This window comes from Chrysemys picta, chromosome 20 (assembly GCF_011386835.1).
Source record: "Chrysemys picta bellii isolate R12L10 chromosome 20, ASM1138683v2, whole genome shotgun sequence".
NCBI lineage: Eukaryota > Metazoa > Chordata > Testudines > Emydidae > Chrysemys > Chrysemys picta.
In genome coordinates, this window is record NC_088810.1 from 12,258,151 (window position 1) to 12,372,797 (window position 114,647).

Here is a 114,647-nt window from a genome sequence, read left to right on the forward strand (position 1 = left end):
TCAAACACAGAAAAATAATACAAAATAAATTTCAAAATGGCCGACGGCGCCAAAAACATACACGACCGGAAACGGGAATGGAGGGCGGGACGTAAATGCTACACAGTGCAGGGAAACCTGTCAAAAAGTACATGGTGATGAAAGCTATCGAGCAGTTAACTACTCACATGGCTGCGCAGGGCAGGCGGCCAATGGGAAAGAAGCCATGGTCTGGTACGAAGCTCCCAGGGAAGGGAGGCTGGCTTTTCCCAGAGCTAGGGCAGCTGGGCAGCTTCAATGACCGGGCTCTCCTTAGTGCACATTCTTGTTATCCTATGAAAGAATGTCCGTAGTCTGCAGCGGGCTGGAGGGTGGTTCTTGAACTCCTCCAGGATGAAGATGGTCTGAGAAGCCAGGCTTTGGACCGAGGAGTTGCTGTCCTGCTGCAAGCCTTTGAGGTCTAAGATTGAAAGGAAGGAAATGGAGGTCAGAGCCACAGCGCTTTGAAGAGCTCCAGCAAACCAAGCCAGCGCTGTACCTCTCGGCCTGTGACAAGCAGGCTGGGAGGCGGGAGACAGGGGACTAGCAGGAACAACCAGCAACTAGCAGGAACAACTTCTCACTAAACATCCCTGCTGCCCTCCACAAATGGGGGAGCCTCCGGACACAGGCAAGAAGTCCCAATGAACCCCATTCACTCACTATTTCTAGGACTGCCCCGTCGCTGCAGTATCTGAGCACCTCATCCCTGCCTGTATTTACCCTCCGCATTCCCCCCAATGCACAGATGGGCACTTAGGTCCAGAGAGGGGGAGAGTCACAAAGGGGGCTTGGACATTGTTAGGCTATGCCGAACTTTAGGTGCCCTGCTGCCCTCCAGGAAATGCCGAGGAGGGAACTCAGCCATTCTTGTATGTAAGAGAGGAGTATGACTGCTCAGAGCTCCGGTATGAAACTGCAGAAAAATCTGAGAGTCTCTGGATAAAGTTGAGAAGTGTGAGCAACAAGGGTGATGTCGTGGTCGGAGTCTGCTATAGACCACCAGACCAGGGGGATGAGGTGGACGAGGCTTTCTTCTGGCAACTAGCAGAAGTTGCTAGATCGCAGGCCCTGGTTCTCATGGGAGACTTTAATCACCCTGATATCTGCTGGGAGAGCAATACAGCGGTGCACAGACAATCCAGGAAGTTTTTGGAAAGTGTAGGGGACAATTTCCTGGTGCAAGTGCTGGAGGAACCAACTAGGGGCAGAGCTTTTCTTGACCTGCTGCTCACAAACAGGGAAGAATTAGTAGGGGAAGCAAAAGTGGATGGGAACCTGGGAGGCAGTGACCATGAGATGGTCGAGTTCAGGTTACATACCACAGGGCACATAAATCTGTCTGGATGTCTCATGAGAGCTGCAACCTTTGCACCAGGCAGGCAATTTACCATGTGGTTCTCCCAGCCATCACAAACCAAACTGCTTATATGTCTATTGATTGAATCCCCCATTACTATTACCTGGCTTTTCTTTGTAACTGGGGTTCCTACCTCAATTTGAGAGGACATCATGACTTCATCTGGAAGGTGGGTCCCAACTATGGGATCGTCTCCCTCTGCTCTAGCTCGATGTTCTCCTTCCCCGAAACTTTCACCCTCCTCAGCAGCACAGAGGGTGTCAGACTGGGGGTGGGACCACTCTACTGTGTCCCTAAAAGTCTCCTCTATGTACCTCGCTGTCTCCCTTGGCTCCACCAGTTCAGCCCCTCTGGCCTCCTGGTCTCCGAGGGCCAGTAGCTCCTTGGGCCAAATGCCCACATATGCTACCTGCCCATAGGGCTGGTAATCATACATGCTGCATTCAGTGCAATCAACTGGCGAGCCCCATGCTGCTGCTGCCCTTCTGCCTGGTTTATTTTTACTCTTCCAGGGGGGTTAGTTTGTTTAGTTTTGTTTTTGGGGAGGGGGTTATTGGCCTGAGTTTACAGTACGGTTGTTAGATGTACTTGTCTCTCACACACCCTCTCTAAACTTTCTTGCAAAACTCCCTTTTGCTAACCGAACATCTGATTTATATCGCCTGCTGTCTGTTTCCCCTCCCTGGTTCAGCCACAATGATGGTGGCGAACAGTGAAGAGTATCGGCAGTTCCTCGAGGACAGGCAAACCCTGTACGGCTCCTGGGACACCTTGATATTCACCCTAGATGGAGCTAGGCAAAGCAATCTCTGAACCGTTAGGAGGGCTGAGGTCCCAGAAGACTGGAGAAGGGCAGACACAGAACCTATCTTCAGAAAGGGGAACGAGGAGGCCCCAAGGAATTATAGACCTGTCAGCCTAACTTTGGTACCCAGAAAGATACTGAACAACGTATTAAACAGTTTGTAAGAACCTAGAGGAGATAATAGGGTGGTAAGGAAGAGCACCATGGATTTGTCCAGAACAAACCATGCCAAACAAATCTAATTTCCTTCTTTGACAGGGTTACTTGCCTAGTGGATGGAAGGAGGCAGTATATGATGATGTATATGACGTTTAGTAAGGCTTTTGACACAGTTCCACAAGACATTCTCAGAAGCCAACTAAGCCAGTATGATCCAGATGAGATTACTATAAAGTGGGCGCACAACTGATGGAAAGACCATACTCAAAGAGGAGTTATCACTGACTCGCTGGCAAAGTGGTAGGGTGTTTCAAGTGGGGTCCCCCAGGGGTGTGCCTGGGTCCAGTACTAGTCAATATTTTCATTAAGAACTTGGTTAACGGAGAGGAGTGTATGCTTGTAAAGTTTGCGGATGACACCAAACTGGGAAGGGTTGCAAGCACTTTGGAGGAGAGATTAGAATTCAAAATGAGTTTGCTAAATTGGAGAGTTGGTCTCAAGCCAACAAGATGAAATTCAGTCAAAACAAATGTGACGTAACGCACTTAGGAAGGAAAAATCAAATGCATAAAAACAAAGTGAGGGATAACCGGCTAGGTGGCAGTACTGCAGAAAAGGATCTGGGGGTTATCATGGGTCTCACACTGAATATGAATCAACAGTGTGATGCTGTTGTGAAAAAGGGAAATGTCATTCTGAGGTGTATTAGCTTGTAGCATTGTGTCCAGTTCTGGGCACCACGCTTTAAGAAAGATGTGAACAAACTGGGGCAGTCCAGAGGACAGCGACAAAAGTGATCAGCGGTTTAGAAAACTTGACCTGTGAAGAAAGGTTGAACAAACTGGGCATGTTTCGTCTTGAGAAGACGGAGGGGGCACCTGGTAACAGTCTTCAAATACGTTAAGGGCTGTTATACAGAGGATGGTGACGAATTGTTCTCCATGTCCCCTGAAGGTAGGACAAGAAGTAATGGGCTTAATCTGCAGCAAGGGAGATTTACGTTAAATATTAGGAAAAAGTCTAAGGGTGGCTAAGCACTGGAACAGGTGACCTAGGGAAGTGGTGGACTCCCCATCACGGAGGTTTTAAAAAACAGGCTGGACAAACACTCATCAGGGACAGTCTAGGAATACTTGGCCCTGCCTCAGTGCAGGGGGTGGAGTAGATGACCTCTTGAGATCCCTTCCAGCCCTGCACTTCTGTGTTCCCTCTTCCCACGCTCTGGAATCGAGGAAACCGAATCTCTGTCAAGGACATTTCCCTCTTTTTGGAGCACAAACCACCCACAGAATCTACTTCCTGTGGCCCCAGAACTAGAACGTTGGGGGAATTTAGCTCTGGGCTCTGGCCAGGTTGGTGGGGCCCATGGTGAACACAAATGAATGCCAGGGTCAGATGGGGGCTCAGTGGAGAACACGGCAGATCCTGCACTCCTCCACCCCCACCCCGTGCAGACGTTTTTCAGATATAGCGGGGGCACTTGGCCCTCCAGCCCAAGAACCTTTGTATAGAACGTACTTTGAGGAGCCAAAGGCACCGGGGGGGGGGGGGGAGAGGAGGGGGGAATGTCCCATGCTTGGGATTAAATGGAGCCTTGGTCCCTGAGCCCCACCCCAGCTACAGGACTAGTCCCCTTCCTGCCCCCACACCTCCAGACCTCCAAGATGTTCTCCACCACCAGAAGGTTGGGCTCCTGATCCTCACACACCAAGGCCTTCAGCATCTCATCCATGGCTCTCAGAGTCTGTGTGCAGAGCAGAGGAGACACCAGAGCAAGTGGCGTTACCCAGCCAGGCGCTGAACCAATGCCCTGGCATGTGGCACCCCCCAGACCACGGCAGCCCCTGGTATTCCAGCTCACCCACTCACTTGTACCCACAGGGGACCTACTGCAAACTCCTCCTGGCAACAGGACGCCACCTGCCTTTGCTGTCCCCAGAAAGGCCACTGCATGCAGTCTAACCCACTGGAAGAGTCAGAAAGGACTGCACATTTGGAGGGGAGATTTCCAGCCAAAATCTTCGGTTCCCCTGGCCTGTGTGCGTCTGAAGCAGCCGATCGCAGGCCTGTGCCCCCAGCCACGCACTGGGGATGAATGTGCTTGTGAAGGGAGTGTCTGTTCCCCACTAATTGTCGGTGCATGTGAAGGAGAAATGCCTACTACTGCTACCCTATGAGGGAGTTACTCCTTTATCTGCAGTGGTGGGGCCTGTGCTTTGGTGCTGCAGGTCCTGAGCTGAAGTCCTGCCGAGGAGCTGTGATTATTAGACTCATGTGCCAGTGCCAGGTTACCCAGGGGACAGGTACACGAGCGACCGGCAGGATTCCCACTCAGTTTGGGGCGGCTCTGCGTGGCTGGTTTGGGGCTTACCTTGGTGTAGAGAGCAGCCTCCACGCCCTGCATGGTCTCTGCTGGAGGCAGGGAGAAGACACTGGAGAAGCAGGTGGCGAGCAGGCTGGATTGTTCCAAGCCCTGCAGCGGTGGCTTCACTTTGCTAAGAGAAGAGACACGTGGGGATTGGAGGGCTGAGGCGGGACTGATGCGCTAATGTTGGCGTCAGGCTCCCAGGACATGGAAACACCTGAGGGGGCTCCAACTGGGGGGTGGCAGATGAGAACAGGTCAGGGAGCGGTGGAGGGAGCTGGTGCTGCCTTCTCTCAAGTCTCAACAGGCAGGGACTTAGTGTAGTCTGCAGCTGTCTGCTGTGACCCCACCAGGACTCACCAGCTGGGGCAGAGATTGCTGCGCTTCGCCGAGAAACGACATCCCGCAAACGGCACGGACGGGAGACTAGAGCCTGCTGGCACCAAAGTGCCTCTGAACCAAGTGGTCACAGTGCAAAGGAGGAGCCTGCCAGTCCTGTCCCGCTGGGGGCAAAGAGACCCTCCCACCAGAGCCATCTGCACTGCGGCTGCACAGTCCGGGCCAGCAGAGAGATGCTGCATCAGCCCGCAGCAGGGCAGAATCCAGGCAGGGATCCAAGCCCTGCCCCTTGCCCAGAGCTCTCAGCCTGCTGGACAGGGCACCCAGCTGTGTGCAGGGGGGCAGGAAGGTGGGGACAGCCCAGACAGCATTAACCCCTTCACCCCCACTGCCAGAGCATGGCCCCAGCACATGCAATGAGGTGCCAGGTGACTACTTGTCCCCTGTAGGACAGAGCCGCGCCCCTCGTGGCAGGTGGCAGCCAGTGAGAAACAGCTACGCCCACTGCTGACGCAAATCACCCCCCTCCGCCCCAGCAGAGACGGGATCGTGGCCAATGCCGTCGCCTGCCCCGCTGTCAGGAAGCCAGTGCCCAATGGGGAGAGTCGCTCCAGCGCCTGCCCTGCCTCCCGCTCCCAATCCTGGGGAACCTATTGAGCCAACAGCGAGAGCCCAGCTCCAGCCCGCAGCATCTGCCACCTCCGGACGCCTGTTGGGCAGGCTTCTGGGAAGCTCAGAACAGGGCACCAGCGGTGCTGAGAGAGAGCCCACCATGGCACAGGCAGTGCCACGTGCCAGGGCTCAGCCTGCCCAACTTCTCAGCCACAGGGGGTCGCTGAGCTGCCGGTGTGACGCAGCTGGCACAGCTGGCAGTGACTTCGGTTGCTCCGCTCCAGCAGCACCCAACTGCCCCTCTCCCCCAGAGCCATCGCCTGCGGGGTCCCAGAGGGGACCAGTCCTAACCCCCTCACTCCCTCCCCCACATCTTCATAAGGCCACGTGGAGAGGTCGCCAGGCACCGAAGAATCCTCCACCATCTACCCACTGGTGCCAGCCCACATGCACCAGCACCATCATCTGGTGCCACGTGCCCGGCGGAATCAGAAGATGGGGGAGGAGCAGAGGGGGGAATGCCCTGGAGAACTGGCCATGCCAAGAGGCTGGCGTGTCTGGCTGCACACAACACTGGCTGGGGCTGGGCCGGGCAGGCTGGGTACCTCAGCTCCATGATGGCGAGCATCGCTTGCTGACGCACCATGTTGGTCAGGGAGTCGACGGACTCATGATGAATCAGCTCCTGGGGAGACAATGTGGGGAAATGCCAGCCGGGCTCCAAGCTCCTGCAAGGCTCCGACTGGGGAGCAAAGCGCAGGGCCTGCAACATGTGGGCTCGGCAGCCAGGTCGTCCTACTGCGGACTTGATGGTGTGCAGGGCTCCAGCCGGGGAGCGCAGTGCAGGGCTTGTGGTCAGTGCCCCAGTGTCACGCGCCAGTGCACTGAAAGGCTCCATCAGCATTAGCACCCAGAGACACCACCTGAGATCAGGCCCCCTTGTGCCCGGTGCTGCACACACACAGTGAGAGCCAGTCCCTGCCCCAGAGAACTCACGAGCTAACTAGAAGAGACAAGGCATGGGAGGGAAACTGAGGCACAGAGGGGGAAGTGACTTGCCCAAAGTCTAAATGCAGAACTGGGAGTAGAACCCAGGTGTGCTGAGCCCCAGCTCACTGGACCACCCACCAGCCCACGCTATCCCACGTTCAGGGAAGGGAGGTGATCTCTGGAAAGCTTTCTGCAGTGCTGGAAAGCAAAGACTTGCCAAATCTATGGAGCAGATTTGTTGCTAGTTCCCTAGTGGGCACTGGCTGCGGAGTGTTGGGGCTCTAGGCAGGGAGACCGGCATATACAGAGTGACCCGGTGACTTGGGAAGCTGGGTGCAAGGGAACAATCTACATTTCCATACAGTTATATGTTTAGGAACAAAGAATGCAGGCCACACTCACAGCATGGGGGGCTCTAACCTGGGAAGCGGTGACTCTGGAAAAGACTTAGCAGTCAGGGTAATCAGCTGTCCATGAGCTCCCAGTGCGACGCTGGGGCCAAAAGGGCTAATGCCATCCTGGGATGTAGAAACAGGGCAAACTCCAGTTGTTAGAGAGGTTAATTTCCCTCTGTATTTGGCACTGGTGCAACCGCTGCTGGGATCCTGTGTCCAGGTCCGGTGCCCACAATTCAAGGAGAATGTTGATAAATTGGAGAGGGGTCAGAGAAGAGCCACAAGAGTGATTGGAGGATTGGGAAACATGCCTTATAGTGAGAGACTCAAGGAGCTCAATTAGTTCAGCTGAACGAAGGGAAGGTTACAGGGTGACTTGATGACAGTCTGTAAGTACCTACACGGGGAGCAAATATTTGATAATGGGCTCTTCAGTCTAACAGACAAACGTCTAACACGATCCAATGATTGGCAGCTCAAGTTAGACAAATCTGCAGAGATCTCCAGGCCAATCACTAAACCCGCCAGGTAACACAGCCCTAGTGTGTGTTTTACTCACCTTTATCTTCTCCAGTAGCAGGGCTTTGCTGATCATATTTATTTCTGGGCTCCTGGCCCCGATGGCTCTGCTGAGCCTGATGACTGAATTCAAAAATTTTATTTTCTGGGCCTCGTCCTACGCCCCGCAGAGATTAGACACAAACAGGAAGGTTAGCGTGGAAAGGAGCTGCCAGTGGGAGAGATGTTATAAAGCTTCCCCCCAGTGCCGCTCAGGCTTTGATATGCCGAATGGCAGAAGGCCATTCATCTGGTAACAGGAGTGACTATCTGGGGAGGGCAGGGCAGCTCTGTGTGAAACCAGACTAGAGAGGGAGCAGATCTCACGGGGTAGGTGTCCCAAGAGGAACTGCAACATGGGGGCTAGGCAGCCAGACAGTGTTACTGGGGGCTTGACAGAGTGGGAGGAACAGCTGGGTGGGACACCCTGACACCCCAATATTCGCCACTGTCATGTCATTAGGATATGTTTTGTACAAAGTACGTATTGTAAGGTATCATTCTAAAAGTCTTTATCTGCTAGACATTAATGTCTCATTGGATTGTATGTGCTATCGTTGTATGTGAAGTTATGAAGTTCAGCTACGTCTGTGTTCCTGAAACACGTTGTGAGGCTCAAAACAGCCTTTCAGGTACAACAGTAAAAACGTCAAACAATGGCTTATTGAGGAAATGCACATAAGCAGCAGGGTTACCCCAGGAACTGTCCACAATAGAAACCTCTCCGAGAGAACGCTACACAATGGGAACTCTTGGACCCAGGTCACAGCAAAAGAGTTTTCCAGCGGGTGGGAAGAGGAGATAAAAGGGGAACAATGACATCAGAGGGACCTCACGCTCCCTGCAATAAGACACCTGGAAACACCTGAGGGACAAAGATTGAACTATGAGAAGTGATGGTCCCAGGCTGGAGAGAGATTCCTAGCCTGTGTAAGAAAACCTGGGAAATCCAAGCTGCAAAGCCAAGGCAGCTTGTGCCTTAAGAATCTGCCCACCTGTTTATCACTCAGGGTGAGAATTTGCTCATGTAGAGCCTATCTATCCAGTGTGGAAAGCTTAGTTTGCATGTTGTGTGTATTTACTAATGCAATCTGCTTTGTACCGTTTGCTATCTCTTATAACCACTTACAATCTACCTCTTGTAGTTAATAATCTTATTGCTTGTTTATACCATAACCCAGTTTGTGCAATTAGTAACTGGGGGGAGGGGCAAAGAGTTGTGCATACCTCTCTCCAAATGGAGGGAAGGGGCGAATTTCATAAAACCTTTGGGTCTGTGCTCCAAAGGAGGTGGGCACCAAAGTACTGGGACAAGCCCTTTCACCTGAGTCTTCCCAGAGCTGATCTCAGTGTCTGTGTCTTTCTGCAGCTGGGCGTGGCCCTGCCTGAGTGTATGGCTGGAAGAGGCTTGTGAGCCTAGCCCAGCAAGACAAGGTAAAGGGGGCCCAGGCTGGAAGAACAGGTGGGCTCGGTGGTATCCCGGTACAACAGGTGGCACCTCAAAGGGGGGCAACCCGTCACACTAGGGACTGACCAAATCCAGTGGGCACAAGTCCACAAGGGGCTGGAAATTGAAGCTAGACAAATTCAGACTGGAAATGTACGTTTTTAACGGAGAAAGTAATAGACCATTGGAACAACTGAGCAAGGGGCATGGTGGGTGACCTTTTGTAACTCAAGACGGGACTTTTGAAAATGCTGTAGTTTAAACAGGAATTATTTGGGGGCAGGTCCCTGGCCTGTGTTATACAGGAGGTCACAGTGGTTCCGTCTGGCCTTAGAATCCATGCATCATCTGGAGAAAGGCAGATGTGCATGTGGACAGGGCACTAGCTGACAGGTCAGAGGAGGGCTCTTGGTACCTGTTCATTGCCCTTCAGAAAGGTGTCTATGTAGTCCAGGGCCTCTTTCTCCTTCCAGTCTGGCCCCTTAAAGCAGGAGGTGCTACATGGGCATGGTGAATCTGATCAAAGACAGAGCAGTGGTAATACCTGGGTCTGCCAAGCTGCAGTCTGGGTGACAGAGATCTTAGAGAAAACCCTTGCTCCCACTCCCGCCCCAGCAGGGGAGCAGCCCGATGATGCAGGGTCTGGCACAGCGATCCCTGGCTTCCCCACCTCTTTGCTGCCCAGCCCAGCAAAGACCCAGTCGGAGCCCTGGTTCCCAGCGGCCACCCCACTTCCCCGCCCAGCATGCAGGCTCAGTCTGGGGATTTGGGGAGCGCCACACCTGGAAGGAGGGACAATGTCAGGCCATAAGGGGTGTCCCCACTCTCCGGGCCATTGCTGGAGGGGGCAGAGGGACTGGGAGTGAATCGGTCTGGTCCTTGCGGCAGGAGAGGGAACAGCTGCCCAGTCTGCATGGGATATGGGGACCCAGGGCCTGCCCGTTCTGCTTGTTCTGACTGCCTCTCCTGCCACCAACAGCCAGCTAGAGCCACTGGGTGTAACCTGGGCAGGCACTGGGCTCCCATCGTCAACACTCCCCCCAAATGCCCTGTGCTGCGACATGCGACAAAGGAGCCAGCAGATGGGGCTGCAACATCAGGGAGCATCTTATGCTCTGGCCGGGGCCCTGCAATCCTAGGCTTTAACAACCCACCGTGCACCAAGCATCCCCTTCGACTGGTGGAAAACATCCTCCGACCCTGCAGCGGGACAGAGCGGGGTGGGCGATTCAGTCAGTCTCCACCTGATGCTTCTGCCGCTATGCCCCAATCAGCTTTAGTGGCTGCAGCTGCTGCCAACAGGAGGGGCCATTCCCCCCCTCCCCCGCCTGGGTTTTCCTGTCTCTCCATCTCATGGCAACCCAGAGCAGTACAAGGTCTATGGAGTCTTCTCCCCCCAATGACACCCTAGTCTTGCCCCCCACCCCCCACAGGGTCCAAGCCCCACCCCAATGCAGGGCCATGGCCCCAGCCATTTTTGCAGCCCCCTCCGCCCACCCAGAAGGCGCCCGCTCACCGGCACGGAAGGGCTGAAGCACACACAGCTCCTGCTGCTGCCATAGCCTCTTCCGCCAACTCTTCCTTGGGGGAGGTTTTGTCTCCTCCCAGGCGCGCCTGGGCTTTGGGGGGCCCTCCTCAGCCATCCTACAAGAAGCCAGAACAAGGCATTGCTTGTGAGTGACAAGAGGCAATTGCCCCGTTCAGCATCAGGGCCAGCCCAGTTATTTCTGTCCCACCAGCACCTACAGATGCCAGCTGAGCTCAGGGCCCTGTTGCACCAGGTGCTGCAGACAATCGCTGGGCTGTAGGGCTCAGACTCTAACTAGCCAAGGCAGCCAGCAGGGAAACAAGGGAAGGGATGTACTCAAAGTCACCCAGGATTAGAACTCAGGTCTCTGAACTCCCAGGCCAGCAGCCCATCCCACAGGCCAAATGGACTCCTCTGGGTCACTCCCACCTCTCCTTCTCCTGGTTCACAAGCTGCACAGCAGACAGGCTGGATCCAACCACTCAGGATTCTTCCTGCCCAATGAAATGACCCTGATCCCTTCCCCCAGGAATATTGGGGCCGTGGCAGTTCGCAGGTGGGCAAGGCCAGAGGGGTGGGGGAGGTGGGGCGGGCTCGTGAGCAGCAGGAGTTGCTCAGACACACCCGTGAAGGGGCAGGAGCAGAAGGCAGGAGAGCGGCAGGGAGGCTGGTACCTTCTCATCCAACCTCGGTGTGGCTGGCGATGCAATGGAAAAGCAGAGGCGGGCAATAGAAGATTCTCCTGCCTGGAGTCGGAGTGGGCAGAAGCTGGCGTGTATATGGGCCACCCACTTTCTGCTGCGGGTGGCAGAGCTGAAATGGCTGGATCAGCTTTCCCAGTGGCACGTGCCAGCTCTCGCTCTGCCAGAGTCAAGCCTGGCAGTGAGGGGATGAGGCTGTGCCAGCCAGCAGGGGGCATGTCACAATGGGCAGGCGAGTCACAAGCCAGTCAATGTATGACTGCCCAGCCATGGGCTGCCCCAGCCCAGACTAGTTCTGGCCTGGCCAGGGCTTTAGAGCCTCTCCTTCCCCACCGGGGTCATGGGAGGGACCTTCCGCTCCCTACAGTCACAGACTTTAGGCCGGAAGGGACCGCTGGGCTCATCTAGTCCCAGGTACTGCAGACCCCAGGCCAGAGCCCCTCCCCGCATCCATACAGCTGGAGCCGGAGGGGGTCTCCGGATCCCCGAGTGGGAGAATCAGTTCCATTCCGGTTCCTCCTCCTTGTGACAGTGCAGAACGGGGGTTCCCGAACGCTCCCCTCCCCCAGCTCCCAGCCCACGCGGGCGGCTCTTTGCGCCTGCCCAAGCTGCTGGGCGCCTTGGCCGTAGGATGTAAAATGGCCCCATCTCTGCTTCCCCTCCCACCGCGGCAACAACACAGAAACTGCTTTCATAGCACCCCCCTGCCCCCCAGCCCAACTGAGTCTCAGGCCTTGCTAGCCGCTCAGTGCCATGGCAGCCCCAGGAGATGATTGCTGCAGGAGTCTCGGCCCAGGGGGAGGCAGTGACTCCTAGAAGCAGGGAGAGCAGCAGCACCAGAGATCAGGGAGGTCTGGCAATGCCAGTGGCTGGCTGGAAGCTGACAGCCCAGGCAACCAGAGCAGACTGTCAAAGGTCAAACCCCTCTCACCACCAGTTCTAACCGCCCCCTGCAGGGGATAAAGGCCAGTGTGCATAAATGGCCAACACTCTGTCTCCTGGCAACTAATGGCCGGGGCCCTTCCCCCCTGCAAGGGGATAGCTAAAGGTGTTGGAGAACAAAGATCAGGTGACCTCCTGGCCCGGGAAAGAGACAAAGGCCAGAGAGAAGGGGCTGGAGAGTTTCAGTTTGGAGCTGGCTGGGGATGAGGAGTGAAGTGCAGATGTGGGTGTCTGGCTTACTGCCCCCCAACTCCCTCACTGTGACGAAGTGGGACTGTTCTTAATGTTTCCTCTGAATACTGTAGGGGTGCCTCAGTTTCTCCTAGGCATTTCTTAAGTCTCTAGGTGGGGGGATAAAGAGGCACTTGGTAGACATGCGCCGCCCAGCCAGGAGCCCGGGGAAGGCTCGGTGTGGCTGGCGATGCAATGGAAAAGCAGAGACGGGCAATAGAAGATTCTCCTACCTGGAGTCAGGAGTGGGCAGAAGCCAGCATGTATATGGGTCACCCACTTTCTGCTACCAGTGGCGGAGCTGAAACGGCCGGATCAGCTTTCCCAGTGGCACGTGCCAGCTCTCGCTCTGCCAGAGCCAAGCCTGGCAGTGAGGGGATGAGGCTTTGGCAGCCAGCAGGGGGCATGTCACAATAGGTAGGCGAGTCACAAGCCAGCCAATGTGTGGCTGCCCAGCCCTGGGATGCCCCAGCCCAGATTAGTTTTGGCCTGGCCGGGGCTTTAGAGCCTGTCCTTCCCCACCCAGAGCAGACTGTCAAAGGCCAAACCCCTCTCACCACCAGCTGTGTAGCTCCCCCTTGCTTTTGGTCTGTCTTAGGCACCATCCTGGCCCTCATCCCCGTGGCATCAGAGCACTGCCCAACCTTGATTGCATTTATTCTAACCGCCCCCTGCAGGGCACGGCCTGGCTGCTACCTCCACTGAACAGACAGGGAACTGCAGCACAGAGGGAATAAGGGATTTGCCCGAGGCCACGCAGAGCATCTGTGGCAGAGCTGGGAAATGACCATGGGTCTCCTGGGTCCCAGGCTGGCACCTTCTCTTCCAACCTCCTGCCCCCTTTGTCCCTGGTTCAGGGTGAGCTGTGAGAGCTCTCTGGGGCACAGGAGCTGGCTGGTGCCCAGATGGAACTACATTGCCTATTGCACATATCTCGCTTTTCCCGAACATTGAGTCTGCTGCTACAACCATACCAGGGCCAGCCAGGATCCTTGCAGCTGGTCAGTGCTAAGTTGTGAACTGTGCTAGGTGGGGAAGACAAAATAGATCTTCCATCACTAGCGCAGCTCTGTGTTACTGGGGACTCACTGCTGGCTCAACCCAACCAGCCTTCCTCACACAGAGCCTGTAAATCCTCCAGCCCTGCTGTTCTCCTTTGTATTTTGGCAGTGCCCAGAGGGTTCAGTCCCAGATCAGGGCCCTGCAGTGCTAGACATTGTACACACACAGCCCGATTCCCCCCACGCTGGGTCTCCTGAATGGCTCCTGCCCGAAGGCGGGACGGCTCTATTCCTCACCCAATGTCTCCTGCTGGCAGAGATGCTCTGAGAGACGTCTACGCTCTGGGTCTCTGGGCTTCCCGGGCTGGGAGGCAAGCGTGGCTGTCTCCGGGCGGTTCTACTGACTCTCCAGCAGCTGCACTTCAGGTGTCCTAATGCAGCCCTAGTCCTCTCCAGCGCTCAGAGGCACTGTCCTGGCATCGGACTGTCCTGGTAAATAGAACAATGGCTCCTGGCACCCTGAGAATGCCTGTTCCCCCGGCAACCTCCATGCCATTTCCTATGGAAGCGATGGTGTCAGCAAAGGTGATGGAGGTGGTCAGGCCTAGTGGTTGGAGCTGGACTCAGGGGGTGGGGCAGGGCATGGGTGGAGCAAGGCTGGAGCGAGACCAGGGCTGGAGTAGGACTAGGAACAGGGCTGAAGCAGGCTCAGCCTGTTGCCTATGTCAGGCAGGAACGAGTTCCTGGCCCTGGAGTGATGTTGAGCAGACTGAGCTGCTGCTGTGAGACTGATATACCTGCTCTGGGAGACACAAGGCCAGTTCCTGGCTTGTGGATTAGCTGGCCAGCACAAGAGGGAATCAGCACCTTACAGATGGCTCCTGGAACTCTTGGCTCCCGGCCCCGCTGGGTATTGACATGTCAGGTGCAGGGGCGAGGTGCAGCGCCAGGGAGGAGATTGGGGAGGCAGGAGCACTCAGGTGGGGCTGAGCGGGCAGGTGCTGAGGAGCTGCGGCCGGCTGGCCAGCAGAGAGGAGGAGCAGCAGCTCGGCTCTGGAGGGCCCAGCTGCAGCTCCACACAGGGCGCTGCCAGAGCCTGGCAGGCGGCTGGCTGAAGTGGCACTTTGTGATCTGGCACGGGCGGGAGCTAGCTCCCCACAGCTGAACGCTCCGCAGCACTGGTGCATTCAGATCCAAACCAGGATCTGGCTCCAAATTCACAGCTGGCCCCTTCTCCCGATCTGGAGCTGCCCGCATCGTGTGGGGGTGTTGATTTCACAAGAGAGGGGGCTTCCCACAGACTCTCCAACTCCCTCACTGTGACCAAGTGGGACTGTTCTTAATGTTTCCTCTGAACACTGTAGGGGTGCCTCAGTTTCCCCTATGCATTTCTTAAGTCTCTAGGTGGGGGGATAAAGGCCAGTGTGCATAAATGGCTGACACTCTGTCTCCTGGCAACTAATGGCCGGGGCCCTTCCCCCCTGCAAGGGGATAGCTAAAGGTGTTGGAGAACAAAGAGATCAGGTGACCTCCTGGCCCAGGAAAGAGACAAGGCCAGAAAGGAGGGGCTGGAGGGGGGTTTCAGTTTGGAGCTGGCTGGGGACGAGGAGTGAAGTGCAGATGTGGGTGTCTGGCTCACTACCCCCAAAATGGACCCAGCTGAGGGGTCCTGTTCTCTGTACCTACAAGCTGTTTTAGACCATGTTCCTATCATCTAATAAACCTCTGTTGTACTGGCTGGCTAAGAGTCACATCTGACTGCAAAGTGAGGGTGCAGGACCCTCTGGCTTCCCCAGGACCCCCGCCTGGGCGGACTCGCTGTGGGAAGCGCAAGGAGGGGCAGAGGATGCTGAAAGCTCCAAGGTCAGACCCAGGAAGGTGGAAGCCCTTTGAGCTTCTGACCCAGAAGACTGTCTGCTCACAGAGAGGAGACTTCACCAGTCATAGGGAGCAGCTCCAGAGCAATGTCCGGGGACTCCATGACACACACCTCTCATGCTTCTTCCCATTTGCCTTTAATCACCCCCACGTGGCCCATGTTGGCCACCAGCTACCTCCCTGTCTGGACCCTTACCTGGCCCCATCATGGCAGTGGCTGAGCATGCGGGTGTTGTTGTATTTAGCCTCTCAGCCGCCCCCCCCCATGAAGCAGGGACCTGCTCTCCCTAGCTTGCTGAGGCCCAGAGCGACAGAGACTCACCTGATCTCACACAGAAGACTTACAGCAGAGCTGGGAACTGAACACAGCTCTTCTGAATCCCAGCCCAATGCCTCATCTACCAGCCTGTGGTGCCTTCCCGTGGCCTGTCACCTGCCCTGCCAAACCCTCCTCCCTGTCTCCGTCTCCTCCGGGCTGGACTGGTGCGACCCCTTCTGTCTGGCCACCCCAGACTCCCTCCTGTGCGCATGCCGCTGCCCACTTCCTCACTGGCACCAGGCTAGACAGCTGGCACCGGGGCACTTGGTAGACGTGCGCTGCCCAGCCAGGAGCCCGGGGAAGGCTCGGTGTGGCTGGCGATGCAATGGAAAAGCAGAGGCAGTCAACAGAAGATTCTCCTACCTGGAGTCAGGAGTGGACAGAAGCTGGCGTGTATATGGGCCACCCACTTTCTGCTACCAGTGGCGGAGCTGAAACAACTGGATCAGCTTTCCCACGTGTCAGCTCTCGCTCTGCCAGAGCCAAGCCTGGCAGCGAGGGGATGAGGCTGTGCCAGCCAGCAGGGGGCGTGTCACAATGGGCAGGCGAGTCACAAGCCAGTCAATGTGTGACTGCCCAGCCATGGGATGCCCCAGCCCAGACTAGTTCTGGCCTGGCCGGGGCTTTAGAGCCTGTCCTTCCCCACCGGGGTCATGGGAGGGATCTGTGATGGGTTGGATCACAGAAACCCTCCGGGAGCTGCCACCTGATGTGCCAAGACTACCTCTGCTCCTGTTTTCCCTGCCAATCTCAGGGCTCCAGCACTCTGTGTTGCTGAGCCAGACACTCCCGTCTGCTCCAACAAAGACCCAGGGTCTGAATTACTTGCCCCAAAGCTGCAGGTTTACCTGAAAACAGCTCACAGAAGTGTGCTTGTCTTTAGCACTGAGATGCTCAACTCCCAATGGGGTCTAAACCCAAATAAATCCGTTTTACCCTGTATAAAGTTTATGCAGGGTAAACTCATAAATTGTTCGCCCTCTATAACACTGATAGAGAGATATGCACAGTTGTTTTCTCCCCCAGGTATTAATACATACTCTGAGTTAATTAATAAGTAAAAAGTGATTTTATTAGATACAGAAAGTAGGATTTAAGTGGTTCCAAGTAGTAACAGACAGTAGTGGTTCCAAGTAGTAACAGTAAGTCACCAAGCAAAATAAAATAAAATGCACAAATCTATGTCTAATCAAACACTGAATACAGATAAGATCCTCACCAGTTCTAGAATGCTCCCTTTTACAGACTAATTTCCTTTTAGCCTGGGTCCAGCAATCACTCACACCCCTTTGTTCCAGTTTCTTCCAAGTATCCTGGGAGGTGGGGAGGCTCCCTCTTTATCCAGCTGAAGACAAAATGGAGGGGTCTCCCACGGGTTTAAATAGACTTTCTCTTGTGGGTGGAGACCCCCCTCCTCACTCCTATGCAAAGTCCAGCTCCAAGATGGAGTTCTGAAGTCACCTGGGCAAGTCACATGTCCACGCATGACTCACAGTCTTCACAGGCAGAAGCCATTGTCCACATGGTATCTTGTATGTCTCCAGGAAGACTTCTTATGCGGATTGGAGCATTCCACGATGCATTGTTGCCCAAGTGCTTCCTGATCGGGTACTTAACCTTGTGAATTCCTTCCTAAAGAAGCTGACCAAATGCTTCACAAAGCTTACTTAGAAATCAAGCAAGTATACGGCCAATATTCTTAACCTCAAGTACAAACTGATATATGTGTACAAATAGGATGAATAGATCTAGTAGACCATAACCTTTACAGAGATATGTTACATGGCACAGGCTGCACAAACCCTATTCCAGTTATGTCATATTTCCATAAAGCCTTATGGGAGGTACCGTCACAGGACCTTCTGCTCCCCACAGTCACAGACGTTAGGCCAGATGGGACCGCTGGGCTCGTCTAGTACCAGCTCCTGCAGACCCCAGGCCAGAGCCCTGTTGAGATGAGTTCCTGTCTGCATCCTGTAAAACTTGCCCATACCGGTATTGCCCTGGCCTCTTCTTTTGTCATTCAGTGTTGCACACATTCTAAAGCAATATGCATTTCCTCACCTTTTGGGGGCGAAGCCAGACTTTGAGGCACCTGCTTGGTGTGAACTTTGCTTGTGCCAATCAGAAACGAACACAAACAGGTTTTGGGCCCCGTCCTCTATGACACTTCTATGATGTCATAGTTGGTACTTTATGGGCAGCCTGCCATGTGCAGGCAGGGAGAGGAGAAAGAAAAACGAATCCTGTGTATCCTGTGTACACCCGTAACCGAGCCTGATCACCTCGAAGCCTCTCTCTCAGCTCACTTGTTTCAAACAGAGTGTCTACGTTTGCCAGTCGTTATGCGTTGGTTGGTATTTGTAAGTATCAGTTATTACTAAATGCTGCATCTTTGTTTATAAATATTGTTAGTAGATATTTTAGTCATTGTGTGTTTTAAGTTTCATTAACTCTATTAGCTAATCAAACGCTGCTCCCTTACCCCTTGTAATTATCCCCAATAAAACTTTAAATTGATTAATTTTAGTTGTGTATGTGTGTGTCTGCAGTTTGCATCGTGACCCATACTCTCCTTGCATCCCTTACCAATATAGTCTATTGCCACGTGCAGCCTGGTAAATAACAGGCCTGCATTTTCTTTTGCCCCTGCGTGCCCGTGGCAATCCACAAGCCCCTCCCTGCGTCCATGCAGCTGGAGCCGGGGGGTCTCTGGATCCCCGAGTGGGAGAATCAGTTCCATCCCGGCTCCTCCTCCTCATGACAGCACAGAACGGGAGTTCCCGAACTCTCCCCTCCCCCAGCTCAGCCTGTTGCCTATGACAGGCAGGAGCAAGTTCCTAGCCCTGGAGTGATGTTGAGCAGACTGAGCTGCTGCTGTGAGACTGATATACCTGCTCTGGGAGACACAAGGCCAGTTCCTGGCTTGTGGATTAGCTGGAGCCCAGCACAGGAGGGAATCAGCACCTTACAGATGGGGCTACCACTGAGCCCTCTGACCCACCAGCCTGGGCTCCTGCAGACCTAACTGCAGAGCCGCTCCCGGTCCTACAATTCCACCAGCATTCACACAGGTAGGGACACACCCAGCTGCAGTAACATGCAGGCTATCTGACCAGCCACTGCATGTGATCCAACAATAGGGAGGCTACAGCCAAAATAACCACCAGCTTACCAGCCTAGGACCCCAGAAATGTACCATCTTGCCCTGGTCCAAACTCAACCAGTATGAATTTTATTATCCAGTTTGCCTCCCCCTCAATGTGAAGAGGAAATGAAATACCCCCTCCAACCTAAGATTCCCACGCACTTCACTTCAAACTCGCTGGTTTAGATTAAAACATAAATTTATTAACTACAAAAGATAGATTTTAAGTGATACCTAAGATTATAAGTGATAGCAAACAGAACAACGCAGATTACCTAGTAAATAAATGAAAAAGCAAACTAAGCTTTACATACTAGAGAGATAGGATTTGACTTAACAGTCTCTCAACCTGATGGATGATACAAGTGGGCTGCAGATTCTTAAGATACAAGTTGCACTTGCTTTACAGCTTGGAATCCCCAGGTTTTTCATACACATGAAAAAATCCCTTTAGCCTGGGTCCAGCACCCTCCCTCCCCCCAGTTCAGTCTTTGTTCCTCAGATATTTCCAGGAGTCTCCTTGTGTGGCGAGTGAAGAACAACAGAAGATGTCACTCCCCTGCCTTTTATAGCTTTAGCATATGGTGGGAACCCTTTGTTTCAAAACTTGGTTCCCAGACCGGTTTGTGGAAAAATACTGACATCCCAAGATGGAGTCTAGAAACATGTGGTCTGGTCACATGCCCTTGCAGTGTTATAGCAGCCATTGCTTACAGGCTGGCCAAAACACCCAGAGGAAGGTTAAGCTGTTCCATAGTCCATTGTCTTTGCTGATGGGCCATCAGCCCCGTCTGGTGTCTTCACTGTTGTACCTGAAAGGCTGGTTGTGAGTGTTTTCCAGAGTAAGCCCATTTGAAATGCAGATCCCTAGTCAATATTCATAATTTCGGATACCAAAATGATATATGCATACAAATAGGATATATTCAGCAAATCATAACTTTTCCAGTGACACCTCACATGATCATTGTGAAGAATATGGGGTGTAGTGTCACAGATATAAATCATGTTTAAAGCATCTACTCTGCTTTTTGCACCAGTTTAATGAAATTAGATTAAAGTCACTGATCCTGGAAACACGTTTAACTCGACTACCAGGAGTAGTTCCATTGACTTCAGTTATGCATGGTAGCATATATGTGTTTCCAGGATCAGCGTCTTGTTAAACCAGTGTAACTCTAAGTATAGGCAAGGCCTAAATTACAGCTTGACCACAACTGGAGCTTGCATAGATTGATCCACAAAATCAGACAGCTGTGTCTGGGCCCCAGCATTCTCCTAGTTTGGACCAAGCAGATTTTAGTGCAAGAGAGACAACAGCCCATCAGCGTTTCTCAAACTTCATTGCACCATGACCCCATTCTGACAACAAAAATTACTACATGACCCTGGGCGGGGGGCAGAGCACTCAGGCTTCGGCTTCAGTCCTGGGTCCCGGCAAGTCTAATGCTGGCCCTGGCGACACCATTAAAATGGGCTTGCAACTCACTTTGGGGTCCTCCCGACCACAGTTTGAGAACAACTGGCCCAGATTATTCCACTCTCGTGAAAATACCAGAGTATGCAGGCTTGTAATTGACTTTCTATGAGCTGCCAGGATAATAAGGCTTGATTGCTTGAATCTTTCAAAATAAATTGCTAATAATTTCAGAATACATTCAAACAAACTGGGTATTAATGCAAAGACTCTTGTATTGCAAAATACAAAACATACAAAGAGCGATCAAGAGCCTAGATATAAGAAAGAAAACAATGCCAACCAAACCCCCTTGTTGTACAATAAAATAATGACTACCCAGAAAATTGTTGTTATTAAAGAACAGTATCAGAACACAGCTCCCAGCAGGACTTTGTCTGGGGGGATAAGGTAAGTGCCTATTGCAGGGTTCTTTCCTCTGAAGGGGTTGATTTTGGACACAGCTGGAGACAGCATCTAGTACCAGAAGGAGCTTTGGTTTGATCCAGTCTGGTGGTATGTTCCTTTATAATATTGGGTTACAGGCGAGTAGAAACTGCAGAACAGCCTTTGTTTATTTCCCCTTTAAATAAAATGGCTTAAGGCATTTGAGGCAGTGAAGCCTAGCAGATGAGCTCAGGTGACCTGAGACCTCCCCTCCCCGTGCCTCAGTTTCCCCATCTGTAAAATGGGGGCAATGATACTTATCTCCTTTGTAAAGTGCTTAGAGATCTACTGAAGAAGAGTGCTATATGAGAGCTGGGTGTTGTTATACATAAAGAGCTCTGTGGCAGCCATCACCCTTCACCAGAGCCTGCTGAAGTCAGTGGGAATCTCTCCATTCACTTCAGTGGGCTCTGGCTCAGGCTTTCATTTCAGTCAGTTACAGCATCTCCTTTTGGCAGTCCAACCTCCAGCAAGCTAGCAGTAACTTTGCAGGGAAACAACCAGCGTCACGTTGCAATGGTAACAGTAGGGGGCGCCATTGACAATTGGACAGTGTCTGGGCAAGAGCTGCCTCCTCTTGCTCTCCAAAGTAGGGTTACCATATTTCCACAAGCAAAAAAGAGGACACTGGGGGGGGGGGAGCCCCGCTCTAGCCCCGCCCCTGCCCCCATCCACTCCCTCCCACTTCCCACCCCCTGATTGCCCCCCTCAGAACCCCCAACCCCCCCCCGATCCTTGTCCCCTGACTGCCCCCTCCTGGGACCCCTGCCACTAACTGCCCCCTAGAACCCCACCCCCTATCTAAGCCGCCCTGCTTCTTGTCCCCTGACTGCCCCCTCCTGAGAACCCCCTACGACCCTACCTGTCCCCTGACTGCCCCGACCCTTATCCACACCCTCACCCCATATTCACACCCCCGCCCCCAGACAGACCCCCAGGGACTCCCATGCCCTATCCAACTGCTCCACGGCCCCTGACAGGACCCCCAGAACTCCTGACCCATCCAACCCCCTCTGCTACCTGCCTGCCTCGACCTCCTCCACACCCCTGCCCCCCTGATAGCCCCCCCAGAACCCCAGACCCATCTAACCCCCCTGCTCCCTGTCCCTGACTGTCCCAACCCCTCTCCACACCCCTGCCCCCCTGACAGCCCCCCCCCAAACTCACAACCCATCCAACCCCCCCTCCCTGTCCCCTGATAGGGCCGGCTTTAAAGAGCCCAGGAATCGGGCTGCACTCCGGCTGGAGCTCCGGCCGGGGTTGCGCGGCTTGGGGCCAGGCCGGTGTGCTCGGCCGGAACCAGGGCAAGCACTGCTGGGGCCTGAGCCGGGCTGGGCCCGGGCTGGTGCTGCTGGGGCCCGAGCCAGGCTGGGCCTAGGGTGCTCGGCCAGTGCCGGGCTGGCGCGCTCGGCTGGAACCGGGGTCGCCGCCCTGGGGCCGGAACCGGGGCCAGAGCCGCTGGGGCCCGAGCTGGGCCAGAGCTGCTGGGGCCGCCGGGCACCCCTCGGCCTGGGCCGCGCCTCCCCGGAGCTCTCCTCCTCGCGCACCCCCGCCCCAGCTTACCTGCTGCTGCCTCCCGCTTGCCCCTGCTTCTTTTCAGACTTCCCGCGAAGATCTGATTTGCGGGAAGCAGGGGAGGGGGAGGAGCAGGTGGGCGGAGCGTTCAGGGGAGGGGAGGAGGGGGAAGACAGCTGCGGGGCCGGACAGCATGTTAAGGCTGCAGGGGATTGGGGGAGCCAGGAAGGGGCTTTGGGTACCCAGCGGCGCTTGGCCGCCGGTTTTCTGTCTATAAATAGCCGACCGGGGGGAAATCCCGGACATTTTTAGATTTTTAAAAATCCCCCCGGGACGGCTATTTATAGACCGAAAAGCCGGACATGTCCGGGGAAATCCGGACATATGGTAGCCCTACTCCAAAGGAGCCTTGGAAATGAAACTGGAGAATCTGCTTGACTGATAAGTACCAAGGCTGCCCCAGCCTAAGGGGGAAAGTGACAGCATGAGCAGACGATTGCCCTCCCCCCAGCCCCCGGAATGGGTGATGGTTTGGGTTTGAAACTGGCCTCTGCACCTGCCTGTCTCCTGACTCCTACCAAACCCCTCTCCACTTGAGTCCTCCTGCGCTCAGCTAATCCCAAGTCCTGCCACATCCCCTGCCCGCCTCCCATGCGACAGAGGGGCCGAGTTCTTCAAAGAACTTCACTCCGTCTCCCCACCAGCAATATCCCCACCTTCCCACCCAGCTGCAGAGCTCAGCCTGTTCTCCTTTATTCCCGGTAACTGCTCTGCGCCCTAGATCACAGAGTGCACTCCCCCTTTAACAGCGGGCCTTGCGGTTAGCACGTCTCTCTTCCAAGTTCTGGCCCTTTAAAGAGATGTTGTTCCCAGGGGGGTTCTGGGAATTGTAGGCTGCTGCAAGGCATGCTGGGAAGGAATGCCAGGCTATATAAATAGCAATCCTCCCTCAGGGTATCTCTTCACTACAAGTTCTACAGTGGCACAGCTGTAGTGTAAACGCAGGATAGTGACAGAGGTGGTTTTTCCTTCACTGTAGTAAATCCACCTCAGCGAGAGGCAGTAGCTAGACCGACAGAAAAATTCTTTCATCGTCCTAATGGTGTCTGCTGGCTTAACTACACAGCTCAGGGGGTGTGAATTTTTCACACCCTTGAATGACATAGCTTGGTTGATCCAAGTTTTAGGTGTAGCCCAGGTCTCAGACAAAAGAGGTGACAGAGAAGCGAGGCTTTTTGTGGGGTTTCCCCTGTAGGAAAGGGAGGCTAGCTTCGGTGCGGGGGATTCTGCCAAACAGAGCTAGAGGAGTACCCAGCCCAGGCAGCACTGCTGAACAGGCTGTGAAGAGGCAGGACTTTGCTGGACCCTGGGAAGTGATGACAGAAAAGACTAGGGATAGTAGAATACTTCTGTGGGCTGGAGGTCCAGTGTATCCACCTGTCTCTGGTCAGGTGTCCCAGACTATGGCTTCCAGAGATGGTGGGAGGAAACTCCCCTGTTTCAAGGGGAAAGAGTAGGGCAGATCCTGGGAGAAAGGCTATTGACCTTGGGGAGGGATGTTTTGTATGGACTGTCCTGCCCCTGCAAGATGAGAATGCTCACTGATTTGACTGCAGGGCCAAATCACCCTACCAGCCTGGGGAAACTGAGGCAGTGGCTCCACCTCCATGCTGGAGAGGTATGATGGTTGTTATATGGGTACTCCCTCTACTTTATTTACTGCATAGGCAGATGGTCCTATCTGCATCTTCTGTAAGGTGATGAGAGATGTGTGTTACTGTGTTTTAGTCTATAAAAAAAGCCAAGCGACACAGTGGTATGGCATCCTATGGAAGTTCCTGCCCCTAGAACCAGCCCTGACTGTGGCAGAACAAGTGGCTCCCTGGGTGTGGCCTGAGTGGATGACCAGACATGTCAGCACAAGCCTGTTGTGCCTCTGAGCAGGACAGCAGGATTCAATATTAGTCTATCATGGGGCCAGGGGTCAGCAGCATGACCCTAGCCCACAGCCCAGGGGAGACCATCCATCAGGGCCAGTAGCCCTCTTTTTGGTGATTTGTTCCTCAAAAACATTTCTTATACCCTGTAACTTCCTTCTTGTACTTTCTCCTCCTCTCTACGGTTTCACTCTGGCTGGATTTCCGCTTGTTGAACGACACCCACTGTGCCCAACAATCTCTTGAAGCTCGACTTCAAGGCAGTCTGACTTGTTTCCTAAGAACAGCCATAATGGGTCAGACCAATGGTCCATCTAGCCCAGTAGCCTGTTTCCAGCCCATGTCAGATGCTTCAGAGGGAATGCACAGAACAGGGCAATTCCTGCTTCACTTTCTCTATAGGGGCATGCATGGACTCTCTTCTGGTCACCCTCTTCTGTTGTAAGGCCTTCTCTAAACACAGAAGTTGCATCAGTTTGAAAAACTGATTTAGTTAATCCAGTGCAAATGCCTGTGTGGACAAAATATATTTATTTAAAACTAGTTATATTGACTTAACTTGCATCCGTAAACCTACCAGCACAAGTTAACCTGATGTAGGTTTAAACACAAACCTACATTAAAAGGACATTAAGGTTCCAAAAGCAAGCACTCAGAAGTTAGGCAATGCTAGAATTAAGGCTGCCTATGCAACCTGTTGTGTATGTGCATACACGCTACAATACAATTTTTAATGACATGATCACATACTTTTTTCCCCCCACAGAACCTGGCCTCATTCAATGCACAGGCTGAGCCTGCTCTGGGAATGAATCAGGCCTGTGTAACTAAGCAGGCCATCTTGACCATTTTGATGTTCTTTTAACATAGTTTTGTATGTGTAACTTCCTAGCTGGTTTTAAAAGCAAATTGACAAATTATATTCCATCATATGGACAGGTATGTGGTTCATCAGCAGGGCTGGCACCTTCAAATCTACTGCACAGACCTCTCCCACTTGAGGTAAGGGAGTATCTGAAAGCAGTAGTAGATGTTTATCCTCTATTTGAGAGGCAGAAAACATTGCAAACAAGATGCAAGAACTAAAGTTTGTATTCATGTTGACCATGTGGAATGAAATTTTACAACACTTTTACCACACAAGTCAAGCTCTCCAAGAAAAAGAATTGGATTTGTGCAGACCTCTGTCAATCATTAGCAGACCACTTACACACTTTGAGGAATGATTTCGAAAGATTTGAAGACATATCAAAAGATATCTTGCCTGATACTAATTACAAAGAAGCCCAGTCCCACAAGCGAATCAGGAAAAAACAAGCAAATGATAGCAGTGCAACAGAAACAGCATTGAATCCTGGAGTCAAATTTCGTGTATCTACTTACTATGCTATAATTGATACACTTAAAGCTCATATGAAGAGGAGAGGTGAAGTGTACAAAGAAGTATCAAGTAGATTTTCTTTTCTAAACGATATGGACTTATCTGACAAACAATATTCACAAGGTTCCCAAAAGCTAGTTGACTCATACCCAGTTGACTTGAATATGAATCTCTGTGGAGAAGTACGGCAGTTCCACTGTTATATGCGCGCAAAGTTTAATGAAACAGGAAAAATGAAATTCAGTCACATTGATCTTCATGACACAATATTGAAAGACAGAATTCAATGTGTATTTCCAAATGTAGAGATCGCACTACGTATTTTTCTAACATTGATGATTACTAACTGCTCCGCAGAATGCTCTTTTTCTCAGCTGAAAAGAATAAAAAACCCTCAGAGAACAGCAATGTGTCAGGACAGACTTGATTCACTTTCTCTATTGTGTATGGAAGTGGACATGTTTTGTCGAATCAGCTTCGATGAACTTATCCAGAATTTTGCAATCAGAAAATCTAGAAAGAAGCTATTTTAATTTCTGCATACATGTAAGTTTTGTGTCATTTATGGTATAGTATTGTTTTTATTTTGAATTGCATATTGCGGGACACCATAATCTTTTCACTGCTTAGGGCCTCTAAAAGTCTTAATCCGGCCCTAGTAGTGCCCGAACCATTGGGGGTGGAGAGAACGTGCCGCTTCTGTGTTGTGAATCTAGCCCTTCATTTCCTTTGCTTTAAAGGTCTGAAACAAATTTTTTCTGACTTTTCCAATTTGCCAAAAATTCTGAAAAGTTTTGGTTTGGGTTGAACCAATTTTTTTCTTCTTCTTCCCCAATGTTTTGGAACTGCCAACAAACCAAAGAAAGCTCATGTTTCTTCTCCACAGAAGTTGGTCCAATAGAAGATATTACCTCCCCCACCTTGTCTCTCTAGCAAACCAAAACATCAGGCATTCGCCCAGCTCCAGTGAGGGCTCCTTTGAAGTGTGAGGGGGCTTTTCTTTTATCCAGCATGCAAGAGGGGATTGGAGAGCTGATAAGGCGAGGAGCTCTGTGTCTCGATCAGAATCTGGCCCAGGTCCGCAGTGACCAAAGTTTATTGTCCTCTGCAAGGGCTTGGTCGATTACACGACACCATGACCTAGAGGAGTCAGCACAATACTTGGAATCAGCATGTCCCGAGTCCTAATCTTGGCTTGGTCACTGATTTGCTGTGTGACTTGGGAAAATCCCCTTACTTCTCTACTTCCACTTCCCTCTCTGCTCCATGAGAATAAACAGCTCCTGACTGGTGGATCTTAATTTATTAATATTCCTGCCTTTCCCCCTATCTAATGTAACCATGAATCTTCAGCTGATGGCTACTAAACTGGGGGCTCTATCACACCTTGTCACTGTGGGTAAGGCACAGTGGCTGTTGGGGCACGGGGCTAATCTGGGAGGGCAGTTAAGGGAACATATTATGGACCTACAAAATGGTTCACTCTGAGCTGGATAGTTGGCCAGGTGAATCGTTTATCCAAACTAGCTTGCCCACACCTACTGAGTATCCCAACACTGCTAGCCCAAATCTGTTGTAGGTTACCAATGAAATGAGTTTGCTGGTCTCGGTTGAGCTCCTAGTGGTTCTTTGTGAATGCTGACGGATATGCAGAGGCCCAAGACTAAGAGCAGGAGGTGCTATGGGTTAAAGATGAGGAACATTTGCAGAGCTGGAATAACAAGGGGGGCTGCAGGTTGGATTTGAGGGGTCTCAGCAGAGCTGGGGGGGAGCCCTGCACTGGAGTAGGATTGAGGGGTCTCAGCAGAGCTGCCAGGGGAACCCCAGGCTGGAAGAGCAGGACGCTGAGGGTCCAGATCGTGGGGTATCCGCAGAGCTGGGAGGGGAGCCCTGCCTGGAATAGCAGGGGGCTGAGGGCAGGATTGAGGGGTATCAGCAGAGCTGGGAGGGGAGCCCCAGGCTGGAATAGCGGGGGCCGAGGGCAGGATTGCAGGGTATCAGCAGAGCTGGGAGGGGAGCCCCGCGTGGAATAGCGGGGGGCTGCGGGTCCGGTTTCTGGGGTATCACTGAACACATTTTGTAGAGCTCCTGCCACCTGAGCTAGCGCAGCCCCGGCCCGGACAAGGCACCTGCTGCTGTTCCTGCTAACCGGCTGGGTGCTCCGGAGTGCAGGGGAGCCGGGCACCAGGGAGCCCTGGCCAGGCTGCTCCCCCTTTCCCCGGGGAGGTGGCACCCTGGCCCGCGCCCCTTCGCGGGTGCCTTTCCCAGCCTGTGCCAGGCTCCTGCGCGGGCGGGTCCCCAGGGGCCGCTCCCCTGCCCCTCGCCGGGAGCTTGGGTGGGCAGCGGGGCCTCTTTCTTCCGGAGCCGTGACATCAGCCCCTCGGGGTGGAGTGCAAAGAGCCCGGCCTCCCGGGCCTGCGGGGGCGTGTGTGTGTGTGCCTCGGGACACGCCTTCTCCCGGGGACAACAAAACCCAGCCCCCAGCGGAGCCCAGCCGGGGAGCGCAGCGCCAAGGAGAGTCCAGCCCAGCCCAGCAGCAGGTACGTGCCTTCGGGGCAGCTCTGCCCCAGGCCGGCCAGATCCTCTATGTGCTCCTGCTGCAGGGTCACGCGTGGGCTCCCCCAGGCCCATGCGTGGGCTCCCCCAGGCCCACGCAGCGCATTGTGACTGCGGCTCCCTGTCCGGCGAGACCCAGACCCGCTCTGCCCCGGGGCTTTCCCCCCCGGCCCCATCCCGGCCCCGGAGCGCGCGTCAAAGGAGCCGCACTCGGACCATATTAGTATGAAAGCCAAGTGCCTGAGTCAGAAAGGATCTGGCCAGTTTCCTCTTGCTCTGGGCAGTTGGGGGAGGAGGACAGATGGCGGCGGGGGGAGCCCTGGCCCTGGCTCTGTCATTATGCGGGGGCTGTGCGCACTGGGAAGCTGGTGCCCAGGGATGCGTCTGGCAGCGGGTCTGTTTTAGCTTGGAGTCCCTGTGCTCTCTTGGTCCCCAGTCATCAAACGGGGCTGTTCTCCAAAGCAGGGCAACTGTGAACTGTCCCAGCTACAGAGCCAGCCGCACCCCTGGCACGGAATTCAGAGCCACTGCAAAGCTTCAGAGCAGAGCGTGGGCCCCGCCCGCTGGCACCATGGTAACCCCTAACTAAGGCGCCGCTTTTGGAAAATGTGCTGAGGGGAAGCGGCTGCTTCCTCTGCACCCCCCTTAGCTACGCTACTGCCCCTGACCCCTCCCTCTCCACCGCTCACTCCTCGCGGCCAGCTGGCCCAGGGCTTCTCTCCACCTCTCGGCCCCACCCACCAGCTCCTCCTCACCCATGGTCCCTTCCCCTGTCAACTGCTCACTCCTCTCAGCCAGCAGCCGGCCGGCTGAGGGCTCCTCTCCGGCCCTGTCACTGGCAGATTTATAGAAAGCATTCCATATGTAAGGGTAGCGTCAATGAAAGCATGATGTTGAATAGAGATTAAGGTAAAGCAAAACTGTTTAACTTCTAATTTAGATTACTTGCAATACAGTGCTTGAGGCAGTGGTCAAATGGTTGAGTAGACAATTAGAAGTTAGGAATTCCTGGATTCTGTTCCCACCTGTGTCTTAGACTTGCTGTGACCTCAAATTCTAAATTCTTCATTGACATGACAAGCTATAAAAGTCTTGCAAAAGTGATTACATTAACCCTGTGTTTGTCAGGCTTAAAATTTTGAAAAGGGCTGTAAGATCCTTAGGGCTGGTCCCCACTTAGTCCGGACTTCGGACTAAGGTACACAAATTCAGCTACGTTAATAACGTAGCTGAATTCGAAGTACCTTAGTCCGGACTTACCGGGGTCCAGACGCGGCCGGAAGTCTCCCCCCGTCGACGCTGCGTACTCCTCTCGGAGAGCTGGAGTACCGGCGCCGATTGTGGGCACTTCCGGGATCGATCCGGGATCGATTTATCGCGTCTTAACCAGACGCGATAAATCGATCACAGAACATCGATTGCGTGCCTCCGGACCAGCCGGTAAGTGAAGACTAGCCCATAGTAAAAAGAGTTTTGGGGAAGGATATGCGTTATGAAAAATGAAGCTTATTTTTTATTTATCACAAATTGGACTTTACATTTGTGATGCTTTAATGATTAATTTAGGGTGTTTGTGTCTCCAGACAAACAGCAACTAATTGCAATATAAATACTCTTATGAAGTTGTTTACGGTCTTCCTCTGTATCTGCATTCAGAGACCTATAGAATATAATAAAAACAATTCAAAAGGACACAGTTTACTTAAATCACATTGCTATTTGAAAGGTTAAACCTAATAAGATTACTAGGAATAGCTGAAAAATTAGTTAGGATATCGCCATATATTATTATTTATTATATCTCCTAGAACTGGAAGGGACCCTGAAAGGTCATCGAGTCCAGCCCCCTGCCTTCACTAGCAGGACCAAGTACTGATTTTGCCTCAGATCCCTAAGTGGCCCCCTCAAGGATTGAACTCACAACCCTGGGTTTAGCAGGCCAATGCTCAAACCTATAGTGAGTTCAGTTTCTCTCATTTAAAAAAATCCTTTATAAAATGTATATTAACCCCTAGAAGGCAACAAAAATCCCCCATTAAAACAAGTTCTAAAATAATTAAAATAATAAAAACCTCACACTGTTATTTAAAGAGTGCTGTCAGAAATTGATTATTTTTCATATTTAGTCAATTAAAAATACAGTACTATAACCACAATATAAAATTTAAAACAGATAAAAACAGTCTGTGTATATAAGATCTTTGTCTCTTTTAAAGAAAACCTATTACAGGTATATTATAGCTTGAATTTTGAGCAGCTGCAGGGTATTCTTATATATGTCTCTGTAGCCTTTGATGGTTTATATATAAACTGTAAAATTGCAGGTTTAATATTTGTGAAAATTATAGCAACATGAGTTTCCAATGTTCATCTAGCATAGGGTTACCATACGTCCTCTTTTTCCCAGACATGTCCGGCTTTTCGGCATTCAAACCCCCGTCCGGGGGGGAATTGCCAAAAAGCCGAACATGTTCGGGAAAATGGTGGCTCTGCTCCTCCCCTGACTCTTTGGCTCTGTTTAAGAGCCGAGCTGCCCGAGCGCTATGGGCTTCAGGCAGCCCCCTTGCCTCCAGACCCCAGCCACCGGCCGGGCACTTCCCCTCCCGGGCTCCGGCGGCACAGGGTCCGGAGGCATGGGGGCTGCCCAAAGCCGGTAGCGCTGGGGCAGCTCGGCTCTTAAACAGAGCCGAAGAGTCAGGGGAGGAGCAGAGCCTCCAGCCGTGGCGGCTCTGCTCCTCCCCTGAGTCTTCGGCTCTGTTTAAGAGCTGGGCTGCCCGAGCGCTACGGGCTTTGGACAGCCCCCATACCTCCGGACCCTGCGCTGCCGGAGCCCGGGAGGGGAAGTGCCCGGCCGGGGGCGCAGGGTCCGGAGGCAAGGGGGCTGCCCAAAGCCGGTAGCGCTCGGGCAGCCCGGCTCTTAAATAGAACCGAAGAGTCAGGGGAGGAGCAGAGCCTCCGGCCGCGGCAGCTCTGCTCCTCCCCTGAGTCTTCGGCTCTGTTTAAGAGCTGGGCTGCCCGAGCTCTACCGGCTTCGGGCAGCCCCCATGCCTCCGGACCCTGCGCCGCCGGAGCCCGGGAGGGGAAGTGCCCGGCTGGGGGCGCAGGGTCCGGAGGCAAGGGGGCTGCCCGAAGCCCAAGCGCTATCGGCTTCACAGTTTGCCGGGCAGCCTCCAGACCCTGCGCCCCCGGCTGGGCGCTTCCCCTCCCGGGCTCCAGCTGCGCTGGGAAAGCGCTGGCCAGGGGCGCAGGGTCTGGGGGCTGCCCGGCAATCCATGAAGCCGGTACCGCTCGGGCAGCCCTTTCCGCGTGGCTGGCAGTGGGAGGGAGGAGGGGGCGGAGTTAGGGCGGGGAAGGGGCGGGGTTGGGGCGGGGGTGGGGATGGGAAATGGGCGTGGCCAGGGCCCATGGAGGGTCCTCTTTTTTTATTTGTTAGATATGGTAACCCTAATCTAGCACTTTATGTAAGCACTAGAATTTTAAACCAAAGGAAAAGCAGCCATGCATTTTACTCCCAAACAGACAATCCACAAATTAACATTTATGCAAGACTAGCACAGTTGATGTGACAGACTGGAGGAGGAGGCCCTTGAGAATGGAGGGTGGGGGGGGAAATTAATCAGATTTTTTTTCCCCCTTCAAACAGAAAAGTTCAGAAAATGATTGTTTTCAACAGCACGGGCAGTAAAATGAGTGCTCCAGAGTCATCCTGCCTCCTCACCCCCAACTTCATTTTTTCCCCTTGGACTTTAATTTTCACATTAGCAATTTAATGACTGAATGCTGCCAGAGGAAGAGTTGGGCTGTGCAATTCAAACACACAAGTTTCCATTAATTGTTCCACAGGACTAATGGAAAATATTGCTGCTCCAAACAAAACACAGCATTAAAACAAACAAAAACACAAAAAAATCAGTTGTATCCAGTGCTGAAACTGGAAAAAAAAATGGATAAAACACACAAACCACACACAGGAGAGGGGGAAGGGAAAGATAAGAGTTTTAAAACTACGATGTATAAAAGTTGGCTTGAAAGACTGTCAACATCAACAACATCAAAAAGAAGTTCTTCTTTTTAAAAAAAAGAGTTCATTAGAAATTAGTACCTCACCTAGCTCTTAGTACCTTTCGTTCATGGTTCTCAACACACTTTACCAAAGGAGGCAGCTATCCTAATTTTACTGAGGGGGAAATTAAGGCACAGAGAAGTGATGTGACTTGTCTAAGGTCACCAGGCAAGCCAATGGCAGTCAGCAATAGAACTGAGCCCCAGTCCAATGTTCTATCCACTGAAAGAGGATGGGTTTTTTAGACAAAATATTTAAAGCATTAGTTTTTGCTTAACACCTATTTGACTCCAATGACTTATAAACACTTGGTAGAAAGGATGCCTTTGTGAAAGATTCAACAAACAGCCCCTTCAAGTAAGGTGTGAAGTCTCTCTCAGTACATATCTGGGATATCAATGAATGAATTCACAATTAAGTATACATACAGATATTGCTGTATTCCATATACAAACAACACATGTCATTTTCATCCTAGAGTAAACCAGCTGGGTTGACCTCAGCCTGGAAACCACATATATTTACTAGTAATTTACAATGAAGTACAACTAGCCTAAAGGTAGCCTACTATCTTACTCAGCTTTTTGCATAGTGCTTTAAGTTTTCAAAACACTGAACATACATTAAGCCTCAACACACCTGCTGAGTAGAAGTGGAACCCTGATTTTACAAAGCTCTTAATGGGCTTCATTTCAAAATCTTGGTAAAATTGAGAGAAAAGCAACGGTATTCAAGATTAACTACAGTAATTTGTTTAAAGTGCAATTTAGATACATTGAAGAGTAAAGTCTATTGCTTAGGTGTGTTCAATATCTTAGATCACTACAGTATCTAGGTGCATAGCAATTCAATTAAAATCTACAACAGGCCCTTGATTAGGCAATAATTGCATTGAGAAGTGGGTTAGTTGTCTTGACTGTCAGTGCTGAGTAATTAACAGTGCTACTGCACCACCTTCGTTTTCAATGAAGGCTGTACTCTCAGGCCAGGATGACACAAAAGCATTTGGATTTCAATGGGATTTAAATTTGGGGTTTGTCAAGAGAAAGGAAAAAAAGACACCAGGGAACTCCATACAATCCCCCGCCTTTTTTTTTTGGACTGGATAAACAGGTTTTAAATAACTTGCCCAAAGCCACACTCCCAAATCAGTGGCACAGCCAATTCCTTAGAATTTAGGAGACCTGACTTCCGGCCCTGTGCTCAGTCCACTAACACACTGCTTCTTCTGCCCACTTAAGAAAGACTCCTTCCATTGCCATCAGCTACCAGAATAATTTTGTCAAAAGTTTGATTGCAGTGTATCACTTTGGGCCTGTTCCTGCGTCCAGTGGCAGAATTCCAACTAACTGCAATGGGAGCATGATCAGGCTCTTATGCGCTATCTATCTGAGGGTAAAAGGAGGCACACTCAGAAACAAGAGGAGATAAACGGAGGGACTAGATTAAGTAGCAATAGAGGGGTAGAGACTATGTTTTTCAAGCTCATGACAGTGAGCTGTTAGAGCAGAGAGACATAGTGCAATTCTTCACGGCTTCCCCATATCAATCCAATAGTCCTGCATTAACAATCATGCCAGCCTGTATAGTGGTTTTGGAATAAACACAAATGGAGACGACAAGAAAGCTACCAAACTCAATCATTTGTGTAGCCTGTGTAAGCAGCGCTTAGATGCTACTGTGACGAGCAGTAGTATGAGATTACCTAGAACAGGAGACAAAGACAAATCCAGATCTCCTAAAATGCATCAAATCATCATATCCTTTACCACTGAAATTTATCACTCTACTGCGCCCATCATGCTGATATCCAAGTACCGGATGAATGAATACCCACTGTCTCATTTGAAGGCCAAAAGGGACCATCATTTAGTCTGATCTCCTGTATAACACACTCAATTACAGACCTCAAACTCACAATACTCCAACAAAAAAACTTCAAAAACAGACTCCAACGAGAAACTGCAGAATTGGAATTAATTTGCAAACTGGACACCATTAAATTAGGCTTGAATAAAGATTGGGAGTGGATGGGTCATTACACAAAGTAAAAACTATTTCCTCTTGCTAATTTTTTCCCCCTACTGTTACTCACACCTTCTTGTCAACTGTTGGAAATGGGCCATCCTGATTATCACTACAAAAGTTTTTTTTCCTCCTGCTGATAATAGCCCACCTTAATCGATTACTCTCGTTATAGTTAGTATGGCAACATTCATTTTTTCATGTCCTCTGTGTATATATATCTTCCTACTGTATTTTCCACTACATGCATCCAATGAAGTGGGTTTTAGCTCACGAAAGCTTACGCTCAAATAAATTTGTTAGTCTCTAAGGTGCCACAAGTACGCCTCGTTCTTTTTACAGGGTTCCGAATTTCACTTGGTTGCCCCTCTATTCAGTCCAATAACACATGTTTCATTAAAGTATATATCTTCCAGAAAGGCATCCAGTCTTGACTTCAAGACATAACAGATGGAGAATCCACCATGCTCCTTGGTAGTTTGCTCCAGTGGTTTTTTCCATCTTTACTATTCCAAATTTGTGCTTTACTTCCAATTTGAATTTGTCTGGCTTTAAACTCTCAGTCATTCATTCTTGGTATATCTTTTTCTCCCCACCATTCAACTCTTTAGGCTGGCTGCATTCTTTATAGTGCCACAGGTGCATACAGTTCTTTATGGTGTGCGGAATGCTTTACAATAAGTTGGATGATCCACAAAATAATGGAACCCCTTGCCTTAAGGGCCTACAGTTTAAATGCACATGTGGTCACAATACAGCTCAAGTCTACCTACCTAAATATGTACAAGTCACCATGGTATCTAGGCACAACACAGAAGGCCTTTTATTTGTAAGTAGAGGATGATGCTTATTTGACTATAGGCTGTTCCAGACATACTAACCATTATGTAATGAGCTCACTACACTAACAAAATCAGTTAAATTAATTAAGAAACAAGGAATAAGCCAGCTAAAGTAATTATAAAATATATTTTGTTTTGTTAAAGTTGAATGACCAACAACGCTGTTGCTAATGGGAACAAATGTCGTTTATGACTATAAAAGCCAAGTCACAGAAGAAACAAAAATTCCTAGCAAAGAATGACCCGAGCGACTCAGACAGGAGGTAAACATCTCCCTGTAGGGCACTTCAAGGGCAGACTTGGGGACTCTCCAGACAGAGCCAGTGCGTATAACCCTGAAGCCAGGCATTGAAATTCCTCGGATTCGTCAGTATCCCATCCCGCAAGAAGCTCTGCTTGGCCTCTGGAGTCTTATCACCACATTCCTGCGGTTGGGAGTGCTGGTTCACACCAAGTCTCTTTTCAATACTCCCATTCTGCCAGTCAAAAAAACCTGACATGGACTCAGAGGGAAAACCGGTATACCGATTTGTCCAGGACTTACGTGCAGTAAATAAGGTTGTTCAAGCTAGACACAATGTGGTACCAAACCCTCACACAATCCTGACTGCCATTCCAGCAGGTACTGCTTGTTATTCAATAATAGACTTGTGTAATGCTTTTTTTAGTATTCCTCTAGATAAGGACAGCTGGGACTCAATTTCAGTCCCTACCCGCTGATGTTCCTGCCCACCGGATCGCTTCAGGAGACTGGGTCTATGTGAAAGAGTGGAAACACGAGCCTCTCCAACCCCGGTGGGCGGGCCCTTTCCAAGTCCTTCTTACCTCTCACACTGCTATTCGAGTGAAAGAGCAAGACACTTGGATACACCATACCCGAGTCAAGCTACCCCCTAGGACGGGGCCAGAAGCAGATGACTTCGGACCTCGAGGGAGCACCGCCAGCTCTTCCCACCGCGACCTGGAAGAGCCAGAAGCAGACGATACCTGGAAAGCTGAACCTCTTGAGGGACTAAAGCTTCTGTTCCTGCGAACAAAATCCTAAGACTTTATAAGTATGGGTTCTTAGACGGTTTTGCAGTGGCTATTGCTTTTGGGTTTGCCCCTTCCAGCCAGATCCTAACCCACACCCAGCCACTAAATCTCTTCAGCAAATAGCCACGTTGGGACACTTATCTGATTGTTGGCTGTGTCACAAAACCCGCTCTGAGGAAGGAATAGGATTGTGGGCTGTACCTGCAAATCTTTCTGAAGTACTCTCCTTACAGGTAGAACGGAAAATTGAATGGGCATGGATTGGGGAATATCAATATGACAAATATGGGAGAAGGTCTGAAGTTTGGCATTATTACTGGGCAGTTAAGGGGGTCCCTCTTTTTGAATTTCTTGGGATCGGGTATAACATGCCCCTTTGTTTGGAAAATGCTGAAGGAAGTGGGCTACCTTCCCCTGGAGGCCTGTGATCAAACCCTTCAGTTTGAAGTCAGAAATGGAACCTTTTATCCTTTAAATACCCCTGAGAATGCCCAAAAACCCCATTGTCTCCTGCACATGGCCATTACTGTGAGACCAACAGGCATTTGTTATCAAGGGCAGTGGTTTCCCTTATTCCTCCCGTTAGGCCCCATAAATAAGACACATATGTATTATATGGATATTTACTCTGGCATTCTGTTGCCCCAAACATCCCTTGAAAGGATGTCTGGATGTCCATGGGATCACCTGCAAGTTTTACAGCTAACATATTTGGGGTTACGTATTGTGGGGCCATTTTAAACAATACCCATGCCCTAGGAGACTTAAATGTTTCCCATTGGAGGTGCCAGGACCGGCTAGCGAGTAACTCCGGGCGCTGGGATAGATGGGTGACCTGGCGCCATCGAGTTGCAGGTAATACCCTTACCCTCTATTTAGAGACCCCTAGCTTGTATTTTATCTGTGGCCACAATGTCTACAAAGCTCTCCCTTTAGGTTGGCAAGGTCGGTGCGGTGTGGCCCGGGTGTTACCAGATGTCCAAGTGAACGACACATTGGATGCCAGCCAGATCCTCAACCTGGCAGCTATGCCCATAAGTTTTTCACCCCCCCCCCCCTTTATAAGGACTCGAGCGAAACATGCCAACAATCCCCTAGTAGTCAGGCAAATGGGGTTTCACTCCTTTGTTCGTGCGCTCATTCCTGGGTTGGGGGTAGCCGAGCTAGAAAAAGCAGTAGTAAATATTTCTGCAGAACTAGAAAAAATAGCCAATGCATCAATAGACGCTTTCCAAAAGTTGAAACAGGAGATTGATGAGGTGGCAGAAATAGCTTTGCAAAATAGACGTGTGTTAGATGCTATGAATGCTGAATTAGGGGGGGCTTGTGCTCGCATCGGGGAAAAATGTTGTTTCCATGTTAATCATTCTGGCTTAATTGAGCAGGATTTACAAGCCATTAAGAATGCTGCTGTTGTTTTCCATGCTGTATCTCTTGATAACACCTGTAGTTTTGAGGACCCGCGTCCAGACCTTGGGTCATGGTTTACGGGGCTCTTTCAAACAATTGTTAAATGGATTCTTTTCTTTCTTTTCTTTCAATGTGTTATTTGGATAATGATACAATGTGCCAAATCCCTGTGTAATGCTATGATCAAAAATTCTGCTGTCCATAAGAAAACCCAGTATCTGTCCCTCCAGCTTGATCGCAAATTGCGTAACGGGCCTGACAATTTTTGAATTTGTCATGCCTGAAGGGGGGACTGTGAAAGTTACTAGTGACCCCCCTTAATCCGAGCAGTCATTATGTCAGCCAGCGGCCATTAGGGGGAAGCAGACACCTTAAGGACACAGTAGGCTGAACTTTTCAACTGTTTTCCCTCCAAGGCCTTAAGGTAGTTGGAGCTGGTCCCAAACTAGTTTTCACTGACCAGATAGCAAAAGCACGGGTCTGACCACCACCAATCAAGTGTTAACACTGCAAGGACCTTGGTCTGAATGTGTATAAAGGATCTGTAAAATGTGTGTAAGACAGAGTTTTTGTACTAAGGTGCAAAGCTCTCCTTTCTTCTGCAGAATAAAGCAACTCTTCTTTATCCCTGTCTGGCTGTTATTGGCTCTCAGCTAGGTGGACCCGATATTTCGGTAACACAAGGATCTCTAGCCTTGGCAGGGCTTTGGCTCTTCCCTGAGTGCCTGTGAGCTGGTACGGAAGCAGGACGCGGGAGGACTTCCTGCTCATTGGCACCTCCTTTGAAATCCCTTTGTCGGGGCGAGGCTATTCTGAGTGGTGGTTAACCCTGCTTCTCGTTCAGTATGGCGGCAGTGCCCCTCCGCCAGCAGTGTTGTGTGACTGCCCAGCCTCGGGCGTGAGCTATAGGATCAGACACAAGTGCTGCAGTGAACCCTGTGAGATCCCGTCTCCCCCTCCTATAGCATCTTCCCCAGAGCCAGCCAGTCCTGCTTGTGAATGCCACAGGGTGCCGGGACTCCCACCGCGTAAGTCGCCAAAGGAGATCTCGCTGTTGTCGAAACCTCCTGTTATTCAGCCTACATTTCCCTTTGCTCGATCCCTTTCCCCCCAGCGACACCCACTTTGGGAACGCCCTGTTAGAGTTTATGGGTTTGGGTAACTCCAGTGACTTCAATGAAGCTATGTCTGAGGATCTGGCCCCACTGCACTGGCATGTAGAGAGTTTGTGCAAACTTGGCCAACGCCGTGGCTGCCACGGGGTGGCTGGTGGACCCTTTATGTGGACTGAACCATCCCACCTAGGCTAAGAGGAGCTACATCTGAAAACCCTTCTCCTTGGCCTTGCTGCAGCTCTGTAGATTCAGCACCAGAAGCCGTCCAGTCTGAAGGCCGGGCTGGCAGATGCTAGCTTCTCGGCTATAGAGAAGCTTTGACAAAGCCCAGAGGCTGCTGGGGTGACAGCAGAGACTCCAGCACTGCAAGGGTTAATGACACTGGCAGTGCTGGAGCTGGGGGCTGCCTGCTGAGTTTATTGTGTCCTGTCTGTTTTCTGGTCAGGATATTTTTGCCTGTTAAATAGTTTCAGAAACTTAGATGTCTGGGCTTCTGGAGCCTCCAGTCCCAGCATGAGGCAGGAGTTTCCTCCAGACAAACCCCTCTGGTCTATTTCAGAGTCACCCGTTCGTATTCCCCTGGCAGGCTGTGCCCAGCTGTAGAGACACACAGCTCCCGAATTGCTAGTTCACGGCTGCGGCACACTGCGCCCGTGGCTGCAAGGCCGGAGCGGCCTACACCCCCACGCCTGTGATTAAAAAATATTTATTGGCTGACCTAATCATCACCCTCGCTGCTCGCTTTCACGTGCACAAGATATGACCTTGTTAAGTCATGTTGATGAGTATTGTATGCTCCTCCTATGCGCAGAAATTCAACCACTTATAAGTGTTGTAAATAGAAAAGTAAGATAATAAAAACCCCAGAGAAAAGTCCCTGGGAGGCTTTTTCGGCTACCACGACCTGGCGCTCTGTCTCCTTCCTTTTTCGTCGCCACATCTGGTGACCCCGACGTGATTCCCCCTGCTCACCGGCTGGATATGCCGAGTGCACCTCTGCGGCCGTTTGCCGCCCCTGATTCGTGAGTATGGGGGGGGGACTTTCCAGTGCCCAGAAGGAGCACGCAAGGGAGTTACAAAAGATTATACGGCAACGATCATGTGTCGTTGTCTCGGTCGCTCATATCGAGGACCTTCTAAGGGAAATAGATCGCCAGTGCCCCTGGTATCCGGACTGTGGGTCGTTGCAGCTTCTTGATTGGATACGGATTGGGACCACTCTCTATAGTGAACCCCGTGCCCCGGTTCAGCACCTGCTGCTCCGGCAGCGTTGTAAGGAGGCGCTGGAGGGGGTCGGCCCCGATGATCCCAAGCCGGTCTCCCTTTTGCCCCCAGGTGATGGACCGCCCCCATCTTACCCGCAGCTGACCCTCCCTGCGCTGCCGCCCGCGGCGGCGCCCCCCCGCCCACCTGTCGGTCGGGGGGGCGTTGTCGCTGCGGCGGTGCGGCGAGCGCGTGAGGCCGGTCTCTTGACCGACGAGGAATCCAGCTGTGGGTTTGAGGCGTTTCCCGTCTCTTGGCGGGATGACGGTAACGGAAGGCAGATCGTGGACTGGCAGGCACTCCCCTATTCAGTTCTGTGCGAGCTCCGCAAGGCGGTTCGCGAGACCGGGGTGCGGTCTACTTTCACCCTGGGGATCTTGGAAGGTGTGTCGAATGGCTATTGGTTAACCCCCCAAGACTGGAAAGATGTGTGCCGCATGGTGCTGTCTCCCGCGCAATACGTTGTGTGGGATAGCGAGTACCAGCGAGAGGCGCTTGCGGCGGCCGCACAGGGTGGGGGGGCCTATCTCGCTGAGCAGTTATATGGCACGGGACAGTTTTCGACCATCCCCCAGCAGGCGGTGGGAACGCCACAGGCCGCTTATTCCATTATCGGTCAGTGCGTCCGTCGGGCGTTTCGTAGGGTCCCCGCTACGGGCGAGTCCTCTAAGTCTTTCGCGGTTACTCGGCAGGGTGCCGCCGAACCGTTCCATCAGTTTATTGACCGCCTCCAAGAGGCAGTCCAAAGGCAGATCGACAACCCAGAGGCCCAAACTGAGCTTATGAGAAAGCTGGCTTATGAAAACGCCAATGCAGATTGCCGCCGTGCAATGCAGGCAGTGGTCGGGCGCCCGGAGTACACCCTGGCACAGTTGCTACAGGTGTGTGCTGACGTAGGCACTCAGACCCATCAGATGGCCTTATTGGCTGCTGCCCTGCACAAGGGGCAGAAGCCTCAGGGGAACTGCTTTAATTGCCAAAAGCCCGGGCATTTTCGGCAGGAGTGCCGGGCCCCCGGGGGGGGGGGCATACCGAAACAAACCCCAAGCAGGCCAGAGGCCCCGCACGTTGTGTCCCAAATGCAAAAAGGGCTACCATTGGGCGGCGCAGTGTCGCTCAGCCGGGGGTGACAACCGGGCCCTAACAACCAGCCAGGACAACCCCTCGGGAAACTCGTAGTCGGGCCTGCGACCAGCCCGAGGCCAAAGGCCGCGCCCCTCTCCGTGCACGATGTTCCTGCCGCCACAAGGGGCAGTGCGGGGATTGACCTTGTCAATCAGAAAAATATGGATATAACTCTCCCTGGGGAGGTCCTCCTTATGCCGTCTCAAATTCAGGGCCCGTTGCCGGTGGGCACGGTGGGCCTTGTTCTGCCCCGCTCGTCCACCAGTAAGCAGGGCTTGTTTGCGGTGCCTGGGGTGGTGGACTCGGACTATGGTGGAATTATCCACGTTCAGCTGTGGAGTCATCTGCCAAAACAACTGTTTCAGGGAGATGCTTGGGCACAACTTATACTTGTGCCCTACTCCCTTCCGGCAGGGGGAAGAAACGTCCCCCGAACCGGCGGTTTCGGGTCCACCAGCCAGCGCACTATTCACCCGCAAGTAGCAGCGGTCGTTAAAGACATTGGATCACCCCAACCTAAACGCGTTTATTGCCTCGACGATCAGCCGTTCGAGGGTGTCATCGACTCTGGGGCAGACGTCACCGTCATCGCTGCCGCGCAGTGGCCCGCCCATTGGCCCACGGAGCAGGCTCCGGCTGTCTGGGGTGTGGGCGGGGCGCAGGACTCGCAACGGAGTGCCCGATGGTTGGAGGTTAGGGCGCCCCAGGGCACCCGCCGCGCCCGTATCCGGCCCATCATTCTCCCCGTCCACTTCAACCTGTGGGGCCGTGATTTATTAACGCAGTTTGCTGCCACCATCCATATTGATGATTAGGCGTACGGCCCTCCCCCTCCGTTGGCTCACTGACGAGCCCGTCTGGGTTGCGCAGTGGCCGCTTCCTTTAGAAAAGCTGGAGGCCCTCCAGCACTTGGTCAATGACCAGCTACAGGCAGGGCATTTGGAGGAATCCACTAGCCCATTTAATACACCCGTATTTGTTATTAAAAAGAGATCTGGTAAATGGCGCCTCCTGCAGGATCTTCGTGCCATTAACAAAATTATACAGCCTATGGGTTATGTTGCTAATGTTCTTAAGTCTCTTCCAGGCTCCTATGTGTCGCCCTCCTGTGATGACAACCTGTTGGCCCTTTTTCTCACTCTGCAACAGTTCTTTTCCGTCCACCTCAGCCCCCGCAGCGCATGACCTGGGGACAAGTTAAGGCCCTCTCATTGCAGGACGAGCAGTTGCGAGTGCAGCAGCAGCTGGAACCTACCGCAGAAAATTATCTTGTGACATTGCTAGCTTACCTTAATGCTAACTCGCTCCTTATTTTGTGCATACTAAGAGGTTTTTTGCTAGCTCCTGGTTGTCAAGGCGAGCCCCAAATAAAGCAGCAGCTGCAGTTTAACATATGGGGTCCTAACTTTGGTCCTTGGCATTTCACTGTGCTGCTTTGTTCAATGTATACCTAGCCTGGTAGCACTGTGTATGCGACCCTGCGAGGGTGCCCCGTCTAAACACCGCTTTTAAAACAAAAAAGGAGGGGATGTAGAGACACACAGCTCCCGAATTGCTAGTTCACGGCTGCGGCACACTGTGCCCGTGGCTGCAAGGCCGGAGCGGCCTACCCCCCCATGCCTGTGATTAAAAAATATTTATTGGCTGACCTAATCATCACCCTCGCTGCTCGCTTTCACGTGCACAAGATATGACCTTGTTAAGTCATGTTGATGAGTATTGTATGCTCCTCCTATGCGCAGAAATTCAACCACTTATAAGTGTTGTAAATAGAAAAGTAAGATAATAAAAACCCCAGAGAAAAGTCCCTGGGAGGCTTTTTCGGCTACCACGACCTGGCGCTCTGTCTCCTTCCTTTTTCGTCGCCACACCCAGCCTTGCTCGCTCCAGGCGATCCACAGAATCACAGTGACCATGAAGGCCCTAGTGTAGGCAGAGCTCAGGCTTTACCGTCGCATCATCGAGACCCAGCTGCTATCTAGCGCTTTGCCTCAGGAGAGCTCAAGGTGCTTTACAAGGGAAGATCAGTATCATGATCCCATTTTACAGATGGGCAAACTGAGGCACTGAGAGGGGAGTCACTCACCCAGCAGGCCAGTGGCAGAGCTGGGAACAGACCAGAACCCAGGTCTCTGGAGTCCTAGGCCAGTGCTGTGCTCTAGCCACTAGGCCACACTGCCGGCTCCTGTGCAGCTGCAGCCAGCCAGCCAGCCAGCCAGCCAGCAGGAGATGGCCAGGATAGATAAGGCCTTCTTTAGCTGCCTGCTTGGCTGCTTTGCCAGAACATCACTACGCATGCAGGGACCGGCTCAGCTGGCCTATAGCGCCTGTCGTCTGCACGCTGAACACCCACGCTCCCTGCAAACCCAGCAGGGCAGCGCAGTCCTGTGGGAACTGGTTTGCCCCAATGTCCCCTCTCCCCCGGTGGGGTGTGCTGATAGCTGCCCTCCACCCCAGAGGTGGCTGCATCTCGGCGCCGTGGTCTGCACAGCTGGAATAAAAGGTGCTCTCGTTGGGGGGGGGTGATAGTGGGGGTCCGTTAAAGCTCCCGAGGCTGCCAGCATGCAAGGTAATTACCTGGGCTGTTGTTACTGCTGTGCTCTTCCCCGTGTCCTGGGACCTCTCCGGGCAGGTTCATTAGAGGGGAGGCTTTACTGCTCTGGAGCTAACTTCCAGGGACAGTGGGACAGACACACTCAGGGTGTGGCATTGACATGTGCCCGGCTGATGCGCCCCTGCGTGGCATCAGGGCACTGCACCAGGATGCCGAACGCTTTGGATTTTCCTGTGGCGGCTTCGCAGTACAACTGTGCCCCTGGTCCCAAAGCTGGTCTGGAGGGGCGGAGGGGGATGGACTGTGAATGGATTTTCCCTCCCCCCCACAAACTGCTCTACTAGCCCCCCCTCGAAGGAGAATTGTCCCCCTGCTGATCCCAGCCCTCTCCTCTTGCCCACACTCAGCAGCCCCCCTTGCAGCAAGAAGGGAGCCCAACTTGGACAGAGTTAACTCTCTCCTTGCCAGTCCCCAGAGGGGAGAGATAGCTCAGTGGTTTGAGCATTGGCCTGCTAAACCCAGGGTTGTGAGTTCAATCCTTGAGGGAGCCATTTAGGGAACTGGGGTAAAAATCTTTCTGGGGATTGGTCCTGGACTAGATGACCTCCTGAGGTCCCTTCCAACCCTGATATTCTATGATTCACTCCCCACCCCTTCAATCTGTGTGCTGGATCCTTCCTTCTCTCCAGGCCCCTGCTCCTGCCCTCTGTGCCATGTGGTGCAGGGCCTAGCGAGAGCCATCCCACTGGCATCCTCAGTCCCCAGGTGCTCATCCCCTGTTACCCGAGGGCAGGCATCTGGGCTCCATGCCCAGCCCTCCCATGCCCCCTTGTGTCGTTGGCACGTGGTACCTGTCTCCCATGGGAGCAGCGTCCTGGGGCGAAGGGGGGGTGGGAATGCAGCCCCCATCCTGTAGCACCGGGGCGAGGGAATCTCTCGCCTAGCATGCAGTACGAGCCGTTAGTTAACCAGGCATCACTGCAGGAGGCTCTGGTCCCGGGGGAGACGAGTCAGGCCCAAAGGCAGGACTGTGAGCACGCGAAGCCGGGATGTGTCTCTACTGCTGCCTCAAGCGGGTATCTCCTGGCACAAGCGCATGGAGGGGGTTGGTCCTGGAGAAGCCCTTGCCCTGTGCGTTGTCTGTGAGCGGGAACGTCTCCCAGCCACTGGGGATAGCAGAAACGACCCCCAGGACCTGGAGGTCAAATGCCTCCTCTGCTGCCCCTGGACACTTTGTGTGCAGCAGAGAGCACGGGGGGCAGCGTGGATCAGTGCTTAGGACTCTGGGCTGGGCCCTGGGAGAGCTGGGTTGTTACCCACAGGGCCACTTGCTGCGGCGTAACCTTTGCAAGTCCCTTTTCTGTCAGCTGCGTGGGGCTGGGGCTGGGGTGGTCTCTCAGCGTTTGTACAGCACCTAGCACACCAGGGCCTCGGTCTGTAGAGTGTCACGTTACTCGCCATGGCTGTGCATGGGCGGGTTCCCAATCCCTTTCTCCGAGCACACAGACCCTGAGTTAGCCTCTGCCCTGGCCTGGGGTTTGGCTTTCCTGGTGACTCGTGAGCGGGGCTGTTCCGGGGTCTCCCTACAGTGCCTGCTCCCTTCTTCCCTGTGGCCACTGGGCAGGGATCTCCCAGCGCAGGGCCCTGGCACCCGGGCCTGGATGTCTCGGCAGGAGATCCTGCATGCCATGCAGGGGCTCGGCTGCCCCCAACCCAGGGTGACTATGGCACATTGACCTAGGGTGCCCTCCCCACTCTGGCATCTCCCCCACTCCCAGCAGGCTGGGGTGGAAATTTCTTTGAACCCTTTCCTTGTTGTTGCAGCTGATCCAGTGCTTGAAGCAGGGAGCTCTGTCCCGCACAACCGCCAGCACCCAGATGAATGTCCAGAGCTCCCGCTCCCACGCCATCTTCACCATCCACCTGTGCCAAATGCGAGTCTGTGCCCAGCCCGACCTGGTGAGACTGCGCGAGAGGGACAGGGGAGCGCCCTTCGCCGCACAGCACGGCAGGCATGAGCTGCTGTCAGGCTAGTTCCTACGTCTCCCTGCCACGTGCTGGTTGACAGCGGAGCCGCAGCAGGATGCTCTGCGAGGGGGCGGGTTGGGATCTAGCATAGCAGAGAGATAAAGCCCTGTTCCCCTGCGGGAGGCACTGACGCTGCAGCGTGTCTGCTTGCCAGGTGACCGGCCTTCCAGAGGGATCCCAGGCCACCAGCGAGTACGAGACCCTCACCGCCAAGTTCCACTTCGTCGACCTGGCTGTCTCGGAGAGGCTGAAGCGGACGGGAGCTACGGGCGAGAGAGCCAAGGAGGGCATTTCCATCAACTGCGGCCTAGTAGGCTCTTAGCGGGTGGAGGAGACTGGGACAGGCTGCAGTGGATATAAAGGGGCTGCTGGACACAGACAGACCCTGCCTGGCTCACTAGCTCCCAGACTGAGCCACCATGGGTCACCACTAGGGGTCGCGCGGTGGACTCGGTGGTGAGGGATGGGGCCACTAGCTGCGCTACCCAGCACTGTCCCCAGTAGGGGTAGATTCCTGGATCTGGGGGCTCGGGAATAACGTGGAGGCAGGAGAGGGGCTGCACACTGGCTGGCTGGTATAGCTGCACTGACTGGCTGCTAGTGCATTGGTCCAGAGCCCCCCCGCTCCCTGGAAAGAGGTGGCTCCGATCACCCTGAGCTTTGTTTTCTACAGGGAGGGGCCCTCCCCAGCACGGGGGGAAAACTCAGTCCCTTCCATTTTTTGTTGGCAGCTGGCGTTGGAAAACGTCATAAGCGCCCTTGGAGACCAGAGCAAGAAAGCGGTGCACGTACCCTACCGAGACTCCAAACTGACCCGGCACCTCCAGGACTCCCTTGCGGGGAACAGGTAACAGGCACCCTGAGCCAGGGCGTGGGGTCACCCAACGGGTGTCAGCTTCAGCTGGGTGTGTGTGACCCAGAATGGAAGAGCTGTGCCCTCGCTGGGTCTGCACCCTGGGAGTGTCGCCTGAGGCGGGTGAGGGATTTCTGAGTAACAGGAGGGCCGGTCGGGCTCAGGGATGGACCTGAAGTGCCGTGTGGGTTTCCTGGGGTGGCGCGTTGCTGAGGGTCCGGTGGAGTCTCCATGGTGACTTTTCGAAGGTAATTATCTCTGCTTTCTTGATCCCGGGCCCCAGACGCAATTAGGCAGCTTTCGTGGAATTAGCTCTTGCAAAATGCCTCTGAGCCCTTCGTGATCTGGGACTTGGCAGCTGAGTTTCCCAGCATGGGATTGCTCTAATCCCTCCCCCTTCCTGCCTCAGTGATGCCCCGAATGCCCTGCCGTGGGCTGCCCGGTGTGGCGACTCCCTGAACACTACTTTGTAATGAGCAGGGGAGGCCACCCAGGATTCTCTTTGCCAGCGCAAAGCAGGCTGCTGCCTGAGCCACACTCCCAGCCTGTGCCGGCCCAGGGTGGAAGGGATCCACACCCCGTTTATAAAGTAAATAAAGGCCAAAGGGGGTTGTGGCTGGAGCTGCCAATAGGCACCCATGTGCCAGCGTTGGAATTGGCTGATCTGACGTGGCCCAGGTGCTGCATTGTTTGATGGCAGCTCCAGCTGACCCCATTGGCTCTCCATCCTCCCTAGCCAAACCATCATGATCGCCTGCATCAGCCCCTCTGACTGGGACTTCATGGAGACCTTAAACACGCTCAAGTACGCCAACCGGGCTCGCAACATCAAGAACAAGGTGGTGGTGAACCAGGACAAAACCAGCCAGCAGATCAGCGCCCTGCGGGCCGAGATCGCCGGCCTCCAGATGGAGCTCGTGGAGTACAAGGCGGTAAGGGGCGGCTGAGCAGGTGAAGCCTCGTGTGTGTACGGCCCACTCGGGTCACCAGCGAGGATCGAACCCAGGACCTTCCACGCCGGCCCCTGCCGCTTGGGCTAATGGAGTAACTCCACTAACTGAGTTTGTGGCAGGCTGTTGTGGTTGCTGGGACTGGCTGCTAGAGGGAGACCTACTTGCATGTACAAAGCCTGGGTATGACCTGGACTCCTCGCTGTCACAGGTTCAAATTCCAGCTGCAGCAACACAGCCTCGAATGGCATGGGGAAAGTATTCCTGCCTCCCCTGCACAGATCTGGCCCCATGCTGTGTGTACAGCTACTCCTCTGCTGGCCTTGGCTAGCACCATGCCCTCCTGGGTGCGGTGTATGCTGTGCAACTGGGCTCCACCCCGGAGATGGCTGTGTTTCAGTGGTGCTGTAGTTGGTGGGTAGGATTCAAGGAATTATGGCGAGGTAGGCTGTTAAAGGGCTGTATGCCCTGTCTGAACAGGGAGAAGGCTTCAGGGTATCTTTGGGAGCTGGGAAGGCACCTCCTGCTTTATATCCCTGTCCTGTGCGGCATATCAGACATCCTGCTTCATGCTGAGCTTGTCTGGACTGGTTTCCCATCAGCACCAGCCCTTAGGCAGCCAGAGGTTGCTATTGAGCTGAGTCATGTATCTCCCCAGCCCGAGAGGAAGGATGGCCCAGTGGTCATGGCACTGGCCTGGGACTTGGGAGCCCTGCGGTCAAGTCCTTGCTCTGCCACAGACTCCCCATGTGACCTTGGGCAACTCCCTTAGCCTCAGGGCCTCAATCCCCATCTGCCCAGCCGGGGTCAGAGCACTGCCCTGCCCCCTGGGGGTGCATGAGGGTAAATGCATTAAACTGGGAGGTGCTCAGCTCCTGCCATCATGGGGCTCAGATCAGTACCTTACCTGAGTAAAAGGCACTTACAGCATGTCAGCTGCTCCCTGTTTCTGCCGTCCCCCAAGCACGGCCTTCCCACGGGCACGCCTGCCATTTTTTGAGTCTCTGCCTTTTCCCTGCTCCTCTTGCTGTGACCCATCTTTAAGGTGACCATATTTCCCAAAGGGAAAACAACACCCCGTGGGGCTGGCCTGAGCCCCTCCTCCTCCCCCCCCCACCACGGGGCTGCCTCGAGCCACTCGCCTGAGTCCCTCCCCCCATGTGGGGCTGGCCTGAGCCGCTCACGCGAGCCCCACTCCCTGTGCAGAGGGTAGGCAGGGCTGGGGCGAGCAGCAAAGCACATACGGGATAGGCCGACTATTTCCCAAAAGCTGGGGCCAGCGTCGCTGCTCACCTGAGCCCTGCCTGCCCCCCGCTGGATCCCGGCCTCCCCCCCACGTTCCTCTGCACCCCACTTTCTTGACAAAACTGGGTGTTTGTCCCGTTTGCCCTTGGATACAAATGCCCACTTTTGCCAAAAAAAAGTCGGGACGCCCGGGACATGGCTTAAAAAAGGGACTTGTCCCAGCCGAAACGGGACGTAGGGTTACCCTACCCATCTTCCTCAGTGCGGCACCATTGAGCACGTGGCCGGCTGGGTTTGGCCAGGGCTGACCAATGCTGTGGCTTTGCCCTCTCTGCATCTCCCTTTCTCCTCTCCCCGCAGGGCAAGCGTGTGATCGGGGAGGACGGCGCCGAGGGCTACAGTGACTTGTTCCAGGAGAACACCATGCTCCAGAAGGAGAACGCCACCTTGTGCATGAGGGTGAAGGCCATGCAGGAGGCCATTGATGCCATCAACAGCCAGGTCACCCACCTGATGAGCCAGGAGGCTAATTTGATACTGGCCAAGGCAGGTGAGGATGGGCACCTCCGGAGAACGTGTCTGCGAGGTGGGGCATGAGGGTCGGTCCCATGAAAATTACAGCCACCCCAGAACTCAGGTCCAAGGGCAGCTGAGTGGCAGCCCAGCTGCTAGATGTTTCTGATCTAGTTCGTGATCCTAATTCTGTCCCTCCAGGTGACGGCAACGAGGCCATCGGCGCCCTGATCCCGAACTACATCTGGGAGATCGAGGAGCTCAGGTGGGCGTGGGTCACGTTCTCTCCTTCCGCCCGTCTGGGGGGGCCGCGTATCGCGTGCAGCTTGAGAGGACCTGCAAAGAGGCAGTGCGGGCTAGCGGGGGGGCTGCTGACCTGGGGCTCTGGAGGCCCAGATTCCCTCTCTGGCTCTGCCGCTCCCGGCTGGGTGACTGGTGCCGCGGGCACTGGGTTCAAATAGTAGGCTGGCATCGCAGCTCTGCCAATGACCTTGGGCAAGTCACTTCCCCTCTCTCTTGCCTTTGGTCTGATGCGACCATTTAGATTGTTGGCGCTTTGGGGCAGCGCCCGTCTCACGGGTGTGTGCAGCACCTGGCACAACAGGGCCTTGATCCTGTCTCTCTCGGTGCTGCTGAAATATAAATAAAAGCCCCACATTCGAGATGGAAATGTCTCCATCCTGTAGGGTGTCTGGCCCTTGTGCTCCCAAGCTTTCTCTGGAGCCTTGGCTGATCCAGACTTAAATGCCTCCCAGGGGTACATTGAAATGCCGTCTGATAGCTAGTGCTGCTCCTAAATGTGGATTTCGTGCTGGAGAAACTGACAACCCCGAAGACAGGAATCCCCTCGCTCATTCTGGGCCAGATTCTCAGCTGGTGTAAAATCAGCGTTGTCCCACTGGGGTCCCTGGAGCAATGCCGATTTACGCCCCTCCCGCTGAGGATCCAGACCCCTGTCCGTAATGCTAGAAAACAGAGATGCCCCACCGTGTCTAGCGCAGCCGCTGCTGAAGATTAACCCTTAGGCTGCCATGTCAGCGTATCACCGTGGCTGTTGAGAACTGGCTGTCGGCCATAGGGTTGCTTCTCTCCCGTTAGCGTTCAGACCTGGTGGGAAGCCCTGGGGCCTTTGTGACGTGGCCTGGGCTGCATTGCCATCTAAGTGAAGGCACTAAATCCATGCAGTGGCATCTGCTGTGACTCTTTGCTCCCACGAGAGGCATGCAGATGGTTAGTGGTGGCCATGCCAGCTTTCCTTCCCTGCGATGTGCTTCTGCAGCACCCCTCCCCGGGAGCAGAGCCCTGAGCCCCTTTGTCCGAGCTGAGCGAGGGCAGTTTAGGTTCCAGACACACACTCTCCCGGTCACCCCTCCTTAGAGGTTGGGGGGAGGGGGTGTCTTTTCCCCTGGGGTGTTTGGACATCTGCCCAGGGCAGCAGATCTCCGTAACCAAAAGCCCCTCCGATCCCCAGGACAAAGCTCTTGGAGAGCGAAGCCATGAACGAGTCGCTCCACCAGAGTCTGTCGCGGGTCTCCTCCAGGCCCCCGTACTCCCTGGGCCCATCTCCAGGTCCAGGCCTGGGGGTGCTCAGCAGCCCCGTGGTCTCCATGGAGGCAAAGGCCACCGAAGTCCTCCGGCGGGCCAAGCAGGACCTGGAGCAGCTGAAGAAGGAGACCAGGCAGCGGAGGAAGAGGTGATGGCCAACTCCTTGCTGGGAACAGAGGGCGGGGGCTGTTCTGGGTGCTCCCACCCCTGGCTCTTCATTATTATGGCAGGACCATAGTTATTGGGATGCCCACTTCTCCCTTGGCTTCCAGCCCTGGCACCCTCCAGCCCCCATCAGCCCTGCTGGTCCAGGCATTGTCCTGCCCCATCATTGGGAAGCCAAAGCCATACAGCAGAGAATAAGGACTCCTGGGTTCTTTTCTCAGCTCTGCCTCTGACGTGCCACATGACCTTGGGTGAGTCCCTTCCCCTCCTTGTGCCTCAGTCTCCTCATCTGGTAACACTGCCTGGCCCGTCCCTCTGGAGGGCAGTGAAGCTAGGTTCCTGAAGGGCTCTGAGATGGAGGGTGTTGGGGATGTATGGTCTAAGGGGACCGTGTGCCAGGGCTCCCCTGTCACCGCAGTTCATCCTGTCTCTTCCTGGCAGCCTGGAGAAGGAGGCCTTTAAGAAGAGGCCAAAGCTGCAGCAGGAGAACTGGGAGGAGACGGATGAGAACAAGGAGGTGAGGGAGGCTTCCCCCGTGGAGTGGGGGGTGGGAGCCCGATTGCTAGCCAGAATGCCAGCGGCCTTCTCTGTGCCTCGCCGGCGCTTGGGGCAGCTGTGTTCTGCCGCACCCTGGGAGGTGGGGCAAAGCCCAGCCTGTCTGTGGGAGTCGCAGGGGATCCGGGGGGCAGGGGCAGGGTCCATGACCACCCCTCCACAGGGCAGCCAGTCTGCTGCTGTTTGGCCCCGCCTAGGTGTGGAGAGTGGGGGCAGGGCATGGCCGAGGATGGCGCGTAAGACAGTCCCCTCTGCTCCCTGGCAGTGCCCTGTGCCATCTGACACCCTGGCAACAGGTGGGGCAGGGCAACTAGCCACAGGCCTTTCCGTGCAGCTGGGCTTTGTCCCGTGAACCGTGTCCCCTCTGCCCCAGCCGTCCCGGAGGTTCTCATCAGGTCCTTCATTTTCAGCTGCCATCTCAGCGGGGAGGGTGGGGGGAACTCCCCAGACATGGCCCACTCCCTTTGCAGACAGGGATCAGCCCTGCCCCTGGCCCCGGGTCAAACGTCCTCTCTCCTGCCTCTGCCTGGCACTGGTTTCCGAGGCAATTGCTTTAATTCACCCACATCTGGGGGTGGCGGATGGGGAGAGGCCTGAGCCCCTGCAACGATAGGAGAGGGGCCGAAGGCTCCTGATCTCTGCCCTAACCCTGCGCTTGTTTCCCAGGAGGAGGAGGAGCGTGAGGAGAGTGGCTGTGAAGATGAAGACGAGGATTCGGGCAGCGACGAGAGCCTGGTGGACTCGGACTCTGATGCGGAGGAGAAGGGTAACTCGGAAGGCACGGCGCCCAGCTCTGTGCTCAGGCTGGGGCCGGGGATATCTGCAGTGACTCAGGGCTGTGCCCCTTTTGGGGAGGCGGTAGGCGGCTGCAGTGGGCCTGTAGGGTGAGCTGGGCAGGTCTTGGCTGGAGGTGCACGAGGTGCCAGTCAGGGTGCTAAGGTGGTCCGGCTTAGCTGGTGCTCAGTGGCACAGGCCTGGCTGCCAAGCTCTGTCCCTTCCTCCTCAGCCCCCCGCATTCGCCTTCGGCTACCCAGGCAAGGCTAAGACCGCAGGAGCGAGATGCCATCCCCTCTGAGTCCTGCCTCATCTGCCTCCTTTCCTCTGCAATGCCAGAGTCCATAGGGGACCCGTGAGCCAGGCACTGCCCCTCCCCTCTCCAGGCCGGCCCAGGGCTGCCTGGCTCTCTCCTCCTGACCTCCCCGGGGCTGCCTGGCTGCCTGACTCTCCCCCCACCTCTAGTGGTGAATTTCCAGGCTGATCTGGCCGACCTGACCTGCGAGATCGAGATCAAGCAGAAGCTGACTGACGAGCTGGAGAACAGCCAGCGGCGCCTGCAGACCCTCAAGCACCAGTACGAGGAGAAGCTAATCCTGCTGCAGAACAAGATCCGCGACACCCAGCTGGAGAGGGACCGGGTGCTGCAGAACCTCAGTACGGGCAGTGCCCCCTCCACCCCCCTGCTCATCCCATCGCACGGGTCCTCTGAGCCAGCGCTGGCAGGAGAAACCCTGGGGTTCTCCCGGCGCCCAATGAGGCCCAGACTGGGCTGCTGCCCCCTGCATTCCATGTCCCTCTTGCGGTCCCCAGAGATTCCCGCTGGCTACTCAGTGTCTGGCTTCCCAGCTCCTGGGATCGATCCTTCTCCTCAGCTGTGTGCCACTTGTCCCGCCTCTTGATCAGGGCTGGGCCTGGTGACCCCGTGACCTCCCAGCTGTGCAGCCCGCTGGCTGTGGGGAGACAGTGGGTGTAGGGCCCAGGGAAAGTCCCTTCCCTCGGAGGAGCTCCAAGCTCTGACGCGTCAGGGAGACAGGGCCAGGCAAAGAGGCAAAGCCACCTGGCATCTGTGGCCAAGCTCCCAGCTGCTCCCGACTTCCTCCCAGCGAGGAAACTGTGGCTCTCCAATGCAGGAGCAGCAGCGTAGCCTGCCCATGCAGAGAACTCCATCTCCAGGGCTTTTCATCCTGGGCATCTTCCCCGAGGGGGGCAGCTGATGCTATAACTGAGACTTTAGTGATTGAGACACCTGCCCCCAGCTGAGTCCCACCAAACTCATTTCAGCAGCATCCCCCTCTGGGCTGAACAGCAATGGCTGCCTGGAGGAGAACAGTGTGCACCCAGTCCCTGGAGCGGTGCTGTCCCTGGCACATGCCTGGCACTGCTCTGCTGACGGGGTTATTGGTCTAAAATAGGCCCATGGTTCTGGCTTGCAGGCAATGACTGGTCTGGGCTACTCGGCCATTGAACATCTCTTGAGCTGCTGGACCAGGCAGGCCTGTCCCTGGAGGCCAAGAGTTAATCTAAAGTGCCCCCCACTGAGGGTGCTTTCCCTGGGGGCCTGGTGGGTCCAGGGGGCAGCTGGATGGGATGGAGCGTGATGGGCTCGGCCTAGCCTGACACTCTGAGCGGCTCTGCGCCACCCCCTTCAGGCACCATGGAATGCTACACGGAGGAGAAGGCCAATAAGATCAAGGCAGACTACGAGAAGCGTCTGAAGGAGATGAATCGGGACCTGCAGAAGCTGCAGGCAGCCCAGAAGGAACACGCTCGCCTGCTCAAGAACCAGTCGCGCTATGAGCGGGAGCTCAAGAAGCTGCAGGCTGAGGTGGCAGAGATGAAGAAGGCGAAGGTACCTGGCTGGGCAGAGGAGGAGAGGGCTGGAGGGGCATGGCCCGCTTGTGCTAGCTCTTCAAACTGGGGAGGGGCGGTGGATGGGCACAGCCCGTTGTGCACACTCCTTATGCTGGGTGTGGCTGTCGGGGGGCCCACAGGTGGCACTGATGAAGCAGATGCGGGAGGAGCAGCAGCGGAGGCGGCTGGTGGAAACCAAGCGGAATCGGGAGATCGCCCAGCTGAAGAAGGAGCAGCGCAGGCAGGAGGTGAGAACCCAGCTCCTCGCCAGGGCTCTGCAGAGAGGGCAGCTCTGGCTGGGGCCTGTGCCCCTCACTCGGCTCTGAGCTCCCACACCAGCTGGCCAAGGTGCAGCGGGGAGTGTGGGTTCTCCAAGGGGTCTGGGCCTTTCCTGGGGAGATGCCCCAAGCCAGGCTCCTTGGGACCAGATGGGAAGGGTGCTGGAGAGCCCTCGCTGATGCATGATGTGTCAGGTCCCCTCCCCTGTGCACAGGTGAGCAGTTACCTGGGTGAGCCAGCCTGCACCCAGAGCCCCTGACGCAGGGTGGGGCAGGGGCAGGGGAGCCCCTGTGACGGGGCAGGGCTGAGACAGGGAGTGGGGCCATTCGGGATATGGGGCAGCAGGGGAGCCCTGCAAAGCTGTGGCTGAGCCGCAGGGATGGCTGAGCAAGGTGATGGGAAATCTGGAGCAAGCGCTGCACCAACAGAGGACCGGATTCCACTCTCTATTACGCTCGTTGTAAATCTGGAGTAACTGCATTGACATTAGCGGAGTCGCTCCAGATTTACACTGCTGCTGCTGCGATGTGAATCCAGCCGTCACCTGCATCAAGAACATTCCACGTTCAATCCTGCCCTACCTCTGCTCGACAGTGTGTTAGAGCTCTTCTGGGTGCCCGGCCGCTGGGATCAGTGCCCGGCTTGGCACCCAGGCCCGCTCCTTTCAGAGCCCGTGTTGGGCCACTGGCTGGCCAAGGCCTGCAGGTCCTGTGAAGCCAGGAATGGGGCCGGCAGCATAGAACAGCATAAAACCCTGCCTGGTTGGGGAGCTGTGTGCTGGGCACCCTGTGCGGAAACCAGCCACCCCACTGTCTGTCTGGGGACTCCTCCCCCTGCTGAAGGCGCAGCACGTCCCCTCTCCCAACCACATGTCCATCTGTCTGTCCATCCCTTGAGATCAGCACCTGGTGGGGTGGCAGGTTCCGCCTTCCCCAGGTCAGAGGAGGTGATTGCTTCCTCCTGCATCTCTGGTTGCTGCTCAGGGCAGGTACAAATGCCACAGTGCTGCCATCGGTTACAGCAGAATAAATCCAGGTTTTACACCGCTGCTGGTGAGATCAAAATCTGGCCCAGGGCCTGCACTGAGAACATCCCACGTGCTGGCCTCCATTGCTGCCATGGGTTCTACCCCAGACCCTGGGTTCCTCTTTAGCGGCTCACACCCGCTCAGGAGTCGACTGAGGCTTGGCTTCTCTCCCGCGCAGTTTCAGATCCGGGCGCTGGAGTCTCAGAAGCAGCAGCAGGAAATCGTGCTGTGAAGGAAAACCCAGGAGGTGAGTGCCAGCCCCTGCACCTGCGGGGGTCTGGAGAGCCGCTCGCGGGGCCATGACTGGGTGGGCGCTGAGGCCTGGCTCCTAGATCGGGCCATTGGCAGGGCAGGGCCCTGGGGCCTCTCCAGACGGAATAGTCCCCTCTGCTGTCCCAGTAGGTCGTGCTCCGCCAATGCTGGGTTGTTCCCAAGGTGCTGGCCCTGGGTGGAGTGGATTTCCCACAGAGCCTAGTGGTTTTATGGCTAGGAGTAACCAGGCAGGAGATGACAGTGATTGCGGGGGAGGAAACGCCTGCCTCTGGGGGCAGCTGATCTTCTGGGGTCAGGAAGGAGGAATTCTCTGCATGCCATGTGTGACCGTGCACAACAGGCTGTGTCCCCCTCCCTCCTTCCTGGAGCTGGGTTCTGGCAGCTGACTTGGTCAGGTGACTCATCCAGGCTGCCTCCTGCCCCAGCACCCGTACAGCTTGCGGGACGGTGCGGTGCTTCGATCCCAGCCCCTTCCCAGCCCCTCCTGATGCATTCTGGGAAACTGCTATCCAAGGGTACCGGACCTTCACCCATCCCAGATAGGCTCAGCTCTCTTGAAAGGTGCTCAGCTGCTCCCAGGCTCACTTTGCCACCTGAGAAGTGTTGGAGTCGCTCTGCCACTGGGGTGGCTGGGGGGCGATGCCCCCTGTGGGTGTTCCCAGGAGGCCCAGCCCTCTGGCACTGCTCTCACCCAGGTCTTTGCTCTGCGCCGCCTGGCCAAGCCCATGTCGGACCGGGTCTCTGGGAGGCTGAGTCAGAAGCCAGCCATGCTGGACTCGGGTGCGGAGGTGTCCCCCAGCACCACCTCCTCGGAACCGGAGTCCGTCTCTCGCTCGGTCTCCAGCATCGTGCGCCAGTGGAACTGGAAAATCGACCACTTCCTGGGAGACCCTTCGCCCTCCGGGTCAGACCAGTGCTTCCGAATCCGTGTCCCCCGCGGCCTCGTTCCCTGCTTGGCCCTCAGGCCCCGGGCTCCTGGGTGTTAGATGGGAGCAGAGTTCTGTGGGAACACGGGAAACGATCACTCTATCATCGTGGGCAACTCTGCCATGTGGTTTGACACGTGAGACTCTCCACATTGGCTGGAGGCAGACCTGATGTGTAAATGCCCCTCTGTCCTGAGCACTAGTGGGCGTGATGGCCGAGCGCCCGCCTGGTGGAAGCCCCCGACCATGTCCCATCCCAGTGCAGGAAGAAGTTCCCAAAGAAGGGGATGAGCCAGACCTTCAGCAAGGCGGCCCGGCTCAAGTGGCAGTCGCTGGAGCGGCGCATCTTTGACGTTGTCATGCAAAAGATGACCATCGTCAACCTGGAGGCGGATATGGAGCGGCTGATCAAGGTGAGGTGTGGGGGGCAGTGCCCTGGTGGGGATTGGGTGGTCTGAGCATGACCGAGGGCCAGGAGTGCTGGGAGGCTGCTGGCACCTGGACAGCACCAGCTGAGGCGTTTCCTTCCCACCCGCCCCCCAGAAACGCGAGGAGCTGGCGCTGCTGCAGGAGGCGCTGCAGGGGAAGAGGGGAAAGCTGCAGGCGGAGAGCCCGGAGGAGCAGAAGGGCCTGCAGGAGCTGAACGAGGAGATCGAGGTGCTGACAGCCAACATTGACTACATCAACGACAGTATCGCCGACTGCCAGGCCACCATCATGCAGCTGGAGGAGACCAAGGTGCCGGGGGAGGGGGCCTGCGGGCGGGGGCGAGGTGCAGGGGGTCTGTATATGGGGAGTTGGTCTCACGGGAGGGGGAGCGGGGGAGATCACCCCAGGGCATTGTGTGCTGTAAGGGAAAGGGGGTGCTCTGGGGGCTGGTTGATAGTTGGGGTGGGGACTGGGAGTGAGCAGGAGGCTGGCTGGCTGGACTCTTCCTCTAGGCAGTTTAAACATAAGGGGTGCAGGAGGCAGGTTTGCAGGGTCCTCTTGCTTTCTAAGCTCCGATTTCTGGGCTGAAACGTTCTGTCGTGGGTCACACAGGGAGTCAGGGCCGAGCTGGCTCCCTGCTCTTAGCCCCCAGAGCTCACCCCCTCCCTACAGAAACGTCACAGAGCAGCTGTTGCAGTCTGGCTGCTTTCTCTGCTTGTTTGCTGATGACGGCTGTATAAGGCCCAGTTTAGCAGGTGCCTGAGCACTCACGGGGCTGGTGCGATAGGCTGCCGTAGGCCCATGGGCGCCAGGCTAACGGACATGGCTGTGGCTTGGCTTGGACCAGCAGAGGCCAAGAATCAGCCCTCTTCCGCTGCACGGTCTGCAAGGTCGGGGCCAGGATTTAGGAAGCCCCTTATATGTTGGTCCACCAGGGTCTCCATCGGTGCTGGATGGTTTATTTGTGGAAGGGACGGCTGCGGAGAGCATGATGTCCACCACCAGCTGCTAGGCCCAACAGCCCTGATGGGAGTTCGGCACATGCTGGAGTCAGTGGAAGCCCTGTCCGTACCATGGGACAAATGTACCCATGGTGTATCCAGTGCTGCGGGCAAGGCGTGGTCTAGCCACGCTCAATCCTGTCTGTGTGCACAGAAAAACCCATGTCAGCACCAGGCTCCAGCCTGGGTCGCCGCCAGGCTCCAAACATGCTTAGAACATGGGCTTTCTCCATTCCCTGTGTATACCGCAACACAACCTCCTGTGAGAAACTGCCTCGACCCAGCCCAGTTCCACAGTGGTGTTCCTGTAGCCTAGACCGAAGCCAAGCACGGGCGGCAGCCCGGTATTCAGAGCCAACTCCAGGTGTAGCCATGAGAGAGGGTTGAAGATGTTGTTTGCTTTTGTAGGAAATCTCAAACCCTTTTAGTTTTTCTTTTGAAATTTCCAAGGGGGAAGAAAAAATCAGTTTCTCCTCTCCCCCCTCTCCCGCCCCCCCCCCCCTGAGAAACTGGAATTTTTGTGGATTTTTGAAAATCAGTTTTGATGGTTTAAGGCAAAAAAATTGGGGGTCTTGGGAAAGAGTTTCCCTTTTCTGAAACCGCGAACTTGTGCTGAAAGCTGTTGTCAAACATTGAGTCTCTTTTCTGATGTCAAATTTTTGTAAAGGGAGGGTGGGATTTTGACCAAAAAGGAAATTTTTGTTTAATCAAATATTTCCACAGAGAAACAATAGCCTAATAATGAGCCTTTCTCCCTGGCACCTGTCGGGTGTCTGTGCTGCAAGGAAAACCCCACAGCACAAGTCTCAGAGCCTGGATCCATTGCCTTGGCTCGCAGGGCTACGGGGCTAAAACGAAGAGTGTAGACATTCACACAAGGGCTGGAGCCTGGGCTCTGGAGGGTCTTGGAGCCCATGAGCGGGAATGTCTACACTGCTACTTTTAGCCCCGTAGTGCAAGCCCGAATCCTTTGGCCAGAGGCTCGCTGCTGTGGGTTTTTCTTTGCTGTGTGGACGCACCGTTAATGACATGGGGGGTCTGACCCAGGTTCAGCACAGTGTAGCTCTCTGCTTCCCTCCTAGCAGCTGGAGGTCGTAAACAGGTTTTTAGTATATGTCTACGCTTAATCTGCTACAGCTGCAAGGCTTTATGTGTAGACGCTCCCCGTTGGAGTAGGTAATCCAGCTCCCAAGGAGGTGGCTGTTTAGTTCGGTCGGCAGAGCTACACTCTCCGGGATGGGGGGGGGGATTTTCACACCCTGGAGAGACATAGCTATGCTGGTATAAGTTCCCAGTGTAAACCTGCCCTTGGTCTGCTCTGGTCACCTGGCTAGTGAGCAGCTCCTGCCGTCCAGGCGGTAGAAGCTCCTCTTCTTTAAATCCGCAGGTGTGTGGTTCAGTCCCCATAGATGGCCCAATCAGGGGCCTGGTTCCAGGCACACATCCAGTGCGAGTGCTCATGCACAGTATTGGCATGCAAGTCGTCTTCCCCGCCGCCTGCTCGCAGAGCACCTGCGTCCCTGCCGGCGTCAGCCAGTCAAGGAAACCCCCCCGGTTCCGTGGCGCTGGTGTCTCTGCTGGCCCTCTGCTTTCTGCCCTTCACCACCCTCAGCGCCGTTCTAATTCCCCTCCCTCGGGGTCTCTCTTGCACCGTAGGAGGAGCTGGACTCCACCGACACCTCCGTGGTGATCAGCTCCTGCTCCTTGGCCGAGGCGCGCCTCCTGCTGGACAACTTCCTCAAGGCATCCATCGATAAGGTCAGGCAAAGGGCCTTCAAGTGGGGGTGCAGCTCTGGGGGGTGGGTTGCAGAACATGGGATCCCAGGAGGCCCCCTGTTGGGGTGGGATCACAATTGCTGCAGGTCAGGTTTGGAGCCAGGGCTATTTGGCTGCGCCTGGGGCATCCTTTGTGCGTGGGTGAGAGGCTGGCCTGGCCTGTGTGCTGCTGGACCCAGGGAGGGGAATGGGTTACAAGCAGCAGCTGAGTGAGGCTGGTGTGGAACCTGCATCTGTGCCCAGGGACAGGGATTGAAGCCAGGAGCTGATTCCCCGTCCCACCCACTGGCCCGTCCTGTGTGCTGGACGGAAGGTAACCTCCTGCTCCCGCCAAACAGGGGCTGCAGGTGGCTCAGAAAGAAGCCCAGATTCGCCTGCTGGAAGGGCGCCTGAGACAAACGGATGTGACCAGCTCCTCCCAGAACCATGTGATCCTGGATGCCCTGCGGGAGAAAGCGGAGTCCCACCCCGAGCTGCATGCGCTCATCCACAATGTGCAGCAAGGTGGGTGCTGGGCTCTTCCCTCCTGGGGACCCCCGTGAGTACTGGGCATTGGCTGGCAAAGCATCCGGCAGCGCTGATGTGGGGCCTGGGGCTGGCAGCAGCTGGGAAGGCTTGGGGTGTTTCCCTGCCCCTACAGATGGCACGTCTGCCCATTGGGGCAGATGGAGCCCACCCCAGGGCTCTTGGCATTGCTCTGACTCTGTGGGCAGGAGTGATAGGCCCGCTTCATCCAGACGTATCAGCCCACATGGTCACAGCCTGTCCAGCCGTGAGGATGCACTGATGGCGCTTTGGTGGCAAAGAGTTAATGATAGCAGTGGTCTGGGGGGGTCCCAAGGACCTAAAGGGCCACACGCTGATTGGCGACCGCCTGCTGGCTGGCTCTGATCAGACCGGCCCAGTGCGGTGCCCTCCCACCCTCTGTCGCGTTGACGCACCCTTGTCGGCTGTTCCTTGTGCAGAGAAGGGCTACGCCAGCACGGATGAGGAGATCTCGGAGTTCAGCCTGGCCTCGGAGAGGAGGTAAGCGCACCAGGGAGCGTGCAGTGTCCCAGCCTCGTGCACCCCTGAGCGGCGGGATCTATGGAGGGAGGGGGGCGCATCTCTGTGGCACTCAATGGCAAGGTAGACCCATTAGAGCTTGGCAGCTAAATTCTCCAGTTTCTGTCTGCACCGAGCATGCTCCAGCCCCTCAGAGCTCCTACGTGTGACCCGATGGTGCACAGGCTACCCACACACGATGACTGTCCATGCTCAAACCCAGGCGTGCAGGGGCTGTACAGAACTGTCCCAGTAATCGTTCCTCTTGAGGGCCAGGGGCAAGACGGAGCTGGGAGGGAAGAGGGCCCCGGAAGGGACCGGGGGATGGGCTGTACCTCGGGGAATGGGAGGAGGAACCGTAGCAGGGTGTCACAGAGAGTGGGGAGACACCAGGCCCTGCACCCCCGGCTTCCTGCGATCCACCATGACTCTTAGCCAGCCAGTAAAGCAGAAGGTTTATTTAGACGACAGGAATACAGTCCAAGACAGGTCTTGCAGGCACAGACAACAGGACCCCCTCAGTTAGGTCCATCTTGGGGTCCCCGGGCACCCAAGCCCCCCTGGGAGGTCAGAGCCCCGTCTGCCTCCCAGCTATGTCACTAGCCAGCTCCCGAAACTCTGCCTTCAGCGACCCCTCCCACAGCCTTTGTTCAGTTTCCCGGGCAAAGATGTCGCCTGGCCTCTAACCCCTTCCTGGGTTCTCATGTTACATGCTCAGGTATTCTCTGTCGGTCAGTCTCCCATCCCCCAATGCAGACTGTCCTAGCCACACTCCCCTGTCAGCATTCACAGACCACAGTAAGAACAGTCCCAGTTCGTCACATCTCTCCCCCCTTCGAGACCGAACTGAGTGGGGTCACTTTAGCCAGTGACCTGGGAAGTTCGAACCTACCCCTATTCCCGTGGATGCCCCAGCATCCCTCCCATTCCTTGGTGAGAATTACACCAGGCCCCTCCAGTTTCACGCCCCCCTTAGGTCGGGGTTGCTCGATGGCACTCGTAGTTCGCATGTGGGAAGGTTTATGCGGCCTGTGCCCTTTTCCCACCCCAATACCCCTGGGGTGCCAACTGGGCTGGGGTCTTCTCCCAGCGTTCCAGTCTGGATGTCGGTGATTCGGGCTTTCTTGGTTCAGAGCCCCCCTTTTTACCCTGGCCGCCCTCTGGAAAGGCTCCTCTATGCTGGGCAAGGGTCCTAAAGCCGTTTTCCCCTTGTCCCAGGCCTTCCTTCCCTTCTGGCAGAGGTCACAGGATTGGCAGTACTGTCGGACGGTAGCAAAGACCCCAGACCAGTAAAAGCTCCGTAGCAGCCTCTGCTGGGTACGCCAGGTCCCTGGTGCCCTGAGAGGGGAATGTCATGGGCCCGGAACAGCAGCTGGTGACGATACTTCTGGGGTACCACCAGCTGCCTCCTGAACCCCCCTGACTCCATTTTCCCTAGGGGAGCCCATTCTCGGTACAGGAACCCCTTCTCCCACAGGAACCTTTTCCGGCCACCTCTCCCCATGGTCTGTACTGCACTGAGGTCGGCCAGGTCCCTTATCTTCCGCAAGGAGGGATCTTTCTGCACCTCGGCCTGGAACTCAGCAGCTGGGACAGGGATGGCCACCTGTTCTCTCTCACCGGCTGGGCCTGAAGCCGCAGCCTCCCTGAGCCGTGTCCCTGGGTGTTCCCTCCCCACCAGATTAGGGTCCTGCGCCTCAGGCAAGGCACCTTCCCCAAGGCCAGGGCGCAGTGCCCCTCGCCAGCTCTGACTGCGGGTCACAACCAGGGCACCCTGGGGGTTGCTTGGCCAGTCCTCCAGGTCCCCCCCCATCAACACCTCAGTGGGCAAATACGGGTGTACCTCCAGGTCCTTGGGGCCCTCCTTGGCCCCCCACTTCAGGTGTACCCTCGCCACAGGTACCTTGAATGGGGTCCCACCCACCCCCGTCAGGGTCAGGTAGGTGTTGGGCACCACCCGATCTGGGGCCACCACCTCGGGCCGGACCAGTGTCACCTCTGAGCCCGTATCCCAGTATCCATTGACCTTCTTCCCATCCACCTCCAGGGGAACAAGGTACTCTCTCCGGAGGGACAGCCCCGGGCCCACTGTATAAACCAAAAACCCTGAGTCTGGAGCATCCAGCCCCCCAGAGGAGCTGGCCTGGAGCTCTCCTCCCTCCTTAGCAGGTGGTACTCTGCCAGCCCCCCTTCCCTGGGAAGGCTGCCTCTCGCCCGGCTGGGTCTCTACCCAGTCAACCCTCTGTGGGTTCGGTCTGCTCAGTCTGTCCCTGAGCCTGGGGCACTGGGCAGTGATAGCAGCCCATGTCCCATGGGTCCCCTCGAGTGGGTTGGATGGACCTGACGCTGGATCTTCCCCTTTGGTGGGGGTTCCCCATATTTCCCCGCTGGGAGGTCCCATGGTGCCTCTCGCTCTGCGTTGTGGTGGGACTGTTCCTTTGGGACTCCTCCCTGTTATTCCCTGCCCGACTGTTCACAAACTTGTCGGCCAACTGGCCTGTGTGCTGCGGGTTCTCTGGCTTTTGGTCCATCGACCATCGCCTCAGGTCGGATGGGCACTGCTCATACACATGCTCCAGTACGAATAGGTCAAGCAGGTCCTCCATAATTTGGGCCCCAGCTGTCCACTTGCGGGCATACCCCTGCACCCGGGTGGCTAGTTGTAGGTATGTGACCTCACGGGTTTTATGCTGACTCCGGAACCTTGTCTGGTACATCTCAGGGGTCAGCCCAAACTCACGGAGCAGGGCCTTTTTGAACAGTTCGTAGTCCCCTGTCTCCGCCCCTTTCAGTCGGCTGTACACCTCCCTGGCTGTGGGGTCCAGTGAGGGGATGAGAAACTGGAGCCTGTCTGCAGGGTCAACCTGGAGCAGCTCGCAGGTATTCTCAAAGGCCGTCAGGAAGGTATCCATGTCCTCCCCCTCCTTACGCTGGGGGCCAGGAAGCACTTATCAAAGCTCTTTGCAGTCTTGGGTCCCCCCTCGCTCACCGCAGCCGGGGCCTCACTGCTCCTCAGCCTGGCCGGTTCCAGCTCATGCTTACGTTGGTCCCGCTCATGCTGACGTTGTTTCTCCTTCTCTTCTCGCTCGTGCTTCAGTTCTTGCTGCCTTAACTCAAGCTTGAGCTCTTTCAGTCTCAGCTCCCTGTCATATTCCAGTTGCAACCGCTCCCGGGACGGGGAGCTCCGCCGGGACGATCCCCTGCTGGCTGCCGGGGTCAGGGTGCCCTCGGTATTCACTGGGCTTCCCTCAACCCCTCCCCTAGGTATAGGTAGGCTGGGTCTCGGGATGTCCTCGGCAGCAGTCTGACCCCTCCCAGCCATGTCAGGCCCCGGGGCCCACGCTGCATCCGCCGGGCGGCTTCTCTCAGGGTCAGGGCTCGGTTCATCCAAGCGATCCCTCTCCTCCAGCTGGGCAATTAGCTGTTCTTTGGTGGACCTCCCAATGTGCAGCCCCCTCTGCCTGCACAGCTCCACCAAGTCGCTCTTAAGGCATTTAGCATACATCCTCCTGCTGGCCACTCGCCAGCCTGTGCTCTCCGCTTTCCACCGTTCCAGGGGGACCCCTAGTGTGCCAGTCCCTCTTCAGGTCACCCCCTCTCTGCCAGGGTCGAGCTGCAGACTCCTCTGCCCCGGGACCGCTCGCTGCGATCCCCGGGGGACCGTGTTACTGCAACAGTCCTTCTCTCTGGTCACACACTCCCAGGGGTTAATTGCCCCCTGAACCGTCTCTCTCTGACTCTTCAGCCCGCCTGGTCCCCGTTGATCCCCCTTCGTTTTACTGCTCCCCAGTCACTTACTGCAGGAAGCGCCGTCCACAGTGTGCAGTAGATACCACCTCTGCCACCAGTTGTCACGGAGAGTGGGGGGACACCAGGCCCTGCACCTCCAGCTTCCTGCGATCCACCATGACTCTCAGCCAGCCAGTAAAGCAGAAAGTTTATTTAGACGACAGGAATACAGTCCAAGACAGGTCTTGCAGGCGCAGACAACAGGACCCCCTCAGTTAGGTCCATCTTGGGGTCCCTGGGCACTCTAGCCCCCCTGGGAGGTCAGAGCCCCGTCTGCCTCCCAGCTATGTCACTAGCCAGCTCCCGAAACTCTGCCTTCAGCGACCCCTCCCACAGCCTTTGTTCAGTTTCCCGGGCAAAGGTGTCGCCTGGCCTCTAACCCCTTCCTGGGTTCTCATGTTACATGCTCAGGTATTCTCTGTCGGTCAGTCTCCCATCCCCCAGTGCAGACTATCCTAGCCACACTCCCCTGTCAGCATTCAAAGCCCACAGTAAGAACAGTCCCAGTTCGTCACACAGGGCTGGTGATAGGGTGTTATGGGGTGGAGGTGATGGGCAGTGGTTTCTTCCTTTAGCTTTAAGTTAAGCCTTAAAGGGGATCGGCCATTTAACCCTTTGTTTCCTACAGCTTCTCCCAGTCTTTCACCATGAAGGGCTCGGCCAGCCAGGACGACTTCAAGTTCAAGGTCAGTTCACAGCCACAGACAGGGCCATTTAACGTCCAGATGTGGGGTCTTTGGTCCATTGTACCCCCTCTCCCTTTGTGCTCACGGCTGGGCGGTGGCCCTTGGCGGGAGTCTTCTCCATGGGCGGAATGTCTTGGGTCTGGAACTGAAATAGCCCGGGGTCTGGTCTCCTGGTGACGGCCGTGCCTGGCGTGTTACTTTGGCCCTATAAATGGCTCCTTGAGTCGTAGAGCCCACTTTAAACCCCCAAATGCCACATCATTGCGCTGTACTGGGCTTCCCTGAATCCAGGCAAGGTGCCCTGGTGCTGTCTAGCCCTCCTCTGGGAGCAAATAAAACCCATGTGACACCCTGGTGCTGTGCGCCCTTCCCAGCAGCTAATTGACTGGACCAGTCCCTCCATGTGCCGAATCCTCCTGGGAGAGCTGCTCCGGCACTCTGGGCCATACACGTTTCAGCCTTGCACAGGGGGTACTTCCTGTTGCCCTCATTAATGAGCTCATGAAACGTTAATGCTGGCAACTGGGGCTTCTCTAGATCTGCCACTGCTGGGTGCTTGGCCCCAGAGGCTTCTTGGAACTGAATGGCCAAGGGGCGCCAGCGTCTCAGACTCGCTCCACATGCTACCCTCGGGGCAGTGAACTCCTCGCCTCTCAGCCCTCCCCTCCCTGTGCCACGCTACAGGGGGAACCCAAGCTGTCAGGCCAGATGAAGGCTGTGTCGACCGAGTGCCTGGGACCCACGCTGGACATCTCCACCAAGAACATCACCAAGTCCTTGGTGTCCCTCATGGAGATCAAGGAAGATGGGATCGGCTTTTCCATCCAGGATTCCTACTACAAGGATAAGGTCTCCCACACCATCAGCCTGCCCACCCGCGGCAGCACCTTGTAAGCCCTGGCAAGCGTGGGCCCCACGTGCTTACAGGCCCTTGGGGGAAGAGGTGGGCTGGGCCATCGTATTCTGCCCTTGGAGCTTTGAGTCTGGACTCCTCTCGGTCGACCCAGCCTGTCCCAGCATGCAGTGGTGGGGCCAGCTTGCTCTGCCATCTTGGATTGCCAGTGTCCACAAACTGCCCGTCGGGGGGATGGGGCCTGGGGAAGGCGGGCACAAACCGGGTTCTGCTGTCGGACAGAGTTGGGCGTCCAGTCTCCACAGCCCTCTTATCGAAGGCACGGAGCTGCCTTCTCCAGCAGCAGTCTCGGTGATGAAGCCAACAGGACCTGCGCTCACAGCGCAAACCCTTAGCCGGGGCCGCTGGCCTGGCCTTGGGCCCTGCCGGGGCCTGATCCAGCCCGCTGGACCCCTGGCTCGGGAGGTGGATCTGTGCGCTGCCCCAGGGCTCTCGGCTCGCTTGCTCTGGGGTAGGCCTGTTCAGTGCTGAAGGGCCCTGGCCCCAAGGAGGGGCGATTGCTGATCTGGTCTTGCTCTGTTCCAGCCCTAGGCAGTCCCGTGGCTCGGACACCTCGCCTCTGACCTGGAGGAAATCCTATGACCGGAGGCAGCCTGCCAGGTGAGTGGGGAGAGGCTGGAGAGCACATGGGCCTAGCTCCCCATCGGGGACCAACCTGTGCACTCGGCTAGGGTTACCATTCGTCCGGATTTACCCGGACATGTCCTCCTTTTTGTTCTAAAAATAGCGTCCGGGGGGAATTTGTAAAGCACTCACAATGTCCGGGATTTCTCCCCTCCCCCGGCAGAGCAGAGCGAGTGGCTGGGAGGGCTGCAGGAAAGTCCCGGGCTGGACTCCGGAGCAGCTTCCTCCTCCCTGCATTCTGAGCCGGCAGCAGCTCCTCCTCCTGCAGCCCGGTCCCGCAGCCCTGTGCAGGGCCAGGGACCGGGTTTTGTTGTGCTGGGGAGCTCAGCCATGTGTCCGGCTGGCACAGAGCCCAACACCCTGTTCTGAGCAGCAGGGTAAGGGGACCAGGGAGGTTCTGGAGGGGGCAGTCAAGAAACGGGGGGGGCTTTTGGGGGGGGGAGTGGAGAAAGTTTTGGGCAGTCAGGGTACAGGTAGGGGGTAGGGTCCTGGGGGGCAGTTGGGGGGGGTCTTAGGAGGGGGCAGTTAGGGGACAAGGAGTGGGGGGGTGGGGGGCTGGGAGTTCTGGGGGGGAGCTGTCAGGGGGCAGGAGTGGGGAGAGGGATCGGAGCAGTCAGGGGACAAGGAGCGGGGGGGTAGGGGGCTGGGAGTTCTGGGGGGGAGCTGTCGGGGGCAGGAGTGGGGAGAGGGATCGGAGCAGTCAGGGGACAGGGAGCAGAGGGGTTTAGATGGGTTGGGAGTTCTGGGGGGGGCTGTCAGGGGGTGGGAAGTGGTTGGATGGGGCGTGGGAGTCCCAGGGGTCTGTCTGGGGGTGGGGGTGTGGATAAGGGTTGGGGCAGTCAGGGGACAAGAGGCAAGGAGGCTTAGATAGGGAGTGGAGTCCTGGGGGGCAGTTAGGGGCAGGGGTCCCAGGAGGGGGCAGTCAGGGGACAAGGAACGGGGGGAGGGTTGGGGGTTCTGGGGGGGCGGGAAGTGGGAGGGGGAGGGGCGGGGCTAGGGCGGGGCTCCTCCTGTCCTCTTTTTTGCTTGTTGAAATATGGTAACCCTACACTCGGCTGTGCCCAGGCACGACGCTGGGTGCTGGATCCAGCTGTGCAATAGAATCATAGAATATCAGGGTTGGAAGGGACCTCAGGAGATCATTTAGTCCAACCCCCTGCTCAAAGCAGGACCAATCCCCAACTAAAGCATCCCAGCCAGGGCTTTGTCAAGCCGGACCTTAAAAACCCCTAAGGAAGGAGATTCCACCACCTCCCTAGGGAACCCATTCCAGTGCTTCACCACCCTCCTGGTGAAATAGTTTTTCCTAATATCCAACCTAGACCTCCCTCACTGCAACTTGAGACCATTACTCCTCATTCTGTCATTTGCCAAGCTCCATCCTCTTTGGAACCCCCCTTCAGGTAGTTGAAGGCTGCTATCAAATCCCCCCATACTCTTCTCTTCTGCAGACTAAACAAGCCCAGTTCCCTCAGCCTCTCCTCATAAGTCATGTACCCCAGCTCCCTAATCATTTTTGTTGCCCTCCGCTGGACTCTCTCCAATATGTCCACATTCTTTCTGTAGCGGGGGGCCCAAAACTGGATGCAATACTCCAGATGTGACTTCACCAGTGCCGAATAGAGGGGAATAATCACTTCACCATGGGCTGGCACTGCAGGCCTCCCTGTGCTGAGTGGAGGTGCGGGGCAGGGGGTAGATCCCCGGACCAGGCTTGTGATCATGGGTCTCTTTCTGAACACCCCGGCTCAGGACTTCGGACGTTGGCTTCACGCCTCTCTCGTCCCCTCCCACCAGGCCGCGCAATGACCGCAACGTCTTCTCCCGCCTCACAGCAACCAGAGCCAGGGCTCCGCGCTGGACAAGTAAGAGCCTCGCGGGGCAAGGAGCGGGTAGGGGGGTGAAGCTCCAGGGAGCCCAGCCCCAAGAGCAGTGAATGGCAGACGGTGACTCCCATGGCTGTCCCCAGGTACGTCCCCGCTCTGCCTCGGGCCCGGCAGTCCCAGCTGGAGTCAGCCGCAGGCTCCTGCCGGGCTCATGAGCGACCAGGGCGAAGGCAGAGAGCTGCAATACTGGTGCAGTAGAACTTCACATGGGGCAGCATCTCCCTGGGCAGGGGCCCTATGCCAGACCTGTCTATAACCCCATTGATATGGGCGGGGTCTTTGGCCCCACTCTACTGGCTGGACCTTGTCTCGGGGCTGCCCCTGAGCTGCCAAGCCTGGGCCTTTAGCTCAGGCAGAAGCAGCTGCTGTTGAGAGCCTGGGGTGGCAGATGCCCTCCCTGTAGATGATCCAGCTGGAGGCTCGTCGTTACATTGCACTGCTAGAGCCCTCAGAACAGGCCCGAAGCGGTGCCCTGGCCTTTAGCGTTGTGTGCACACACGTGGCAGTGCCCAGTCCCCCGCTGGGCCCGTGGGGATCCCCTGGGGGGTTGGGGCTGTCACAGGCTCTTTACCCCCTGGGCTCTTTAGCTCCTGCTGGTAGCTCTGGAGGGCCCTGGTTCAGGCCCCAGTGTGTTGGCCAAGATGGCGGCTGTCACACTGGCTGCTGGCAGAGGAGAATTTCACCCGCAGGGACGCTGCTGGGTGGTTTGGCTGCAGTTATAAAGCGGGTGAGGTGGGTCCAGGGGGCTGCTAGCTGAGGACACTAAGCCACCATCCTGTCCCCAGCGAAGCGTGGGGCTCGTCGGCGCTGGGCTTGGCAGGGGTCCCCAGGCGGTGGGGAAGCCATTTCCCAGTCAGCCCTACCCCGGTTCTGTGGGGCACTGGCTGTGCCATCGCACCTGCCCCTTCTGGGCCCTGCTCCCTCTCCCACTGTGCTCTGTGGGGAGATGCCGGCTGCTCACAGGTCCCGGTCCCCCTCAGGAGGTGACATGGCTGCTCTGGGTGGGGCTAGCTTTCTGCCAGGGGCCCGTAGGTGCTCCGATTGCTCCTGGTGCCAGGGGCTGTGACCCTTCGGAGGTGGGGTGGGGTGCTCTCCAGTGGCAGCCTGTGGTTTCTACGGAGGAACGAGCCCACCTTAGGACTGCCTTTGACCGTCACGGGCCAGCCCCTGCACAGGTGCAAATTGGCCTAGCTGCCGTGGGGGCAGCAGAGCGGCTTTGATTTACAGCTCCCGAGGACCTGGCCCTATGGGAGCTGGTAGCAACCACCTCCCATCTGCCTCCCTGCAGAATCCCAGTTTGGCGGCGATGTTCTAACCAGGGGGAGCCCATGGCACTGCCTGCAGCTCAGGACCAGCCCCTGGTCCCCATCCTGCCTGCTATCAGACCGCACGATAGCGCAGAGCCGGACCGTGTCAGAACACCCCAGCCGTACCCCAAAACCAGGAGTGCGGAACCTGAGGGGCTAGGTTGGATGGCTGGTGGCAGTGATGAGACGGGGGACCATGGGAAGATTAAATGAAGACTGGATGCAGGAATCCCCGGGCGAGGCCTCAGGCCTGCACTGTATTGGTCAGACTGGGTGATTGTAACAGTCCCTTCTGGCTGAATGACTCCAGTCCAGCCTGAAAGATCTTGTGTCCGAGCCATGTGTCCTTTCCTGCTCCTCTGCCCCTTTCCTCTCTGGTTTTCTGTGTCCGCTCCTCCCTCTCTATCCCGCTAGCTTGGATGCAATAACAACACTCCACTCTCTGACTCCACTGCTGCCTCTCTCATCCGGGATTTTTTTCTCCCGTAATCCTGCTAATTTTCTGTCCCTAGGTCTGACGACAGCGATTCCTCTGTCTCGGAGGTGCTGAGGTACATACAACTTTCTATTGATTAGAACTCTCCTGCTTCTCGCATTTCCCTCCCCCTGCCCTGCATGCTGAATCCGTGCTGGCCAAACTCTGGGCCTTGCTTCTTTGCTAAATCTATTGGGACTCTGTCCTGGTGCTGCTCTTGCTCGCTGTGTGTCCCTCTTTCCTTCTCTCTGCTTCCCCGCATGGCCCTGGCATGCTGTGTCCGGCTGTGGAAGTCCCTTTCTGCCTCTGGTCTCCAGTGCCTTAAGGTCTGAGCCATCGTCTTGAAATGCAGTGCTGGGGGTTTAAGCGGATAGCGTACGGTGCTTTCACTGAATGGGGGCAGCTGCATGCTCTATTCTGCCTCAAGGGCAGGGCGGGTAGTGATGATATCTTGCGCTGTGTCTGGCCTAGCTGCAAGAGGCAGGGCAGGCCAGCTGTTGGAGCCGGTGGATGCTTGGAGGGTCCAGGCTATGATGCTTTTTTTGGGGGGTCTTCTCTCGCACCTTCAGTTCAGACATCTCCAAGCACTTGACAAACGTGGCTTCAGCCTCCCAGCACCCATGGCGAGGCTGGTCAGGATTGTTATCCCTGTCTTGTGCCTCGGTTTCCCCATCTGCAAAGAGTAAACACCTGGGGTGCAGCCTCTTGGCACCAAGGATCCTGTGGCTGCTGCCTAGGCCTGTGCAGCCTCCCAGATATATTAGAGCAGCCTTGGCGTTGCTCTAACTCACTGCAACCTCCCAAAGGGCTGCTTGCCAGCTATGCCACAACCCAGAGTTCCCCTAATGGGGTGTGCTAAGGCCCTGGCTCTGCCCCCAGCATGTCTGGGTTTGCAACACAAACCACATAGAACCAATTACGCTAGCCCAAGGCAGTGTCTGTGCCAGGACAACTCTCCTTCCCCCATTCCCTGCACATCAAAAGGGCCAGGCTGGCAGAGGAGCATCTCCCCACTGGCCTTTGGGTGCCTATTTGACCGTGGGCCTGACTCTGACACCCTGAGCACCATCAGCTGGAGTAGTGGGTGCTCAGCGCCCCTCAAAAAATCCATTCCAACCATGCCACAAATGTGCCGTGTGACCCTGGGCTAGCCCTTTCCCCTCCCTTTGCCTCAGTGTCCCCACCTGTAATCCAACCCTGCTGGGAGGAGGGGAGGTGCTTAGAGATCCTGGCTGGGAAGCTGCTTTGGGGCTATCAACCCTCTCCATGATGGGCTCTTCCACCTGGGCTCTTTTCTCAGGGGTGTCGATTCTCATGTGCTCAGCGCTCTAGAACCTCCCTCTGAACTCTGCTCACAGCCCCGTTGGCTGTTGCTGGGGCAAAGCCTAGAACTGGTTTGAGACAGGATTGTCTCCTGGCCAGGAAGCCAGGATTCCTGGGTTCTCTCCCTGTTCTCGGGGGATTGAGAACTCCTAGGCTCCGTTCCCAGCTCTGCCATTGATTCGCCACATGACCTGTTAAAAATCCCTTCCCCATCTGCCAAAGCAGGGTGAAGCTCATTGCAAAACCGGAGTGGGTCAGATGGAGAGAGGGCACTTCCCCCCCGCTGACCATGGGGTGGTGCCCTTATGCCCCACATAGCACGGCTGGAGCAGGGCCCCAGTTTGTTCAAGCCTGGAGGTTCTGGGGGTTGGGTCCAGAGCCAGCCTGTCCCTGCTAGTCTCTGACTCCACAGGGGATGGGGCAGCGTGTGCCATGCAGCAGCCTGGACTCTCTTGGCTTCGGGATCTTGCCTGGATGGGGCACAGGGGCCACCCACAGCTCTCACGGGGAGAGGGGGGTAGCTCATCTGTGCCAGCAGCGAGATGGCCAGGGGGTGAAGCCCGTTTCCTTTCCAAGCCCCTACCCCAAGCCAAGGCAGGGTCTGCACGAGTCCCTGAGCCCTTAGCACCGATGGGGTGTGACCTGCCCCCGGGGGGCCTGTCTGGGGAGCAGGCTGCCCAGCAGCTTCTGTCTGTGGTTTGCTTTGCTCCGGAGCCCCACTAGCAGGCCCTGGCAGCCTCGTGGGGCGGGATCTGGCTTCGTCCTGGGTCACCCAGCCAGCGCCCCCCTGCTGACGCCCTTGCTCTCTTTCTCCCACGGAAGGGGCCTCATTAACCCCGTGGGCGGTGCCAGGAGCACCCGGACGGCCCCGCTGCAGTGCATCTCTGTGGCGGAAGGACACTCCAAGCCCGTTCTCTGCATGGACGCCACCGACGAGCTGCTCTTCTCCGGATCCAAAGGTGCGCGCCTCAGGGGCGGGCCGGCTGCTGAGCTCTGGGTGTGATCATTGGGGAGTGAGCCTGTTACCCAGGGGAGGGGCTGAGCCACCCCAAACTGCGGGGGCAGGACAGGAGCCTCTTGCTCAGACGGCACTGGCCTGCCTGAAAGCCACAACGGGCCGGTGCAGTTCTGGGTCCCCCCAGCAGAGGGCAGCAATGCTGCACGAGTCATTAGGCTGAACAGCTGTGTGGTGACATCCCTGAAGCGAGTTGTTGGGGCCTCTGCCCGGTTCCTAGTGGCTGGATGTTCACCTCGCACCTGGCACTAATAGACCCTCCCCCCGTTGGCAGGTCTGGCGGAGGTGCCAGGGGCTGGATGGGCCACAGGGACTGAGCTCCCCTGGGGCACTCGTGGGAGCAGGGGGAGGCGGGGGGGGGGGGGAGGGAGGAAGCCATGGGGATCCTTTGCTGAGGACAGGAAGGGTCCCGCAGTGTCATGTGCTCCTGCCTCCTCCCGCAGACCGGAGCTGCAAAATGTGGAACCTGGTGACGGGCCAGGAAATCGCCTCTCTAAAGGGCCACCCCAATAATCAGGGCCGGCTCTAGCTTTTTTGCTGCCCCAAGCAGCAAAAAAAAGCGCCGCCTCCGAGCCCCCCCCCGCCGAGTGCCGGAGCCCGCCCACCCCCTGAGCCGAGTGCCTGCGGAACTCCCCCCCCCGAGCGCCGAGCCCCGCGCCGCCCCCCACCCAGCGCCGCGCTGCGCCGCCGGAGCCCGCCCCCGCCCCTTGCCGAGCGCCGCCGGAACCCCCCTCCAGCACCGCGCCCGCGCCGCCCCCTCTCCGAGCCCCGCGCAACCGGAGCCTGCCCCCCCCAGCGCCGCACCGAGCCGCGCCGCCGGAGCGCCCCCCCCCCCCGCGGAATGCCGCGCTGCGCTCCCCCCGCTGCCCCTTACCAGGTGCCGCCCCAAGCATGTGCTTGGGTGCCTGGTGCCTGGAGCCAGCCCTGCCAATAATGTGGTGTCCATCAAGTACTGCAGCCACTCAGGGTTGGTCTTCACTGTCTCCACCTCCTACATCAAGGTGTGGGACATCTGGGACTCGGCCAAGTGCGTCCGCACCCTCACGTAAGTACCTGACGCACTGAGGCTGCCCTGTGGGCCTGGCCAAGCTCAACGCGCTGCCCTGCCAGCGTTCTGCACTCAGGTCAGCATTGCAAAGGCCAGGCGGCCGGGCTGGTCTGCAGGGCTGAGTCTAGGAATGCTGCAATGCAGGTCGTTCTAGCCTGGCCTGGCTCGTGGAGGCTCCGTGGCTTGGTGCTCTGCTCTCAGGGAAGTTGCTCCTCTCGTCTGTTTCGGGGGGCACCGTGCACCCTACAGTTGCTTTGATCAGGGATGGGTAATGACCCATCTGCAGCTGCCAGCACCGTTTCCAGACCCCAGCGAATCAGCCCCTCTCTCTGGTGCCCAGCCACAGACTTCTCTTTTAGGCCTCCCCAATCTGACTGGCGGGAACAGGAGCAGCACCAGGGTTTTTGGCGCCCTAGACGGGGGTCCTGCCGTGCTCCTGGTCGTCGTCGGCAATTCAGCGGTGGGGGGGTCCTTCCGTGCTCCCGGTCTTCGGGGCACTTCGGCGGCGGGACCTGGAGCAAGTGAAGGACCCGCTGCAGAATTGCCGCCGAACACCCGGAGCGCGGAAGGACCCCCCCGCTGCCGAATTGCCGCCCCCCCCAAATCCTGGTGCCCCAGGCGACCGCCTAGGTCGCCTAAATGGAAGCGCCGGCCCTGGGCGGGAACATGCCTGGGCTGCCTGTCAACATCAACTCCAAGCCAGGGGTGGGGTTTGTGTCGCTCCGCCCTGGGCGTGGAGCTGGCATGCCTGCTGGTACGGGTCTGGCTGGCTGCGCGGCAAGGCACCTCCCTTGGGTGCCGAAAGCTGCTGCCTGGGTCACCCTTGCTGTGCCGTTGCTCCTGGCTTGAGGGGACGTGGGGCTGAGCGGGGGGGTCTCATCCTGGCACCACTGGCACTGCATGTGGCCAGGAAGTGGCGTTGCTTCACCCTATAGATGGCTGGGGACAGACGCTGTCCAGCCTTCTAATCAGTCCACAACGGGCTAGATCTTCCATTCCACACTGTGTAAATTGCCCCCTCCCTCCCCCGAGGGTCTCTGCCTTGAGGCTCACCTGTTTCTGTCTCTTTGGCTTAGCTCTTCAGGTCAGGTGATCTTTGGGGACGCCTGTGCCGGGACCACCACCCGCACCATCACCAGTGTGCAGGGCGAGCACCAGATCAACCAGATCGCACTCAACCCCGCCGGCACCATGCTCACCTGCCCAGCCCCTGCGCTCCAGCCCCGGCCCGGCCCTGGAGCGGAGCTGGGCACGACAGAGGGGTGGCTGGAGGACGCTGCCCTTCCGTGGGAGCCTCTGCTCCGGCAGAGCCGAGCCCCGACCTACAGCCACTCACCGCGACCCGCGAGCGCCCGGCGGGGAGCGCAGCCAGCCCGGCCCGGGGCGCACTGACAAGCCGGGGTAAACTGCGCCTGCAGTGCGAGCCCTCCCCTCCGGGAGCCGTTCCCCTGCAGAGGGCGCTGGGAAATGTAGTTCACCGGACTCACGTGGGAGCGGGGCGAGGACTGGAGGGGACTCCCGTCCCCTGCCTTCCCTTTTCCGGGGGGAGCAGTGGGTGCGTGGCAAGGGGCAGGGTGGAGAGCCCCGGCACTGGGGAGCCCACACTCGGGGAAGGCAGCAGGAGGCTGGGGGAACTTACCAGAGTTGCTAGTGTGTGTGCTGTGCCGCCCGGGGTCCTGTGGGGACTGGTGCTGTATGAATACCTAGGACAGAGGGGTCGGGTCGAGCTATTGATGCGCAGACTGACAAACAGCTACTCAGCTCTAGCGACAGAGCCAGGCTGCAGAGAAACGGGCGAGCTGGACGGTGGCTGAAGACACAGGTTGAGATCGGTGAGGGATAGAGATCAAGAGACGAGGCTGGCTGCCCTGAGGGCTGCGTCCTCAACTAATTTTGGAGCCTAAATCTCATTTTCATAAGTCATTCATTAGGCACTTAGGAGTTTAAATAACATCCCCTGTCAATGGGCTTTTGGAGAGACCAGGTGGAGGAGGGAATATCTTTTACTGGAGAGACAAGCCACACAGAGCTCTTCTTCAGTCCCTGTCCCCTGACTGCCCCAGGAACCCCTGCCCCTGACTACCCCTCCTGCCCCATCCAACCCCCCCTCCTTCCTGACTGCCCCCCCAGATCCCGCCCCCATTCAACCCCGTTCCCCCCCCAACCGCCCTGACCCCTATCCACACCCCCGCTCCTGACCACCATCCTGAACTCCCCTGCCCTCTATCCAACCCCCCTTGCTCCGTGCCCCCTTACCGCGCTGCCTGGAGCACCGGAGGCTGGCAGCGCTACAGCCACGCCATCCAGCTGGAGCCAGGCCATGCTGCCGCCACCACCACACAGCTCAGAGCACCGGGTCAGGCCGGGCTCTGCAGCCCCGCCGCCCAGAGCATTGCGAGGCTGCGGGGGAGGAGGGCAGCAGGGGAGGGGCCGGGGGCAAGCCTCCCGGGCCAGGAGCTCGGGCCGGGCCGGGCAGGACAGTCCCTTGGGCCGGATGACATTGGTCACAAGGTAGTCATTATCTGAGTACATTATATTGATTTTGCAGAAAGCATGGAGGCGTACTGCATGTACTGCAACCGTGTTATTTGCAAAGGTGAAAATTAAGATTGCATGATGGTAAGAAATACAAAGTTGCATCAGAAACACACAGCGTATGTTGGAGCAGATAAACACACAGAATATGTGTGCTATGCATCCGAAGAAGTGAGGTTTTTACTCACAAAAGCTTATGCCCAAATAAATCTGTTAGTCTTTAAGGTGCCACCAGACTCCTTGTTGTTTTTGTAGATACAGACTAACACGGCTACCCCCCGATACTTGACACAGAATATGATTATTTATAGTACAAGAACAAAAGTCGTGGTTAGCTGCATATAGACCCGATGGAATAACCTGGCTAAGGGTCAGGATTCTTGTGATAATTCCACATTAGTAAATATTTCCACAGCTGTTGACAGTCATATCTTGACTAATGAATATTGTTTTATAAATGTTATGAGTTAATTGACATTATAGTTAGCATTATTAGTTCTGTGTCATTTTCTCATCTATTACTTATCCAAGTGTGAGCCCTGCCTTCCAGAGGGAATCAATGAAGACATCCTAATTGATCAGAAGAAAGTACAACTGCACAAAGTGTGCACAGTTGAAATGTTTACAAAAAACATATGGTGTATAATTATTTTCTTAAGAGAAATATTTTGGCTTTCTTGGAATTATTCAGTTGGAATATAACTGAGTAATAAAGTTCAATTTGAATATACATTTGAGTAAAGAAAAAAATGTTAACTCTGTATCCAAAAACATGTTTAGATGCTTGTTTTTTAAATAATGTTGACATGTAAAGTAAGCTATGCGTGTTTATAGACCTTGTACAATAATGAAGTTTTCAGATTTTGAAAAATACCTCTCTTTAGTTGTGTCCAGATTTAAAACAGAGATTTCATAACGGTAGCACATTGTGACAGGAGTGACTCAATCCGTCACAACGGCCGACCCTGACCTGAAGATGGAAAAACAAGAGGTAGCAAATTGTTATAGGGCAGCTAAAAAGAACACCCCAGACGTCAGTAGCTGCTACAAGTAGCCAAATCTGTCGGGAGCAGTTTTTGACATTGCACCTGCCCCACTAGGGCACCTGGGTGGCACCCAGTGTGGCGTGACCCACAGAGCTGGCTTGAGGAATCCCACCCCAGAGGGAAGGGGAGGGGCTGGCTTGTCGCATGGGAGGGAAGCGCTCTGGGGACTAAAGGAGGGTCCCAGCAGGGGCAGCCTGCCCAGGGACCGTGATGGGGAAAAGGGGCAGACAGAGCAGGGGGTAGTAGGGATGGGGGTGCGCACAGCCACTGGCATGGGGGGGCCAAATGGGGGTGGGGGAATGGGTAGGTTCACAGAGGAGTTGCAGGGACTCCCTGAAATAGAGGGGGCTGGGAGGGTGGCATGCAGGTAGCATATGGGAAGGGGGATGGAGGGATGCCAGGAACCCCCAGGGTGTGCAGTGAGCTCAGCCTGCAGATGCTACAAATGTGTGACCCCTAGTTAGTGGGATTAACCTATGGGACTCCCTGCCATGTTATTCGATGGGGTTCACCAGTGGGACTCCCTGCCACTTGGCTATCAGTGGGGTTCACCGTTGGGACGCCCCTCTAAATCCAGAACTCAGACACACCATTTATGATTCTTTATTCTGACTTTTCCCCACTGTGACTAGTGCTGGACAGACCCAGCCCTGGCCCTGAAGAGCCATGAGATGCCGAGGGGAGGAACTGAGGATCTAGTAACCAGGGTGAGATGGGGCCCAGCCCTTTGGCTGTGATGCTCAACCCAGGCCAGAGCAAGTCCCAGGAGGAGCTGTGCCCCTCACGCCCGTCGCAGTCGGGTGCTGCTTTCCTGTCATGGTTCCTGCCTCAGGCTGACAGGGTAGCAGGGTGATCCATATCCACCATGCACAGGGTCGCTGTGCTGCACACAGTGTGCCATGGCCGTCTTCAGGCAGCGGTAGCAGAACGCCATGCAGTACTCCAGGCATGCCACCAGGGGAAAGCCTAGCTCAGTGTGGCTCACCAGGGTGTGGCACTCGGGACAGGCCCGCAGCAAGGGGCAGCCATGGACAGACGATCCCGAGGCCCGGATCTCCGGGGCGTTGTACAGCACGGCCTGTAGGAGGCACTGGGACGAGGGGTCCTTCCAGTCCATGTGGCAGCCCCAACAGAAGCAGTACAGCTCCCCGGCCCGCTGGGAGCAGGGCAGGCAGGGGGTGCGTGGGGTCCCTGGGTCCAGGACCTGGACGAGCACTGAGGGGAGATATGGGAAGCATTGACTACTAGGGTGTGATAGTCTATTCCCTCAAGCTCTGAGCTCTCTGTATCCCAGTACTAAGGCTCCCAGCCCAGTCAGTCGGAGACCCTACCCCAAAACCCTATAAAAGGGGATTTAACAATTGTAGCCTGTGTCAGAAGGGTATTGGCTGGGAATTTCCTTCGTTTTTATTTTAATTTAGTATCTATTACCTGTCAATCCATCCATCCCAATATATAATCCTCAATCCAGCCAGCCATCCCCGTCCATATCCATCTATCCATCCATCCCCATGCCCATCTGTGATGTTATTGACATGAATTGTGACCATATAGATCATTGTTGCAACCAGGTCCAATAGTTGCACATAATCTTGTACAAAGGAGGTCAAATAGGGTGTCTATGGAGAGGTTGTAATTTGCTGGTTATGATTATGCTGTCTGTATGTCTGTATCATTTTTGTATTTGAAGTATGAATATTGGCTACGTACTCGTATCTCAATGTGTTTGATTCTAGGTAACATCAGTGAAGCATTTGGTCAGCTTCTTGAGAAAGCACTATTCTAAGTAAGTGCCCAATCAAGAAACACTTAACTGACAATGGACCTTGGGAGATTCCAATCCACATCTGAGGAGCCTTCCTGGGAACGTTCAAGGTAGCATGTGAGCAATGGCTGCCGCCTGCAAACTGAGTCATGCATGGACATGTGACTTGCCCATGTGACTCCAAACTCCATCTTGCTGCTGTGATTTTCCACAGTAAGAACAAAGGGTCCTTCCACATGGCAGAGGATATAAAAGGCCCTGGGAACCCCTCCATTTTGTCTTCAGTCCTGCTTCTTACCTCTGGAGGAACTGTGCTTGAAACTGAAGCTCTGAACGACCCATCCAAGCTGGGATGTTTGTACTCCAGAGACCTGGTTGGTATAAATCAGCAGTAATCCCATCAAGCCTGAAACAAGCCTGAACTAAGAACTTCGCAATTGTTGTATGTAGTTGATTCCATTTAACCAATTTTATCTCTCATCTATATTTCTTTCTTTTTATGAATAAACCTTTAGATTTTAGATTCTAAAGGATTGGCAACAGCGTGATTTGTGGGTAAGATCTGACTGGTATATTGACCTGGGTCTGGGGCTTGGTCCTTTGGGATTGGGAGAATCTTTTTTCTTTTACTGGGGTGTTGGTTTTCATAACCATTCATCCCCATAAGGAGTGGTGCTGGTGGTGATACTGGGAAACTGGAGTGTCTGAGGGAATTGCTTGTATGACTTCTGGTTAGCCAGTGGGGTGAAACCGAAGTCCTCTCTGTTGGGCTGGTTTGCTGTGCCCTTGGGGGAGGGATAGCTCAGTGGTTTGAGCATTGGCCTGCTAAACCCAGGGTTGTGAGTTCAATCCTTGAGGGGGCCACTTAGGGATCTGGGGCAAAAATCAGTACTTGGTCCTGCTAGTGAAGGCAGGGGGCTGGACTCGATGACCTTTCAGGGTCCCTTCCAGTTCTAGGAGATCGGATATCTCCATATATTATTATTATTATTAATAATGGTAAAGGAGCCCCAGCCTTGGGCTGTAACTGCCCTGCTCTAAGCAATTTGTCCTCAATTGATACTCTCAGTAGTGTCCCACCAAAGGTCGCTTTGTTACAGCATCCCCATACACATCTATCCTTGGGCTGCTCTCTGCAACCCCAGTACCCTTTCCGGCCTTTAACAAGGCCTGCAGCCTGGGGGGTTTCCAGGCTGGAGCTCCCCCAGCTCCTCTACCCTTCCCCCAGCCCTGCTCCACTTTAGGTACTCTGTTCAGCTCCTCAGCAGCCAGGCCCTTCTCCCTCAGCAAGCTAGAGAGAGACTTTTTGCTCCTAGACCACTGCCCTCTTATAAGGGCCAGCTGGGCCCTGATTGGGGCGTGGCCACATCTGAGGATGCTTCCCCAATCAGCCTTTCCCCAGCCACAGCCCTCTCCAGGGCTGCTTTTAAGCCCTCCAGGCAGGAGCAGGGTGACCACCCTGCTACACCATCCATCCCCGTACACATCCATCCATCCACCCACACCCCATACACATTCCCATCCCAATACATGTCCTTCCATTCATCCGCATCCCCATCCACATCCCAAAACACATCCATCCATCCCCATCCAAATCCATCCTCATCCACATCCCCCATCCATCCAACCATCCATCCAAATATACAATCCTCTATCCATCCATCCCCATACACATCACCATCCGCATACACATCCATCCATCCCCATCCCATATATCCATCCAAATATACAATCCTCTATCCATCCATCCATCCCCATCCCCCTACACATCCATCCATCCATCCCCAGCCCATACACATTTCCATTCCCATACACATCCATCCATTCATCCCAATCCCCATCCCATATACAATCCTCTATCCATCCATCCCCATCCATCTATCCATCCATTGCCATCCCCATGCACATCCCCATACACAGCCATCCATCCCAATATACAATCCTCTATCCATCCATCCCCATCCATCTATCCATCCATTGCCATCCCCATCCAGCCATCCATCCCCATACACATCCCCATCTCCATCCGCATACACATCCCCATATATATCCCCATCCCCATACACATCCATCTATCCATCCCCAGCCCATACACATCCCCATATACATCCATGCATCTATCCCCATACACATATTCACAATGCCTTGAGTCCTGATAGCCCTGGTGGGGGTCAAAGCAGCCCCCCCCTTGTCTCAGATCCCCCCTCTCCAAAGCCCCTGGATCCAGCCCATGACATGGGGCACTGCAGGGCTCCCCCTGGGAGTTAAGGTCCCTCCCCCACAGACCAGCTGCCAGTCCCAGGCAGTGATAGCAGAATGGGAACCCACATTCAGGGCATACCACCAGGGGGCAGCCTTTCCCAATGTTGCTCAGGAGGGCGTGGCAACAGGGACAGGCCTGCAGCGAGGGGTGGCTGTCGATGGACAATCTTGGGGGCATCATGCAGCATGGCCTGTAGGGGGCATCACGAGTCAGCATTGGATGAGGGGTCCCTCCATTCCGTGCCGCAGCCCCAGCAGAAGCAGTACAGCCCCCTGGCCCGCTGGGAGCAAGGCAGGCAGGGGGTGCGCAGGATCCTGGGGTCCAGGGGCTGGATGAGGTGCTGGCAGCGCAGGCACTGGAGGGCAGAATGAGGGCGTGTTAGCTACTGAGACTCCACCCCACATCCCAGCCTGAGCCAGATCCAGCCGGGGGGATCAGGTCCCCCTCACTTTCCCCAGGACTCACCTGGCGGTAACTGCCCCTGACCCCCTCCTGTGCCAGGATTTGGGCCTCCAACGTGGCCTGGTCCTTGTCCAAGAAGAGCCCGAGTTTGCACAGCTCCGGCCAGAGCCAAGGGGTGTCCGGGCAGCGTGGGTAGCGGAATGAGGTGAGGCCCTGAATGGGAATGAGGGGACCTGGATCAGCCACCAATTCTCTCCTGCGGCCCCCAGCCACCCACCTACCCCACCCCCATCCCTCCCCAACTGCCTTCCTCCTTAACCCCCCAGAACTCTCCTCCCCTCTGCTGGCACCCCCCAACAACTTCCCCTCCCCATCACTCCCTCAACTGGCCCCAAAATCTGCTCTGAAAATCCAGCCTTCCCACTCTCCTCGACTCCTCCCTCCTGCAACCCCCCGCCACGCCCACCTACCCGTGCCCGGGGGGGGGGCGGCGTTTACCTGGTCCAGCAACACCCACACCCATCCCCGCAGCCCAGCTGCGCTCACCCAATGTCCTCACAGCACCCCAGGGGACCCCCCACCACCACCTGGAGGAAGAGAGGGGGAGGGGTGAAACAGGGCCCCATCCTCCTGGGAGCTCAGCTGCTCCATCCCTTCCCAAGGGATGACCCCAAAGGGCCTCCCAGGGGCAGGGATAAGGGGAGGGTCTGGGGTCTCACCTGGGGCCCCCCAAAGGGGGAAGATCACCTGGAACTGCTCAGCAGCGCCCACCACTGCCCCGATGCCATTGCAGGCTGCCGGGATCATCTGTCCTGGGCTGGGAAACACCCCCCCCCCCCGCAGGAATCCACCCGCTTTCCCTTTCTGCCCAGCCCCCCAGCAATACCGGTGCCCCTCACTCCCGACCTGCAGCCCCTGCTAGGCCAGCCTGGGGGTCCCTAGCAGTTCTGCCAGTGATCCCCACTCCAGACCCACAGTCCCTGCTAACCCAGCCTCCCTTCTCTGCTGGTGCCCCTCGCTCCCGACCCGCAGCCTCCTGCTATCCTAGCCCTGGGCTCCCCACCCCCAGCTCTGCCAGTGCCCCTCGCTCCCGACCCGCAGCCTCCTGCTAGCCCAGCCCTGCCTCGCCCAGCCCCGCAGGTGCATTACGTTCCTGGCCCAGAGGCTGAGGAAAGCGGACAGCAGCCGGTTGTGCAGGGCAGCTGCAACTCTCACCCAGCTGTCAGTAACTGAGCACAGTGTGAGGCACCGGCAGAGCTGGGGCGGGGGGGACCCAGGGCTGGGCTAGCAGGGGGTTGCGGGTCCGGAGTGAGGGACCCTTGCAGAACTGGGGGGCTGGGCACCGTAGGGAGGCAAAAGCGAAAGGGAAAGCGGGTGGATTCCCGCGGGGTTTCCCAGCCCAGGACACATGATCCCGGCAGCCTGCGATGGCGTCGGGGCAGTGGCGGGCGCTGGCCGAGCAGTTCCAGGTGATCTGCCCCCCCGGGGGGGCTCCAGGTGAGACCCCGCCCCCCCTTTCCCTCCCCTCCCCCCGTGGGGCCCTTTGGGGTCACCCCAGGGGAAGGGCTGGAGCAGCCGAGCTCCGGGGGGGTCGGGCCCTGTCTCACCCCGCCCCCTCTCTCCCTGCAGGTGCGGGGTCCCCCGGGGTGCTGCGAGGACGGGCGTCCTGTGGGCACTGGGTGAGCGCGGCTGGGCTGCGGGGCTGGGTGCGGGCGCTGCTGGACCAGGTAACCCCCTGCCGGGGTTGGATCTTCAGGGGAGATTTTGGGGGTGGTTGAGGGAGTGATGGGAAGGCAGGTTGGGTGGGGGGTGCCAGGGGAGGGGGATTAGATGCGGAGTGACGGGACGGGTTCCGGGGCTTGAAGGGGGAGGGGTCCGTTGGGGTGATGGGGAAGGGGAGGGGTCAGGGAGTGCCAGGGGCATTGGATGTGGGGTGATAGGGGAAGGGGGGGTTAAAGGTGAAGGATCAGTTGGGGTGAGGGTTTGGGGGGAGGAGTCAGTTGGGGTGATGGGGAAAGGGAGGGCTAGGGAGGACCAAGGTATTGGATGAGGAATGACAGTGGGAGGAGATTTAGGGGGAGGGGTCAGTTGGGGTGATGGGGAAGGGGAGGGGTTAGGGGGTGCCGGGGGATTGGATGTGGAGTGACAGGGGAAAGGGAGTGGGGTTTAGGGGGGTGGGGTCATTTGGGGTGATGGGGAAGGGGAGGGGTTAGGGGGTGCTAGGGGGATTGGATGAGGAGGGAGAGGGGAAGCGGAGAGGGTTCAAGGGGGAGGGGTCAGTTGGGGTGATAGGTGAGAGGGTTCAAGGGGGAGGGCACTTGGGGAGGGATGGGGGTGGGGTAGGTGGGTTGCCGGGGGCTGCAGGATAGGGGAGAATTGGTGGCCGATCCAGGTCCCCCCATTCCCATCCAGGGCGTCACCTTATTCCGCTGCCCCTGCTGCCAAGACACCCCTTGGCTCTGGCAGGAGCTGTGCAAACTCGGGCTCTTCTCAGATGAGGACCAGGCCATGCTGGAGGCCCAAATCCTGGCACAGGAGGGGGCCAGGGACAACTACCGCCAGGTGAGTCCTGGAGGAGGCCGGGGGGATCCCAGCCCCCCCGTCCCAGATGAGTGAGTCTCAGTAGCTAACGATGAATGGATGGATGTGTGTGTCTGGGGATGGATGGATAGATGGGTGTATATGGGGCTGGATGAGTGTGTATAGAGGGGTATGTATGGGGAGGAATGGGTGCGTATATAGATAGATATATAGATAGAGGGGCTGAATGGAGATAGATAAAGAGAGAGAGAGAGAGAGAGAGATACTATATTAAAACAAAAGCTAAGGAAATTCCCAGCCAATAACCTTGTGAAACTGGCTACAATTGTTAAGTCTCCATTTATGGTATTTTGCGGTGGGAGGAGGGGCATCTCCAGCAGGCTGGGCTGGTGCACTGAGAGCTCAGAGCCCAGGGGAACAGAGGAGACATCATGCACCAGTGGCTAACTGCATGCCATGACTTCCCCTAGTGCCCGCGCTGCCAGCACCTCGTCCAGCGTCTGGACCCCGGTAGCTTGCGCACCCCCTGCCTGCCCTGCTCCCAGCGGGCTGGGGAGCTGTACTGCTTCTGTTGGGGCTGCCGCACGGACTGGAAGGACCCCTCGCCTCAGGGAAAATCCTGCTCCAATCCCCAGTGCCCCCTGCAGGCTGCGCTTTACGACACCCTGGAGATCCAGGCCCCGGGATCGTCTGTCCATGGCTGCCCCTCACTGCGGGCCTGTCCCGAGTGCCACACCCTGGTCAGCCACACTGGGCTAGGCTGCCCCCTGGTGGAGTGCCCGGAGTGCTGGACAGAGTTCTGCTACCGCTGCCTGAGGGACCATCTCGGGGAGGACGCCGACGAGACCGAGTGGGAGCATGACGAGGATGAAGACCTGGATTACGATAATTCCTTGGAGGCCAGCTGCAGTATTGCCGGGAGGCAGGAGCTGAACAGGTCCCCCTAGCCCAAGGGAGACCCTGACTCAACCCCTGCTGCGACCCCTGAGAACTCCCCTCCTGCCTCCCCAAGGCCAGATCCCGCCCCATCACATTCAGCCCCGTTCCCAGGTTTTGGGGACCCCCAGGGGCCCGACCCCCCCTCCTTGCTCACAGGATGCCAGGGGCAGTGCACTGCAGGGAGGAGTAATGCCTCTGCCAGAGATAGGGGTGCAGGCACCTGTGACGAAGTGGGGATTTTCCCTTGTCATGTTGTATGTGAGTCTTACTGTTGAGCAGATGTGAGTTTTACTGTTTTGCATGAATACTGTGTGTGCCTCAATTTCCCTGTGTGCTGCACTGATACCTTGGTGGTGGGAATAGAGGTGTGTGACTTTGGCTGAGACCTCTGGACAGGTGAAGCTGCTCCAGCTGCCTGCACATATGCCCTTTGTAACTTGAGACCCAGGAGGGGGATGCAACCAGGTGATGAGCAGGTGACTGCCCCGGAAAAAAAGAAGGAGGAGGAGCAAGCTGGGCAGTCTGCTTGGGGGTCTGGAAGAGGGGGAGGCCAGGCCATCTGGCCCAGGACTCCCCAAGATGGACTTTGCTGAAAGTCACTGATTTCTGTGCTGATAAGTTCTGTTCTACGCTGTGTTCCTGTCGACTAATAAACCTTCCATTTTATGCGGGCTGAGAGTCACTGCTGACTGCAGAGTTGGGGTGCAGGGCTCTCTGGCTTCTCCAGGAGCCCCGCCCAGGCGGACTCATTGTGGGAAGCGCACGGTGTGGAAGGGGATGCTGAATGCTCCAAGGTCAGACCCAGGAAGGTCGAAGCTGTGTAAGCTTCTTGCCCTGGAGACAGTCTGCTCCGAGAGAGGAGGCTCTTCCAGAGTCCTGGCTGGCTTCGTAGGGAGTAGTTCCAGAGCGTCGCCTGGTGACTCTATGACAGGGCTATTGCCCCATCTCTTGGGTATTGGGGTGTAGAGAGAACTGACACCTCTCCTAGCTATTGGGCTGCAGGGGCCATTGCCCCATCTCCTGGGTATTGGGGTGCAGAGAAGACTGACACCTCCCCCAGATACTGGAGTGCAGGGGGCATTTCCTCCTCTATAGCCTATTGGGATGCAGTGGGCACTGCAGCTTCACCTGGCTGCTGGGGGACAGGACTAGTGGGCCTGTCCCGAGTGCCACACCCTGGTGAGCCACCCTGTGCTAGGCCGTCCCCTGGTGGAGTGCCCGGAGTGCTGGTTGGAGTTCTGCTACCGCTGCCTGGGGGACCATCTCAGGGAGAACGCCAACAAGACAGAGTGGGAGCATATCCCCCATTAGGCCAGTAGGGGAGATAAGTCCCCCAGCATCACTGCTCCCCTGTCCTCTAGGCAGAGGTGGGAGTTTTATGGGCCTGTGGTGCCCATGCTCCAGCAAATTCAGGGCCACCTGGGCCCGGATCCAGCAATGTTCAGGGCCTGGTCTCTCCCCCGGCCCCGCCTGCCGCTCCCTCGCGCCTCCCTCCTCCCTGCCTCACCTGCGCCCTGGGCAGAAGGCGGCTGCCCCCTGTAGCTGCGCACTGTACTCCCTTGCTGCCTGCCCACTGCAGACTGACTGACTGACTGGAGGCGCAGTGGCATCCCCTCCCCATCCCGGCAGAAACTCCGAGGGGGCTTATCTTGTCTGGATCTCCTGAGCAGCAGCCTGGGGCTTGGGTGAGGGGCCCTCCCCTGGAGCACGCTGCTGCTGGTGGGGAGAGGGCTGGGGGAAGTCCTCCTCTCTGGCCCCAGCCCTGGGCAGCCTGTCTACTGCACCCAAAGTTTGAACTCATCCCCGGCCCAGCCCAGAGCTCGCACCCCCAACAAGAGTCCTCACACACCCCCGTCCCCAACCGTCTGTCCCAGCCCTGAGCCCCCTCCTGCAACGTGAACCCCTCATCCCCAGCCCCTCCCCACAGCCCTCACCCCCGCACCTCGACCCTCTGCCCTACCCTGATCCTCCTCCCACCTTCCAAACCCCTCAGCCCCACTCCATTAATTTTGTGTAATAATAATCAACAATGGATAAATTCTTAATAAAGTTACCCTGTGTGACAAAGTGGGGGATTTTCTTGTTTTTTTCCCCTTGTTTTTCCAATGGTTTGCATGCAGAGGAGGTGGGACTCAGTTTCCCTGGGTGTTACTGGTTTAATGAGGTGATAGGAGAAGGAGTTTGTTGTTACAGAGGACCTGAGAGGGAACTTGGGACCCCGGCCAATGGCCCGGAGAATGGATACCCCAGCGACTGGTGATCTGGTGACCCAAAGGCCCAGCTTGGTAGTAACAGCCAGTTCTTGCCAGTGGGAGGACACTGGGCTGCGAAGAGAGCACCCCAGTGACCTAACCAGCCAGAGGGGGCCAGAGGACAAAAGAGAGGAGAGGAGAGGAGGCCCAGGTGACCCTGTTTACCTGGAGAGAAGACAATGGACAGAGGCGGGGCTTGGGGGAGGTGATATCAGATGCCCAGCTGGGAAGCAGGGGGGCTCTGGGCTGGAGAGGGAGAGCAGGCAGAGCCCACCTGGATGCAGGGGAGACTGGGATGTACTGTGCTGAGGGAGGCCAGGCCTGAAGGCCCTGAGAGTTTCTTATACTGTGTTCAAACGGTCAGTGTTTTACACTGGCTGAGTGTCACTCCAGTCTAGAGAGCAGGGTTGCGTTATTCCCTTTGGGAGTGGAGGCCCCGGGGGTCCAGGGCAGGTGGACTCCCTGAGGGGGCCCACGGTGAGAGACAGGCGTGCTAAGGCTCCGAGAGGTGCAGCTCCAGGCGGCGGAGGGGCTTAACCTGTGAGAGAGAGTGGACCCCCAAGAATGGCTGTCACACTGAAGGGGGTTCCCTCAATGGACGGCACGGGGCCAAGAGTGGGCACGACCTGTGAGTCTGTGACACTCAGTGTGACAGTCTGTACATCGTGGGAATACCCTACACCCCCATGTTCATCCTTTTAATATGATTGTGTGGTATCCAATGCAAAGTTTGTCATGTCGGGTGTCTTCTGAAGGCTCATGATGCACTGAGCATTGTTGTTATAGTGATGTTATAGTAATTGTTGTTACAGTAATGTTATAGGTTATAATTTCATGTATATAGTTAGGAGGCTGAAAATGTGTCCTCATGGCTTAAAACAGGCCTAGGCAAAACTCTCCAAGAGCAGAGAGGCAGTTCACACCTCATCAGGGCATGTATGGGACAAACCCAGCCCAGCCTCACAGGAACAAAGGACACTGGGCCTAGGCAGCAACAAAGGATCTGTTGGACTCTCAAGGGAGTTACCCCCCTTCCTTTGGTCAGTCTGGGACTGGGATGAGGTAATGCTCACCTGACTCTGAAGGGAGTGGGGCAAAGCCAAGAGGGAAGAAAGGACATGATAAAAGGGAGAGACATTTGCAAGGCTCTTCCTCTCTCTTCCACCTACATCTACAGACATCACCACCAAGTGACTGAAGCGCTGATCAAAGGGGAGAGCCTGGCTGAAGGGCAACCAGCCAACCTGTGGTGACATATGTAAGGGCACTGAAAGTGTTAAGATCAGATTAGAATGCGTTTTCCTTTTATTTAATTTGACCAAATCCAACGTGTTGTGCTTTTACTTACAATCACTTAAAATCTATATTTGTAGTTAATAAATCTGTTTGTTTACTCTACCTGAAGCAGTGCATTTCGTTTAAAGCATGTCAGAGACTCCCCTTGGGAGAACAAGCCTGGTACATATCAATTCCTTTGTTAAACTGATGAACTCATATAAGATTGCAGCGTCCAGCGGGCATAACTGCAAGATGGAGGTTCCTAGGGTTGTGTCTGGGACCAGACATATTGGCTAGTGTCATTCGGTTGCACAATCCAAGGAGCAGCTTACATGCCAGAGGCTGTGCGTGAACAGCCCAGGAGTGGGGGTTCTCACAGCAGAGCAGGGTAAGGCTGGCTCCCAGAGTCAAGGATTGGAGTGACCTAGCAGATCACCAGTCCGGATAACACCAGGGGAACGTCACACCCAGAGAAAAAGAAAAGGGCAATTTATCAAGTGATGGCCTGAGTTCGAAACCCAGCTTGCAAACTGAAGTTATACAAAAGAAAGATGTGGCAAATCTAAAAGATAAGAAAAGGAGTTTTCATGAATCTTGGCTATCAAGATTTACATGGTTGGAGTACAATAGCGAATTAGACAGAGCCTTTTGGAACTGTCTGGTGCCCCTTCTCCCCCTCCCCCCCGCCATGTGGCGCTCTCCTGAGCCCCCTTCCCCCCTGCCATGTGGAGCTGTCTGGTGCCCCTCCCCCCCTGCCCCGCCAAGTGGCGCTCTCCTGAGCCCCCTTCTCCCCTGCCGTGTGGAGCTGGCCCGAGCCGCTCTCCCCTCCCCACACATGTGGAGCTAGCCTGAGCCCCTCTCTCCCCTCCTCTGTGGAGATGGCCTGAGCCTGTGACGAAGTGGGGAATTTTCTTGTTTTTTGTCTTGTTGTGTTCAGTGGTTTGCATGCAGAGGGGGTGGGACTCAGTTTCCCTGGGTGTTACTGGTTTAACGAGGTGATGGGAGAGAGTTTGTTGTTACAGAGGACCAGCGATGGAACTTGGGATCCTAGCCAATGGCCTGGAGAATGGATACTCCAGTGACTGGTAACCAGGAGGCCCAGCTCAGATGCCACAGCCGGCTCTGGCCAGTGGGAGGACAATGGGCTGTGGAGACAGGACCACTGTGACCTGACCAGCTGGTTCCAGCCAGTGGGGAACAAAGGACGGCTGAGAGGAGAGGAGGCCCAGGCGACCCTGTTTATCTGGACAGAAGACAAAGGACAGAGGTGGGACTTGGGGGCAGGTGACAGGGCCGGCTCTAGGCACCAGCAAAACAAGCAGGTGCTTGGGGCAGCACATTTGCAGGGGGCAGCATTCCGGACATCCTTTTTTTTTTATTTTTTTTTAACTCACTTAGAATCATAGAATATCAGAGTTGGAAGGGACCTCAAGAGGTCATCTAGTCCAACCCCCTGCTCAAAGCAGGACCAATTCCCAGCTAAATCATCCCAGCCAGGGCTTTGTCAAGCCGGGCCTTAAAAACCTCCAAGGAAGGAGACTCCACCACCTCCCTAGGTAACGCATTCCAGTGTTTCACCACCCTCCTAGTGAAATAGTTTTTCCTGATATCCAACCTGGACCTCCCCCACTGCAACTTGAGACCATTGCTCCTTGTTCTGTCATCTGCCACCACTGAGAACAGCCGAGCTCCATCCTCTTTGGAACCCCCCTTCAGGTAGTTGAAGGCTGCTATCAAATCCCCCCTCATTCTTCTCTTCTGGAGACTAAACAATCCCAGTTCCCTCAGCCTCTCCTCATAAGTCATGTGCTCCAGACCCCTAATCATTTTTGTTGCCCTTCGCTGGACTCTTTCCAATTTTTCCACATCCTTCTTGTAGTGTGGGGCCCAAAACTGGACACAGTATTCCAGATGAGGCCTCACCAATGTTGAATAAAGGGGAACGATCACATTCCTCGATCTGCTGGCAATGCCCCTACTTATACAGCCCAAAATGCCGTTAGCCTTCTTGGCAACAAGAGCACACTGTTGACTCATATCCAGCTTCTCGTCCACTGTGACCCCTAGGTCCTTTTCTGCAGAACTGCTACCTAGCCATTCGGTCCCTAGTCTGTAGCAGTGCATGGGATTCTTCAGTCCTAAGTGCAGGACTCTGCACTTGTCCTTGTTGAACCTCATCAGGTTTTTTTCGGCCCAATCCTCTAATTTGTCTAGGTCCCTCTGTATCCGATCCCTACCCTCTAGTGTATCTACCACGCCTCCTAGTTTAGTGTCATCTGCAAACTTGCTGAGAGTGCAGCCCACACCATCCTCCAGATCATTAATAAAGATATTAAACAAAACCGGCCCCAGGACCGACCCTTGGGGCACTCCGCTTGAAACCGGCTGCCAACTAGACATGGAGCCATTGATCACTACCCGTTGAGCCCGACGATCTAGCCAGCTTTCTATCCACCTTACAGTCCATTCATCCAGCCCATACTTCTTTAATTTGGCGGCAAGAATACTGTGGGAGACAGTATCAAAAGCTTTGCTAAAGTCAAGGAATAACACATCCACTGCTTTCCCCTCATCCACAGAGCCAGTTATCTCATCATAGAAGGCAATTAGGTTAGTCAGGCACGACTTCCCCTTCGTGAATCCATGCTGACTGTTCCTGATCACTTTCCTCTCCTCTAAATGTTTCATAATTGATTCCTTGAGGACCTGCTCCATGATTTTTCCAGGGACTGAGGTGAGGCTGACTGGCCTGTAGTTCCCTGGATCCTCCTTCTTCCCTGTTTTAAAGATGGGCACTACATTAGCCTTTTTCCAGTCATCTGGGACCTCCCCCGATCGCCATGAGTTTTCAAAAATAATGGCTAATGGCTCTGCAATCTCACCCGCCAACTCCTTTAGCACCCTCGGATGCAGCGCATCCGGCCCCATGGACTTGTGCACGTCCAGTTTTTCTAAATAGTCCCGAACCACTTCTTTCTCCACAGAGGGTTGGCCACCTTTTGCAATGCTGCAGAAGCAGAGAACCCATGGGACCCTGGGAGCTGTAGTTCCTTGCCTAGCTCCCTGCCTATAGAGCCAGCCCTGGAGCAGGGCAAGAATTACATTTCCCAGCAATCCCTTGGCAGCTATCAACAGGAAAGGGAGGGGGAGGGAGGGAGGTAGCTGAGCCATGCTGCAGCTTGCTGTGAATGGAGAGCTGGCTGCTAGAACGGGGTGGCACTGTGAGTGGGGGACAAGTGTGCCCAGCCCAAGGAGTAGAAGGCTTTGCCCCAGATACCCCCTTCAGAAGACTTTCCCAGACTGGATTAGGGATACTGGTGTGACCTCACCTTGCACCCCCCAAAGAAGGAATTGGGTGGACTAAAGGGACAGTGTACCTCTCTATCTGAAGCCTAGCAAGGGAGGTACGTGGATCCCACTAGACTTTAAAATGAAAAGTAAGGGAGGGGAGGCTCTGCTAGAGGACCTGAGCAGCTTTAGATACAGTACCAGGCATGTAGGAGGATTTGCACTTCTGATCCATGGAAGCAGAAATTGACTTTTCCTTTCCAGATATAGCTAATATTCAGAAAGGGAATCTAGCACCTGCCTTCCAGATTTGAACACCCTCAAAATTCAGGAGTGCTCAAGCTCAATTTGGGCAGCTGTTACTTCATTTCTCCCAAATCAAATATACTGATCCACTGTAACTTGCTGTAGAAAAAGTAGGATACAATTGAGCAAGCAATGCTTCCCAGTGATTTTTAGGATTAGAATTGCTATTTTCAACAGCCATTGCTTTTTTTTTTTTTCTTCAGTTTTATTTGTTTAAAAGGAAGACAGTGATTGCATTGGCAAATTCCCCATAGAAACAAAGAGTGGAACAAAAGAATAATAAAGGCACCTTAACTTTTCCCCATTTATGTAGGACAGTCTTATAATATGCATCCAGACATCCTCCAATCACACAAGCTGAAAATTGTTCCACTTTACTGCAGTTCTGTAACCATATGGGAACCAATCCTGTCTGTGTTCTGTGCACATCCAAAATTCCTGCTGAATGACCCGCCCTGGGAGTGAGTTACCAGTGACCCAGGGCTGGGACAGCAGGAGGGTGCAGGTTGGGGGGGAGAGCCCAGGGCTGGGGTGGGGGGCAGTCAAAAATTTTTTTGCTTGGGGCGGCAAAAAACCTAGAGCCGGCCTTGGCAGGTGATATCAGATACCTAGCTGGAAATCATCTCAGGACTGGAAAGAGAGAGCAGGCAGAGCCCACCTGGATGGAGGGGAGACTTAGCTATACGGTGTTGAGGGAGGCCAGGCCTGAGGGCCCTGAGAGTTTCCTGTGCTGTGTTCAGACGCTCAATAAACCCTCCTGTTTTATGCTGGGTGAGAGTCGCTCCAGTCTAGAGAACAGGGTGGCATTATTCCCTCTGGGAGTGGAGGCCCCAGGGGTCCAGAGCGAGTGGACTCCCTGAGGGGGCCCACGGTGAGAGAGGTGCAGTTCCAGGAGTCAGAGGGGCTTGACCCCCTCGAGAAAGAGTGGACCCCCCAAGAAGGGCTGTCACACTGAAGGGGGTATCCCCAAGCAATGGAAGGGGGCCAGGAGTGGTCATGACCTGTGAGTCCGTGACAACGACATGATAGCAGAGGATGGTTTGTGGATGCACCCTGTAGATGGTCGGCTGCGAGTGCAGGCGCTTTGCAGTGAGTGGCTGCCAGCGATAAAACGAGGGAATTGAAGGAACCAGCATGGAAATGGTCTATAACCAGCTCCGTAAGAGGGACCTGGCACATCTGTACAGGGAGAGAGGGCTGAGTGTGGGGAGACTCACAAGGAGCAGCTGATTGTGCAGCTTGTAGAGAATGACCAGTCTGAGGAACAGGCTCCAGACCCTGGGGGGAGGGGGCTCCCGGGATGCCCAGAGAGACGGGGAGTAGCCGTGGGGGGAAGTCCGTGTAGCAGCTGGGAGTCTATCAGACCCAACTCCCCAGTAAGCACAGGGGGACCCCAGTCAGGTTTCTCCCTGGAAGAGGTGCAGAGACGAGCTGGAGCTGGAAGAGTGGAGTCTGGTGGACCATGCAGAACAACTGAAGCATGAGTTGGAGTTGGAGGAGAGGCGGGCCAAGAGGGCCTGCCAGGGGATAAGTGGGGAAGGGTCCTGAGATGCTAGTTTTTGGGGAATCTAGACACCAAACTTGCCCCAGTTTAAGGAGGGGGGGGCTATTGATGCCTACCTCACAGACTTCTAGGAGGCTTGTGATCTGAACCAGATTGATCCCACAGGCAGGCTTTGCTGTCTGACCCCCCTTTGGGTACCAAGGCCATAGAGGCATTCAGCCAAATGGATAGTATTGAGACTGGGGACTATAATCTGTTCAAACTGGCTTTGCTGCTTAAGTTTGAACTGAGCCCCGAGGCGTACAGGAAACAATTCCAGGGTGTACGCAAGATCTCAGGTGTCTCTTACAATGAGGTCACCAACCTGCTAAGGTATCAGAGGGGTAGCCGTGTTAGTCTGGACCTGTAAAAGCAGCAAAGAGTCCTGTGGCACCTTATAGACTAACAGACGTATAGGAGCATGAGCTTTCGTGGGTGAATACCCACTTCTTCTGCATCCGAAGAAGTGGGTATTCACCCATGAAAGCTCATGCTCCTATACGTCTGTTAGTCTATAAGGTGCCACAGGACTCTAACCTGCAGAGGGAATATCTCCACAAGTGGGGGAAGGGCACAGGGGCCACTACCGCAGAGGATGTGTATAACTTGGTGGGGTTGGAGTGTTATGCTTATAAGAACCACACAGGATCTTTTTCAGGGGAAAAGGCAATCAGCCACATTTATTGAAGATACAACAATTAGCGCGCGCACACACACACACACACACACACACACACACACACACACACACACACACACACACACACACACACACACACACACACACACACACACACACACACACACACACACACACACACACACACACACCAGTCAATGTTATAGTTACCAGTCCAGAGTCCGGATCAATCTAGTGTCCAGCTAGGTTGAAGTTTCATGGAAAGGCACTCTGTTTATATAGTGATTTTCCTTTATTGGGACCAATGAGTTTTGCACCGTCGTCAATTATTGTTTGTTTTCTTAAATTGTCCTTTTGATCCTTTATCTTGTTCTTTCAAGTCTCTCAGGGAGTTAGCTGTGATCAAAATCAGCATCTTGTCCCCACTAATTGTTGCCTGTCTCATCTTTAGAGTTGTCAATCTGCCTTCCTCTGATATTTCAATAGGGGCGTGTTGCAGCCTCCTGGCGCCTTTGTGTCTGTCTCTGGTGGTCCCTAGAACATCTGGTTCAGTGATGGCCTTCACACTTATCTCTTAACACCCACTCCTCATTCACATACAAAACAGAATTAATTTACACAGAACATTTTGAACATTTCTTCTGCATCAAATTGCAATGTAGAAAAAAACAATCATGGCATTCTTTTACTTATTTTAAAATGCTAAACCTACCACAAACTGGTGACCTCAAAGGTCTGTGTCTGCCTTGAAATCAGCTCAGACACAGATTCTGGCTGATGCATCTTTATCAAATGGCCCATTAGGCCATTCCTTTCTGCTATTCAAAAAGGGTGGCTGGCAGGATATGGCCAAATCATAGCTCAATACGTTTAATACATGCTACATTGTTATCTTATTATTCTTTATCCTTCATTCTAAATTATACAAAATACAAACAATAAATCCTACTATTACAGGAACAGCTGTATGACATCTGCCCTCCAGACCTTAAGATGTGGTTAGTGGACTGGAAGCCTAAAGATCTGTGCAGTGTGGGTGCACTGGCGGATGAGTTTGTGGACAGCAGATCAGGGGCAGGAGGGAGACCCACATCGGGGACTCAGAAGGGGAGTCACCCAGAGACCTCTCAAAGGTGGGACTCCAAGAAGCCTAACTCAGGGGTGCCTGTGAATGCCGGGGTCGGCTGACCCCCTTGTGGGACTTGAGGGACCTGAAATGAAATTACTGTGGCCAAAAGGGACACAAGGTGGCGCAATGCCTGAAGATGAAGGAAATGGCAGCCAAGCAGAACCCGCGGGGTGTCAACTGGGTGGAAGCCCACCAAGAGGGAGCACCGTCAGTCCAGGGGGCTGCAGTCAAGAGGGCTGTGCCAGGGGAGGGGACCACCAGGCCAAGCCAGCTGGGGAAGGCGGGGCTCCGGGTCCAGAGCACCCGTACTCAATCCGCCGAGTGAGCATGGGACAGGCCCCGGGGGACAATCGCCACATCATCCCCATTGAGATGGGGGGAAGGAGCATCCAGGGGTTCTGGGACATAGGCGCAGAGGTGACACTGGCACGGCCCGAGGTGGTGGACCCAGACCAGCTAGTGCCCGATGCATACATGACCCTGAGGGGAGTGTTCGGGCCCCCCGTTAAGGTGCCTGTAGCAATGATACACCTTAAATGGGGGGCTAAGGAGTGACCCAAAGAGGTTGGGGGTGCACAATCACCTGCCTACCGAGGTACTAATGGCTAATGACTTAGAGAACTGGCCGGATGACACTCAGAGTGCCCTGGTCCTTCCCCGGAGCCGGAGCCAGCGAGTGTGACATTCTATACCTTGGGGGAGCGCGCTGTAACCCCCATATTCCTCATTTTCATATAATCATGATCTTACATATATGCCTTGTAAGGTATCAGGGGAAAGGTTATGATCTACTGAAAGTCATTTCTCTATCCATATATGTATATAATTAATGCATATGAAGTTATGAGAATTGTGTAGTATGGTTGTTACTAAAACATGCTGTAAATTGGGGGAATCAGCCAGATATTAACTCCCCAGAGGCAACAGCAAGGAAAGTAATCCTTTGGGCAGGGTGTCAAACAGCCCATCAACAGCCATTGTCCAGCAAGGGAGCTACAATGCAATGACTCACCTGCATGAGGCCCCACCAGGGGAATTGGTCAACCTTGCTGGGAGAGACTCAGCAATGCTCCTCAGACATGCCTGGACTTGTGTTCTACAAGCACATGGACTGAGGGTATAAAACAGGCAGAGTGGACACATATTAGGCCCTTCTCCTGCCCCCACCTACGCTGCAAGCAACCAAGACACTGAGAAGAAGACAAGACTCCAACACAGGAGATTGGCCCAGGTTAAAGGAACAAACCTGTATACTAAGAACTGCAATATCCAGTGGGGTGAGAAAAACTGCTTCATCTAGTTGCTGCCCAGTTTAATAGGGCTGAGCGTTTAGACTGCGTGCTTAGATTTTATTTTCTTTTGGTAACTAACTCTGACTTGTTATGTTTTGATTTATAATCACTTAAAATCTATCTTTATAGTTAATAAATCTATTTGTTTATTCTACCTGAAGCAGTGCATTTGGTTTGAAGCGTGTCAGAGACTCTCCTTGGAATAACAAGCCTGGTACATATCAATTTCTTTGTTAAATTGACAAACTTATATAAGTTTGCAGCATCCAGTGGGCATAACTGGACACTGCAAGATGGAGGTTCCTAGGGTTGTTTCTGGGACCGGAGTTACTGGCTAGTGTAATTCACTTGCAAGTAGCTGGGAGCAGCTTACATGTCAGAGGCTGTGCGTGAACAGCCCAGGAGTGGGGGTTCTCACAGCAGAGCAGGGTAAGGCTGGCTCCCAGAGTCAAGGATCGGAGAGGCCTAGCAGATCACTGGTCCAGATAACACCAGAGGGGAACGTCACAGCGAGGGATGTGGGACCTCCCAAAGGGGAGGGTCGAATCACCGAGGGTAGGGCTTGACAGGGCTGGGCCGGAACCTCCATCCCAAGGTGGGGAAACTGAGGCACCGCCAACCAGGGCTGTACCTCAAACCTAGCAGCTGAATTTCAGATGGAGCTGCAGGAAGATCCCTCCTTAGAGAAGCTGAGGGCTCTTGCTGGCCACAGCAGTGCAGGATCCCGGAGGATCACCGGGAGCGATTCCTGTGGGTGTAGGGATTCCAGTACCAGGAATGGGCTGGTTTGGGGCAAACTGAACCTTGGAAGGCCAGGAGGTAGTTGGTGGTCCCCCAGAAATACCACCGCAGACTATTGTATTTGGCCCACGATATTCCCCTTTCAGGGCATCAGGGCATCTGGTGCACCAGGCAGAGGCTGCTGCAGAACTTTTACTGGCTCGGGGTCTTTGACGCTGTCCAACAGTATTGCAGGTCCTGTGACTCCTGCCAGAGGGTGGGAAAGGCCCGGGGTAAGTGTAAAGCACCTCGGAGACCTTTGCCTATCATAGAGCCTTTCCAGAAGGTGGCTATGGACATAGTGGGGTAGATTTCGGTACGTGCTACTCTGAGGCAGTGGCCTTGTCCTCTATCGAGGCAGACACTGTGGCAGATGCGCTGATGATGATTTTCATCAGAGTGGGGTTCCCCAAGGACCAGGGATCCAACTTCATGTCGGGCCTGCTCCAGTGCTTGTGGGAGAAGTGTGGGGTCTGACACACCTGGGCCTCAGTGTATAATCCTCAATCCAACGGGCAGGTGGAGAGGTTCAATGGGACCCTAAAGATGATGCTGAAAACATATATGGACCAGCACCCTCGGGACTGGGACTAGTATTTACCCCACCTTCTGTTCGCATACAGGGAAGTGCCTCAGGAATCCACAGTTTTCCCTGTTCAAGTTGCTGTATGGGAGGAGAGTGAGGGGACCCCTGGACTTGATGAGAGATGCGTGGGGAGGGGAAGGCCTCTCCCGATGGAGAATCAGTGGTGGAGTATGTACTGACCTTCCGGGAAAAGCTTGCAAGCTCATGGGCTTGGCCAGGGGAAACCTAGCCAGGGCACAGAGGAAGCAGAAGGTCTGGTACGACTGCTCAGCATGTGCCGCTCCTATGCTACCAGGGACCAGGTGATCCTTCTTGTAGTAAGATGAGGCCCTGAAACATAAACCCTTGGTATCAGAGGCCCAGTATGAGGCCTGAGGCCTGAACTAAAGTAAGGGTCAAGACTTTGCTAACATAAAGCAAAGTTAACCTGGAAGCCAGAGGCAGGCCCTGCTCACAGAAGAAGGCTGTTAATTGCACGTATACACATATCTAAAAGGTATCAAGTATTAATAGGATGAACATCTACTAGGATGGCACCAGACCATTCTGGTGCAAACATATTCCACAGAGATAATGAGGAACAGGCTGACCCATCCTAAGGACAGGGGTAAAAGGATAATATGATGGATAGACTTGTTTGTTCGAACCAACATGTACCAGGAGGAGGCAGCACCCTAACGCGTAGAGGGGTTGTACTTCAATGCGTCAGGAGTGATGTGTAACTTGTTTGTATCTGTGTATAAGAATACATCCCTGTGTGGATGTCTTTGTCTAGCCTAGGGGGCAGTGGAGAGTCCCGCCACTGACTGAGCTGCGTTCATTGTCAGGTTGCACTAGCAGAACCATAGACATCTGATCCAGGGAGCTAGAGACTGTGTTTCATTTGGCAATAAACCTGGCCGGGGGGCCTTCATACCTTATCAGAGTCAGTGGTCATTGGGGCTTCTCTCAGGGTCTGCTGTGTCAGCGATCTGCACAGAGCCGGGGCCGCACACAGAGGGAACACACACGCAGCCGACTGTTATCAACATGGAACAGAGCAGACCACCACACCAGTGAAGTCTGACAACACTTCTCATCCCCATGAGGAAGAACAAGCTGCAAGCTGCTTGGGACGCCCCTTCAAGGTCATCAGATGGGTAAACAAGGTGAACTATGTAGTGGAACTGTCCAACCGGGCACACAGCCACCAGGTGTACCATGTCAACATGATGAAGCCATACTGGGAAGGGAGAAGTTGGTGCTGGCTGTGTGTGGGCAGTGGGAGGAGAAGGGAGAGGATCCCCTGGTGGGACTCCTGTCTGAGGCGGGGGCTGACCCCTCATTGGAATCAAAGCAGGTCACTGGGTACTGGGACATGGGCACTGAGGTGACGCTGGCCCGGCCTAAGGTGGTGGTCCCAGACTGGGTGGTGCCCAACACCTACCTGACCCTGATGGGCATGTGCGGGCCCCTGTTTAAGGTACCTGTGGTGAGGGTACATCTGAAATGGGGAGCCAAGGAGGGGCCCAAAGATGTGGGGGTTCCCCATCAGTTGCTGACCGAGGTGCTGATGGGGGGGTGACCTGGCGGATTGGCTGGGTGGCCCCCCAGAGCGCCCTAGTCATCACCCGTAGCCAGAGTCAGCAAAGGGCACTCTGCCCTGACACCGAGGGAAGTGCCCTCCTGGGGTTGCAGGTCCCTACCCCAGTGGGAAAGGAGTCACTAGAGGCAGGACTTGGCAGGGCTGCAGCCTCAGACCCAGTCACGGAGAGGGAGCAAGTCCCCACCCCTTCCCCAGCTACTGAATTCCAGGCTGAGCTGCAGAAGGATCCCTCCTTAGAAAAACTGAGGGAACTTTCTGGCCCCAGTGCAGCAAAACTCCTGGGGGAAGGCTGCCAGGAAAGATTCCTGTGGGAGAAGAGATTCCTGTACCAGGAATGGGCTCCCCAGGGGGAAGTGGAACCGTGGGGGATCAGGAGACAGCTAGTGGTCCCCCAAAAGTACTGCTGCAAGCCCATGATGTCCCTGGCCCATGATGTCCCTCTCTCAGGACACCAGAGAATCCAGCGCACCAGGCAGAGACTGCTATGGAACTTTTACTGACCCGGGATCTTTGATACCATCCAGCAGTACTCCAGGTCCTGCGACCCCTGCCAGAGGGTGGGGAAGGCCCGGGCAGGGCCGATGCAACCTATTAGGCAACCTAGGCATTCGCCTAGGGCACTAGCATTTGGGGGGGGCGGCAACCACAGTGGCTAGATCTTCTGCCACCCCAGTCGTTGTCGGCATTTAGGCAGAGGGAGCTGGGGCAGGGGAGCGTGGGGAGGGCCGCCTGCAGCAAGTAAGGGGGGGGCAGCACGCAGGAGAACTCCCCGCCCCAGCTCACCTCTGCTCCGCCTTCTCCCCTGAGCATGCCGCCCCACTCTGCTTCTCTCCCTCCCAGGCTTGCGGCGCCAAACAGGTTAATACTCCCTACTTTGTCACATCTCTCCCCCCTTCGAGTCTGAACTGAGCGGGGTCACTCCGGGACAACGCGTCAGCTATCATGTTGGCACTCCCCTTCACATGGACCAGCTCCATATCATAAGCCTTCAGGAGCAGGCTCCACCTCAGGAGCTTGTCATTGGCTCCTTTCATCACGGTGGACACAGTGAAGTGTCACTCAAATAGATATGGCTCTACTTTCTTAAGGGCCCATGCCATAGCCAGACATTCGTTCTCTATGGCCGCCTAGTTTTGCTCCCGAGGTAACAACTTCTTGCTCGAGTACACGATGGGATGTCTCTCCCCCTTTTCATCAACCTGCATTAACACGCACCCAGCCCCGTGTCTGAAGCGTCGGCGAACACCATAAAGGGCTTGTCAAAGGCCTGGTCTACACTATGACTTTAATTCGGATTTAGCAGCGTTAAATCGAATTAACCCTGCACCCGTCCACACAACGAAGCCATTTATTTCGAAATAAAGGGCTCTTAAAATTGATTTCTGTACTCCACCCTGACGAGCGGAGTAGCACCAAAATCGATATTGTCATTTCGAATTAGGGTTAGTGTGGCCGCAATTTGATGGTATTGGCCTCCGGGAGCTGTCCCACAGTGCACCATTGTGACCGCTCTGGACAGCAATCTGAACTCGGATGCACTGGCCAGGTAGACAGGAAAAGCCCCGCAAACATTTGAATTTCATTTCCTGTTTGCCCAGCGTGGCGAGCACAGGTGACCACAGATAGCTCAGCTCATCAGCACAGGTAACCATGCAGGCCGATAATCGAAAAAGAGCACCAGCATGGACTGTACGGGAGGTACTGGATCTGATCGCTATATGGGGAGAGGATTCAGTGCTAGCAGAACTTCGTTTGAAAAGACGAAATGCCAAAACTTTTGAAAAAATCTCCAAGGGCATGATGGAGAGAGGCCACAATAGGGACTCAGATCAGTGCCGCGTGAAAGTCAAGGAGCTCAGACAAGCCTATCAAAAAACAAAGGAGGCAAACGGTCGCTCCGGGTCAGAGCCGCGGACATGCCGCTTCTACACCGAGCTGCATGCAGTTCTAGGGGGGGCCGCCACCACTACCCAACCTCTGACCGTGGATTCCGAGGCGGGGATAATCTCATCAGCTACACCTGAGGATTCTGCAGACGGGGAAGAGGAGGAGGAGGAGGACGAGCTTGCAGAGAGCACCCAGCACTCCGTTCTCCCCAACAGCCAGGATCTTTTTCTCAGCCTGACTGAAGGACCCTCCCAACCCTCCCAACCCAGTATCCAAGACCATGACCCCATGGAAGGAACCTCAGGTGAGTTTACCTTTTAAAATATAAAACTTGTTTTAAAAGCATGCGTTTTTTAATGATTACTTTGCCCTGAGGACTTGGGATGCATTTGTGGCCAGTACAGCTACTGGAAAAGTCTGTTAACGTGTCTGGGGATGGAGCGGAAATCCTCCAGGGACATCTCCATGAAGCTCTCCTGGAGGTACTCCAAAAGCCTTGCCACAAGGTTTCTGGGCAGTGTAGCCTTATTCCGTCCTCCACGGTAGGACACTTGACCACGCCATGCTTGCAGCAAGTAATCTGGTATCATTGCATGACAAAGCCTGGCAGCGTATGGTCCCGGTGTTTGCTGGCATTCAAGCAACATCCATTCTTTATCTCGCTGTGTAATCCTCAGGAGAGTGATATTGCTCATGGTAACCTGGTTGAAATACGGGAATTTAATTAAGGGGACAGAGGTGGCCGTTCCTACTGGGCTGTTTGCCTGTGGCTGAAAAGAAATCCTTCCCTGCAGTTAGCCAAGCGTGGGGAGGGGGGGGGATTGGCCCTGAGCTTTTCGCGTTTGGCTAGCAGGGATCTTCCCTGTTACCAGCCACGCGGTGGGGGGAGGGGTATAGCGATCATCCCAAAGAATTGGATGGGGGGGGGGGTTAGTTTGTTTTCTGCTGCTGAAGGTTAACAGGAAAACCTCAGCAGTCAACGGGCTTTGCTTGGTATGTGGGAAAGGAGGGCGCAGAAGCCGAAAGACAATGGCTTACCATGGCCGCATGCAAGCTGAATTCTGTTGCCCGGACCTGCGTCTGTGATCTCTAACACCAAAGCCACAGGCACTCAATATTAAGATGGAAAATGCGACCTTGTACTGAAATCACATGTGCTATGTAATGTGAATAGTGTTGTTCACCATGAAAGAGTATAAGCATTGTTCTGTAAAATGTATCATTTTAAAAACTTCTCTCCTTTTTTTCAACCCTCCCTCCAGCAGCTGCAAATTTTTCAAGCCTCCCTCCTCCGTCCCGAAGGCTATCTCAGATAAGGCGGCGGAGAAAGAGGACGCGAGATGAGATGTTCACGGAAATAATGGAATGCACCCGCAATGAAAGAGCTCATTTGAATGAGTGGAAGGACACGGTATCTAAATTTAGGAAAATTGCCAGTGAACGTGAGGTCATGAGGGACACTCGAGATGAGAGGTGGCAGGCTGCAACGCTGGGGCTACTGCGTGATCAAACGGACATGCTCCGGCGTCTGGTGGAGCTTCAGGAACGGCAGCAGGATAACAGACTGCTGCAGCCGCTGTATAACCTCCCTCCCCCCTCACCATGTTCCATATCCTCCTCACCCAGATGTGTAAGAATGCGGGGGGCGGGGAGTCTCCGTGCACCCGCCCACTCCACCCCAGTGGACAGCCCAAACAAAAGGCTGTCATTATATTGAATTTTTTCAGTGGCTTTTTACTTCCTTCCTATCCTCCTCCCAAACCTCACCCAGATTACCTTGTCGGTTCTTCCCTATGTTTATAATCAATTAATAAAGAATACATGATTTTTAAATTATAGTGACTTTATTTCCTTTGAAAGCAAGCTGGGGGAAGGGGGAGGGTGGGTTCCTTACAGAGAATGAGTCAATAAAGGGGGCGGGTTTTCATGAAGGAGAAACAAACAGAAATTTCACACTGTAGCCTAGCCAGTCATGAAACTGGTTTTCAAAGCTTCTTTGATGCACAGCGCTTCATGGTGTGCTCTTCTAATCGTCCGGGTGTCTGGCTGCGTGTAATCAGCAGCCAGGCGATTTGCCTCAGCCTCCCACCCCGCCATAAAGGTCTCCCCCTTACTTTCACAGAGATTGTGGAGCACACAGCAAGCAGAAATAACAATGGGGATATTGGTTTGGCTGAGGTCTGAGCGAGTCAGTAACGATCGCCAGCGACCTTTTAAACGGCCAAATGCACATTCTACCACCATTCTGCACTTGCTCAACCTGTAGTTGAACAGCTCCTGACTCCTGTCCAGGCTGCCTGTGTATGGCTTCATGAGCCATGGCATTAAGGGGTAGGCTGGGTCCCCAAGAATAACTATTGGCATTTCAACATCCCCAACGGTTATTTTTTGGTCCGGGAAGTAAGTCCCTTGCTGCAGCCGTTTAAACAGATTAGTGTTCCTGAAGACGCGAGCGTCATGAACCCTTCCCGGTCAGCCCACATTGATGTTGGTGAAACGTCCCTTGTGATCCACAAGTGCTTGCAGCACCATTGAAAAGTACCCCTTGCAGTTTATGTACTGGGTACCCTGGTGCTCCGGTGCCAAGATAGGGATATGGGTTCCATCTATCGCCCCACCACAGTTAGGGAATCCCATTGCAGCAAAGCCATCCACTATGACCTGCACATTTCCCAGAGTCACTACCTTTCGTAGCAGCAGCTCAGTGATTGCAACAGCCCCCACAGTAGATTTGCCCACACCTGCAACACTATGCGGTCCCACCAGTCTGTGCTTGTTTCCCGGGCCCAGAATCGGCATTCCATGGCTATAACCTGCCTCATTAACAGCATAATCTCCAAAGCACCAGGTCCCGCGGTTTGATAGAATTCCATGTCCATATCCTCATCACTCTCACTGCCGCGCTGCCGTAGCCTACTCCTCGCCGCCTGGTTTTGCAGGTTCTGGTTCAGCATAAACTGCATGATAACCCTAGGCGAGGTGTTTACAATGTTCATGACTGCTGTCTTGAGCTGAGCGGGCTCCATGCTTGCTGTGGTATGGCGTCTGCACTGTTCACCCAGGAAAAAGGCGCAAAACGGCTGTCTGCCATTGCTTCCCTGGAGAGGGGGGAGGATATACCCAGAACCACCCACGACAATGTTTTTGGCCCCATCAGGCATTGGGATCTCAACCCAGAATTCCAATGGGTGGAGGAGATTGCGGGAACTATGGGATAGCTATGGGATAGCTACCCACAGTGCAATGCACCAGAAATCGACGCTAGCCCCGGTACATGGACGCACACCACCGAATTAATGTGCTTAGTGTGGCCGCATACATTCAACTTTATACAATCTGTTTCCAAAATTCGAATTATATAAATTTGGATTAATCCTGTAGTGTAGACATACCCAAAGTCTGGGTTTACCAGAACTGGGCCATTGACGAGAGCCTCCTTCAGTGCACAGAGAGCCCCCCACCACTCTGAACTCTGGGGTACAGATGTGGGGACCCACATGAAAGACCCCCTAAGCTTATTTATACCAGCTTAGGTTAAAAACCTTCCCCAAGGCACAAATCCTTCCTTGACCTTGGACAGTATTGCTGCCACCACCAAGTGATTTAGACAAAATTCAGGAAAACGACCACTTCCTAATTCCCCAAAATATCCCCCCAAGCCCCTTCACTCCCTTCCCTGGGGAGGCTTGAGAACAATATACTAACCAATACATTAACAAAGTGAGCACAGACCAGACCCTTGGCTTTTTAGGACACGAAAAACCAATCAGGTTCTTAAAACAAGAACTTTATAATAAAGAAAAAAGAAAAAGAAGCACCTCTGTAAAATCAGGATGGAAGGTAATTTTACAGGGTAATAACAAGATTTAAAACACAGAGGATTCCCCTCTAGGCTGAACTTCAAAGTTTCAAAAACAGGAATAAACCTCCCTCTTAGCATAGGGAAAATTCACAAACTAAAACAAAAGATAATCTAACACATTTCCTTGCTATTACTTACAATTTCTGTAATTTTAGAAGTATCCTTTCAGTAGGAGCTGGGTTACCTGCTTGGTCTCTCTCTCTCTCTCTCTCTCTCTCTAACCAGAGGGAATAAACAAAGAGAGCACAAACAAAACCTTCCCTCCCCCCCCCCAGATTTGAAAGACTCTTTTTTCCTTATTGGTCCTTTTGGTCAGGTGCCAACCAGGTTATTTGAGCTTCTTAACCCCTTACAGGTAAAGGATGGATTTTATGCTACCCTTAGCTGTATGTTTATGACACCAACTTGTCTGGCTTTCCCGTCTTGCATGGCTCAGTGATGGGGGCGGCTATGGAGCTAAAGTGTGGCCAAATCTTTGATAATACCCCGCCATTCCAATAAAGGCTTGGATCTGCTTTTTGGTTTCGGGAGCGGGCCAGTGTCTGATCGCTTCCACCTTGGCTGGTTCTGGTTTTAGGCAGTTGCTCCCCACCTGGTGGCTCAGATAAGATACTTCAGCCATCCCCACCTTGCACTTCTCAGCTTTTATGGTCAGCCCAGACTCCTGGAGTCAGTCCAGCAGTTGTTTAACCTGGGACACATGATCCTCCCAGGTTTCGCTAAAGACACAGATATCATCAATGTACACCAGGGCAAAACTCTCCATCCCCTTCAGTAGCTGATCCACCAGGCGCTGGAAGGTAGCAGGTGCTTCCTTGAGGCCGAAAGGCAGGGCCAGGAACTGATAAAGCCCCAGAGGGGTGATAAAGTCAGATTTCAGCCTGGCATCTGCATCCAGTGGCACTTGCCAGTCGATCCATGGTGGTAAGGTAGCGAGCTCCTCCCAGCTTGTCTAGGAGCTCGTCAGACCTGGGCATGGGGTAGGCATCAGACATGGTGACAACATTAAGCTTCCGATAGTCCACACAGAACTGGATCGACCCATCCTTTTTGGGGACCAGCACCATAGGTGAGGCCCAAGGGCTGGAAGATGGCTGGATCACTCCCAAAGCCAGCATGTCACTGACCTCTCTTTCCAGGTCCTGAACAGTTTTCCCTTTGACTTGGAAGAGGGAGCATCTTACAGGAGGATGCGATCCTGTCTGCACCCGGTGGACAGTCAGATTAGTGCGTCCAGGCTGGTTAGAAAACAGCTGTCGGTACAAATGCAGCACTCCTCTGATCTCAGCTTGCTGGGCAGGGATTATCTGATCAGAGAGGGGAATTGTTTCCAGGGAGGAGCCAGCTCCTGTCTGAGGGAATAGATCTACTAAAAGGGTCATCTCCCTGCTCCTCCCAATGTCCACACACAGCTAACACCACATTCTCCCTGTCATAATATGGCTTCATTATATTAACATGGTACACCCGGTGGCGGTGTGCCTGGTTAGACAATTCCACCACATAGTTTACCTCATTTAGTTGCTTGACAACCTTGAAAGGGCCTTCCCAGGTGGTTTGTAGTTTTTCTTCTCACAGGGATGAGAACCATCACCTGTCTCCAGTGGCGTAGACGCAGGCCCACGCCGTGCGGTCATACCAGACCTTCTGTTTCTCTGAGCTCTGGCCAGATTCTCCTTGGCCAAGCCCATGAGCTCAGCAAGTCTTTCTCGGAAGGTCAAGACATACTCCACCAGTGATTCTCCATCGGGAGTGGTCTTCCCCTCCCATTCGTCACTCATCAGGTCCAAGGGCCCCCTTATCCTTCTTCTATATAATAGTTCAAAAGGCAAAAACCCAGTACACGAACAGCAGGTGAGGTAAGTACTTGTCCCAATCCGGCAGGTGCTGGTTCATAAAGGTTTTCAGCATCATCTTTAGAGTTCCATTGAACCTCTCCACCAGCCCATTGGACTGGGGGTGATATGCTGAGGCCTAGATGTGTTGGACCCCACATTTCTCCCACAAGCACTGGAGCAGGGCTGACATGAAGTTGGATCCTTGGTCTGTCAAGACTTCCTTGGGGAGCCCCACTCAGCTGAAAATGGTCAGCAGTGCATCTGCCACTGTGTTTGCTTCGATAGAAGACAAGGCCACTGCCCCGGGGTAGTGGGTAGTGAAATCTACCACCAGCAGAATGTATTTCTTCCCTGACCGGGTCGTCTTGCTGAGAGGCCCCACTATGTCCACAGCCACTTCCTGAAAAGGCTCCTCTACAACACGCAGAGGTCTCAAAGCCGCTTTCCCCTTGTCCCGGGCCTTCCCCGCTCTCTGACAGGGGTCACAGGATCGGCAATACTGTTGGACAGTAGTAAAGACTCCAGGCCAGTTAAACTTCTATGGCAGCCTCTGCCTCGTACGCCGGATTCCCTGGTGTCCTTCAAGAGGGATGTCATGGGCCAGGTACAGTAGCTTGCGGCCAGGGCCGGCTTTAGCAAGAGCGGGGCCCGATTCCTGGGGGCGGGGCTTGCTGCAAGCCCCGCCCCCAGGACCCGAGCCGCGCCGCAGGGGGGGACGGGACGGGGGGACCCGAGCCGCGCCGCGGGGGGGGGGGAAGACGGGGGGACCCGAGCCGCGCCGCGGGGGGGACAGGGACGGGGGGACCCGAGCCGCGCCGTGGGGGGACGGGGGACGGGGGGACCCGAGCTGCGCCGCGGGGGGGACGGGGGGACCCGAGCCACACCGCGGGGACGGGGGGAGCCGAGCCGCGCCGCCTGGGGGGAGACGGGGGGACCCGAGCCGCGCCGCGCCGCGCCGCGGGGGGGACGGGGGGACCCGAGCAGCGCCGTGGGGGGGGGACAGGACGGGGGGACCCGAGCCGCGCCGCGGGGGGGGGGACGGGGGGACCCGAGCCGCGCCGTGGGGGTGGGGACGGGACGGGGGGACCCGAGCCGCGCCGCGGGGGGGGACGGGGGACCCGAGCCCCGCCGCACCGCGGGGGGGACAGGGACAGGGGAGCCGAGCCGCGCCGCAGGGACGGGGACGGGGGAGCCGAGCCGCGGGGACGGGGGGACCCGAGCCGTGCCGCGGAAGCCGCGCGGGGTGGGGGGGGGACGGACCAGGCCGGAGCCGGGCCCCGGGGGCCGGGCTGGAGCCAAGCCGGGCCAGAGCCGCTGGGGCCTGCGGGAACAGGCCACGCCTCCCTGGAGCCCTTCTCCCGCCCCCACCCCAGCTTACCTCGTGCTGCTGGCCCGCCCCTGCTTCGTCTCAGACTTCCCGCGAATCAGAGAGAAGCAGGGGAGGGGGCGGGGCGTGCAGGGGAGGGGAGGAGGGGGAAGTGAGCTGGGGGCGGGGCGGACAGCTGCAGCGCGGGACCCTCTTGGCGCGGGGCCCAATTCAGCCGAATCGGCTGAATCGGCCTAAAGCCGGCCCTGCTTGCGGCGATACTTCTGGGAGAGCACCAGCTGCCTCTGGATCCCCCACAACTCCACTTCCCCTAGGGGAGGCCATTCTCAGTACAGGAATCCCTTCTCCCACAGGAACCTCTCCTGGCAGCCTCTCCCCATTGTCTGTGCTGCAATGAAGCCATCCAATGAAGCTTCCGCGAGGAGGGATCTTTCTGCAACTCGGCCTGGAACTCAGCAGCTGGGGAAGGGATGGAGGCCTGCTCCCTCTTGCCGGCTGGGTCTGAAGCCGCCGCCTCTCTGAGCCTTGTCCCTAGGCACTGCCTCACCACCAAGGTAGGGTCCTGCGCCTCCGGTGAGGTACCCTCCCCGATGTCAGGGTGTAGTGCCCCTCACCGGCTCTGGCTACGGCTCATGACTAGGGCGTTCTGGGGATTGCTTGGCCATTCCTCTAGGTCACCCCCCATCAACACCTCAGTGGGCAAATGATGGTGCACCCCCACATCCTTGGGGCCCTCCTTGGCTCCCCATTTCAGATGTACCCTCACCACGGGCACCTTGAATGGGGTCCCGCCCACACCCTTCAGGGTCGGGTAGGTTTTGGGGCCACCACCTCGGGCCGGGCCAACATCATCTCAGCGCCTATTTCCCAGTATCCAATGACCTTCCTCTCATCCACCTCCAGGGGGACAAAGCACTCGCTCTGCAGGGACAGCCCCGCACCCACCTTGTAAACTGAGAACTTTGAGTCCGGAGCATCCAGCCCCCGCAGAGGAGCTGGTCTGGGAAACTCCTTCCTCCTGAGCAGTTGGTAAGCCGCCAGCCTCCCCTCCCCGCCACCTGGGAAGCTTGCCCCTCCTCCAGCTGGGTCCCTACCCAGTTAACCCTGTGCGGGTTTGGTCTGCTCAGTCTGTCCTTGAGCTTGGGGCACTGGGTCCGTATGTGGCCTCTCTGGCCACAGTAATAGCAGTTCATGTTCGATTGGTCCCCTTGAGCCGGGTGGTTGGTCCTGATGCCAGTTGTTCCCCTTAGGAGGAGAGCTCTAGTAGCAGAAGGCTCTCATTCCCCAAAATTTGAAAAGTTCTTTCCTTCCCGCCTGACACAAGCCCCCGTCCAAGTTTCACCTCCCAGTTCCATGTGTAGTTGATAATAAAAAATACGTTTCTGTTAACTACTGTTTCAATCATGTTCTTTTGGAGGAGGAGGGGAAAGGGGGTTGGTAATTGGACAGGACAGTCACCTTTGGCAGGGTGCATAGGCGGGGGCAGGTACAGCAGCAGGGCACATACACAGTGCAGTGATGCAGTGACTAGTTACCCTGGTTAGTCTGGGAGGTGGTTTTCATGTTATGTGGTGGGGTGTGGGTTGCTCTGTGACTTTGTGGCGGGGGAGGGCAGTTACTGATCTTAAGCGGCGGTCCTTATGCAGGATCACAGAGCCACGCAGCAGGGGATCTGTAACCGTCCTCCCCCTGCCACAAAGTCACATAGCCCCCCCATACACACAGTCCCGATCAGGAGGGGTGACAGGCTCCGTTGAAACAACCATCCCACCGCAGCGGAGCCTGTCAATCCTTGAGTTTAGAAGCTTCATTCGCGTCACTACACTACACCCGCTCCGCACCACAGTCTGCGTCCCAGTTTTAAAAAATTCCCGCGAAAACAGTATTAAAGAAAACGGTGTGCATTAACAAAGTAGAACTATTTTTATTTCAAAACGTGTGTTGGAAGGGGGGTGAAGGGGGTATGTAACTGGATAGGATAGTCAACATTAACTGGGTAAAGAAACGGGGGCAGGTTCAGCTTCTCTGTACACAAACTTTAAAGTCACAGGTTACCCTGCTCACTCAGGAACTTTGCTTTCAAAGCCTCCCGGATGCACAGCGCTTCCCGCTGGTCTCTTCTAATCGCCCGGCTGTCTGGCTGTGCGTAATCAGCAGCCAGGCTATTTTCCTCAACCTCCCACCCCACCATAAAGGTCTCCCCCTTGCTCTCACAGAGATTGTGGAGCACACAGCAAGCTGCTATAACAATGGGGATATTGGTTTCGCTGAGATCACAGCGAGTCAGTAAACTTCTCCATCTCCCCTTGAGACGGCCAAAAGCACACTCCACCACCATTCTGCACTTGCTCAGCCGGTAGTTGAAGAGTTCTTTTTCAGTGTCCAGGGCGCCAGTATAGGGCTTCATGAGCCAGGGCATTAGCGGGTAGGCTGGGTCCCCGAGGATGACTATAGGCATCTCCACATCCCCAACAGTTATTTTGTGGTCCGGGAAGTAAATACCTTGCTGCAGCCGTCTAAACAGACCAGAGTTCCTGAAAACACGAGCGTCATGAACCTTGCCCACGTAGATGTTGGTAAAACGTCCCCTGTGGTCCACCAGTGCTTGCAGCACCATGGAAAAGTAGCCCTTTCGGTTAATGTACTGGCTGGCCTGGTGGTCCGGTGCCAGGATAGGGATGTGAGTTCCATCTATGGCCCCACCGCAGTTTGGGAATCCCATCGCTGCGAAGCCATCTATGATCGCCTCCACGTTTCCCACGGTCACTACCTTTGGCAGCAGTACATCAACGATTGCCTTCGCTACTTGCATCACAACAACCCCCACGGTAGATTTGCCCACCCCAAACTGGTTCGCGACTGACTGGTAGCTGTCTGGCGTTGCAAGCTTCCAGAGGGCTATGGCCACTCGCTTCTGGACAGTCAGTGCAGCTCGCAACCGGGTGTCATTGCGCTTCAGGGCAGGGGACAGCAACTCACAAAGTTCCAGGAAAGTTCCCTTCCGCATGCGAAAGTTTCGCAGCCACTGGGATTCATCCCAGACCTGCAGCACTATGCGGTCCCACCACTCAGTGCTTGTTTCCCGTGCCCAGAATCGCCATTCCACGGCATCAACATGACCCATTGCCACCGTGATGTCCTCGGCGCTGGGTCCCGTGCTTTCTGAGAGGTCTGTGCTACTCTCAGACTTCAGGCCATCACCGCGGTGCCGTAGCCTCCTCGCCTGACTTTTCTGCATCTGCCTCAGGGAAACCTGTATGATAAGCTGCGAGGCGTTGAGAGCGGCCACAACTGCAGCGATGGTCGCAGCATGCTCCATGCTCGCAGTGCTGTGGCGTCCGCGCTGTCAATGACTGGAAAAGCGCGCGAACTGATTTCCCGCCGGCGCTTTCAGGGAGGGAGGGCGGGAGTGATGGACGGATGACGACAGTTACCCAAAAGCACCCTCGACACATTTTGTTACCCAGAAGGCATTGACGGCTACACCCAGAATTCCAATGGGCAGAGGGGACTGCGGGAACTGTGGGATAGCTGACCACAGTGCACCGCTTCGAATGTCGACGCTTTCACCGTTAGTGTGGACTCACAAAGTCGAATTACTGTCCTTAGTGTGGACACACACGTTCGACTTTGCAATATCGATTCCAAAAATTCAATGCAAGTAAAATCGAACTACTCTCGTAGTGTAGACAAGGCCTAAACTGAGGGGAGAGGTAGATACGCTGGAGGGTAGGGATAGGATTCAGAGTGACCTAGACAAATTGGAGGCTTGGGCCAAAAGAAATCTGATGAGGTTCAACAAGGACAAGTGCAGAGTCCTGCACTTAGGAAGAAAGAATCCCATGCACCGCTACAGGCTGAGGACCGACTGGCTAAATGGCAGTTCTGCAGAAAAGGACCTGGGGATAACAGTGGACGAGAAACTGGATATGAGTTAGCAGTGTGCCCTTGTTGCCAAGAAGGCCAACGGCATATTGGGCTGTATTAGTAGGAGCATTGCCAGCAGATTGAGAAAAGTGATTATTCCCCATTCAACACGGGTGAGGCCACACCTGGAGTATTGCGTCCAGTTTTGGTCTCCCCACTACAGAAGGGAAGTGGACAAATTGGAGAGAGTCCAGCGGAGGGCAACGAAAATGATTAGGGGGCTGGGGCACATGACTTATGAGGAGACGCTAAGGAAACTGGGGTTATTTAGTCTGCAGAAGAAAGGAATGAGGGGGAATTTGATAGCAGCCTTCAACTACCTGAAGCGGGGTTCCAAAGAGGATGGAGCTAGGCCAGGGGTGGGCAAACTTTTAGGCCTGAGGGCCACATCGGGTTTCTGAAATTGTATGGCAGGCCGGTTAGGGAAGGCTGTGCCTCCCCAAACAGCCCATCGCCCGCCCCCATCCAACCCCCCCTGCTTCTCGCCCCCTGATGGCCCCCCTGGGACTCCTGCCCCATCCAACCTCTCCTGTTTCCTGTCCCCTGACTGCCCCTGGATCCCCCCACTCCTGACTGTCCCCCCGGGACCCCTGTCCCTATTCAGCTTTTCCCGTGTTCCCTGCCCTCTGAGCGTCCCAACACCTATCCACACCCCCGCCCCCTGACCACTACCCTGAACTCCCCTGCCCTCTATCGAACCCCTACTGCTCCCTGCCCCTAAAACCCAAGAGTCTAGTCTGTGCTCACCTTGTTAACCTATTTGGTTGGTATATTATTCTCAAGCCTCCCCAGGAAAGGGGGTGAAGGGGCTTGGGGGATATTTTTGGGAAACAGGAACTCCAAGTGGTCCTTTCCCTGAATGTTTGTCAAACTCACTTTGTGGTAGCAGCGATACCATTCCAGGGCAAGGAATTTGTGCCTGGGGGAAGTTTTTAACCTAAGCTGGTGTAATATAAGATTAGGGGGATCTTTCATGAGGGTCCACACATCTGTACTCCAGAGTGGGGAGGGAATCCTGACACCCGGGCACATAGGTGTGGCTATCACTCTGTGCCATGGGGGGGGAACAACCCAGCCCATGTGGGTGGCTCTCGCTTGGTTCCGTGGGGGAACAGTGCCACCCCACAGGAGGGGGGAACTCTGTCTCAGTGCCATGGGGGGAACAGCCCAGCCCTATGAGAGTGGGTATTGCTCAGTGCCATGGGGGGGGGGGACAGCTCAGTCCTTGCAGTCCTCAGGACCCCCACAATCTACAACAAGAACGACAGTGACACACAAGGTCTACAGAGCCAGGCACAGATACAGTGCCCAGAAGATTCTGCCTTTTTTTCTGGAGATGGATCAGGGCTGTGCAGTGACAAAGGCTGCTGCCTGTAGGACCCTGGTCTGTCTTGGTGCAGACATTGAAAAGTGTGCAATGAACAAGGCAAGGGACCTCAGGGAGAGAAAGGCCAGTGTCTTGATTACGACAGCTGAAGGCTGCCCTTGAGAACTGGATTCTACCCCTGTGCCTCAGCCCCAGAGTTCCTGTGTGATGCTGGGCAAGTCTCATCACCAAAATGTTCACAGGGGTCACCAGCTGTGTGTTCATTTTCTGGGTGCCCAGCTCAAGACCCTGAGGTCTGATCTGCAGAAGAGCTGAACCTCCTAAGGTCAGTGAAAGATCTGCTTAGAATATAATGGTAATGTGAATGATAAAAACTCCTCACTAGATGCCCAAAAAGCTACAATCCCACAGTCAAGGAAGAAGACAGTACAGGTTTGAAAACCAACCTGGTTTAGAGGGAAAGTGAAGGCAGGGATAGATAGATAG

At 55.2% G+C, this 114,647-nt stretch overlaps 3 protein-coding genes and 1 long non-coding RNA gene across 8 annotated transcripts; 3 read left to right on the plus strand and 1 right to left on the minus strand.

The window, feature by feature from the left end:
• The first annotated feature begins 34,852 nt into the window (after positions 1-34,852).
• LOC122173296 (uncharacterized) lies at positions 34,853-42,800 on the plus strand. Of its 2 annotated transcripts, XR_006173776.2 has the most exons (3): positions 35,256-35,576; positions 35,687-39,600; positions 42,054-42,800. It is a non-coding gene; the product is annotated as an uncharacterized LOC122173296 (long non-coding RNA). The 2 variants fall into 2 exon arrangements; XR_010594106.1 differs by having other exon boundaries at positions 34,853-39,600.
• Positions 42,801-44,569: 1,769 nt separating this feature from the next.
• Positions 44,570-73,097, plus strand: LOC122173373 (kinesin-like protein KIF21B). The gene is given in 28 exon segments (XM_065574679.1): positions 44,570-44,596; positions 45,345-45,479; positions 45,703-45,858; positions 46,163-46,395; positions 47,138-47,333; positions 48,957-49,146; positions 49,311-49,374; positions 50,581-50,802; positions 51,261-51,336; positions 52,041-52,140; positions 52,614-52,805; positions 53,801-54,000; positions 54,143-54,250; positions 55,487-55,555; positions 56,277-56,485; positions 56,728-56,737; positions 56,768-56,920; positions 57,051-57,245; positions 59,594-59,695; positions 60,052-60,217; positions 60,679-60,739; positions 65,175-65,232; positions 65,917-66,122; positions 66,671-66,745; positions 68,522-68,601; positions 68,604-68,634; positions 70,475-70,513; positions 72,583-73,097. Coding segments are annotated over 28 exon segments (3,534 nt in total). The 3' UTR covers positions 72,764-73,097.
• Positions 73,098-73,585: 488 nt separating this feature from the next.
• On the minus strand, positions 73,586-82,724 carry LOC103307036 (uncharacterized). Of its 3 annotated transcripts, XR_010594105.1 has the most exons (7): positions 82,554-82,724; positions 81,898-82,047; positions 81,498-81,787; positions 79,468-79,540; positions 76,080-78,619; positions 74,877-75,526; positions 73,586-74,335 (listed from the first exon to the last, which is right to left on the minus strand). XR_010594105.1 is itself a non-coding variant. In XM_065574403.1 (5 exons), the coding sequence occupies exons 3-5, from the start codon at positions 81,646-81,648 to the stop codon at positions 78,219-78,221; spliced, it is 612 nt and encodes a 203-aa protein (XP_065430475.1). In that variant the 5' UTR covers positions 81,649-81,787; positions 81,898-82,047; positions 82,554-82,724; the 3' UTR covers positions 77,994-78,218. The 3 variants fall into 3 exon arrangements, 2 of the variants coding, with proteins under 2 accessions (XP_065430475.1, XP_065430474.1); XM_065574403.1 differs by lacking the exons at positions 73,586-74,335; positions 74,877-75,526 and having other exon boundaries at positions 77,994-78,619; positions 81,511-81,787; XM_065574402.1 differs by lacking the exons at positions 73,586-74,335; positions 74,877-75,526 and having other exon boundaries at positions 77,994-78,619; positions 79,468-79,575.
• A 377-nt stretch (positions 82,725-83,101) lies between these two features.
• Positions 83,102-88,964, plus strand: LOC101936156 (E3 ubiquitin-protein ligase RNF217-like). 2 transcript variants are annotated; one of them, XM_042842494.2, is made up of 4 exons: positions 83,102-83,303; positions 83,464-83,561; positions 84,247-84,396; positions 84,846-88,964. In XM_042842494.2, exons 1-4 carry the CDS (start codon positions 83,243-83,245, stop codon positions 85,320-85,322), a joined length of 786 nt encoding a protein of 261 aa, XP_042698428.1. In that variant the 5' UTR covers positions 83,102-83,242; the 3' UTR covers positions 85,323-88,964. The 2 variants fall into 2 exon arrangements, with proteins under 2 accessions (XP_042698428.1, XP_005313335.1); XM_005313278.4 differs by having other exon boundaries at positions 83,139-83,331.
• The last annotated feature ends 25,683 nt before the right edge of the window (positions 88,965-114,647 follow it).

Bases quoted from the DNA above. Each gene is read 5' to 3' on its own strand.
- LOC103307036 (XM_065574402.1), bottom strand. From the start codon at position 81,648: ATGCTGACTCGTGATGCCCCCTACAGGCCATGCTGCATGATGCCCCCA. The intron at 79,576-81,497 runs GTGGGTTCCCAT...GGCTTGTTTCAG, and splicing joins CCTGGTGGTATGCCCTGAAT to GCTTGATGGGATTACTGCTG. The intron at 78,620-79,467 runs GTAAGAAGCAGG...ATCTCCCCTCAG, and splicing joins CAAGCACAGTTCCTCCAGAG to TGCTCGTCCAGGTCCTGGAC.
- LOC101936156 (XM_005313278.4), top strand. From the start codon at position 83,262: ATGGCGTCGGGGCAGTGGCGGGCGCTGGCCGAGCAGTTCCAGGTGATC. The intron at 83,332-83,463 runs GTGAGACCCCGC...CTCTCCCTGCAG, and splicing joins CCCCCCCGGGGGGGCTCCAG to GTGCGGGGTCCCCCGGGGTG. The intron at 84,397-84,845 runs GTGAGTCCTGGA...GACTTCCCCTAG, and splicing joins CCAGGGACAACTACCGCCAG to TGCCCGCGCTGCCAGCACCT.